Source organism: Symphalangus syndactylus, chromosome 1 (assembly GCF_028878055.3).
Source record: "Symphalangus syndactylus isolate Jambi chromosome 1, NHGRI_mSymSyn1-v2.1_pri, whole genome shotgun sequence".
Taxonomy (NCBI): Eukaryota; Metazoa; Chordata; class Mammalia; order Primates; family Hylobatidae; genus Symphalangus; species Symphalangus syndactylus.
Window position 1 is genome coordinate 138642444 of NC_072423.2, and position 121896 is coordinate 138764339.

At 35.4% G+C, this 121896-nt stretch overlaps 1 protein-coding gene across 1 annotated transcript; it reads left to right on the forward strand.

Annotated features, from left to right (window-relative positions):
• The first annotated feature begins 8041 nt into the window (after window positions 1-8041).
• On the forward strand, window positions 8042-111193 carry LOC134736638 (uncharacterized). The gene is made up of 4 exons (XM_063639113.1): window positions 8042-8126; window positions 9108-9567; window positions 89978-90108; window positions 110306-111193. The coding sequence occupies exons 1-3, from the start codon at window positions 8042-8044 to the stop codon at window positions 90093-90095; spliced, it is 663 nt and encodes a 220-aa protein (XP_063495183.1). The 3' UTR covers window positions 90096-90108; window positions 110306-111193.
• The last annotated feature ends 10703 nt before the right edge of the window (window positions 111194-121896 follow it).

Consider the following 121896-nt stretch of genomic DNA (forward strand, 5'->3'; position numbering starts at 1 on the left):
CCACTTTGCCCTCCTATGCAGAGTTAGAAGTACCTGAGAATGAACATCTTCCTGGGAAGCCTCAAGCAATGATGAATGATGGATGTGGAAATACGAAAACCCAGCCCTCTGGTCGTTGGGCTGGAGCTGAATGGGATTAAGCTGAAGCCACCCTCTGTGGGACTTCACCCACATACTTGCTCCACTTCCTCCTTTTTCTTTTCTTACTTCTACCACTCTCCTTCTGATTTCTCCTGGAGACTTCCCTTAATCACTTGCACCTTCAATTGAAGGGTGCCCTTGGGGAATCTGTCATAGCACAACAGAAATAGTAAATGTAGACTGAGTGGTGTAGACAATATACATTAGAGAAATTAGGAGTTGAGGACTGTCACCGCCAACTGCAGTGATGAAGAAAGGCTTCCAAATATAGTAGAAACTAGATTTTATACACTTGTATCTATTCAACAAATGATTGTAGAGTGACTACAATGTGCCAATTAGTGGTGATGGCAATGGAGGCATTTGCTAGGCCAGTAGTTCTCAAATTATGATCCCTGGACCACCAGAAAAGCACCTGAGAATTTGCTAAACATGGAAATTCTCAGACCCCAACCCACCACTAACTTATCAAAAACTCTGGGACCAGGGTCCAGCAGTTTGTATTTTTACCATCCTGCCAGGTGGTTCTGATGCATATTCAAGTTTGAAACTGCTGCACAAAGATCTGGTGACATATCTTATGTGCCAATTAATAATTGTGAGCTTGGAAAATTTATTTCATTTTCTGATGTTTAGTTTCCTCATATGAAAAAGGTAGGGGTGGTGACGTTTGCCGTTTGGGGGCCAAATAAGTATTAATTTTCTTGTATTCATTTCTCTCCATATTGCCTTCCTTTCCTTCTATTTCCCTCCCTCCTTCTCCTCTTCCTTCTCTCCTTCTTTCCCTTTCTACCTTCCTTCTTCCCTCTCCCCTCCCTTTGTCCTTCTTTCCCTCTCTTCCTTTATCTCTCCCTCCTTCCTTCCTTCTTTCCTTCCTTCCTACTTCTTTCATTCCCTCCTTCCTTCCTCCTCTCTTCCTCCCCCTCCCTCCCTCCCTCCCTCCCTCCCTTCCTTCCTTCCTTTCTTTCTTCCTTCCTTCGTTCCTTCCTTCCTTCCTTCGTTCCTTCCTTCCTTCCTTCCTTCGTTCCTCCCTCACTTCTTTCCTTCCTTCCTTTGTCTTTCCTCTTCCTTTCTACTTATCTGCCTGACGTTTTCAACCTGGTTATGAAAGATGGGCTTAATTTCACTAGGTGGAAAAAGAGAACTAAACTTTCTAGGAAACAGACGTCTAAGTCACAGCAGGGGGATCATTTGGCTAAAAAGAAGTCATGGTGAAAGGATAGGAATGGCAGGTTATAATGAGGAAATGGGATTTCAGATGCTGTGTTGCAGTTTAAACTATATTGTAAAGGCAATGGTAAGGCATGGGATGTGAAGGACTGGGAGTAACTTGACAAAATGCATGATTTGGGCAGACTTCTCTGGCATTGATCTACCCCAATTAGAGGAAGATCAAGATTTCAGCCTTAGAATTCAGTCAGTAAAGCTTATACATTAATGTTGGCAATTAATCCAAATGAGATCCCAAATCAAAATCCTGGCATTCTAAATATGAAGTAGAAATGAGTCTAAGTCCTGCTGAGCAGGGGAAATCAACTTGGCTGAAATTTAAGACAGAAAGTGAGTAAAGATGTCTTAGTGATACTCAACCTGATAGAATGGGAAAAATCACTAAAAGAGGAGTCAGTGGGGGATATTGCTGAAGGAGACACACAGAGTTTGAGTTGAGGTGCCATTCGTGGGTTACTGAATTCATGCTTCTAAACATCCAGGAAAAGAGCAAAGTTTCATAAATATCCCTGTAAAGATAGCTCCATGGGCAAACTGAAATATATATAATTTACACACACACACACACACACACACACACATATATATATATATATATTACAAACCTCACTCTCTGCTAACTTGTATAACTGCAGAGCAATTGATACATTAGTTTTGGGAAAGATTCCTGTTTGGATAGTAAAATGAAACTATTTTGAAGCATAAATGAATTGTATTATGTTGGTACACAAGTAATTGTGTTTTTTGCCATTGAAGGTAATTTCAAAAAACACAATTACTTGTGGACCAATCCAATATATGTAACACATTGTATCTGTGTGTGATTATTTTTCTTTTGGTGTCTGCAAAATGTGCTGAGTTTATTGCAGCCACAGTACTCCATAAGATTACTTTGTGTATTTCAAGTCTTTATCCCCATCTGGGCTGGATACACTGAGTGCTAAATTCACTTCCTTGTCATTTTATTCTTCTCCTGTCAGCTTCCCATCCATTGATCAAAAAATATCCAGAATCCCCAGAGTCACAAATAAGTTTTACATGTGGCCATTACATTGATCTTTCTTATTTAGCATATACTTAAAAACCATTTTCTATTGATCATAGTCCCCTCCTCAGTATCCAAACTCTAATTATTTTGAAATATTTTTATGTATACTTCCATTAATTACTCCAGAGTTTGACTAATAATGGGAAAGGACCTTTTAGTTTTCTTTTTTTTTTTTCTTTTGGTCTTGTCATGGAAAAGCGTACTAATCAATGGCCCTTTCTGATGCCCTGTGAAATTCCGTGAGGATTTTTCCTGGTATCTTAATTGCAGTAGAATAGACACAGTGGTGTTCTGGCATCTCTCATCCAAAACAAACAGAAGGAATGTTGTATTAAAGATTTATATGGAGTAATGGTTCAAAACCAACCTGACCCATAGAAGAGCATAGCATGGTTCACTGCTGAGTCATTTGGTCAGAGACAGTCTGGAAAGATATTGTACAGCAATCATATCCTCAAGAGAGTTACAGAGAGAAGTGGGTTGCCTCAGAATGTTCCAGAAGGATATTTGCTCCAGGAAAAAAAAAAATGTGTTACAGAAACACTACAGAAATGATTTTCAAGCTTGAGCATATATATAAATACCTGAACGTCTTGTTAAAACATGACTGCTGGGATCCACACCCAGAGTGTCTGCTTCAGTAGATCAGGGATTGAGCCAGAGAATCTGTATTTCTAATAAGTCCCCAGGTGATGCTGCTGCTGTTGATTGGTAATCGTTGGCTTAGAACATCCTCCAGAAAGAAAGGTTAGAGTCAGGCAGGAACAAGAAACATATTTTTTTGCTCCCAATTTTTTTGCAATTGTGCAGAGATTAATTTTCATAAAACACTATTTTGTTCATACTTCAAATTTGCTCAAATTGTTATTCTTCATTTTCTTCTCAATAAAACCATAAAAACAAACCCAAAAATGAAAATCTTCAGCAGTATTCCAAATCTTCCACCTGTATCCCTGAAACACTGGTACCTTTGATTGTTCTCAAAACATTTTTAAGCCTTCATTCCCTACACATTTTGTTCATTCTGTTTGTTTTCCCTGGAATGCCATATTGTCTTCTCCATCATTTTTGCCTTTCAAAGTCCAAAGCATTCTTCAAGACTCAACGTAATCCCTTCTCTTCATTAGGCTTTCTATGATAAAGTGAAAACTTCTTACCCTGAACTTCTTGCAAACTTGATTTTCCTCTTTTATTTTCTTCTCACAAAATCTTTCAGTGCCACCTATTGTAGCTAGGGCAAAAAAGCAAATACTTTTATATTTAACTTAGTGAAGACCTTTTAATCTTCATATTCACCTTATGAGATAGATACTATTATTATCCTCATTTTACAGATAATTTACTTCTGTATACATCATTTACTTCTTAAGTTACATTATATCAAACATGTGATTTTAAGTACATTTGTGTTCCCCCAAAGTACCCATTACAGTGCCTTGCAAATAATAATGCTTATTAAAACAATTGCTGCATTCAATGTAGTCATCTTCTGTTTGCTATAAAATAGTAATAATAAAATATTCAAATTCTCATTCAGGTTAGTTCTTCAGGCTTCTATGTGAACTTAATTCTGATTATTAGGAAAGACTGGTTGATGCAATGGTACAAAGACCTGGTTCCCTGTCATCAGCTCAGGATAACTCTAAAGGGCCAATGCAGTGCAGAACTCCTGTGAGATTGACAGAGGGACAGTGTTGAAACTGTACTGTAGCTTTACCCATTCCCATATGCTCTACTCTCACACGTCTTGACCTCATTGGCTCTCCCCAACAAATAATCCTGCATACTAATTTCCATGTCTGCAGAGTCTGTTTCCTGAATAATCCAATCTAAGAAAAAAGGAGTATGGGCAAACTACATTTATTAACTTTTTTTAAAAACTTTTTCAGAGACAGTGTTTTAGATTGGAAATTGTACATGCTTTATAATCAGAGAGATTGGAGCTTATCAGATATGACCTCAGGGAAGTCAGTCTCTCTGAGCTTCCATTTCTCATCTCAGAAGGGATATCTAATTAGGATTAAAGGTGGCCCAAATAAAACACCTACCGTGGCATTTGATGAAATATGGGTACCGAGTACATTGAGGCCTGTAAGTGGGTAGAGTTGAATCGCTAAAAGGCTAAAATTTAGGGCACATCTTCTTAACCCTTCCCAGATTTGCTTTTCATTTATTATGTTGTGATACCATGCCTTGGTTTGTATTGAAAGTTTCTACTTAAAGAAGCCACATGAATACCAAGTTAACCAACGTTCTATAGGAGATACTTTCTTCCAAGTTTGAAAGTAGGGATTTTTTTTTTCTACACAAGAGACTGGGATTTATAAAGCTTCACCTCAGACAATGATAGTTACATAACATCCCTTGACACTTGCTTCTCCCGGCTTCCAAGGCCGACAGACTGGCTCTATGTTACAGCAATGCTGTTGACTCCCTCTGCTGACATGTCGAATGCTCTTCTCTTGACCAACATTTTCCTTCCTATGATTTTATTTTGTTGTTATGGGCTTAGGATTTTGTTGTAAGTCTCCCTTTTGGAATATGTTAGACTAGACATAAAACTGATCTCCATGATTCTGAACTCTTGAATTCTCTCCCCCAGCAAAATCTCCTGATACAGAGTTTTTTTTTTTTTTCTGTAAATTTCCTCACATGAAATACAATCTTCATTTTAATGACCTTCAAATTCTCAACCTCTTCTAATGTTCCTTGTCCATTACTCATCTTCAAACTTCTTCTATATATTTTTGAACTTGAACCTTATCTTCCGCTCTCATAACATGAGCTAACTACCAGCCCTAACTACTAGCTACCATGCGTTTAGTACTTGCTCTGTACCAGGCAATATGCTAAATGCTTTACAACACTAGTTCTCAAAGTGTGGTTTCCTGGCCAGCTGCAGCAGCATCATCACTATGAATTGTGAGAAAAACAACTTCTAGAGTTCCAACCCGTATCTGGTATATTGGTAATTCTAGAGGTAGGGCCTAGAAATCTGTATTTTCGCAAGTCCCTCAGGTGATTCTGATGCCTTCTGGTAAGCTCTGATCTCTCTGATTACAAAGCATGTACAATTTCCACTCAACTCCAGGTTTCAACATTTCAAGACTTCATACTTTCAATTTCTATTCTATGTAATCTCTCACTTGCTTCATGGCCCCATAATTTCTATCTTGTTGCTTACTAATCCTAGGTAGACCATGCTGTATGTTTTATTTCTGTATTTATGTCTCCAATATTACTGAGAGAATAATACAATGCTGATAGTCTTTATTATAATAACTGTATATTTTTGCCCCTGAAGCAGGTTCCCATGTGACTTAGTGATTGTTCTTTGCCTTTTGTTGATTCACTGTAATAGCTCTTAGAACTTGTTCCAAATACTCCCCACGTTTATTTTTAGCTTACAATGCTATTTCTTGTTGACCAACAGATATCAATAGAAGCCCTCATTTCTGTTTTCCTGGAGATACTGCAGGAAAATAATATTTTCAACTTACTTTCAACCCACTTTAGAATCTCAGTAGCTCTCATTTCTATTCTTTTGTTCTTGTTTCTAGAAAAAACAAGTGATCCTTTTCTTTGCTAAGATTATTTTTACTCTTGATTGACTAGTTCTGTTTTTCTTTTCAGATGTTACTCAATCAATTCTCCCCTTCTCTCACCTGGAACTTCTCTCCCACACTTTGGCCCCTTAACCCAATCAGCAAAATATGTTTGGACTTTCCCTTTACTAAAGAGGAACAGCCTTTTTTAAAGTCTGCTATCAGCCATCTACCCTCATTCTCTCTTTCACCTTCAGTTCATAGTCAAATTTCTTTAAAGAATAATCTCACATTTTTCCTTGAATTCCTTTGCCACTCATAATTGTGATGCCTCTTTAGTGCAGCTGTTTTCTCAAATGTAATCAATTAACTCCTAAACCAGGTCCCCTTTCACAACAAAAACATTTTCTCAATGTGTATTCATGTTTTCTCTTTAGTCTCTCTGTGTGCACCTGACCATCTCTAGAGCAAAATTTTCCCTTAGTTTCCATGACATTGAAATAATAGAAACCATGAATCTATCTTTGCCCATCTTTTTGGTAGTGCTTTGGTGTCCCTTCTCCTTTTAATCTAATAATTAACTTACTCATTAATTATTAAAATATTCATGAACATTTTTCAAGCCTATTATCTGCCAAGCACTCAGTCAGGTGCTGGGGCTGTAACAGTTAAGAGGATACACATGGTCCCTGCCCTCTCGGACTGAGCAGGTTAGTGTAGAAAATACAAATGGCAATGAGAAATCAGTACATTATTTTTCATCCTTATAATTACTTTATGTGGAGGGTACTATTTTTCACATTTTACAGATGAGAATATTGGGAAACAGGGAGGTCATATATCTCTAAGCTTTTGTCCTAAGTACTTTTGTTGCTTTCTATATTCTATCTCATAAACCTCATATTCTCCCAACAGTTGAACTCCATATACATGTCCGGAGCTCTAAAACACAAGAGCTAATACAGGCTCTAATGCAGAACCATTTCCATAGAGCAAAGCTTGAATTTCTAGATGTATTAGGATCTCCACCTGAACATCTCCCGCAGCCCTTTGACTATAGCTGCCTAAAGAGAACTCATTATCTCACAACCTTTCCTAAACAAACATTAAAATAAAACTGAACAACTGTAAATTCCCTTCTTGGGTTCTCAACTCCTAATAGTGTCACTATTTTTCTAGTTCTCCAGGTACAGAAAGTTGGAGATATCTTTAATAAATGCCTTTTCACATAATTGCTACATGTTGTTCGTTACATCTCAGCAACGTCTCTTTTTAAATATCCTTATTATTTCATTCTCCACAGCTGCTATCACTGTTCTTACCTTCATGATCTTTTACCTAGTGCTTCCACGGCCTCCTAAATGCTTTCTACAGCTCTACTATTTTCTGGTTCTAGATCATCTTATTAACCTGTTATATCAGATTAATCTTTTTGGTACATTCCTGGTCATCGAGGTCCCCTGCTCAGCATTTCTGGAGTGAAGTACAAATTGCCCAGGCTAGCAACTAGAGCCCCACTTGACATCTTCCAAATCATTTCTTCTACTTCCTCCATGCACTGTATGCTCTGGGTAGAAGGATAGACTACTCCCTTCCTATTTATCTCTGTCAGACAAAATCATATCATATTTTAAGGCTTCTGTCAAATGACCTTCCTTCAATGAAGTATCTCCAGACTTCACTGCCTTTTGAACTTTGCTAATGTGTTTGGTGTTCTCTTCTGGCACCATAGTCTGCCTAATATGGCACTTATTGGTATGTTGGCAAATTTCTCCTTTAAAGCAGGGGCACAACCAGTTTTTTTCACTCCCAAGAAAGGCCTTTACCATAGTAAATTAGGCTTAGTAAGTACTTCCTGAATTGAAATAGAAGGATGGGTGTTTAAATCCAGATGAAAGCATGGAAAAAGAGAAAGGGTCAAACTAACTTATCAGTCATGCTAATTCAAATCACAACAGATCTTTTGGTGCGTTCACTATATTTCTGTCTTTTTTTTTTGTTCTTGGCATTTACTCTTCTTATCTGTGGGTTAATAAGTGATTTGGCTACTTGTTAATACACACTTGAATAGCGCTGCATGTCTGGCAAATTCAACGATGGTCTCCTGGGAGGAACAGACTGCCCCTTAGAGGATATTACTTACATTTTCTTTCGAAATGAGGGTGTGTTTGTGGGGTGGTCACTGTGGATTGTTTTTCAGAGCTTCTCTTGAGAATACGTAGAGTGGTAAATTACCAAAATCTCTCTACCCTGTCATCAGCATTAGTATTCGTAATGATTTTATCAGGAGTAATTATTAATAACAATAATGAGAAGCTTGCCTGTAGGGTATTTTATCCTTTGGCACTGTGTTCATAAGTTATTTGGCATCCACAGCATCCTGAAACCCCAAGAAAACAGGGTTTGTTTTGTTATTTCAGATTATCTTACAAATAATGGCTCAGCTGATATTAGAAAGCAGGTTTGTTTTGTTCATTTGTGTTCTGTAACTCAAACTGTGGTTCTTGAATCAGCAGCCTCTGCCACACCATTAAACATACAGAATATCAGGCCCCATGCCAGACCTATTGGATCAGAATCAGAACTGTAATAAAATCCCAAGGTTATTCCTGTGCAAAGTAAAGTTCAAGAAACACCCACTTTAAGTCCTAGAACAGAGCAACAAAAGGTATTTCATCCCTAGAGTACTGTAGTGTGTGCGTGCGTGTGGTTTCATCCCTAGGGTACTGTAGTGTGTGCGTGCGTGTGCTTGTGAGAGAGAGAGGAGACAGGTAAGAGGAGAGAAATCTCAGTAGAATATGGGTCCCTCCAGAGGGATGAGCATGTGGGATTTGTGGATGTGGGACTCCCCTGTATACTTGCAGTAGCTTCACCAGATTTCGTTGCATCTGCTGTCTAAGATTGTTGAGGTTAGCGTTATTTATAGTTAAATATGAGAATTGAGAGTGTGGGGGAAGTTGTTGTCAGGTACTGCACCCAAACCAGGAGGATAAAGGAGGTAAGCACAGAAGGAAAGCCCCCTTTTCGAGCCTCACTCAAAAAGCAGCTCACTCAAGCTCATTTCCAATTATCTCTAGTTTCTAGATGCATTTCGCCTCCTCGTGTTTCCCCTTAACACCCACGACCCACTCACTCCATTAAAGCTAGTTCCTCGCCTCTAGTCTCCAGGTTTCTTTTTTCCTGGTCATCAGTCTCGCTCTCTCCCGGCACCCTCAGGCCGCGAGCCCCTCCCTCCGCTCGGGCTCGCACCTCTCCCCAGCCTGGTGCACCTGGGCTGACGCGGGCTCGGGACTCGTGCGGAGCGCCGCGAGCGCGGCGGAGGCAGAGGCGCGCTGACTGCCACCTCCAGCCGTGCCAGAGGGACAGCACGCGCTGCGCAACGGAGACCGTTCTCCTTGGCCGCCGCTCACGGCTCGCGGCGACCACCGCCGTTGAAGCTGCGGGCGGGCAACCGTGCGTCTCCCGGGACAGCCAGCCCCGGCGGCTGCTCCTTCCGGATGCCAGGGCCAGGGCGCCGGGCGGCCGCCAGCAGGAGAATGAAGAGCTCGGTGGGAGGAAGGAGAGAAAAGCTCCTGGGGGCGCCGAAAGCTCAGCCCAGCCGCGGTAAGTTGAGTGCAAAAAGAGGTGTCTCGGTTCAGGTGGCGGAGTTCGTTGGGGCGCCGGGCAAGAAGCTAGGATTGCGCCCCTGCGGGATACGAGGCGCGAGCGCCTGGGGCTCGCATGGGGGGCGCGGAATGGGCATTCGCACGGCCCAGACCTTGGACCACCTCTTCGGTATCCCGCACTATCGGTCCACACCCCCCTGCCTCTTCTGGGTGCCACGGAGAAGAGATGTGAGGTTGCGGGGCCAGAGTGAGGAGCGCGGAGCTTGAGGGGCTCAGGTCACCCAGCTCATTGCCAAGAACCAAGGGGCAGGGGAGGCCGAGGCGGGGGGTGGGGTGCGGGGGGTGCGGGGGCGAGGTCAGCCTGGTTCTGGCCAGAGTCGAGGGCTGGGCCACCCGGTAAAGACGTCCTGCTGTCTCTCATTGGGTGTGTGCGAGGCGTGCTCCCTCCTCGGGGGAAGCCTGGCGAAGTTGTTGGGATAAAGAAACACAGCCGGACAGCTTCCTGCTTCCTTTTCGTTTCCTTCTTCTTCTTTTTTTTTTTTAAATAAATACTTTAAAAAACCCGAGATAAACGCGTTTTGAGGGCAGGTTGAGAAGCTATTGAGTTATATGAAGCCTCCCTCCAAGGAAATCATTTTGACATTTAGGGTGGGGTTGGGAGGCTGAGTGTAAGCCAGGGCTCCTGAATCTGATCGTTTTTCTTGGCCATCTACTGCCTCTTTTTACGCTTCCATTGGGTACCTGGTGGACCAAATTAGAAGAGAGCACAGGGTTGTGCACCTTTTGACCTCTTGCATCTTGGGAGACGTTTTATTGTGTGTATGAATTTGGGTCAGAGGACACCTGCAGCCTCCAAAATGGTGTCATCCTGTGTGAAATGGCCAATTCCAGATCAGTCCCCCTTACAATCAGGCTTGTCCACCTCATGTGTTTCTGGAGATTGTGTTGATGGCTGGTCTGTGATTTCAAACGAGTGATGCGTGGTTCCTGGGCATTGGAGTGTCTTGAATTCTGGAACCCTGAACTGACTGAGAAGAACATCTGACATTCTGTAGGTGTAACTAAGGACCGTAGAGCTGGCGCTGTTCTATGCTAATTTTGCGGTGTTCCCGGAGTGTGATGGGGAAATCATCTCTGTTCTGCTGAGTGTATTCGCTAGCTGGTCTGTTAAATGTGCCTTTCGGGTGACCACTGAATTCTGGTTCACGATGTTTTCTAAAACCGACTGGAAAGGTCTTCCTCCCTCTGGGTTGTCGTGCCACTCGTTGGCTTATGCTGGTAATTCAGTCACACTACTCTTGTCTCTAAGCATGAAAGGCAAATATGGGTCATTTCAAATTATGTAGATTGATGCAACACAGCATGTCCGGGATTTGCTGCAATTTCTTCACATTTCTTTCCAGATGTTTTTTTAGAAATTAACTTGAGCACTGTCTTCATGGAGCTAAAATGTAGACTGGGGGAATGGGCAAACATCTTGAGTTAATGTAGTATCTCAGATTTAAGGAAAGGAAGTTGTCTGTGTTAGGAGAAAGCGACCTGAGCCAAAAATCAGGGCTTCTGAATTATTTTTGCTCTATGACAATGTGGCTGAGAGATATTTGGGGTTACTTATAATAATAACACCTAAAATGTGTTTCCCATTCACTGAACAGCAAACTCTACAGCTAATGTAAATGCGTAACGATCCCAAGAAGGTGGCGTTGTTACCATCTCCATTCTGTAGACAGGGAAAAGGAGATTTGGAGATGTTAAATTGGGAAAAGTCCCGGAGTTAGTGTTTTGTAATCCAAGATTGCAGAACTCCAAAGTCGGTTGTTAACCCCTACACAACCTCTTTGAGCCTCACTTGAAAAATGAGAGCAATAGACCTAAGTTTTAATTCCATGAAAAATTCATACAGTGGTGGTAATATATCATAGATTGATTCATACCCAACCATTTTAGGTATTTAATATAACAGAATGCAGAATTTGTAGATGTGAAATGAAATAAAAATTGCATGGCACTTATTCGGCCTGCCAGTTCTAGAGAGGGCAGAACACTGAGATCTTAGTGTTCATCTTGAATGACGTTCTTTGAGTCCTGTTACTGTAAATCAATAGTGCTATATTATAGCCCTTGTCTTAACAATGTATGATTTATAACATCAAACATGTCTGGTGCTAACATCATATTTGTATGACTATAGAGTTATACTGAGGTCTACATGAACACTTTCGTATTTCAGCCAGCTTATAATTAAAGCTCAGATCCTGACAGGATTTTAAATTTCCATTAAGAGGTACAAGCAGCTTGTTTTAAAATTTCCTTTTATTTTCAACAGTATTTTCAAAACAATTACTCCCCCTGCTGTGATTTGCTATTTACCAGGTGCATCGAAAGTTCAATAACGAAAATGTTTGCAATTCAAGAAAACATACTGTTTCATCTATAGTAACAAAGATTAGATGAGTCACATCTAACTTAGTTTTTTTGTAATTTAATTAAAATGTTGCATTTCTCATTGCTAAGTGTATGCAGGTAGCTGAGTATACAGTATCCATTATTTTCTTGTAATCTCCAACTTCATAAACTCTTTACTTATGAGTTCTTCAGTTAAGTAATGTTAGTACTGTCTATAAAGATTTTGAGGTTTTAAAAGTAGGAGTGAGAACAAATAAGATAACTTTGTCATGTTTCTTCACTAGCTGTAATTATACTTTGAGAGTGATGATATATTTTAAGTCACAGATCTGATTTATCCATTCATGAATGGAATTATCAGATAAACGTTGTATAAACCCATTGGGATGCTAATGCTATTAATATTCCAAATTTGGGAGCAGCTTTGGAAAATAGAGAATCTTGGAGAAATTAAAGATAATTTACTATGTTTCATTGTATTTGCATGGTATCTTACTGTTTTCAAATAATCTGCATGTCTCATAATAACTTGCTTAGAGATTTGTTTTATTTTTTGGCAGTAGGTAAGGAGGTTTTTATAGTAGCTAACATATTTAACCTTAGAACAGTATTAAAGTAATGAAACTAATTATGAACTTGAATTGTCAACTGCAAAATGTTTCATGACAATGGGAGTCTTGTAAATGGTTAGCCTTATAATCACATGTATGTATTTTTTACTGTTTTAAAAATGTTTGTTTCATATTCAAACAATAGGACCAATATTTTATTTGATATTATTTGGTGATTTGAACAACCAGATCTCTGAAAGGTAATTTAAGCTCCATAAACATGAGTCACACTGACATCCCAGATTGAAGAAACTAATATTGGAAAAGGATCTGTAATTTTGAATGTTTCAAGAGCTTGGAACTCAAGGTAGATGGTACTTCTTAGTTTTCTGACAAGGACTCTAAAGTGAGAGATTGAATAAAATAAAGCCGGTGAGTTGAAAATCAAGCAAGTGCTTAAATTGCCACTTAGGAAGCTGAGATCAGCTTCTGTAGATTACACACCCAAAAACTGCCAGTGTAATTTATATTTTGAACAAGTAGATGACACACTGGAGATCATTTAAAACATTCTAGTACATTAAAAATGTATTTACTTCCACTTTTTTAGAGCCTGGTAAACCTAGTGATGTCTTCTTGCTATGGATTGAATGTTTATATCTCTCCCAAATTCATGTTTTGAAGCCCTAACCCTTAATGGGATAGTATTTGAGGTGAAACCTTTGAGAAATGATTTGGGTTAGATGAGGTTATAAGGGTAGAGCCTCCATAATGGGATTAGTGCTCTTATAAGATGAGGAAGAGATGAGGACCCTCTCTTTGTCATGTGAAGATGCAGCAAGAAGATAGCCATCTGCAGACCATGAAGCGGGCCCACCGCAGTCATTGAATCTGCTGACACCTAGATCCTGGTCTTCACAGCCTCCAGAACTGTCAGAAATGAATGTTTGCTGTTTAGCTACCTAGTTCATAGTATTTTGTTGTAGCAGCTCATACTGATTAAGTCACTCCCCATTTTGGAATAACTCATGATTAACATAAAAAATTTGCAATTAGAGGAAGTTGAAGGACACCCAAGGACAGAGATGAATCAAATTATTTTACAAGGTCTTTATCCTATTACAAATGTGGTTTTAATCATATTCAGATAATTCTGTACTACTTCTAGTAGCTTGCCTAGATTGGAATATATCTCAAAGAGTATCTTATTCCTAACCTCCTGATAAACCAGTATACTAGAACACAGTTTTAGAATAGGATAGAGACCTTTGGATTGCTTAATTACTTTATTTATTTACCTATAGTGTCATCCTACCATATGTTTAATTTTTTGCCTTATTTGCAACACATAGGGACAGTTCTCTTTATTTATGGAATTATATCTACCAAAACAAGCCAGCATGTAGCATTTCAAAACAGGTCTGAATTTTCAGTGAGGAGTTTTCAGTAAGAGAGTTTTCATTTTCCTTCCTTGTAGCTATGTAGCCCATCTTTCAGGAAACAATACTGATCTTGATGCACCTTGATTAGTCATTAGACCTTTTTGTCCCCATGAGAATAAAATGCATTATTATGCCACAGTGTTAGGAAACTCCATTTGAGGATTTTCATGAGAGTCTGTTATAACATGAGGTCATATGTTCCCTGTTAGCTATTTTTGTTATCTTATGTGTTCTGATTTTATTACTAAAGAGTTATTACCTGCAATTTTTATAATAGGTTATTAGAGACTTCTTTTTCCTTTGCTTCTCCAACAGTCTCCATCTATCCTCAACTGAAAGGAAAGAAAAAAAGAATGAAATGTATCTTTTCTTTCAGGTGCCCCTTAAACAAAAGAATAACACAGGAAACTCCAGAAGGCATTCTGAAAAAAAAAAAATCTAGATTTTAAAATTGTATTTAGTTAAGTACAACTTCCAGAAGTTAGGCGTCTCAGTTTCCTAAAGCCATCCAGATCAACTGGAATTTAAAGAACAAAGGTTCCATGTACTGGACCAAGTTATCAGGTGGCTATAAATTCTACATTCACAGTAACTTCATAGTATATTCTATTCATAGAAAAACTTCACATCAAAATCATAGAGAAAAATAGTTATTTAGTATAGTGTAGCATTTTAAGAGTATGAGTTTGAGGACTAGACTGGCTGGGTTTGAATCCTTGTTTTTTTCTTTAAAAGTGGTGAGAATTTAATCAAGTTGTTGCACCTCTCTTTGCCTCAGTGTCCTCATCTATAAACTAGTGAAAATAAATCTCAGAGCACTGACTGAAGACTTAATAAGGTGATACACGTAAAGTGTTTTGAATACTGTCTAGTACCTAGTAAGACATAAATGTTAGCCATTTTTATTATCATCATATATTAGTTTTCTATGGCTACTGTACCAAGATCGCTATAAACTTGGAGGCTTAAAATGATAGAAATGTATTCTTTCAAAATTCTAGAGGCCAGATGTTTGAAATTAGTATCACTGGCCAAAAGCCAGATGTTGGCAAAGATTTGCCCTCTATCTTTTCCTGGCCTTTTCCAGCTTCTGTTGCCATTCCTTGGCTTGTGGCCACATCACTCCAATCTCGGCCTCTGTCTTCACTGCCGCCTTCTCTGAATGTCTGATCTCTCTGTTTCTTCATTATAAGGACAATTATATTTGCATTTAAAGCCTACCCTTATAATCCAGCATAATCTCCTTACTTAAAAATCCTTAATGTAATAACATATGAAAAACTCTTTTTCCAAATAGGGTTATCATTTACAGGTTCTAAGGATTACGAACTAATGTATTTTCAGTAAGGACTGAAGATTACAGGAGTGGGAGGAGGAAGTGCATTATTTTGTCTACCACAATCATCTTTTAAAAAATATTATGCTAGATGTGTGAAAAGACAGCAGACCCAACATAAGTAAAATGTAAAAAATGCAGAAAGGACCAGAAATTTATTTTTAAAGTACATTATTTTAATGTTTTAATTTTGATCAGATTTTGAATCAAAGATGTACAGGGCAATCAATTATTTTCTGCTCTCTTCACTCTAACATAATGCACTTAATAAATATTGTATGAGTGATTACTGTGTACCTGGAGAGTGCTAGTGCTGAGAATATCAAAGTTGACAGAAAAAGTGAGACCCTGTCCTCATGGAGTGTAAAGACCGGTGTATAAATAATAGCATTACTCTAGACAATGACTACCTTATTAGTATTGAGTACTTGTATTGGGTGTAGTTGGCTCTTTATGTTAAACCTCAGCATTTTAGGGGCAAGGAGGTATTATTAAACTGACTTTAGAGATAAGAAACTATGCCAAAGAATATATACACAGCCAGGAAGGGCCAAATTTTGAACTCTGCTTCCTCTGATTGGTTGTACTGTATATGACTTGAAACAAGGTAAAGAATAGGGACCATCTTAAAAAGTAAATAAAAAAAATTTTAAAAAGATAAACATCTCATCAACTGACCACATAATGTAATTACATAGAAATATCAACTAATGAGATATTCTGGTTAGTTGGGCTTGGGTTTAACCAGAAAGGTAAGAACAATTTTCTAGAATTCTTTTTTGTTTTTCAAATTTTTTTCTTAGATATTAGTTGATATTTCTCCCTCAGTGAATAGACAATGTTTATTTATTTATACTTTATCTTTTTTATTTTTGTCATAAAATATATATATAATATGAAATTTATCATCTTAATCATTTTAAGTGCACAGCTCAGTGTACATTCATATTGTTGTGCAAGCATCACCACCGTCCATCTCTAGAACTCTTTTCATCTTGCAAAACTGAAACTCTATATCCATTAAACAGTTGTTCCCCATTCTTCCCTGCCCACAGCCTCTGGCAACCACCATGCTATTTTCTGTCTCTATGACTGATTTGGATTACTTTAAGTACCTCATGTAAGTGGAATCATACAGTATTTGTCTTTTTGTAGTTGGCTTATTTCACATAACTTGATTTCATCCATGTTGTAACATGTGTCAGAATTTCCTTCCTTTTTAAGGCTAAATGATATTCCACTGTGTGTATATATATGACATCTTGCATTTCTTGTCAACTGTCCATAGACACTCAGATGGCTTTGGTTTAGCTGTTGTATAAAGCTGCTTCAGTTTAATGTTGCTATAAACATGAGTGCACAGATATCCCTTAAGAGTCTGCTTTCAATCCTTTTGGAATATATTCAGAAGTGGAATTGCTAGATGATATAATATTTCTAATACTTTGAGGAACTGCCATACTGTTTCCACAGTGGCTGTACATTTTATATTTCCACCGAAAGCATTCAAGTTTTCTAATTTTTCCACATCTTCACCAATGCATATTTTCTATTTTTTTTATAGTAGCTATCCTAATGGGGGTGAAGTGGCATCTAATTGTAGTTTTGATTTGTATTTTCGTTATGATTAGGGATGTTGAGTCTCTTTTCATGTGCTAGTTAGCCATTTGTATGTCTCCTTTAGTCAAGTCCTTTGCCTTTTTGTTTTGTTTTGTTTTGTTTTTTGTTTTTTTTTTGACGGAGTCTCGCTCTTTCGCCTAGGCCGGAGTGCAGTGGCCCTATCTTGGCTCACTGCAAGCTCCACCTCCCGGGTTCACACCATTCTCCTGCCTCAGCCTCCCTAGTAGCTGGGACTACAGGCGCCCACCACCGTGCCCCCTTTGCCCGTTTTTAATCAGGTTGTTTTGTTGTTGCATTTTAGGAGTTCCATGTATATTCTAGATATTAATCCTTAACCTGATATATGATTTGTAAATATTTCCCCCATTCTGTGGTTATCTTTTATTCTGTTGATATGTCTTTTTTGCACAAAATTTTGAAATTTTCATAAAGTCCTATTTGTCTATTTTCTGTCATTGTTGCCAGTGCCTTTGATGTCATATCCCAAAACTCATTGCCTATTCTAAACCTTTGTTTAAAAGAATGGGTTTAAGATGACTTTAAAAAGTATGTAAAGGATAACTAAATCAAATTCCAAAAAAGAGTCTAAAATGATTATCAAATGACTATAATTACAGACTAGAATATGAATACTATCACAAACATAATGTTGAGCATCAAGAGGTAGAAACCCCATAAAGCATGATTCGTTTAAGTAAAGTTGAATATTAAGCAAAGCTAACTCATAAGCACATTGTGGTTAATGTTGAGGGGGAAGGTAAGATGCCAAAATGTTCTGTTTCTGCTTTCAGGTGTTGGTTACCTAGGAGTGTTCACTTGTAAAAATTAGTTGAGTTGTATAAATATGATCTATGCAGTACTCTGTATTTGAATTATGCTTTTAAAAAGTCTAAAAAGTGAAGCATTGAGACACTCATGGTAAAGAGAAATTTCCTTAAGAGTAGAAAAGATAAGTAAAGAAGTACTCAAACCTATGTCCTGTAAGAATACACACTCACCAGACTTGGTCCATCAATTTAACCGTAAGTTTTTAAACAGCCATTAGACCCAAATAGCAGATATAATCGGAATACTATTTTTCCAGATAAAAAACCATTCTTAGTACTGAATCTGAAAAAAAGGTTTCTCATGAGTCTTCATAAAGAAGGAATTGAATGGCCCAGTAGGCAACATGCTTGTTAATGTAGCAAAGATTTGAACAGGAATCATACTTACAGAATATAAAGAAGTTTAGTTACTGGATGCCTCCTTGTCCAACTTCAAACATTTTAATTTCTAGAATGATGAGGGGGCTACATATCTCTTAGACAATGCCCTATCCATTTTGCCCCTTTTAATGATGCTTTTGACAGTGGGTGCGGGCCAGTGAGCTTGAGCTCACGTATTCTGAGAAATTCTGAGTGCTCATAGACTTTGTGATGGTTTAGAAGCTTGGGTCTGCTCGACTCTTTGGGGAACCTGAGAAAATTGATTCCTTCCAGGAAAGAAAGAGTACTTCTAAGGTGGCAGTAGTGGGCAAGGTCCAGTGGGCAAGGTCCAGGCAGTAGAGGTCCTTGCCCGTTACTGCCGTCTCAGAGATATACTCTCTTGCGTGGAAAATATCAATTTCTTGGGTTCTCCGAAGAGGAACTTATTAAGAAGTAATAAGTAGGGCACAGCGAACTAAGTTGGACTTCCCTTGGTAATTCAGTTCTTTGCTGATCTCGTAGAACATCAGTAATCTTGACAGTGAGTTCTGTGACAGTGGGGATTTTGTTTTATTACTCTTTCTGCCTCTTGCAATGCCTGTCATTGCCTTGAACAAAGTAGGGACCCCCAAACATTTGTGAAACAAATAATTAAATTCTGCTGCCTGGTAGACATAGGGGTTGTAGAAAATTGAGTTGAATAGCTATCCGAGTCTAAACATACTCTGCAATTTGCCTTAAAAACGGTATAATATTCTGTCATCTAGGAGTGTTCGCTTGTAAAAATTCGTTGAGTTGTATAAATTTGATCTATGCAGTACTCTATTTGAATTATACTTTTAAAAAGTTTAAAAAGCTAAGCATTGAGACGCTCATGATAAAGATAAATTTCCTTAAGAGTAGGAAATATAAGTAAAGAAGTACTCAAACCTATGTTCTGTAAGATATGATTTTGATATGCCTTTCCATTTGTTCTCTCCCAAATAAAGTAGACACATCTTAATTACTCTTTAATTGACAGCTTCTAGTAGATTGATTTAAAAAAGTATTTTAGGACCTCATGAAGAAGAGTTTGACCTTAGAAAATTGCTTTCAGTGTACAGTTTTTCAGTTCCTGTGGAATTTGGTGAACAGTTGGATCTGTAACAATTTTTTATTAGTGGCATAATTTTTCATTATTCAGAAATTATGTCTAAACCAATATATTCCACATTGATTCTTCATAAATGAAAAAATCAATACAAGTTAATCTGAAGAGATGATACTTTAAAGAGTTTTCTTTTTCAAATTATAAATTAGAACATGTGTTCTTAATTTAAATTTTCAAGAATTGAAGGACCACTACAAAAAAAAGCCAGAAAAAAGAATTCCTTTCTTAAAAGGTTGCCCTTAACAAAAGTAAAAGTTTCCATAATTCAGAAGGTTTAGCAGGCATAAAGGATTTGAAAAAACCAAATAGCATACATCCATATTAATAATAATACAATTATAACTAATAATAACAAAAGTCTGCCATTAAAAATACTGGGATTTACATTTCTATGTCTATTTAGAACAAAATGTTTTTATTTTTCCTACTAGTTCATATACTAAAAACTTACGTTGAAATAGTATTTCACAGAACACAAAAGTTACTGTTGGAATTATCGTTTCTTTCCACAAATTAGGTGGATAGGCATTACTTTCTTTTTTTAGATAAGGAAGCAAAACTGAGAAAGGTCAAGTGCCTTCCAAGATCAAGTAATTTGTGGGTGGCAACATTAAATAGTGAACTATTTTTGACTCAAAGCCTGGTGTCTCTGCTGCCCTGAATAGTTTCCTTCTCTTTCCACATATACAGAGAAATAGTTTCTGCTAACTCCATCATAAATTGGAATGATTTACTGGAGGAAAATGATAGTACATGAATGGAATGGAGATGAGAACAATCAATAAATGACAGTATTAAGGGAGCACTAATGAAACTTTAATTTGAAAACTGCTTCAAAATATACTCCAAGACAGGCTTCATAACCATAGTCAGATTTGATGTGAAGATAACCTACCTTTATGCGAATGTTGAAGTGACTTTAACAGTTTTGTACCTTGATGTGGTCCTTAAGGGAAATTGTCAGGGCCATTAATAAGTTTCTAAATTGATTAGGCTAATTTGGTTCTCTAAAAGACATCTTCCGATAAATTAATGCTACTTATTACATTCTGATTACAGCAAATTGCTTGCTTTCCATGCCCAAGTTTGAAAGTTTCCAGTCTCTGCATTTTTGTCCTTTCCCAGTTGTTGGCTTTCTATTTAGTCTCGCCACATCGGAAAAATGAATCATCTTGTCCATTAGCTGAGTTTGGAAATTCTGTGTTATTCAATGAATTTGTTTTTACATCATCCCTTTGATAATTCAAAACCTGGCAACTTAACTACTTTCCCAGATGTTTTTGTGATGCAACATCAACTAGTTTTGTTTTGAGCAGCAAAGGCTGTGACTTTTTATCCTCATAAAGAAATGGGATATTTTAATAATCGACCTTGTGTTTCAGAATAATAAAAGGTTTGGGTAATAATAGTGACTGATCTCTAGAGGGGTGGCATAATCAAATAATATTAGAAGGTTCTCAATTTGTATAACCTGAAGGAAACAGAAATGTGCCAACCGAGTGATCACCCCGATCAATAGCATCTCATAGGAATACAGTTATTCATTTCTGTTTCATAAATTCCCACTGAAGGAGAATGTAAACATTAAAGTTGAAGCGTTGTTTCTTTGTTTCTAACAGTTAAAGCATGAACAGAGGAGTGAGACAATGTATGTCAACACAAAGTGCCCTTCGTGCTCCCTACAGTGAATAGGGCATATGAAGACATAGGTATTTGTTCCACCTTGAAAGAGTTCTTAAGACTTCGTGTCATTACTTTGTTACTAAAATAAACAGCCATGAATCTTGGAAGCTGGCTCTTACTACGGTTTTAATAAATCGAGTCTAAGAAATGATAATATTAATATATTATTAAAATTTGGATGATTATCGTCGAGTATATAGAAAACAGAGTGGAACACGTCCTTTAAGATACTGCCAAGTACTGTGCAGTCTTTATTGTGTTTGGAACTAAACTTGTGGCGCTGACTTCATGAGTGTGGATGGGAGCACAGTGTGTGTATACAAACTGAAATGGTTTGGAAGTCATTGAGAGGCTAGTTTGAGGATGGCTTGGCATACCTTCGTGGAAATTAATAAAAGTAGTTTGGCCTAAAAGAATGTAAGTGCCAGGCACATGTTTTAAAGAAAGAAATAATGCTTTTCATTACTAGCTATGGTTTATTTAGCATTTGGCTTCTTAGTTTCTAAAATTTTTCAGAAAATGAGACAAGTTGTAAGAATTAAACTGTGAATATTTTCCAGGAAAACATCAGCACCATTATCAAAGAGGATATTTTTTAAGCTAGTCAAGTGCCTCCAGCTTTAATAATCACGGTAATCCCGGCCAAAGCTGTTTCTTATTTGCAGCTTTGTTCTAGCCTCCCATTCATGTTTAAAAAGTGGCTCCATACATACGTTTAAGAACTCAATTATACATGTAAAATACCTTTTTATTGAACGTTATGTTGCCTCTAATATGTATATCTAATTCTCTGTTATAACTCAGGTTTAAAAAATAGTCATATGGCCAAGAAATATAAATGATATTATAAATTCATTTGTTTGTATATGTTTCATAACTAGTTTCCTTACCAATGAGAGATATATTATCTGTATAGGACACTATTTCCTATCATTTTAACTGGCATTCCCATTATCTCAAACTGAATTCATCATTTTACCCTTCCATTCAGCTCCACTTCTTCTTGACATGACTGTCTCTCAATACCAAGGCTGTTTTCTCAGAGTTTAACTATTTGTGTACATTTAAATAGTAGATACCAATCTTGACGCACAATGAGTTACAATGATTGCTCTGTTATCATGATATATTACTAAATATGGGGAACCTAAAAGGGTCCTGTCATTAGTATTGTTATATTTATTTTCTGGAAATCGCCATTGCTGAAACCAGTCCTAAGTTCTATCAATATGCCCAAGGTAGTAGAGCCTCTGAAAATATTCACGGAAGACTTTGCTTCATTCTTGAACAAAATGCAAACTTTTTAAAAATCTTATTCTTTTATGAGACATCTGCTCATTTTTTAGGTGTTACTGGGTTCTACAAGACAGAAAAACCTCTTGAATGTTGCATAATAATACTTCTGTGTATATTTTAAGTTAATCGAATCAATTCCAGCCTCCTCCTAGCATTAACTAATGATGGTAGATCTAAAATGGCCACTGAGATGTTATTCAACATTGCATTTTCATTTTGTTCCCAGTAATTAAGTTAAAATAATCAACTGTAGTTATCAAGTGGGTTTTTTTTTTTTTTTTTTTTTTAAATACGGGTAGTCAGGGCAGTATACTTTTTGCCTAATGTCAGAAAGGGATCATCTGCTTGAATTTCTTTGGTACTGGGCCTGGCTATGTAACCAGATGTCTTGTAGGGTTATGATATCTGGACACTAAGTCATACAGATGGTTCCAATAACTGTGTAGGTGAGTGTCTTTGTCATTTAACATTTAAGCCCCACTAGGCATCCATTATCAATGCTGTTCAGTCATTGTAATCCCTGGTAGCTCTGTTACTGTAAAGGCCATTCTAAATTTTTCCTTGCTTTTTAAGTCCTCTGTCCAATGCCTGCTCCACATTCAAAATAGTATCTTATTTTTGCTTCTCAGATGAAATAAAGACCATTAGGCAAGCACATCTCCAAAATTTCTCTTTTAGTACAAGTCACAGCTCTATTTACCACTATTTTGATTCAAATCTCCTCATCTCAAAAGGATTACTGTCCCAATGCCCACTTATTTTATGATTGCACTTCCTCCTGGTGTTGCCTAAACTTTTCATCAGTTACTCATCCTCTCTCTTAAAACTTCACTCTCTCCTTCCATCTCCTCTCCCACCAGACCTGCTGTATTGTCCTCTATATAGAATAACTTTCTTCAAGCTGCTACTTGAATGCAGAATGCAACTTTTGAACAAAGTTGCATTTTGTTCAAAAATGAAGCTGTCTTCCTTGAATATTTGCAGAAGCTCTGCCACCTTGGACATATTGATGGAATTTAGGACTGGTCTCAACAATGGTGAGATCCGGAAAACCTTTCCTTGGAATTGATGCCAGACTTTTGGAAAGGGCAGTATCTATGTTTCGTCTTCATTTTGTCACCTCAGTTTGTCATATTTCTGAGACAATTTTTCAGTTATTAGAAGTGAACTTTGTGTCACATCCAAAAGTCTCTTTTCAGTACTACTTTTCGAACATGCTGAAATATTTGACACTACTGACTGTCCCTGTTATTCATTCAACAAATATTTATTGAGTGCCCAGCACTGCATAAGGTACAAACTTTGGAAATATGGATATAATTCAACAATTTCTTTCCAGGAGCTCGAAGGTAACTGGGAAAGAGAAAAACACACCATTTAAAATATAGCATATCGAATGCTTGTAATGTTTAAATCTGTTTCCTAATATTTCTTGTTCTCCTTCTCCACCCCCTTGAAGTTAGGTTACTCTAGAAGTTATGTTATTGGCTGTGGCCAATAAAATGTAAATGGAAGTGATATATCACTTCTGGCAGAAGATGTTAAAAGTTGGTGTGTGATTTGCTAAAGTTCCTTTTTCTTGTCACAGACAAACACTACTCCAGATGGTGAAGCCTTTGTTAACCTGTGACTCTGAGAGAATAACTTGGAACAGAGGACCTGCTGACCTAATATGAATATATTGAGGGAACAAGAAATAAGTTTTTTTTTTCTTTAAGTTACTAGGATTTTAGGATTTTGTTAGTTCAGCATAACCTAGCATATCCTGACTGATATAATGCTATAGTAGAAATGTAAATAAAATACTGTAAAGACATAACTGTATGCTTTCAAGAATTTATATCTGCACTTCCAAGTTTTCTACTAAACTTTTCAGTCACCTTAAAATCACCACATTAAAAAGAATTTCCTAAGACTATAAAAGTATTTGCTTGATAATAAGTGACATTAATTTATCTGTCTTGCATCTAATTGAAAGGTAGTAGAGGGTCTGTGAGAAAACCTGTCCACCACCAACCACAGATATTTCTTAGTGCATTTATTACTATAATTCAGAACTACACTTCAGTTTGTATTTTCTCCCTTAAAAACTTCCCAAAACTTAAAAACAGTTCAAGTTCACTTGGGAACTTGGAGATAATGATATATTCTGGTCTATTTTTCTTCCCATCTGAAAGCTTCATTGTGTTAAGACAGGAAAAGTACTATGTAATTATGTATGTGAACTTCTTGATAATCAATGACGGAATTTTCTTTTTATGTGCTAATGCTTATTCTTGCACTTTTTCATATAATTAATATGCTCAGTAAAATGTACGTTTTATTGTAACTTGCTATCTTGTTTCCTATACATACTGAAGATAGGGTGTTTTTTGGATAGTAAATGTTTCAGTCACTTAATAGTAGACTCTGATTTTATTACCACTCAAACCTCCCATTCTTCATATATGATATTATCTTATTCTTTCTTTTAAATATTTCACCTTGAATCTACTTTGTAAAATGTTCAGACCTATCGATCTATCTTTCTATCACTCTATCATCTATCTGTCTAATAACTTTGGATTGATGAAACTCAGAAATATCCCATTTGAATGGCATTGTCTTTGATTTGTCATAGATTCCTCTATTGCCATCTCTTAAGGAATTGTCATAACACTTTGCATGCTATGTATGATCTGCCTATCTAATATTCATACAGTACTTGCAACCATATCTTTGTATTTCCTTGAAAGCTTAGCTGTAAAGATGATCAGTTGGGAAACTGAGTTCTAGCACAGAAGACCTGCTGGAATATCATTCAGACAGAAGTTTCTATAGCCAAGGACAACATTGTGTCTGGCCTCTTCTGTCTCTTTCTCACCTTTCTTAGATTTGCCCCCACTATTTGCTGCCCCACTTCAAATACCCACTGTAAAATTCTTTCCTTAAAAAATCAGGGGATAGTAAAAGATAAATCATACAAAGATAATACTTGAAACAACAGCATATACAAAACTTTTCATGCCATATCCATTGAAGTATACCTCCTGTGTGGTTTGCTGTTTCATGTGTAGACCATTTTAAAATGCCCAATAATAAGGCAAAACAGAGTACCTATGAGGTATAAACACAGATGCATTGTTATATGTTATTTCTATGGTCTGGTCTCTTGATTTCCACCTCCACACAGTCCTTGGACTTCAGAGTAGTTAAATCTCAAGCTGCTTAAAACATGCATATTTGCTTACAGAGACTCAAATACCTGCACAAATTAACAAGTTTTATTTTTCTCCATAGGTTTTTTACATGCTTGATCTTTGGAAAGTAATGGAAATATTTTTAGCCTACCTGCAGAAAAATACTACTTACAAGATAACACACAGAATTTACTGAGTTATGTGTCTTTTTGTTGTAATACAGCTTTTCATGTGTTGTAGTTTCTATATTTTTATGACCTGAAAATATATTGTTCTTTGTTAACATGTCCTACTGATAAATTTGTGATATGGTTGTATACTGTGTATCCCAAAAATCTGTTCTTAATTATTCCTTGGGTTAAGGACAAATGAATGTTCCTTTCTTATACTCTATTGATGATTTAATTCCATAGTATATTTTTTAGGTTGCTTCATGTCTGATATGTTGATTTTTAGAAGTTTTCCTGGAATTTTTTTTAACAGAGGATCTTTTCTTTCATCATTTTGCTAACATTGTCCAGCTTCTTCCTTTATTTCTTGGAATTCATTCCAGGTACCTTCTTTAAGTCATCATGGCACTAATTGGCTTCTTTGTCTTAGTTGCTTTTTAGTTCTGTTGAACAGCTGTTGCTCTGAGGCTTCATTCCATTTTTGTATACTCCTATTTTATTTATTATATCATATGTTGTTATTTTCCTAGGTCTGACTGTTGTTTTGCTGAAATACATAACAAGTAACTATGTTAGAAAGAATATATGTGATGTAAAATATAGATGTATAGATTTAGATGAGTCTTTGCAAAAGACTTGAAAACATATATCCAGAGATTAAAAACTATGCATGTTATTTGATCTAACAAATCAATTCATAGAAATTTCTTCTAAAATGTATTTTTTAATGAAAAATATCTCATACCCATAAAGATTTGATGATAAGTTTATAGTTGCAATTTTTTTTGCAAGTTGATGGAGAATATATAAAGGACCAAAAATGCATTCCAACAACATGATACGTGATATGGGAGAAAATATATCTATTGACATTGAAATACACTTACTATATCGTAAGTAAATATAGAGGATCACAAGCAAATGTATAATTTCAATTTATCCCATTTTATAATTAAGTTTGTATAATAAAGGGTACAAACAGTGTTGTTCAGTAGAACTTTCTGCAGTGAGGGTGATATTCTTCCTATATCGGTGTTTTCCTATATGGTAGCCATGAGTGACACGTGGCTATTGAGCATTTGAAATGTGGTTAGTGTGGCTAAGGAACTGAATTTCAAATTTTCCTTAAATTAAATAACCACAACACCATATTAAACAGCACAGGCGTAGAAGACTATTATACTCCAAGGACTGCGTCGTCATTGTTTCTGATGAGGAGACATTGATTATATGTTTTCCTGACGTTCTCTGTTACTGTCTGCATTTTTAAAATTAAGGTTATGATAAAAACAATCTGGGAGTCTCTAGTTTGAAGACAACGTGCCTGATGGATATTGTTATACCATTAAAACCGTGGTAACTAAATAATTCCTTAAGGTTTTAATGTATAATTTACACATTATTTATTCAATTTAATTTAATGAATACAACTTAATTTAAATGAATACAATCTATTCATTTCCTTCTTATCAAGATTTCTGTCATATTTTGGAGATAATTAAATTTTTATAAGGTATTTGACTGTGTCTCTTGGATTGAGTTTGTGCTTTTCAAAGATAGAAAAAGTATTTTTCATAACAGCAGCAACAGCAGCCAACATTTATCAAGACAACGTGTGGAGCACTGCTTTACATACATTAACTCTAATCCTTACTGTATCTACTTGAAATATGTACTGATGTTTTCTTCATCCTGTAAATGAAGAAACTGAAGAAACTGAGATATAGAAAATGTTCATAGCTTGCCTAAGATTCCTCAGTTGGAAAATGGGGATGGGGAGTTGGAGAATATGGCTTTCAAACCAAGGCGATATAAAAATCCAATAATCAATATAACTACATTTCTCTTTCCTCATTTAGCAGAGGGGATGCTAGTGAGAAGCAGATGGAGCATTGGAGTTAACCGAGCTATGGTCTGGCCAACCAAAAAAAAGAAGATAATGCAAGAAAAAGGAAAGGGAATGGAGTGTGCATATGTGTTTGTGATTAGAATGATTGCCCCTGGAATTTATATTAGATAAGAAGGAAAATGAGGAACACTGAAATCTGGGGAGGAGGGAGATCAACAATGATTTTAATCATGGTAGGAGAACATGTGAGCCAGAAAGATAGGAGGTTACAAAGGGAGATGTTTGAGATTTGGGAAAAGATACACTCATTTGCTCAGTTAATAGGAGAGTGTAAAGATGAGAGTGTGGCTGAGGTAGGATGGAGAATCAGATTGCTCTAGTTAAAGGAGTGAAGGAACAGGACCGTAGAAGGACTGTCTAATTGCATATTTTAATCACCATGAGGTATGAGAAAAGTAGCTTTGAAAAGAGTGATCATGAGGCAAGATCTAAAATTTTGAAGTGGGTAGTAAATGACTGCAACAAGGAAGGGGGGATAGTGCTACAGTCTGAGGACATAGGATTGATCTCTACATTCTATTGTTGTGACGGCAGGGTTGGTACATAGTAGGCAATTATATCAGGACATCGTGAATTCAAATTGGGCACATCTCCTGTACTTGGAGGACTATCAAATACACAGAGACTGCGACAATAAATCAGGGAGAAGTGATCGTATTTTGTATGAAATTTTCTGAGCCACTGACCTGGATGACAACCTGATGCTGCTTGGGCATGGTCATGGTCCAGGAGACATGGTGGAATTCAGAGAGGCAGTGCCAAGGGCACAGCCTGTGCTTCTGTTACTTGGCATGGCACACATGAGTGAATGGCCCCATTTTTCTGATAGAGGGACATACACTGAATGAAGAGATTCCAGTAGCAAGAAGCTCTGGCAGGCCTGTGGATTTAAGCTAAACCAGACTTCCCACACCAGAAATTTGCTTGAGGTGGAAGGAATAGGGTGTAACAAATGCAGCTTCCTTAGCTACTGCCTGTGCAGGGAACTCAACGTCTTTTTTTCCCTCCTCTTCCTTCTTACCTTATCTTCGGTGGAATAAGGAACCATCTAGAAACCAAGACATCGTGACATAAGATGAGACCTCATGTCCCTCCATGTAGAACTCTAGGGCTTGGAGGGAAGGAGGAGAGCTTCTAATCACATGGGAAAATTAGGTTTTAAAATGGATATTGAGTGACTCTTAATAACTTGCAAGTGACTGAAAGATTATAGAATTAGACTGAAATGTGATAGGAACCTGCTATCTAATAGAAAGAGGGACTTGAACAGAAAACACGTAATAGTTGTTTGTGGAAAACTATGTATGCCTCCAAATTTTTATCTACTGAATATGTTTAGAGTGAATGAATTTCTCAGATTTGCTTGTAATTTGGAATTGCTTGCTGAAAACCTCAGGATGTTTGTACATAAACCTTTAGTGATAGGAAGTTATAGAGACCTGGATGGGTGCTGTGTTCAGTAAGGTCAAGATAAAGCCACTCACTAAAAACGTGTTAGGGAATGATTATATTATAAGAATCAAAGTTGCAAAGAAATCTCTTAATTTGAAATCCAAGAATCTTAAGACAAATCGCCCATCTGGGCTGTGAATCACATTTTTCACCTTGGAAAATGCAAGCCTCAGTCACACCGTGTCACACACAGGAACAGAGATAACGTGTGATTGTGAAAAGAGGCTCTGCTAACCTAAATGGATCTAAACTGCCTAAAATGCTTTGCAATATCTTGGTGAACTCACCTCATGTTGTAGGTAATTGAACATGTTCATAAGTTTATTAGATGAGGAATGGGAGGAAATCCTGTCAAAGATTTTTAGGCAGGAAACTGGTAACTTTTGCCTTATTTTTTCTTCAATTTTACTTTCACATGTGCCAGGAAAAGTAAGGATTGTAAACTACCTCCTATTTAAACTTATTACAGACTTCTTAGTCTTGCAGGGTGGAAGAAAGTCTGTGATACCCATCATATTGCTGTAGAATCATTTCTTCCTTGCCACTGGGTAAAGGTTTGTGGCTGGCTCAGATAAGGAAACATTAACATATCCCTTTTATGCTGGCTACATGAACAATATGAGGTAATGATACAAAAGATGTATAAAAGAAAGCCCACATAAGGATGAGTAAGTACACAAGCAGTTCTTTTCTCTGTCTTCAGGTTAGCACCATTTTCATTCTATATTTGGAAGGAAGGAAAACTAGCTTAAATCTCTCACTCAGCCTGATTTTTGAATTGCCTTCCCTTTTTATGGTGGAGGGCAAGCAATTCAGATCTCTGGATTATGAATTTTGTGAAACCCATGATAGTACTATTACTTGAAGCCTGTGTTGAAGATATAAGAGTTAATCTTAGATGTGCTTTGTGGTATGTATTTATTTAGTCTTAAACTACCACCAAGTATCATTGCTGGCTTGTTTGCGTTGGGTTTTTAGCTTACTCTCATTATACAGAGTTATTGGATGTATTTGTATTTGAAGCAACTTAGTTATAGCAAGTGTACTGCTTATATTGTAGCTTTGTGTATAAAAATCTGATTTAGATTTTTGGAATGCTAGTATCTGGAACATACCCTTAAAGTATTTTCCAGACAGCTTGGCCAAGTATTTCAGTAATTATGCTTGTTAACTTTTATTATTTATATCTTTTGTGTCTTAGTATCCCTTGTCTTTGTATAAACTGCTCATTTCTGAGAGAATCTTTCAGAAAGTTTGAAATTAAATAAGAATGGTCTAAGGAGAAAAGATAGGTAGATACATATTGCTGTGCTTTCTAGGGAGGGGCTTTGATAGAATCTCAGCGACATTAGAATGCAGCATATTCGTTTAGCTGGGCTAAAATTACTGTTTTTATGGAAAGCGAAACCAATTCTGGCTACTTTACATTCCTATAAAATAACCTGAGTGGTTATTTTATCAGGCTAATTCCTTTTTTAAATTAACATTTTTATTTTGAGATAATTGTAGATATACATGCAGCTGTAAGAACCAATGTAAATTGTCCTTTACTGATGTCAGTGTAGCATTGTGGATAAGAGTATGTGCCAGGGGAAGCGGATCTATTCAATCTCTTCTAACATGTCCTAATTATGATATCTTAAGGTAAGTTGTGCAGCCTTACGGAGAGTGAGTTTCTTCATCAGTGAAGTGAAATATAATGTATATCGCCCAGAGTGGTTTTAGGTCTACCTAGGGTTTAAGGTATGCCTGCCATGCAATAAGTAGTGCTTATTAACAGTATCTTTAAAATGTGATGAATTCTATCTATGGTTTTAGTACCACAGAAGAATGTCTTTTATACATTCAAAATGAGCACTCTGTCAAGAAGTGTATTCATTCTAGAAAGGAAGTTATAATTGAATGTGAAAAAAACAAAAATGAAATACATTATCTTTTGGAGTATTGTTACATGAGTATATGCTTATCTTCACTGAATTATAAGTTCTACAAAGATAATGGCTAGGTGATATTTTGTACATAAGGTGTCTTCAACAAATATTAATTGAATTAAGAATTTGCTAAGGTTTGTCAAGCCTGGAATCAATAGCTTGTACACATAGATTTATCATGGACTGGTGCTACAAATGCTCATAGTTAGAACTTTGATCATTAATAGAGCAATATATTTTATTGTCAATATTTTATTATGATATCCACATTTGGGTTCAAAGGTGAGTAATTAAACACATGGGTAATGCCATCCTAAGGGGTTAACTGCACAAAGAAATTTTTACTGAGATATTTTTCAACCATACATCTTTTCCTTTTAAAAAATATTATTGGATCTGAAGTGAAAGGACATAACACAATGCAAAGTGGAGACACAGTTATAAGCAACTGATACTAACATGTTGAAACTGTTATGAATTTTTCCTAGGGTAAACTTATTTGCATGTAAACACTTAGTCTAAAGTCATGGGAAGCACTTTGTATTGGACGTCCAGGCCTTGAGCATTGTGAATTCATAAGACAGGAGGAGAAAACTTTAGAAAGTTCTACCAAACATTTTTTGGTTATATTCTGAACAATTAAACCAAACTCTATATTCATACTTACTTACAACATAGCCAAGCCTTACTTCACATTTTATGCATTGCACTATTATTATTTCACACTTGTAATCTTTTGCTTATATTTTACAACTTCATGAGTGGTTACATCTTATATTATTAATTGGTTATTGTCCTACACAAGAATTCAGAAAATTAATAATAGCAATGTCTAGAAATATATTGAAGTTAGTAGTTCTCAGTGTACTTTTGAATTTTCTTTCATTTTCATGCTAAGTGTGGTTGGACCCAGACCATAAATATTGCACTGGAAACTGCATAAAAATTCATGTGTCCTCTTGATTTATGGTCCAGTATATTTATTATCTGTCACACATCCTTGATCATATATGCCTTCCATTTTTTAAAATGAAGAATTTCCAGAAATAGTAAAACATTGGGTTTGGTCCCAGAAATGTCAAATCTTATAAAAGATGTTTTAGAAAGTATGTTCCATTGCATTATCTTGTTTATTTCTCTTTCTTGAAGAGTAAATGTTCAGTACGTGTGAGGTAGGAAAGGCAGATATCACCAGTGTACACTTAAGAAGATTGGGAAGTTATTATCTCAGAGTATGGCATTGCCACTGGAACTCATGACAGCTAGCTCCACACTGAGCAGTCTTTCCACTGAATCACATTTTTCCTACACAAGGCCCCTAGGAACCCTATTCACATAGTGACAGTGAATATGGTGAACAAGTAATTCATATTGTAATTATCTAGGTTCAACTTGAGATTTTTCTGTTGCTCAGCCAAACATGTATTTGCTTGTTTATTTCGTGGCGTCATTTAATTCTGAAACCATTTAGTGAGTGCCAGGCACTGTTCTAGGTACTCAGCATACAAAGATTAATAAGTATTGGGATTTTTACCCTTGAGAGAGGTATAGTATAGAGAAGGAGACACAGAGTTCTGAATTTTAAGCAAATATTAACCTAAATGAAGAGTAATTATATATTAAAATTAACTGCTTAGATCATGAATAGAACAATTAGCGTATGCTGTGGTTGGAGTCATTTGCTCTTGGATAACTCCTGGAATGAGCAACTTTATATAATTACGCCATTTAATGGCTAGCTTTGTCTACATGCTTGTATTAGTTTGCCAGGGCTGTCATAACAAAGTACCACAGACTGAGTGGGTTAAAAAACAGAAATTTAATTTCTCACAGTTCTAGAAGCCGGAAGTCTGCTATCACCTTGCCTCTCTCCTTAACTGGTAGATAGCAGTCTTCTGCCGGTTTCTTCACATGATATTCCCCTATAAGTGCCTGTACCCTACTTTCTCTCTCATTCCTCCCTCCCTCCCTTCCTCCCTGTCTTTCTTTTTACGGTGTTTTGCTCTTGTCGCCCAGGCTAGAGAGTGCTATGGCGTGATCTCGGCTCACCGCAACTTCCGCCTCCTGGATTCAGGCAATTCTCCTGCCTCAGTCTCCCGAATAGCTGGGATTACAGGCATGCGCCACCACACCTGGCTAATTTTTTTTTTTTTTTTTTTTTTTTTTTTTTTTTTTTTTTTTTTTTTTAGTAGAGATGAGGTTTCTCCACGTTGGTCAGGCTGATCTCGAACTCCTGACCTCAGGTGATCCGCCTGCCTCGGCCACCGGAAGTACTGGGATTACAGGCGTGAGCCACCGCACCTGGCCTACTTTCCCCTTCTTATAAGGTTATTATTCAAATAGGATTAGGGACCACGTTAACAACTTCATTTTTAGTAATCACTTTAAAGTTATCCTAAAGTAGTCACATTCTGAGGTAATGGGTTTAGGACTTCAACATATGAATTTTTTGGGGGGTGGTGCAAGTCAGCTCATAACAATGCCTTTGTACCAATGGGCTTATATTACTTAAGAAAAAGCACGTTAATCACTATTTGCCTGTTTTCTCCTGTTAATATAGGCTCCTTGAAAGACAGGTACCAGTTAAAAAATGTATATTATTATTTATATTCTAAGTGTAGACCTTAGTTAGATTTTATACATGCTGCAATTATCACAAAATTCCAGAAGTAGAGGTACTATAATTTCTTCAGGAATTTATTCATATTTCAGGTGAAACAAGGAAAAGCAGTCATATAAGGCAACTCTAGATATTGCACATTCCATTTTATCCAATCTAGTTGAGTGATGGGTTAGTTTATTGAAATAAGAAACTTAGAGTGTTCTTAATTTATATGCAAAACTGAAGGTTTTTTTTTTTTTTTTTGAGAGACTTTATAGTTCTGTATAAATGTGGTTTTAGAAATTTTGTTCCCACATTTAATAGCTGAGATTTTCTTCCATTCCCATCCTTTTGTGTAATCCTCTTTTGTTAGGGCACACATAAAATGAAACAGTCTTATCATTCTTAAATCTTAGCAACAGTTAATCTTAACCTAACAACACTACCAAGCTGGAGAATCTATTTTTATTTAGCCTCTAACTCAGATTTTGATTTTGTTGAGCATCAAATGATCTAAGTTTCTATTGATATGTCTGATTGTTTTGAAACTCTGTAGTTTTTCTGATGTTAGCTAGCCTTTTCTAAAATTGAGTCAGCTTCCACTTACTTTCTCTTCCTTGGGGGCTATAGATCAAGTACAGTTTACTATTATGATACTGGGAGAGACCTTTTGACTTCAGTTCAGAACTGTATAGATCAAAACTCAAGGAGAGATATCTTTCTTCCCTGCAGTGGTTTGGCCTGAAATAACTGAGTTCTATTGCTACCAACAAAATATTTTCTTATAAATTGAATTTTTTTCAAAGTAATTTTTAAAAATCCATGATAAACTTAATTAAATGCATTGTTTAAAGATGAATAAACATGTTATAACCAAACCATATGATTTTGCTCTAAGCTCAAAATGAAACATATTTTTTTTGGAAAGGGTAATGAAAAAATACAATATGGTGCAAAATATGTGTCTCTCTATGTCACTTTCATTTTTGCAGTGTCTTGCATTAATCCTTGAAGTTTTACTCTTTGTTTTAACATTATGTGGGTTAGCAGTTATATTACAGGAGTTGAAAGTCCCAAATGGTCCACTGCTTGGGTGGATACTTGTCTTTTTATTCTCCACTAGCATATTCACAACATCTGACTGATGATAAACCAGGACAGAATGAAAAATGGCATTATGATAGTGTAGTGTCGCACACTGGATAAAAAGGAAATTTTCTTTTTAAAGTAGGCAAAAGTGGCAGTTTGCATTTAACATTGACACATTTGAAAACTACCTAGTTGTCTTTATTTTCAGGATTAGTATAAAATGCACTGGGGTTTTTTTGTGGTCACAGAGGGGAACTGAATTTTAAAAAAATGAATATATAAAATAGCACTTAACTCTTGCACAGTGGTTTCTAAATTGTATAAAAGGCAAATGGTAGTTAAGAGTCAGGTGTCTCCTGCTTGGGTTTAGATTAAAATTTTATCACCTATTGGATTTGGTTAATTGGATACATTTTATACCCATTAAACTTTAGTTTTCTTCTTGGTATAATGGGATAATAATTTGTAAACTCATAAGTTGTTCTTGGGATAAAATGAAATAGTGAATATAGAAGCACTTCACATAATATTGAATGCATGGCAAATGTTTTATAAATTTAACTTGCTATGATTGTTATTAAAACTTTTCAGAATAGAGTGAAGGAAGATATCTCAGTACAGTGCTTCAAATAATCCAGATTGCCTTTTTTTTTCCCAACAGATATGTCATTATTTGTATTTAGACAAATATTTTTAGAAAAAGAAATGAATATTTCTTTGAGGAAAAACGTCTGTTCCTTTGGGCTGAAGAAAATGGTAGACAGGAATTTATGGAGCCTGGCTTATAAATTAAATCATTCTATAGGCATAAAGGCTAACAGGAGTGGGAAATATGAAAATAAATTCATGTATGTCAGGGAGTGCCAAGGGAGTAAAGCAGACATTCAATTTCCATTTCCAGCTCATTGCAATTGGGTTCCAGGAAAAGCAGACCCCATGAGGAGATGAGTATGCAAGTAGTTATTTTTGGGTTCAACATGTATAGAAGGGAAGAAAGCAGGATCGGGACAAGGGAGAAGCTGAACTGTGATGCAGTCAGCGTTCAGCGAAGCCATGGGAGCTCTAGAACTGGAATAGCCCCTCAGAGATACCCCGACTTGGGAAAGAGTGCAGCCTTTGTACCTTCATGTTGACCAGTCATTGCATGCAGACTGCAAGATCTGACAGACCCTGGGAAAGGGACATGATCTTGGACTAGGCGACTCTCTTCCCCTGAGTGAAATAATTGGATGTATTAGCCAATAGCACTTCTAGAAGCTGGAAGATGAAGTCATTTAGTTCTGAAGGGGGGCATCTGGGTTTTACAGCTCAGTACTCATTACACAGCTGCTATTCTGTACCTAGCTGCTTTATTTTCTCTGTATATAAGTTATATTAAGCACCTATTTACTTTGTTATTGTTTTACCTTCCCAAAGTGAAAACTCCGTGATAGCAGGGGATGTGCCTGTCTTGTGTATCTCCGTTGCCTAAAATGGTGCTTGGGATATTGTTGTCATTTACTGTCAAAAGAAATAATCTAAGGTATTTGTTTAATGAAGGAATGTGAAATTTTTGTGTTTTAGAAATCAGGATTTTACTTTATGTTTAAAGAGATGAGTAATTACACAGCTTTTAGTCATTGAAAATGTAGGTTCGTTTATTTTTGAAGTCTCAAAGATATTGACTATGTTAAGACAGACTGAAGAGTTGGAAACCTTTTGCTCTGTATCTGGTACGGTATACTAGTAGAGTTACCTGGACAGTGAAATAATTGAGTTAGTAGAGAACTACCATAAAGGCAGTCCATAACAAAAACAATAATAATAAAATTATTAATATGGTTTGCATTATTGTTATTACAGTTAATACTGTATCACATAGCACCTGTTGAATAGCAATGTGTGAGAAATGTATACTAGGACCCATGATGATCATAAACAATCATTACACCTGTGCTTTGTAGAGTTTCTCAAAATAAGGTTCCCTGAATCACCCATGACTGAATCATACAAGAAGCATGAAAAAGTAGAAATTTTGGGCCCGAGCTTCTCACTGGGTAGGGCTGAGCAACTGCATTCTTCAAAATCTTCCCAGGTCACTGTCATGTACACTGAAGTTTAAATAAATTGTTTAGTTGGTGAATCAAATCATAGACCTACAAAAGGGAACAAAGGGAAATAGAACCAGCATTTATTCATCCCGTTTTGTACCACAGGTGTATTAAGGATTTATCTTCATTAAATATACTTAATCTTTACAAACAAAAAATCTAAAATGTTACTGTTGAAAGAAAATACTAGCCTGGTGCACTGCTCGTGCAGTGCCTCCCAAAGTGCTGGTGTAGTGCTAGCACTTTGGGAGGCAGAGGCAGGCAGATCACTAGAGTCCAGGAGTTTGAGACAAACCTGAACAACATGGCAAAACCCCTTCTCTACAAAAAATACAAAAAAACCAACAAAACAAAAAAAGAAAACCCCAGAATGAGGCAGGCATGGTGGTATGCAACTGTAGTCCTAGATACTCAGATGGCTGAGGCAGGAGAATCACTTGAGCCCCCGGGAGGTCAAGGCTGCAGTGAGCTATGATCACATCACTGCGCTCTAGCTTGGGTGACACAGCGAGGAGACCCTGCCTCAAAACTAAAACAACAGCAACAACAAAATACCTATTTAAAGCAAAAGTAATATTATCCTTGCTTTTAAGATGAGGGGGCTGAAGCTCAGAGGAATTAATCCTGCAGGCAGTAGTGAGTAGAGATGAAATTTTATCCAGTTCTGACTCCAAAACTTTTCTTTTCTACTGGATTATGATACTTCCTGGTCATGTAATTTAACACAGACACACATACACACCCCACCTCACCCCCCCATGTGCCTATAAAAATTCCACAAAACACAAGAAGCCAAACGGAACAGTTTGTCGTTAATTTTCACGGGACTGATGTACAATATATGCAATTAGTTCACTGCAAAGAGGGATCCCTATCTTTTGGGAAGGCATCATGAAGGAAGAGGGTTGAGTTGGATCTTAAATAATGGGTGGAAAGTACACAATAAAAGAGAAGTGAAAATAGTCTTTTCAGTTGTTCATGTTTTTTTTTTTTTTTTTTTTAAATGGATGTGGTAAAATGTAAATATGCTGGGGGTACAGCCCAGTAGTTGGGGAATTAATAAGCATTCCAGGTAATTTTGATTTACATTCAAGGGTGAGAATGACTGTACAAGGGGCACTGAATGTGATATTGTTTTCTGATAAAAAGAAAAAATAGTAAAATATTCTAGGTCTATTATTTAATGTTTTCAGATGCAAGCATTAAAAACTGATTTTAGTAGGCTTAATCAGGATGGAAATTTATTAGAAGTATATTGGGTAGCTTATAGGGTCAATGAGATTACTGTGGAGTGAGGTGAAGAAATGGGCAGGAACCGAAGATGTCAGAAGATCAAGGAACATGGCCAAGGCCAGACCACAGGTACAGTCAGTAGGATTCTCTCTTGCTGTTGCCAGAGACACTGCTGCCACTGGACAAGTGCTGCTACTCCCACCAGGGTAGTCCCACCAGGGGAATTAGTTGTTGCCTAGTTGTTCCTGTGTATCCCTCCATTTCCAAAGTCCTCAGCAGGGGTCTCTGACTGGCTGAACTGAAGTCACTTGTTCAACTCTTGGTCCTGGATATAAAGAGGAAGTATGTGTGGACACCTTTGGCTTCCACAGTAGAAAATTCCCTGAAATGGAAACATAGATCTGTCAAAATCGTTGCTGGGTTGTTTTGTTTTGTTTAGTGAGCGATTTCAAAGATACTAATGGTTTTAATGATGGGTCTTGAACCAGCTGTTTTATGTCAATGCTGTCAAATACAAATACAATGCAATCTGTATACATTTTAACATGTCTAGTAACTACATTTTATAAAGTAAAAAGAGGCAGGAAAATGTAATTAGTTTAACCAAATATCTCTAAATATGTATCATTTAAACGTATAATCAATATAAAACAATACTAATGAGATATTTGATATTTTTTTCTAAGTCTTTGAAATCAGATGTGTATTTGTACATAACAGCACATCTCAATTTGGACTGGTCATGTTTCAAATGCTCAATAGCTACCTGAAGCTAGAGGCTACCACTGGACACAGAAGCTTTAGATTATTAGGTATCTTCAATTGTGGTTTGGAATAGTCGGGAGGCTTTTGAGATTGAGGTCTCTTGGAGAAGTTCTTTCCAAAAAGACTTTGAGCATATGACTTAATTATAATCCATTGGAGACATTTCTGCAAGGGCTGAGGTATTATTTTCTATATTCTTTGCTTGTTGGTGTTCTAGCGATTCATGGAAAATCACCCTGGAGAGTACGTAACAATCAATAGTTCAGCACTGCTTCTGTTTCCTTTTCTTGCTTAAAAAGCTCCAGTAACTGTCTGTTGCATGTAGGTTAAAAATCTAACCTTCTGCAGAGATCTTTTCTTTGGGTAGTTGTCATAGAGTTCTGTCATAAAGTATTGTGGAGATTATGGGATATATATGAGTTTCTAAATAAATTGTTCAGGTAGATGAAAAAGGAGACAATTCTAGATCCAGGGAGAAAAGTCTGGATGCTCAGATTCATAGAGTTTACAAGTAAATAACTAGCAGAACTTGATTGTAAGTCTACAGGAGATATTAAAACTAAAGGTAGGACGGAGGTTTTAGCCTGAGTAACTGGTAAAATGCAATTATCATTGATAGTAATTCATTCAGTCTTTTAATTCATTAAACAGTTTTCAGTGTTTAGTATGTACTTGGCACTTCTCTGAAAGCCAGGGATATTACCATAATTAACAGTAATAGCTCAAATTTATTGAGCACCTACTATGTGCCTGGCATTAATATAAGTTCTTTACAACAATAGTATTGTTTTAAGGATTATAATGCATTAATAGCTTAGGAGATGTTGAATAGTAGGTAGAAGAGCTCAGAGTTATAATTTCATTCCATTTGATTCTATAGGCAATTATGAGTTTGATGCTCCTAACCTCTACATTTTATAGCCTCCAAAATATATGACTATCAACTCTGTTTGATGTTAACTTTTGTGGCATTTACCTTTTATAGTGAATAGTAATGGAGGGGGAATAAGGGAATATCCCTTTGCCATTCAGATAGCGGATAGTATTTTTTGGTTCATTCCAAATGGTGCTTAAAAAAATTAGGTGAAGGTATAGGACTGACCTCTGGAGAAGTCAGAAGAGAATATATGGAGAAGGAGGTTTGTAGGTTGTTGGTCAGTGAACTTTTTAAAATAAAGGCCCACAAAGCAAGTATTTTAGGCATTCTGGGCCCTCTGATCTCTGTCACAACTCCTCAACTTAGTCCTTGTAGCAAAATCAGCCATAAGCTACATGTCATAGATGGGTGTGATTGTGTCCCAAAATAAGTTTATTTACAAAAGCAGATGGCAGGCACGTTTAGCCTGTGGATTCTTAATTTGTGTCCTGCTGATGCAGATAAAAGTATTATTATAATATGTTAAGAGTTGGAAGAGAGATTGGTAATAATATAATCTACTCATTGAGAAAGCAGAAATACAAGGAAAATAAACTTTCTTGAAATCTTTGATGTTTCCAGAACTAGAATAAGAAACCAAGTTTTCTTGCTTCTTGTTCTAAGTCCCTAGCCATCTTACCTCTGTTTTGAAAGACCTTGCTTGTCACTTTAATGGTGATGAAGTTATCCTATGTGGTAAGTAGACCATGACCTGAACTGCCATTGACCTGATAATATGGGAAGAGATATAATATACAAAGGAAACATGTCTTCGTAGCACAGCAAAGAATTCCCTTATGTGATAGTCGATAGAAATTGAAGCTAACGTGGCTCCTCCCCTAGCTTACTGGCATAAAAGGCAGTGAGTCTGTGACTGTGGATTCCTTATCCTTTATAGTGTGGGTGCATTAATTACTTATGCTGGTAGTACATTCATGTGGATGTAAGGAGACACTAGGAAGATGGGTCCTATCATGTACTTGTATTTGTATCTCTTGTATCTCTTATGTCCTATTCACATCTTATTATTACTACTATTTTGGAGACAGAGTCTCCCTCTGTTGCCCAGGCTGTAGTGCAGTGGCACAATCTCAGCTCACTGCAACCTCCATGTCCCAGGTTCAAGCAGTTCTCCTGCCTCGGCTTCCCAAGTAGCTAGGATTACAGGCATGCACCACATCACCCAGCTAATTTTTGTATTTTCAGTAGAGACGAGGTTTCACCATCTTGGCCAGGCTGGTCTCGAACTCCTGACCTCAGGTGATCCGCCTGCCTTGGCCTCACAAAGTGCTGAGATTACAGGTGTTAGCCACCATGCCCACCTCGCTTCTTATTTTTTGTTTGATTAGAGAACAAAGTGGCCGTAAGTTTTAACTGGACCCAAATCTTTATTTATGTCCATTTTAGATCCCAGAACTGTTCTCTGTGGTCTAACATAGCTCATTTATTGCAAAGTGGCAATTTAACAGGCATGGTTATAATTTATATTTAATTTGAAATTCATCTTTCTTAGTAATAACCTTGAGATAACCAAAGTTCTTAATTTGTCCCCAAGCAGGTCATGTTCTATTTTCATTCATGGATGATACTTAATATATTTTAATCTCTTTAATGAAATTTTTAATTGAATCTATGAAAATGTCTGCGTTTTATGAAGCAAAGAGGAGAATGAATATGAGTGAATGACTGATGGGCAGATTTAGACAAATGGTCACAGCAAGTGGGAAATGGAAGAGAAAACAACAAATGGTGCAGAGAAGGGCTCAGAGAGTTAGGTGGACAAACTGAGTAAGATCAGAGGACCAGAGATTCAGAGGAAAGAGTTTTTTAAAGTGGATGTCGATCAGTATCAAAAGCTGGCTGCAGAAACTACCAGTAGACTTGGCATTTAAGGGGTGATTAGTGACATTTTTAGTGATGTTTCAAGATAGGGCAGAAACCAGTGTACTGATTTCTAAGGAGTGAGTACATAAAGCAGGTGAGCATTAATTTCAGAAATCTGAGAAACTAAAATGGACTGTAGAACAGTAGCAAGGATAATCACCTTTCTTTTCAAGGAAGAGGTACTACTTTATTTCTGAGCATCGAATGGAAAAGGTTAATAGAAAAGTGACATGTTAATATGTAACATTTATTGGAGCTGTTGAGGGTTTTCAGCTCAAATTTCTATACTGCATATGTACTTTATTGCAAGTCTTTCATCTGTAATAACCCTTTGATGGTAGAGATGTGGCTAATTAATCTTTAAGTATTCAGCACCTAGCATAGTATATGACACATAGTAAGTATTTGATGACTATTAGTTGAACTGAAAATACCAGGGCTTCCTTGTTCACAAAGAAGGTGAGAAAATGATATTAGCTATGTTAATATAAACATGAATAGTTTTCAAATATGTACTTATGCACTTGGGCAACTTCAATTTCTTTCATTGTTTCATGGTGGCAAGCTTTTATATTATTTAGTTACTGAACTTCAGCTAAAGCTGAATTTTATAAGTTATGACAAAACAAGCAGGGAGTAGTTTATAAGCAAGGCAGCGTACAGGAGCACATGCTTTAAAACATATGCATATAAAATGTGCATGTATGTGTGTATATGTGCACACATTTATAATGTGCCTATCATCTGTCTCTCTCTCTATATATGTATATATGTATATGTGTATTTAAACGTCAATGTTTTCTTTTTTAAAAAGTGAGATGAGGCCAGGCATGGTGGCTCACACCTGTAATCCTAGCACTTTGGGAGGCCAAGGCAGGTGGATCACCTGAGGTCAGGAGTTCGAGACCAGCCTGGCCAACACGGTGAAACCCCATCTCTACTAAAAATACAAAAATTAGCTAGGCGTGGTGGCACGTGCCTGTAATCCCATCTACCTGGGAGGCTGAGGCAGGAGAATTGCTAGAACCCAGGAGGTAGAAGCTGCAGTGAGCCGAGATCGCGCCACTGTACTCCAGCCTGGGTGACAGAGCAAGACTCCACCTCAAAAAAAAAAAAAAAAAAAAAAAAAAAAAAAGTGAGATGAATATGTTTTGCTGCACATTATCTTTACTTTTTTTATTTATAATATCAAAACTAAAAATCTTGTTACATTCTGTACTGTGAAAGCCACTCTCAAAGTATTAATAGAAAAGATAAGACGTATCTAGAGCTATTTATGTTAAACTTATTTCCGAGCCAACATCAATTTCTATCCACTGTATATTGATATTTCTGTAATGTCGTGTTTATTATAAAAATCTGAGATTACTCACCTCTTTTTCCAAAAAAAGGGCAATCTACACCTACATAGGTCTTCAATTACTAAACTGTTATGGAATTCTATGTTATCAAAAGTAACATATTTTCTCTTATGTGTTTCTTTGAATTATTAAACTAAAAAGATCATATGGAAATCATATACTCACCAAAATCTTTGTCAGAAAATAGAGTTGTCAATTTATTACTTTAATCGAGTTTTATACTGTACATAAAACTAAGCCTGCACCGAAGTATAAGGGAAACATTGAGATAATTACTTAAAAGAGATCTATTGCAGGTCTCTTTACTATTAATAGTCACCTTTCTCCTACTTTCTCTTCATGTTTCTCAACTTATTAGAAAAATATTTCAACCAAATTTTAGCAAGTGAGATATTACTGTTTTCAACAGATATTATGAGCTGTAAGACAAATGATGTATGGATGAGAAAAAATTTTAATTCTGTGCTGCAGCCACATAAACCCCATATGTAGGATTTCTCCTTTCTGTCTTCAGTCAGCTTGGTTTACCAAAAGGTATTTGTCGAAAAGTCAAAGGGTCCACGACTCTCTTTACTCTCCATGAGTTCAGACCACCTTCCAGTCATGAAAACTGTATGGGAAACAAAACAGTGATAGCTCCTGTTCTGTCCTCTCACCTTACAGGTATAATTAACATGGTTCCATTCTTTTCCTGACCTTTTGAAATTCTATGAAAACATACAAATATGAAAATAAAAGCAAAAAAGGAGGTAGAGAATATTGAAGCTTTTAATTATTTCTGCTGTTTAGTTTCCGTTAGTATCACGCAAACATTTCTAAACTCTATGTCAAGTCTATCTCCTTTTCTGTGACTATTAAGCAAATTGGGCATTTTCGGTGAGATCTAATACCAAGTGTACCAAATGAGTATTTTAACTGTATTTTATTTTTATTTTTTTGAAAAGGAGTCTCACTCTGTTGCCCAGGCTGGAGTGCAGTGGCGCAATCTCGGGTCACTGCAACCTCTGCTCCCCAGGTTCAAGTGATTCTCCTTCCTCTGCCTCCTGAGTAGCTGGGATTATAGATGTGCGCCACCATGCCAGGCTAAACTTTGTATTTTTATTAGAGACAGGGTTTCACCATGTTGGCCAGGCTGGTCTTGAACTTCTGGCCTCAAGTGATCTGCCCCCCCCAACTCAGCCTTTCAAAATCCTGGGATTACAAACGTGAGATGCCACATCCCGCCAAGTATCTTAACTGCATTTGTTTTGATGAAATGTGGAGCTATCCATTCTTATAATGAGCATAGCACATTAGAAAAAATATCTCATGGAAAAAGTTAAGCTTTACTTCTAAATGGTGAAGTAATTCATAAAACATCATTGAAATGACTTACAAAGTGTTACTAAATATATAATTTTTAATGACTTTCTACTCTTTGACAGCAGGTAAATGAATGGGTTTTTATGACTTTATTTGAATAATTTTATGTCAAGAAAGCTACTAGAGGTGTTCACTAAGGGAGCATAAAATATTCTCTCCCCACTAACAGTAAGGGGTATTTTTTTTTTTTTTTTTTTTTTTTTTTTTGAAAAATCACTGTTTGCACAGTGGTTTTAAGGATGTCATTCATTACCATTATGTCTGTAATGAAACATTCAAAGCACAGGTGGCATTTTCCTTAAACACTCTGGTCCTACATATTAAAGCTTATTGTTTTAAGATTACTAACCCACGTTATGCAAAAATTTGGTATAAAATATGCCACTAATTTTAGAAGTGCTATAATAAAATATTTTTTAAAATAGAAATGATAAAGAAGCAAGTTTGGTTTAGTTTGATACTTAATTTTACCAGTTATAAACATGGAAATTTGATGTGTAGTGAAATACTTGATAATAGGCTGTGGAAAATAGCTGTCATATGTGACAAGATAAAAATACATAATTTCCTCTGTAGGTCAGCAGCTTAACTTTTGAAAATAATAACTTGTACTTCTTTAGCTAAAGGCACATAGAATATACAAATAGGCTACTGTAATTAAGATAAAAAATCAGAAAGCAAAAGCTAATTTAGAGTTACTGTTGAATAAATCAGTTCCATAAAACTATTTCTGATGCAGTTGAATAGTTTTTTAGTTTGAACATATAAAAAAAGAATTAAGTTTTGGTATTGTACAACTTTCAATACTATTTCAGGCATCACCCTAAAAGACCAGCTCTACTTTAAATATTTTACTTAGAGCTTAACATTATATTATAATGGGATACATCTTCGTTTAAAATTTCTGGAATTTATTTTATTCGTTATTATATCTTTCCACTTCAAGTTAACAGTTTTACCATGTGAGCCTTATCCAATAATAAAACAAACTGGGTTTCTCTGGAGGCAAGGATTAGTCACAATCTTTCAGATTACTTAATCTAGATCCGTAATTTAGTATATTTAATCTGTATCATCAGCGCTCGTTTTTGAATAGAATTGAATTGTTTTAGTGGACTCCAAATACTGAGTACATGTACATTTTGAAAATTCAGAAAACACAAAGTCCCAAAATAAAAATACAAATTCTCCTAAAGCCATACTTTATACCAAACACCCAGATATACTTAGTGTTCTTATTCTGGAAGACAATACAAAGGCTATCACATATAGACTACCTAATAAAGGTTTACAAATTAATATTATAAAATTAATTTTTGTTGGTAAAGAAGTATGTTTATAATAGAAATATGGAAAATAAAGATAGAAGAAAGTTGTTCCTTAAAACCTTTTGGTTAATTTTCTGGTGGTTTTACTTCAACACACATGAACATATATGTCAGTGCTCTTCAGGCAAAGACCAGGAACACACCTATAGTTGAACAAGTTGAATTTATTACCTGTTGCAGTGAGGGAGAACATATAACATGGAAAACTGTTGTGCATTTGTGTAAGACGGTATTCAACAGGATTGATTATAGGATTTAGGCTTTTGTTAAAAGATTAGAAGGAGAGTTTAAAGAAGTGAGGCTTTAGATTGAATGATGTCAGGAATCAGACATAATTCTATGATTATCTGAACTATCTAGAAGGAAAAAAGATTAGACCACATCTAATGCTTTAATAAAAATCAACGGTCACTCACATGAGCAAGGATAGTGAAATGTTTGGTTATTTTTGTACACTCACAATGTTCATGACTTGTCTATGTTCAGACATTACAGAATGATCTTACTTTTGTTTGAAACCATCGTGATCATGGAGTGACCTAATGTGATGTTTAAATTGTTTATGTTCAGCAGAAGGCCAAGACGTATCTGTGAGTGCCAGCCCAAGTTACAACAGCACCAAGGCCTAACTCACAGATAAGGGCTGCTTTTCTCCTTCTCATATATTATGATCATACTTTATATTCACTATAAATTATAATACTGTATGAAAGCAGGAAATTTGTTCCATTTATTTCTGATCTTTCCAGTGCCTGGCACTATACTTGGCTCATAGAATGCTACTTAATATTTGTTGAATTAACATGAAGATTTTTTAAACAAGGAATATTCTCATTATGAAAAAATTGAATGATGTTGAAAAGTATCATGAAGAAAATGTATGAGAAATCCAAGAAGTAATGTTTGAAAAAATAAGCAGGAAATTTGTTCAATTTATTTCTGATACATTGATCTACAGATTCAAGTAGTCCTATAAACACCAGAAATTATGAAGAAAAGCTCATTCATGGATGCACATTATGGTAAAGCTGCTAAAAACTGATTATGACGAAAAAAATCGTAAAAGTAGAGTGAAATGTCCACTTCTCAACAAAAACAATGAAATCTGAAACAATGGAACAATGTCTTCAAAATCTTGATGTAAAATAGAATTCTAGACCTAAGAAAATAGAATTCAACTATATGGTCAGATGATAACTTTTTCAGACAAACAAGTTGAGAGAATTCATCACCAGAGCATGCACATTTCAGTCAGAATTATAATGATACTAGAGAGAAGCTCAGAGATGTATGAGCAGCAATGGTAAAAGTGTGGGTACATTTAATTAAATCTATAAAATTTCAGGATTTAAAATATCACAGAATTTAAAAATATAATTTGGAAAGGGTAAATGGAACTAATATATTAGAAAACCCTTTCATTGTTAGGCTTTAAGTCAATACTATCTAATTTGTGTAATAGTCACTAAATACATAATAAGAGAACATAGAACTGTAAAGCTAATAAAAGTGAAAAATGGATTATTAAAAAGAAGCGATTCAAAAAAGGTGAGAAAAAGTAACACAGATAACAAATAGAACTCAAGTAATTAAGATAATTGCTTTAAGCCTAAATATATCAGTGGATAACAGTAAATCTAAGAGAACTACAGTAAATAAAGATTGTCATATGGACTTATAAGAGACATGCATTAAATATGTGAATGCATAAAATTTAAAAGCGAAACGATGTGTATACTTTCTAGTCTAGGTAAGATGAAATAAGCACAGTTTACACTGTTTCTCCCACTGAGTGTAACTATAAAATACATAAAACATTCTGAAGAGAATGTATGGAACATGTATCTGAGGACTTTGAAAAGTAAATAGCAATAAATACATTGGGGAATAAGACCAGAATATATAGTACCACCTGATTGGCAGTGAATTTGCCTATTTCTCTCTCTGGTATCCACCAGCTTCCACCCAAGGTCACCTGAAAGCTGGGTGTCTGCACCAACTCAGAGGGAGAAATCATCTAGTGTAGGGTGGAGGAGTGCAAAAACAGTCTCTTTTCAGTGCAACAGTGGCAGCTATTATAAAAATTCTCCAATGAGGAAGGTGGAAGTTCTGAAATGAATGAAAATATAGAAAGTCTCAGGAAAGAAATAGAATATATATAAAGAAGAACAAAATGGGAGATTTTAGGGCTGAAAAAATAAATGAAAATTCTCTGGATGGGCTAAATGTCAAAGTAAAGATGACAATAGAAGTTCAGTGAAATTGAAGACCAATTAATAGGAATTATATGATCCAAATAACACAGAGAAAAAAAGATAGAAAAAAAAATGAACAAAGCTTTACAGCCTTACGGGGCCATACCAAAAAGTCAATTTAACATTTATGTCATAAAGTCACAGAAGAAAAAAAGTACAGTGAAATATATGTGTGAAGAAATAATGATGGAAAACTCTCTAAATTTGGTGAATAAACCTATGTATTTAAGCATATGGATAAAGACTAAACAAAATAAAACCAAAGAAATACAAACGCACTCCTGAAAGCCAGCAGCTAAGAAAAATATTGAAAGCAGCCTGAGAAAAACTTTTAAGGGTCAATGATTTGAATTACAGAAGATGTCTGATCAGAAATCAAGGAGGCCAGAATGAAATGGCAAAATATTTTTTAAATGTTGTAAAGAACAGGACTGCCAAGCTAGAATTCCATGTCCAACAGACATAATATTCAGGACTTAAGGTAAAATAAAGACATTCTCTGATGAAGAAAATGTATGAGAACCTGTTTCCAGCAGGCCTTCTCTAAAAGAACTGATCAAAGTTCACTGTTTGTTACCAAATGTTACCAGAAGGAAAGTTAAAACACCAGGGAAAAAAAAAAAAAAGGAAAAGTAATATAAATGCTATACATGTTGATAAATATAATAGACTACTACATTTAACAGTATATCTTTGACTATCCCTCTCATAGGCTGGTTTATTTCCAGAACCATAGCAATTATTAGTCTGAATTTCATGCTTATTCTTCCACAAGATAATGGTTTTTCTCATTATTTTCATTGTATAGCCACTTGCTTCCACATGCTGATTGAAATTCTCATCTTGGCTTTCCATATAATTTAAATTCATAATCTGCAAAATAAGCTTTTATTTATTTCCAATTAATTCACTCTTTAATTCTCTTACCAAATTTTTTGTTTCCTTGCCATCCATTCTTCTTAACTCTTGTTTTATTAAGCTTCATCCTATTGTCTTTTAATGTAAACCTGTTTATATTAAAGCCTGATTACTTTCTACTCATAATTCATAACCACCATGACTTCTTCCTTTCACAATACCAAATAGTCCTTAAAATATGTTATTTCTCTACAAATAATTTTCATAAATAATTTCTTCATTGAATCTTAAGACTAATATTCTCTGTGTGCAGAAAAAGAGCCCTCTTTGAGGCCATCTAGGTGAAAACCTGTTACTGGAAACTCACACACTAAATTTACAAATAAACCTGCTACTGTAGTTCTAGTTCTGCAATGGAATTTGCCTGGCTGTTGAGTGAACTTATATCATAGAGGCAGGTGTGAAGGAGCTGGGTAAAAACAATAAACACATCTTGCATAAAACAACCAGGTCTTGCTAGGCCTCCTCTTAATAATGGATAGAAGTAGTGAATAGGAATATTCGCTTGATAACTAGTAAAATGTTAACAACTGGTTCAACTTGGTGAAGGTATCATGGGTATTTATTGTACTATTCTTCTTTATTTTCTGCAGGTTAAAAGTATTTTAAACTATTAAGTTTCAAGCAAAAATCTAATAATTGATATTTAGAAAAGCAAGACCACAAATTTTAAATCAAGTGCCTGTGCCAGGAATCCACATATATATTTTTTGAAAGTTACTATAGAAATTACCTAAACTCAAATGATGTCAGTTTTGAATCTGATGATTGCAAATTCAACTATTATGTCACTATATTAAAGATGTTTCCTTATTAGTAAAAGTTTGAAAACAAACGGGTGAATCAGTAGTGCTTCTCAAGAAATTCCTAGCAAATATATTGGGCAACATATTTTCGTAGTCTAAAGCTGATACACATTTCGTCCTTAGTTCTAACTGAAAGCACCCTGCACAAAGTTTATTCCTTGTACCGAAGTTCTGAATTGCTTAGGCCATCTTCTATTCTGTTTTGGAGATACATGTCTAAATTTTTGTACTATAATTATAACAGCATGGGTGTTAATGAAAAATGTGTTGTTTCACGAGTTTGCGTTAGATAATTTTATGAAATAATATTAAGTTCTCATTAATGTTATGGTCATATACAGCTATTAAAGTAAATAAATTCAAAGTTTTTGTTTTATTCATATTACTGTTTATAACCATTGTTAGAGTTTCTGTAATTTATTTTCATTAATTGCTCAGAAACTATAAAGATGTTTTTAAATTATGTTTTAAGTGACAGATACTTCTTGTAATGTATTCTAAATTTTCGTGTACAGCTCCAGCACTGACAGTTATGCTGTATGATCTATGCAAAGCCTTTTCATCATAAAGCGTGATGTAAACTAAAAAAAAAAATTATAAGTGGCCAGCATTACTGATGTTTAGAATAAAGGAATTGAAGTATTTGTCATAGGAATACCTAATGAACAGTCAGTTCTTAAATCAATTTATGGGAAATTTAGAACAGAGAACTTACACTTCAATAAATCTTCCCTGCTGCAAACACAAAGCAATGATAAATACATAAATGCGCACACATATGTATGCACGTATATTTAATTTTTTAAGAGTTAAAATTCATGTGTAGCAGCACAATAAGGTGAACATAGCCATACCCCAGAAAGACATGCCAAGTCAAAAGTTGGGCTGTTGCTGCAGGGTTTCTGACTTCTAATCTAAATTTGGAGAGAGGTTGCTAGATTTTGGAATCTGCAGGGTTACAGGAACAAAGAGTGCAAAGTAAAGGTAGGCACACTGCCTAAAGCAAGACTTTGATAGAGTTCTCCATTTATTCAATAATTCATTCAGCAAATATTCAAAGCCTCTAAAATGTCCCTGGCCTTATTCCACAGAAATCCCTGCTTGTGTGGAACATGCATCACAGTGAAGAGGTGCTCCTGGGCTAGGAGGACCAGGGTGAGATGGAAAGTAGGAAGAGAACCTCCTAAAGAGAAACTGAAGCATTTTGTTAGGCGATCTGTCATATCACAGCAGAGGGGGAGCCCTGAAATATCATTATAAGACTTGAATTTTAATTAAGGATACTAGGGATACAAAAAACTCAAAACATTATAAAAGAAGAAATAAAGGGTGAAGACATCAACAAAAATAACTCAACAGGAATAAACAACTCCTACCTAAATGATCCTGCAAACCTACATTCCAAAATACTTGAATAATTTTTACCTTTAAGACAATAAAAACAAAAAAGACAAACCTCAACAGTTAGTACATGAATTTACCCTGGATAAAGTTGATTTTATAAAAGCCCGACAAAGATTTAAAATAAACAGTTAAAAATTCTTAAATGGACAAATACAGGCATAATTTCTCTTGAAAATTAAAAATAAAAGTGTAAAAGGCAGAAAATAAGAATACTTCTTGTAAAAATGAATCAATGAGAAATTGAGAATAAAATATATATTCATCGAAATGAAAAGCTCAATAGATGAAATAAATACTAGAGTTAGCTCAGTTTAAAGAAGAATTCATCAATTTGCCACACAGACAATTAGATTAATATACAAAAAAGCCATTAAGCAATACAGAGGATAGTTTTAGGGTTTATAACCTGTGTTGTTTATTATGATAGCTACTAATCATAAGTGAATAGTGAACATTTGAAATGTAGCTAGTCTGAATTGAGATGTGCGATAAGTGTAAAATACATACCATATTTCAAGGACTTGATTCAAAAAAAGCTATCTCAATAATTTTTATGTTAATTACATGTTTAAAATAATATTGTGTATATGTTGGGTTAAAATATTACTAAAATTAATATCACCTGTTTCTTTGTACTTTTTCCCATGGCTGCATAAGAAAACAAAATTACACGTGGCTTGCATTACATTTCTAGTGGACGGTGTTGATCTGTATAATATTTAATCCTATGCAAAAGTTCCAGCAAATAGTATCAGAGGGATTGGTGGAGAAGAGATAGTTAAAGAGCCATTAGTAAATTTTTTTCTACAACTGAAAAAAATATTTTTATACAATTGATGGGTTTAGGTATATGTAGCATCAAAATTTTACATAATTTTTAGGTTAAATAAAGTAAGTAAAGCTATACTTACGAGCTTCATAGTAAAATTGAAGAACCTCAGGTATAAAGAGAGCAATTTTAAAACTTCTAGTCTGCACCAATAGGTGACCTATGAAATATCAACACTTCAACTGATAGTAGATTTCTCTGGAGATCACCAAAAATGGAGTAATGTATTTAAATTGGTGAGGAAAAATATATACCTAAAAATATTGTACCAAACCAAACTGTTATTCAAGAAAGAGGAAAAATAAGAAAAAAGATATTTCAAATAAACAACATCTCACCATCTGTAGATCATCACTAAGAGGCTTTTTTATTATTATTATACTTTAGATTTTAGGGTACATGTGCACAATGTGCAGGTTTGTTACATGTGTATCCACGTGCCATGTTGTTTTGCTGCACCCATTAACTCCTCGTTTATCATTAGGTATATCTCCTAATGCTGTCCCTCCCCCCTTCCCCCACCCCACAACAGTCCCCCGGAGTGTGATGTTCCCCTTCCTGTGTCCATGAGTTCTCATTGTTCAATTCCCACCTATGAGTGAGAACATGTGGTGTTTGGTTTTTTGTCCTTGTGATAGTTTACTGAGAATGATGGTTTCCAGTTTCATCCATGTCCCTACAAAGGACATGAACTCATCATTTTTTATGGCTGCATACTATTCCATGGTGTATATGTGCCACATTTTCTTAATCAAGTCTATCGTTGTTGGACATTTGGGTTGGTTCCAAGTCTTTGCTATTGTGAATAGTGCCGCAATAAACATACGTCTGCATGTATCTTTATAGCAGCATGATTTATAGTCCTTTGGGTATATACCCTGTAATGGGATGGCTGGGTCAAATGGTATTTCTAGTTCTAGATCCCTGAGGAATCGCCACACTGACTTCCACAATGGTTGAACTAGTTTGCAGTCCCACCAACAGTGTAAAAGTGTTCCTATTTCTCCACATCCTCTCCAGCACCTGTTGTTTCCTGACTTTTTAATGATGGCCATTCTAACTGGTGTGAGATGGTATCTCATTGTGGTTTTGATTTGCATTTCTCTGATGGCCAGTGATGATGAGCATTTTTTCATGTGTTTTTTGGCTGCATAAATGTCTTCTTTTGAGAAGTGTCTGTTCATGTCCTTTGCCCACTTTTTGATGGTGGTTTGTTTTTTTTCTTGTAAATTTGTTTGAGTTCATTGTAGATTCTGGATATTAGCCCTTTGTCAGATGAGTAGGTTGCAAAAATTTTCTCCCATTCTGTAGGTTGCCTGTTCACTCTGATGGTAGTTTCTTTTGCTGTGCAGAAGCTCTTTAGTTTAATTAGATCCCATTTGTCAATTTTGGCTTTTGTTGCCATTGCTTTTGGTGTTTTAGATATGAAGTCCTTGCCCACGCCTATGTCCTGAATGGTATTGCCTAGGTTTTCTTGTAGGGTTTTAATGGTTTTAGGTCTAATATGTAAGTCTTTAATCCATCTTGAATTAATTTTTGTATAAGGTGTAAGGAAGGGATCCAGTTTCAGCTTTCTACATATGGCTAGCCAGTTCAAAAACTGGAAGCATTCCCTTTGAAAACTGGCACAAGACAGAGATGCCCTCTCTCACCACTCCTATTCAACATAGTGCTGGAAGTTCTGGCCAGGGCAATCAGGCAGGAGAAGGAAATAAAGGGTATTCAATTAGGAAAAGAGGAAGTCAAATTGTCCCTGTTTGCAGATGACATGATTGTATTTCTAGAAAACCCCATTGTCTCAGCCCAAAATCTCTTTAAGCTGATTAGCAACTTCAGCAAAGTCTCAGGATACAAAGTCAATGTACAAAAATCACAAGCATTCTTGTACACCAATCACAGACAGAGAGCCAAATCATGAGTGAACTCCCATTCACAATTGCTTCAAAGAGAATAAAATACCTGGGAATACAACTTACAAGGGATGTGAAGGACCTCTTCAAGGAGAACTACAAACCACTGCTCAATGAAATAAAAGAGTATACAAACAAATGGAAGAACATTCCATGCTCATGGGTTGGAAGAATCAATATCGTGAAAATGGCCATACTGCCCAAGGTAATTTATAGATTCGATGCCATCCCCATCAAGCTACCAATGACTTTCTTCACAGAATTGGAAAAAACTACTTTAAAGTTCATAAGGAACCAAAAAAGAGCCTGCATCGCCAAGTCAATCCTAAGCCAAAAGAACAAAGCTGGAGGCATCACGCTACCTGACTTCAAACTATACTACAAGGCTACAGTAACCAAAACAGCATGGTACTGGTACCACAACAGAGACATAGATCAATGGAACAGAACAGAGCCCTCAGAAATAATGCTGCATATCTACAACTATCTGATCTTTGACAAACCTGACAAAAACAAGCAATAGGGAAAGGATTCCCTATTTAATAACTGGTGCTGGGAAAACTGGCTAGCCATATTTAGAACACTAAGAGGCTTGTTGAAGGATGTACATCAGCAAGGATGGTGGACTAGAGGAAGGCATGGCATATGAGAAGTAGCACTGATCCTAGAAAGTGATATAAGTAACTTTAATAAACTCTTTTTTATTAACTTTTTTTTTCTTTTTGGAGATGGAGTCTTGCTGTGTCACCAGGCTTGAGTGCAGTGGTGCAATCTTGGCTCACTGCAACTTCCACCTCCCAGGTTCAAGCGATTCTCCTGCCTCAGTCTCCCGAGTAGCGGGGACCACAGGTGCACACCACCATGCCCAGCTAATTTTTGTATTTTTAGTAGAGTTGAGGTTTCACCATGTTGGCCAGTTTGGTCTCAATCTCTTGATCTTATGATCTGCCAGCCTCGGCCTCCCAAAGTGCTGGGATTAGAGGCGTGAGCCGCTGTACCCAGCCACTTTTTTATTTTAAAATATGTAAAGTTAGGTAAAAGTAATAAAACATGGTAATGCAGGTGTTCAGTGTATACTTATATACTAACGTCAGAAGTATAGAAATACTGACTCATTTAATTATGTTAATTTTTTATCATCAGAATTATAAAATTAAGAGAAATCCCTAAATCAAAAGAAAATGTAACATACAGCTTTCACTGTAGAAGGGGAGTAAAAAAGGACTCTAGAAAAATATATTAATGCAGCAGGACCATGAAGTGAGGGGAGGGTGGAAAGCAGAGAGGCAATGGATAATAAGCTTGAAACATGAAATAAGGAAAAAAGTGCAAATGGAGCAGTAGTCTCACCGTATGTACATGGAATAAGTAATCTGATTAAAAGTCAGAAATTAGCAGACAAAAAGAAACCTAAATAAAAGACATACATAAAAGACTTAGATAATGAAAAACAAACAGAAAATAAAGGAATAGAAAATAATGTGTATATTTAGAAGAGTGCTTATCATATATTAGGCACTTAATGTTACTTCAGTTTCTTCCAGATGATAGATGTTTTCATATTAAAATTATTAGGTTTTGTTATGTTACACCTCAAGTGTTAAAACAGACAAAAAGAAGAGAAATGCCTTAAGAAATAGCAATGTTCTCTTCCGTACAAGGTCAACATTTACAAAGCACAGGGACAAAGTCGATAAATCACATCTATGCAGCATCACTGAAATATAGCTCCTTTCTCCTTGCCTAGAGCTCAGTTTAAATACACATTACCCTCTTCACATCTGCCAAGTAGCATGCAGTCTTCCACTGGGAGTGCAAATAAGAAAACATAGCACCACCTACTCTGTAGAGATTACAATTTAGGGAAGAGGTTCATGACCTGGTAGATGGACCTACATGGAGATTTGTGTTAGTCTTCAGGAAATCCTTGGACTTCCCGAAATGACGCATGGAAATGTGGCTAGAAGCATTTTTCAGTGTGATGGGTATAACTTTCATTAATTTCTGGAAGTGGTTGATGTTTCCTGAAATTTAGGACCACCACTTCAGGATGGGTTAGTTAATGTAGGCCCATGGAACTTAGAGTAGGACACCCATGGGCAGGCTTTCACACATGGTGATTTTTTTCTACTTGTAATTTAATTTAGAAAATTTACATTTCTTATTTTATAGAAATTATCCCAAAATATTCTTTTTACTCTTTTTGGAGGTAAAGCTTTCTTTACAGAATCCAACTTTTTAGGTTTAATGTTCCTGACTACCAGTTTTCGAATGGATTTTTATGGCCCATCCTCAATTATAATTGCAAATTAGTAAGGGTGGTAGGGTGATATTAAGAATAAAACCTTCAGACAATCTTCAGAATTCATTTTAGTCAATATTTCTTGCACTTTTTCATTTTTTTAAGGTACTTAATAGATTTCAAAGTCATTTGGGTTTCACTTTGATCTCCTGTCCTTTTCTCCCTTATAGGGAGGAGTTAATGACCCAAAGCAATAGACCTTGGACCTTGCAGATGTCCCAAGGAGTTTAAATATGAGGTGATTTCCTATTTTCTGGCACCCTGACTGCTTTTATCAACTTGCATTCCTGCCTTATGATAAATGCAGACATAAATGTGAATAAGTAATAGAAAATACTTTGGGGTGCTTTGGTAACATTCTGTATCTTGATATGGGTATTCCTTACACAGATGTATTTAGTCTGTGAAAATTATCAAGCTGTACACTTATGGTCAATACACTCCCTTAGGTAGATTTTGTCACTAAAATGTTTTAAAACAGAAATGTTCACTTTTGTTTTTAAAACCCAAATCCATCTAAGTGTTACCTGTCATATTTTTTGACCACCCACCTGAGACGGATGCTCCATTCTTGGCAGGTTTCTTCCTGCCTTTTAAACTTGCTACTTCTTTTCCCATTCTACCTTGCCCTGAATGTTTAGACTGCCTCCTGTGGTATCCTGTGCATGGAAAATAACTGAAAGTGATAACACTTTCCTCAAGGCATGCGAAGTAGCAGGAAATAATTAAGCCACATGCAGAAAATGCCTGGAAGATAGGCCAGACCCCTGGCTCACACTCCCACCCCAGGAGCTTCTTTGACAGTGTTCCTTCTTCTCTACCTGGGATTTTGGGCCCCCAGTCTTCTTTCAGGCTTGGGGAAGGAATTTTCTCCCTTACCTCTCAGATTCACATCTTCCCCAAATTTGGCATAATCTACATAGACAACAGCTTTGATCACAATGGAGGCATTCTTTTATATGAGACAGGGGTACAGTAATTGAAGTGTTTCTGTTCATTGCCTTTCCTCTGGTTTAATACATGGAAATACAGATTCCAGTGCAAATTCAGAGGCAAAATTGAACTGCATGCTTTAGGAACTTCCTAGAAGGGAAAAGTGGAAGACAAGAGAGGGAAGGAAAACATTTGGGAATTGGAGACAGGGAAGAGGAAAGAGAGCCAGTGAGTCAGGACTGCTTATGAAAAAGGGAAGATGGTGCACCTGCTATGAGTTATGGTGCTTTGGGGAAAGAGATGGACAATGATAATCATTAGAAAATTTCCCCTGTATTTTATATACTAAGTTCTTCTTTGCCACCTCTTAAGAACATTTGTGGTTAAAACTACTAGACCTTTAGAGAGAAAAAAAAACGTGGTTCTTTTTGTTCCCTCATGATAGCTAAAGAGAAGGAAAGATGGCTCTGTTTTTTTGTTTTTTTTTGGCACAGAGTCTTGCTCTGTTGGCCACTCTGGTGTGCAATGGTGGAATCTCAGCTCACTGTGGCATCCGCCCCCTGGGTTCAACCAATTCTCCTGCCTCAGCCTCCTGAGTAGCTGGGATTACAGATTTGTTTCACCATGCTCGGCTGATTTTTATAATTTTAGTAGATGTTTGACCATGTTGCCCAGGCTGGTCTCGAACTCCTGGCCTCAAATGATCGATCGGCCCACCTCAGCCTCCGAAGGTCCTGGGACTATAGGCGTGCGTCACTGTGCCTGCCCGTTGGCCCAATTTTAACAGATTAAATACATTCATAGATAAGAATGTATTATATAGTTTTCTAGAATTTGTCTATTTAGAACATAATTTTACTGCATTGCTGTACAACTAATGATCAATTACAGGGTTTGTACCATCTGCCCCTTCTTACCACTAAAATAAATACAAAGAAGCTTTCAGTGTTCCCCAGTATTACTAGCCACATGTAAAAGTTCTACAGCTCCAGTTTTCAAACTAGTTTATTCTTAATTCCAAACTCTAAAAATCTGTGGAACAGTTATCTAATAAAACTCAAGGAGAAAACACCTGAACTTTCTTTACTTCAGAATTTATTGTAGTAGTATTGTAATATTTACGATAGTAATATACATAATTACACTTTATATAGCACTCTGTGGCATGCACTATACTAAGTACTTTACATTTTCATTATTTAATGATCAGAGCAAACTTATGAAGTAGGTACTCTTATTATAACTTTTATCCTCATTTCATCAAAGAAACAGATACACAGAGAGGTTGAGTGTCTTGCTCAAGGTCATACAGATGGTAAGTGTTAGAACCCAGATTGAAATCCAGACAGTTTGGCTGCTCTAGTAGGATCTCTCTTTTAATCACTATTTTTACTGTCTCCAAAAAAGACCACTTTGTCTATTTCATTCCCTGTGTAATTACTGGTGGTAGAGGGTCAAAGGGGACGCAGTATTGAGTAGCACTTGTGGTGAGGGAAGGCAGTAATGGATTTCTTTTTTCGAAATTCTGTATCTTTCCTTTTCCAAGTGCATTTTAGAACTAGCTTGTCAAATTTTATTTTAAAATACTGTTGAGATTGTGATTGGGTTTTCCTCGAATATATAGATAATTTGGGGGAGCATACTGAAATCTTTAGCATGCTGAAAATGTTCATAGGATAATGAATTATCTTTTCATTTTATTGTCTTCCTTAGGTTGGTAAATTTTTATATATCTTCATCTAAGTTGTGCACATTTCTGTTATACTTTTGTGTTGCTACTTTAAATGGACTTCTATTATAAATACTATTTTTGTATATAGAAGAGTGATTGAGTTGTCTGTATTTATTTGACAAACAGACCCCTTGTTGAAATACCTTACTAGCGCTAGTAGATTTTGTTTCCTAAATGTTGTGTGTTGTTGTTCTACTGCTTAATACTAGTTACAAATAATGATTAGTTCATTTTTTAAATTCAAACATTTATACATTAATATCAATCTTATAATATGCTGAACATTACTGGTGATAATTAGTGTCCTATTAGGAACACCAAAATTATTTCACTTCCAAATTAATTCTTTAATTTCGCTACAAGTTCCTTACTATGTTAAGAAGGTATCCATCTATTCCTTTCCCTGCCAAGTTATAATTATTTTTAGCACAATTATGGAATTTTATCAAATGTCATTTTAGGAGCTTTCCTAGAATAAATTGAGGTCATGTTGTGGATAGTATATATTGGTTAAAGGCAAAGCCTGACAAATTTGGGTATTTCAGCTTTACCAAGTATTAGTTATGTGACTTCTAGCAATTTTCCTCGCTTTTCTGAGCCTCATGAATGTTACATGTAAATATGAATAGTATTAATTTCCTTTCATAGGTTAGTAGGGGGATAATTTATATTCATCACTTAGCACTTTGTGTGGCTTATTTTAAGTACATAATAAGGTTTGTCTGCTATTATTCTCATTATTAAGAAACAGATGTTCTGTAGAATTTTTGTGTTACCTTAGCTTTAATAATTTTTATTTTAAAATTATCTTTAAGAACAAAACAATGTGTAGTACTACTTCCATTGAAAATAAGAAATTTAGCTGTCTTTAACTAAATTCCCCATTAGCGTTTTCTTCTCTTCTCCCGGTTTTGTATTCTTAAGCATTTACCTCAATGTTTCAGCATTATTCAGCTAGTAGTGTTAGCAGAAGTTGTGTTTATATGTGTGTGTATAGGAAATCTTAGGACCCAGCACTTCCTTCTTTCCCCCTTTCTGCTCCATTCCCAGTCTCATCTACTTACTTCCTATCATGAACTTCGTGGGGCTTTATTACCATCAGAGATAATGGAAAATGTTTTATCAATGATGGGCATATCCCTATATACCAGCAACAGGGGCTCTGTGGGCAGGGTCAGAAAGGGATAGATCCTGGAAAGAGCTTGATCTATTGAAACTTGTGGCCCTGAGTGTGGAAATGATTGATATTAACTCAAAAATGTTTGTGCAAAATCTCCTTGGCAGCCACCAAGAGGCCATGCAGGTAGACCAAGTCCTTCCTTCCCGTAAGTCTAGCAGCCAAGGGGATTCTTCTGCAGAGGCCTTTTACACATTTTCTGTCTGTAGGGGTTGAGATTGCCTGCTTTCTGTCATTTTCAGGAGTGTGGTTACAGTCCTACAGATCCCAATGAGACAAAACAGAACAATAAAAATCCATTTAAGGTGCCATAGCAATGAGAAAGAGAACAGAACAAATACAACACTTAGCCAGGGCTGTTAGCAGATGACAACCTGATTAAAAAGGATAAAAAGTACTTAAGTAAAAAATATACAGAACTTTAAAACATGATTTCTGAGCTTAGTAATTCAGAAGAAGAGTTTAAAACAAAAACATTACTGGATGGTTGAACAAGTGAAAGGTAGAAACATATAGAGGAATAGCATGTGGGAAAATATATGAAACTTGAAGAATATATCTGTGCATATTTTCTGTAAATAATGATATTCAGTGAGAGATAATAGAACAGATGGGAGAGATACAAATATTAAATAATAAAGTAAAAGATCCCTGAATTGAAAATATCACTGATTGGGCAGGTTAAAAGGGCTGGGTTGGTGAGAAAAGATTGGGATAGACTGGTAAAATTCTTGATGTCTAAGGGGGAAACCTTATAAAATTCTGCCCAATGCAAGTTACCTAAAAAAAAGTCAGACTCATTGTGTTTCTCCTTTATAGCACTGGGAAATAGAGGACAGTGAAATAGTATCTGGAGTTCAGAAGGAAAAATATTACAATAGAATATTACTATATCCAGCCAAGATATCATTTCCCTATGCAGACAAAAAAATATATTTGAGAATATAAACAAGTTAAAATATATCATCCATGTCCCTCTGTGAAGAAAATATTTGTGGAAAGACTATAAATGCCAAACAACAGGTAATGCATATTAGGAAAAGATGAAGAAGAGAGTAAAATAATGGTGAGTAATTGTATGTATGACATGAGTAAAGATATATTGCCTAGAAATATGATATAAAAGTATGAATGAAACTAAAAATACAAAATATATATCACTAATCAGAGTTTGGTGACAGCTGAGACCTAAATGGGTTAAACAACCCCAGAAAAAAACTATAATTGGGTAAAGGCAGGAAGTTTTCTAAAGAATTTATTTTATTGAAATTTTGAGAGGAATGGAAGTAGGAAAAAGAAGAGATTAATAATAGGGTTATAAATCATTTGTATAGGTAGGAGAAATAATTATCTTAAAAATCAATATTCAGACACTCAATAAAGGGAGTGTAGCTATTAAAAGAATGAAGATTCAAAGAATAGAAAAGCACAATAAATCTGCCTATTTAGCAAGGAAAAGAATGAAATGCACAGTAACTTGTTAACACCAGCAATCATAAGAAAAAGGAAAAAAGTAGGAAATAGTATTTCAAATAAGTAATAAAGCAAGTTGAAAGGAATACAATGTATCAGTCATTACATTACATATATTTGGATTGAGCTGGGCGCGGTGGCTCACGCTTGTAATCCCAGCACTTTTAGAGGCCGAGGTGAGTGGATCACAAGGTCAGGAGATCGAGACCATCCTGGCTAACATGGTGAAATCCCGTCTCTACTAAAAATACAAAAAATTAGCCAGGCATGGTGGCGGGCACCTGTAGTCCCAGCTACTTGGGTGGCTGAGACAGGAGAATCGCTTGAACCTAGGATACAGAGGTTGCAGTGAGCCGAGATCACGCCATTGCACTCCAGCCTGGGCAACAAGAGCGAAACTCCATCTCAAAAATAAATAACTAAAATTTTTTGAAAAAAGTACACACATATATATAGACTGAATCCCCCCATTAATTGTAGGGACTTGTAGAAAGAGTTTTAAAAAAGGTTATACAAAATATGTTTTACACAGAGTACACTTAAAATGATAACTAAATGTCGATAGTAGTAAAGTGTAATAAAAGAGATACCAGAAAATGACAAAAAAAAAAAAAAAAAGAGCAAGGTCATAAGTGTTACTATCAGCAGTAAGGTGAAATTTAAAATTAAAAAATTTGAACAGGATGAAATGTTATATTAAAAAATGACAGTACAATTTGTGAAACAATTGTAAAGATGAGGAGCTTGCATGCATCAAATCATATAACAGGATTTATTAATTATGTTTTTCCACAAATTTGTTTTTCCTGCTTTCATTTCAAAAAAATGTTTACTTTTGTTATAATCCATTTTTCTTCCAATAACAATCATCTAAGCAATTAAAAAGTATATTTAAAATGTACAACATTTAAATATGCTGTCAAAAATATAAATTAATGAAATATGAAATTTTGAAAACTTTATAAAATCCAAAAATTACTTTGATTTAAAAGTGTTTAAATTATACTTTAAAAGTATAAAATGTATGTAAGTTATACATTAAAATTGAGAACAAAATAATATTCCTCAAAGAAAGTAGACACCTTAAATATCAAGTTTTTAAGTTGTAATTTTATTCTATTAAATATTGTAATAGAATTCTGATATTTAATGTATATCTACTTGCCAAGGTAAATAATCAGTAAATGCTTTAGTTCATGTTACTTCTATACAAACATACTTGTCTATGTATAAATTAAAAATAGTATGAATTTTTAAATCTAATAAATATTTCATCACTATCATATGCCAAAAAATTGTGACCACCTTCAGAAATATCTGGGCATTAATTTGTGAGTACTGCCAGAGCACAAATTAGAACATGATCAAAAACAAGGGAATAAGCAATGGAAAATATTAGGGAAATGATTCTTTATGCAAGAATTAATTGCATTCATAATGACTGAAAAGAAGAATTTGGGACCAGTTATTTGTCTTTCCCCTTACTGGAATACTAATGCTATTCAAACCTTCCTTGGTTCATCTCTGTTATCAGCTGCAGAACAACTCAGATAAACCTCAATGACCTTTAGAAACAGTCATCTTTTGTCTGGAGGACATAGGGTAGGAGATGAACACAAGGGTTTTCCCTAAGACCTTCTTGCTGTAAATGATAAGAGAGAAGGTTAAGGATGTATAGAGCTGCAGATTCCACATGAAGCACCTATGTACTCCTTAAAAAAAAAAAAAAAAAAAAAAAAAAAAAAAGGCTGTGTATGTGTTTTGTGAAATTCGGGATCTTCCAAATCAAATCACAGTGTCCAAGGCAGGGGTCACTCTTGTCTGAGTCAAAGAGAGTTCTGATGATAAAATGTCTCAAAATAATAAATAGTAAGATGTTTTACGATAAAAAACCTATGGGACATAGCAACAGGTACACTTAAAGGAAAATGCATAACTAAAATACCATTATTTAAAAAAAATTCTCAGAAGTTGGAATAGATTCAAAGTCAACCCCTTTAAGCCCAAATTAAGGAAAGTTGTGTGCAATATCAGCTTGTGCTTATTGTGGTCTTTTGACCTCCCAGCGTTTTTCTGAATTAGAGAATTTTGCCAATATTTTTGTAGTATGTCATCAGATTACTTCCTGGGAGCACATCTTTTGACAGGAGGAGATTGTGAGTCAGTGTTCAGGGATTCACAAACTAGAGCCCATGAACTATAGGGAAAACTGTGGACCCTGCTATTGCTAGCCTCTGTATGCATTTTAATGAGACATCTTTTGGTTCTAACATTTGAACAACAGCATTTCTAGTGTCCAGGATGGTCATTTGCCAACTTTTCCCCAATAGTTTCCCAGTATTGAATTTTCTTTTTTAAAAAAGTATATTAATTGTCTCCCACATTTTATAATTATATAAAAACTATTTCAATATTGCATACAATTTAATATATTAAATAGTTAATATTTAGCTAATTTATTAACTAATATTACATATTATTCATGTTATTTCTTGTGACTTTTTAAAACATCGCTATCCATTCAGAGGAGTTCTTGAATTAACTAATACTTCAAATGTTCCAGTTAATATTTGACAAATATTTGTGAAGTTCTGTACATAAAAGGAAGACTTGGTTAAAAAGTAGTATTGGCATTTTTCCCCAATGTGCTTTTAAAATCTATCATCTATTGTCTTTTAAGATACTTACATTGGGCGGCTTTATGATAATTACAAATTTGGCTTTTGTTTTATGCTAATTTTTGATATATTTTATGAAATGGAAAAAATTTATAAAAGCCTGCACTGCAAACATTTTAGGTAACCTCATTGGTCATTAATAAGAAAAATAGTCATAGCTTTAAAAAGCAAAGTATACTACTTTCTCAAAAAATGCATTCTAGAAAACTTAACCTATGAATATTTCTTATACGACTAAAGCTACCAAATTTCCATTTTCCGATTTCCAGTGAAATTTACCTTTATATTCATCATGACTTCCAGCCTGCTAATCATTGTCTCTTTTCACAGTACATCTTTGTTTTATACACAGTACTTAATTACTTCTACAATGTTCATTCCAGTATACTCTGGGTTGTTTCTTTAAAAATTGGTGATTTCCGGGGATCTTTTTCTTCTTGTGTTGTATTCCTCGTGCTCAATCTTGGGTAATTCCTTTCTGCTTAATATCTGTTTCTCTGCTTGCTGCTTCTAAAATATTGCTGAAAAATGCAGGCAGTGGGCCAATTTCTTTGACCACCAATTCACTAAGCGCTAATTCATCTTGGCTCCTCTCTCAATCAGAAACATTTGTACTCAAATTTAATTTGTCTTCTAGTTTATTCTCCACATCTCCAGCTCCATAATTTTCCATTTACTTCAAGCGTCTGACGTCACCTTCTTCATACTGGAGACAAACTTGTCTGGTTCTTTATTGATCGATCAGGTTTATCTGATGTTAGCTCTCTTCATGGTTTTCCTTTCCACATCAAGTTTTCCCTGCATCTTTATCCATTTTCTCAATCTTCTATATTGATAAATAATTTTATTTCATTCTACTTAAAGCTTTCTTTCCACTTGGACACTCAAAATTCAATCTTTATTTGCTTCCATTTGCCCCTAGTTACATCAATTATTCTCCACCTCTAGAATTTCAATATTGTAATTTCCTCAGAATCTTGCCTTACTTTAAAAAAATATTAACAGCCAAAACACATTGAGCACTCTCCATGTACTGGCACTCTAATTCACATTTCGTTTTTCTTTTTGAAACTGAGTCTCATTCTGTTGTCCAGGCTGGAATGCAGTAGCCTGATCTCGCTCACTGCAACCTCCACCTCCTGGGCTCACGTGATCGTCCCAGTTCAACCTCCCAGTAACTGGATTACAGGTGCATGCCACCATGTCTGGCTAATTTTTGTATTTTCAGTAGAGACACCATGTTGGCCAGGCTGGTCTCAAACTCCTGGCCTCAAGCAATCTGCCTGCCTCGGCCTCTGAAGGTGCTGGGATTAGATGAGTGAGCCACCATGCCCAGCCTGATTCACATTATTTAATAGCTGAAAAGTGATGCAAATTTATTAATGTGCATGGGGGGAAATTACAGACTGATGACTTGTAGTGTAATTACTGTTATTACCCAATAGGAAGAGAAGTTTGTCTACCCTTATTCCTAGGGGAGGAAGGGATGGGGAATGTAGAAAATTCTTTTGAAGGTCAGTAAATTATTAGGGGGAATAAATGTACCATGGAGGTGGAGGCAGACATTACAGGTAGGTGAGGGGTGGAGATGCACAGCATCAAAGGTTGTTTAATCATGTAGATAAAGTCCCACAGGTAATATCTTGGAGCTGCCCTCAGAAGAATAGGTAGAAATTCTGTCTAGAGGTGGTGATGACTCCTAGTCTCTTTTATTTTCCAGTGGTGGTTGCTCTTTCTTGGTTACTTGATGAAATCCTTAGGGAATGAGTTTAAGACAATTGCATTTCCCTTTTCTTTTCTTTTTTCTTTTTTTTTTTGTTTGAGATGGAGTTTCACTCTTTTTTCCCAGGCTGGAGTGCAATAGCTTGATCTTGGCTCACTGCAACCTCTGCCTCCCAGGTTGAAGTGATTCTCCCGCCCCAGCGTCCTGAGTAGCTGGAATTACAGGTGCACGCCACCATGCCCAGCTAATTTTGTGTTTGTAGTAGAGAAGACGTTTCTCCATGTTGGTCAGGCTGATCTCGAGCTTCTGACCTCAGGTAGTCCGCCCACCTTGGCCTCCCAAAGTGCTCGGATTGCAGGGGTGAGCCACTGCTCCCCGCCGACAATTGCGTTTCTTTTGGAAAGAAGCTTTCTTGGTCAGCTAAGGAAGTTCCAAACTGAGCCCCTTCCTGCACTTGGTGGAGAGTGGGAGACAAGACAAGGTTAGAGAGACTTTGATTTTGAGGCGGCTTCTAAGACTTCTTAGCATGTCAAATTGCCAGTCTTTGGGGTATCACTTTCGGAACCCCAACATTCCCTTGTCTAAAAGTTCCTTAGAAGTTTCAAACACTAAAAGCTGACTTGGTGGCTGTGTAGACAAAACATTATTTAATTGATTATTAATATAACTGTGTGATAAATACTATTATTAATCCCATTAATAATTATCAAGCTGAGTTTTAGGGAATCTGAATAAATTGCCCAAAATCATTTAAGTGTCAAAAATGGGACTCAAACGCAGGCCAAAATTCAAAGTTGACTTCAAAGGAAATGCATTTAAGCTTATAGCTCCTGTATTGTCACATTTTTTCCTTTTACCATCAAAGTTTTTGGGAAAAATTTACCTTTTTTGTCTCAACTGTTTAATTCTTTGTTTATTGCCTGATCAGATTAGTGCAACCAATAAATTAAAATATTCCTATTGGTGGTCATTAAAGAAAGACCTACTTTATTATTAATTGCCTGCTGCACAGATAAACCTAAATCACTGAGACGTTATTGTGGTAAAGTATTTAACACAAGGCCAGCCAAGATTTAGGAAAGGAGTTTAATAATACTCAAATCTGCCTCCCTGAGAACTCAAAGGCTGGGTTTTTTTATGGAAAATTTGGTTGGCAGGCAGTAGGGAATGTGTGCTGCTGATTGCTTTGGGATGAAATCACAGGAGTGTGGAAAACCATGCTCCTGCACTGAGCCCATTTCCGGGTGAGGGGGCCACAGGACCAATTGAGTTCTGAGTCGCAGATGCAGGGTGGGGTCAGTGAGTTGCCAGAATGTGAAGCCTGAAAAACATCTTAGGAGACCAATGTTAGGTTTGACAATAGTAATGTTATCAGAGCATTTGGGAAGTCACACATCTTGTGACCTGTGATCTGGCTGCATGACTCTAGCAGTAAGGGATTGTAGGAACTATGCTTACTTTTTAGCAGAATTCAGCCCCCTCCTATAATCCTAATCTTGTGGCCTTTCATTAGTCTTACAAAGGCAGATTCAATCTCTGAGCAAGGAGGGGATCAGTTTAGGGAGGGGCTATTATCATCCTTGCTTTAAAGTTAAACTATAGACTAAATTCCTCCCCTGGTGAGCTTGGCTTTTGCCTGGGAATGACTGAGAACAGGCAGCCTGTGAGGCAAGATGGAGTCAGCCATGGTAGACATCTGTCGCAGTCATAATCTTTGCAGACATAGGTGGTTTCACATTTAATATCCTGTTTTAGCTCAGATGTCTGTTGTGTTTAACACTATTGTCAGTGAGATAACTCCTTCCATTTTGAATTTCTGTTTTCCCCAGCCATGCCACTCCTCTCACTCATCTTTCTTTAATAGTTTTATCTCTTCCCAAATAGTGTGCTCCTCAAGGTTCTGTCTTTGTGTAACATAAACTGTGTAATCTATTCTCTGCGTAGCTCATCCTCTTCCAAGGTTGAAAATACCATCTGTAGGTCAGTGTCTACCTATTTTTGACATTAACCTTGATGTATCTTTTAATAACCAACTTCTCCATGGTCATCTCTGCCTGAAGGTCCAAAGGGCAATTAAAATATCTATAAAACAAGTCATTGTTTCCCAGACTTGCATTCACCTAGTCTGACTTGTCTTCGTTAGTGACATTCCCATCCACTGGACTAAGATGCTGTGGCTTCTGCCTTCGCAAATCCTATTTCTTCTTTTGCAGAAGTCCTGCTTCATTTTTTCTCCTTTCCTTTGTCTCTGCCTGTACCCCTGATTTTATGTTGTCTATTTGTGAATATTACCTATCACAATAACCTGGGTTTCATGCCTCTAGTCATTCTTTATTCAATTCAGCCTTCATCATGAGTGCTTTGCATAAACATTGGTGCTTTCTTCAAGACCTACATGTGATGGGCCCATATTTTCTTAACCCTTACTCCACATCCATTCATTTTCCCCTTGATCATAGCGCTACACATTTCCATTTGCTGCACAGTCCCTCCACCATCTGTTTGGTTTATTTGGGGCTGACCCTGTCCTGACCTCCAGGAAAGCACATAGTCCAGGCCTAGTCAGTTAATATGGCCAGGATGTTTGGTATAAAGATAAAATGCAATTGAAGCCACTCTGCTGTAGTTCTACTCAAACTTCAACTAGAGCATGCATTCTCAATGGGGATGATATCACTCCCAAGAAAGTAGAAATTTGTTCTTGAAGGGTAAAGAAAATCTTAAATATGACAGTGATTTGCAGGCTGCCAGAGTGCAACCCTGCTGTTCAACCCTACGTGAAACAATCTTATTCCTTAATATCCTGGGTAGAAGAAAATTAGGGAAAAAAATGTGTTAACCCAAATGCTCATCAGTCAATGAATAGACGAATAAACTGTGGCATAAATATATATACAATGGAATACTAAGCCATAAAAAGGAATGAATTAATGGCATTCACTGCAACCTGGATGGGATTGGAGACTATTATTCTAAATGAAGTAACTCAGGAATAGAAAACCAAACATCAAATGTTCTCACTCGTAAGTGGGAGCTAAGCTATGAGGGTGCAAAGGCATAAGAATGATACAATAGACTTTGGGGACTCAGCGAGGAAAGGGTAGGAAGGGGATGAGGGATAACATACTACAAATTGGGCTCAATATATCCTGCTTGGGTGAACCAAAATCTCACAAATCACCACCAAAGAACTTACTCATATAACCAACTGCCACCTGTTCTCCAAAAACCTATGGAAATAAAAAATTTTTAAAAATTAAAAAAGTTAAAAAATAAAGTCTCTTTAAGGAGATTATAATGAAAAAAATCTTGAGACACACTGAGCTAGAGTAACTCAGAGTGAGAAGCACTGCCATTTCCAGAAGGACTGGAATCTACAACAAATGCAGGTCAGAACTTCTGCAGAGCTTCATACCCAAAGCAATAGGATAACTCAGAAGAGAGCCAAAATGAAGAAGCAAACCAAGAAGTGAATAGAAGAGGTTGGGTCCTGAGGATATCTTTTCCACCTTTGAATCCAACTATTCTAAGGTGAGAATTATTGCTGGAGTTTTTAGTTATGAGGGATAACAAGTTCCCATTTTTGCTTATGCCATTTTGGGTTTGGTTTATAAGAAATTTTTAAAATCACTTCCTGTAGTAATAGCCATTGAGGATATTCTGACTCAGTCCTACCTGTATAGATGATTTCCTGCTACTCATCATCTCTTTTACTTTTGGGTTATTATGAATTACACACTTGTATCACTTTGCCTTAGCTTAGGTTATTTTTTCCCTTAACCATAAAATTCTTGAGTTGTCTGTTTTGTAATATCTTTTTTAAAAACATGTTAAATGTGACATCTACACCATATTCTTCATTGAATTTCTCCCACACCAGAATACATAGAAATTTATTCGTAAGTTAATTTTTCTACTGTCCATGTTGTATTTTTTTAAAAAATGTTATGTCTACATCTTTTTTTTTTAAATTTTATTATTACTATACTTTAAGTTTTAGGGTACAAGTGCACAACATGGTTTGTTTCATATGTGTACATGTGCCATGTTGGTGTGCTGCACCCATTACCTCGTCATTTAGCATTAGGTATATCTCCTAATGCTATCCCTCCCCCCTCCCCCCACCCCACAACAGTCCCCAGTGTGTGATATTCCCCTTCCTGTGTCCATGTGTTCTCATTGTTTAATTCCCACCTATGAGTGAGAACATGTGGTGTTTGGTTTTTTGTCCTTGTGATAGTTTGCTGAGAATGATGGTTTCCAGCTTCATCCATGTCCCTACAAAGGACATGAAGTCATCCTTTTTTATGGCTGCATAGTATTCCATGGTGTATATGTGCCACATTTTCTTAATCCAGTCTATCGTTGGACATTTGGGTTGGTTCCAAGTCTTTGCTATTGTAAATAGTGCCACAATAAACATATGTGTGCATGTGTCTTTATAGCAGCATGATTTATAATCTTTTGGGTATATACCCAGTAATGGGATTGCTGGGTCAAATGGTATTTCTAGTTCTAGATCCCTGAGGAATCACCACACCGACTTCTACAATGGTTGAATTAGTTTACAGTCCCACCAACAGTGTAAAAGTGTTCCTATTTCTCCACATCCTCTCCAGCACCTGTTGTTTCCTGACTTTTTAATGATGGCCATTCTAACTGGTGTGAGATGATATCTCATTGTGGTTTTGATTTGCATTTCTCTGATGGCCAGTGATGATGAGCATTTTTTCATGTGCTTTTGGCTGCATAAATGTCTTCTTTTGAGAAGTGTCTGTTCATATCCTTCACCCACTTTTTGATGGTGGTTTGTTTTTTTCTTGTAAATTTGTTTGAGTTCATTGTAGATTCTGGATATTAGCCCTTTGTCAGATGAGTAGGTTGCAAAAATTTTCTCCCATTCTGTAGGTTGCCTGTTCACTCTGATGGTAGTTTCTTTTGCTGTGCAGAAGCTCTTTAGTACTAAAAATGTTATATCTACATCTTAGTGAGACTATGGGGTTTTGGAGTATTTAGAACACAGTTTTGTTTAATTTTGTATCTTCATGCTCTAATGGTGTCATTTCAAAATAGGAAGTGCTTATGAAAGTTGACTTAATTGAATTTTTACTCACAGATTGCTGTGCATATCTATTTTTTTTCCTCAATGTTTCTGAAGAGAAGAGGGAAGATGATTATCAGAATGGTATCGGCACAAGCCAAACAAGTATCATAATGCAAAGGGAAGAGGCTCAAATTCCATACATGATGAATTAATAGAGTCCCTATGAACTTAGGCAATTTTGCCCGATTGAGTTAGTAGAAAGTGAGTAGGTAGTGTGAAGACTTCCAGCACAGCAGTCCAAAGTGGTGGTCGATTCTGAGGAAATAATAATTGTAGGATTCTAATGCCTTCAAGTGTTGTCTTGTTGCATAATGCCTAAATCGAGGCTACTTTGTGTCAGGCTGAACATTCTTCATCAGAATAAAGGCAAGTATGCCACCTGACACAATTGTAGGTGTATAGCAGTACTCCTAGAAACTCTGATTTCATGGCTTGACAGAGTTCATAATAGTAAAAATTAGCTCAGTTCATTGTAGCATCATCTGCCTTTTTGAAGTTTTTAAAAATACTAGATTTGTCTCATAATATGAGAGCACAGCATGAGATGAGAGCAAAGCATGAATATCATCTTCTTCTTCTCCACTTCTGTACATCATAGCTTTAATCAGAATTAATATTACAAACTTATACATAGAAGCTAAATGTAAAATTCTTTCGAGTTTACATCTTTACGTTTAGAAATAATTTTTCCTTGACTTTTTTCACCAGTCTTTATCTTTACCTGGATTTAGCTTAAAACAAAATTTAGCTGAATGAATAAATAGGTAAGTATATGTGATAATATTTTTTTAAAAAATAAAAACAAAGTGAGACTTGCTGTACTAGGAATGAAAACACACTATGAAACCACATTTATTAAAGTAGTAGAATACTGGAAATATTAACCCATAAAGCAACCTAATCAGAAGTTTTTGTGAGCATTCCATGTCAAGGAGAGAAAAAGAATCACATTCACATAAAATCAAATTACATTTTTGTGTTTCATTCTATATCATTTAAGTAAACTTGAATTAAAGTGTTTAATATAAAGATAAAAGTATTAGCATTCATGTAATAATTTATATCTGGATATAGTAAAGACTTTAAGAATAAATACTGTTTATTCTTTTGCAGAAATTCTGCTTCCTTTTTCTCCTTTCTTCTGTCTCTGGTCATACCCCTGATTTCATCTTCTCTATTGCCTATTACAATAACCTGGGTTGCTTGCTTCTAGTCATTCCTTATTCAATTCAACCTTTGTAGTATCATATGATTCAGTTCATCGTATGATACTACAAAGGAAAAGACTGATAAATGTGTCATAAAATTTAATGACTCCTAACATCAAAAACTTCATAAAAAAAATTAAACACTGAAACAAGTATATTTAGTAGAAATAAAATCTTTAATATAAAATTGTACTTACAAATCAAAAAAGTTAATTAAAAATGAGTGGATAAAATTATATTTTAATAGAAAAATGAGAAGTAAAATTATAAAGCTGTTGAACCTTATCAATCATAAAAGTTCTACTAATGAAAACAGCATATATAATTTTCACTTCCAAATTTTGAGGGCATTAAAGGAAATATTCCTAGTGATAATACAAGAAAGAGAACTGATAAAAGTTTAAATTTACTTCACTTTCTAAGAAAGCAATATAAGGGTAAATATAAAAATATTTAAAGATGTCATTTTATTTTACTTAAAAGTTCTAATTCTAGGAATTTACCTTGAGCAACTAACTAGCAATGAAACCATGGGATTAACTGCAGTAATATTTACAATAGTGAAAACCTGGATATAGCATAAATGTTCTAAAACTGACAGTGAGTTGGACATATTATAGTAGATCTACAAATAAGCATTAAATTATGTTCTCAGAGATTTTAGTTATGTAGTAATGATGAGAGTTATCGTGTAAAAGTTACATGTTATGTGCTAGGCCCTTTTATGTAACAGCTCATATCATTCTCATGGCCATCAAGAAAGGTAATTTGTTTTATTTTATCTGTAGTAAAATGAAGTTACAAGAAGTTAAATTCCTTGCTTTTGTTCATAATAGTAATCGTGACACCTGAATGCAAATCCAGGAAACGGTCTCTGGAATCTCCTTTTAACCTTTATGCTGTAATGTCACCAAATTGGTCAGTGATCACAATCTAATATTGTAAAACACTTAATACGGTGTAAGATCCAGACTAGCAGACGTATTTATTGGAGGTCTTATTTCTGCTTGGATCAATCCTTTTCCCAATGTAAATAACTCTAATCTCTCAAATGAGGTGCTGTTTGGTCCATTGAGCAGGACATCAAGCCTCCATGGCTTTATTGGGAATTAGCAAGTTTTCTCCTATTTTGGCTCTTATAATGTCTCTTTATACTGGGCACACAAAATTCGATCCTATGGCCATTGTTACCTTTTTATCTTGGATATCAAGGGAAGTTAATCTGAATGTGAAGATACTTAATTTTGAAAGGCTATACTACAGTAGACTGGCCATTTACAAGGAAGAGAGAGAGATACTACTCTTTTCAAAAGAGTGGTGATCCTTGAGATTTACCAAAACCAGTACATAATTCAAAAGTGAGTTTGGTCAGCCTAATTGTCGACTGTCACCATTGACCTTTTTTATGATTTTAAAATAAAAAAAGCTAGCTAAATGTGTTTTAGTTTTGTTCTAGACCTGGCCATGATTTATCTTGGACCGTGTCTTTTACATTGAAACTTCTGTTATGTATTTAAACGGTTGAATAGAATATATTTTTGACCTTATATTAATACTCTCTATATAGTCAAGACAAAAATAGTTTGAGGTCATTATGTTCACCCTTAGAAGTGAGAAACTGGGACAAGGTCATGCCCTCTTAAATCCAAGAAATGTTTTATTTATACTTGTTTCTCCTCTTTCTTAGAATCCTTTATTGTAGGAAAGATTGCCACATGAATAATTAAAGTTTTAACTATACAGAGCAGAGATAAGCAAATAATTACAAGTAAAAACTCATTTAAAGCAAAAGCAGCTACAGAGGAGAATTGAAGATGGTGCTGCCTTTCTAAGAAGGGGTCAAATATCTTCCTCCTTTTCACATTTTAGTTCAGTTTTTCAAAATAGTGAATAGCCTGGAGATTAACACAGGGACTGCTTTTCCTTTTTTGTTTTAAATTCATTAGTGGAATATCTTGGCACCCTTCAAGCTACACAGTGTGGTTTTCTGGCATATGATTTCCTTTCTGGCAGTATTTTTATACAAGTACAGAGAATGGAAAAATTAGCTTTATAGCCTCTTATTTTATTGCAGAAGCAAGGTAGGGATTCATCAATTTGCAGTTAGAAAAAAATTCCTAAATTATAAAGCAAATTTTTCAAATGTATTAACTTGCAATCTACAGAAGAATTTTGGCTGTATTTGTTCTGTTGCTGAGAGAAAATTGGAAACTTACATGAAAAACGGAGCAGATCCAAATTCATATTCTGAATGATAATGTTGGTGTAAGTCATTGTTTAAAATCTCCACTTTGATTCTGCAATATGGCCTCTCTTGGCCACTACTTTATTTTCTCAGAATACTCTGAGTCTGGCATGATTTCCCCTTTTAGTAAATTCTGATATCAATAAACTCGAATCTCAGTGACTTTTCTTTCATGCTGCCTCTGTTGTGGCTCCTCACCAGTGTCTCTACCCTTTCTGAGCAGTGCCCATGTGTTACACCTTTAGAAAACTGCCTGCCTTTTCCATCAGTAAGTTTTCTTTTTCATTCCCTGGGAATCACTTAATGGAATTCAAGGGAATGTCCTTCTCTCTTTCTCTCTTTCACTCTCTCAAAAAAGAAAAAAAGGCACGTTTTATTGTTCTTAAAATGTTTTTGTTATAAAAATTGGTTTTCTTTAAATAATAAGCTGGGAAGGGAAATCGGGCTGTTAGTGTTTTGAAATTTATATTAAGAAATTATGGAGTTTATATGAAGAAAAGGAAATTATTTTTTAATAATATAAAATTCCCTTCAGTTGAGTAATAAGCTAAAATAAAGAATAAAATGAAACTTAGAGTAAACTGTTTTCTAACATAATAATTGTTTCAGCATTTTTGGCACTTAAAAGTAGATTGTCTTTGTGCTTTAAATAATGTACATTCTTTTGGAAGTTGCACTCACTCTTCAGTTCACCAGAGTCCTTTAATTACTATGTCAGTGCTTTAAACTATTCTACCTCCTGCTCTAATCTTTTGACCTGAAAGTAAATGGAGCTTTCTAGAGACCTAAATTATAGTATGGAATTTGATTATATATGTATTAAAAATCTGATTCAACTAATTCAAAAATTAAGGGGAATTTTAACTTTATTTGATTTTAAAGTGCCTCATTTATCTTTTATAAATTTCCCCTTAGAAACATATTTTGAATTTGATGATCTTACTAATCTTCTCTGCAGATATGCAGTGTTTCTTCTTTGTTGCTTCATATGTGTCTTATGTGATTTGCCTTACATTTTCCGTATTTAAGATTACCCTAAGAAAGGTTTAAAAAAAAACAGAGGCAATAAATTCTAGGTATGCAAGAGTGTGACTGTTTTAAACAAACAAACAAGTAAATAAATATCTTGCCTCTTGCCACTAGGTCAACACACAGGCATATCCCTAATCTATGAGAAACTGAGTAGTCCACCATAGTCCATTTGTGTTATGATTTTCCTAAAATTCCATATGTGTTACATGGATGTGGTTGGAGAAATGGCATGTGTACATGTGCACAAACACACACAGTAGTTATTCTCCAAATAACCACGTTTTTTCTTATGCCTTCGATTCTCATTTCCATATGGATATGACTTTAAACCACTGCTATCATGAACTTTCTAAAATGCACATCTCTAGTCCAATGGCTCTCTTAAACTTCAATTTGGTGATTAAAACTCTTATTAATTACACTATTTAGTTTAGAGTCTTCATTGTGGCGTTCAAAGATTTCTCCATTATGACTCTAATCTATCATTGCAGACTTATCTTCATTCTTAGTGTTCTTGTTCTGCCTGTTCCAATTAAACTGACTCTTTCTCAAACACTTCCCACCTCCCCATACCACCAGGGCTTTTCTGAGTCAATTTCATTGGTATTGCGCTTACTGTCTGCTCCCCTTTTTAGGATTCAACTCCTTTTAGGGCTCAGAAACCTTGGGACTATTCCTATAGTTTAACCCTAGTTTTCAGAGGAATAAAAAAGTTGTTTCTGTATGTGAATTTCAAATTAAATCCCTTCTACAGAGCCACCAATGGGATATTATGTTACCTTCTTGAAACTCTAATGCATGTGTAGGCAGAACTTCTGAGAACACTTTAAACAGCCTTGTATTTATTTCTGGGACTGTGTTTTATGTTTTTCGCTCATCAAAGTGCATATGTCTTGAGTACAGGGGTAGTTCTTCTGGACTATAATATCTAACATTTATCTCATTATCTTTATATCTAAACCTCTCCTTTGTACAAATCCAGTAAGCCCAGCCTAGAAAGCTGAGTTCATTCCTCCCTGACTCCATACCCAGCTAATTAGCAAATCTCATCTCTCCAACTCTCTGACAGTTCTCATGCTAATTCACCTTACACGCAGCCATATCAGAATAAGAAATATAGCAAGTATTTCCCTCTCATTCAAATCCTCCCTTACCTGGCTGGAGCTGCTGCTTCGTGGTCAGCCTTAGCATGATTGCCCTCCTTCTCCCGCTGCATAGATGGCAGTGTCTTGTTCTCTTGATTATGAGGGTTGTTATTTAGTGGAGTCATAGTTCTTTCTCTATTATTTTAGAACTATTATTGGACAGCTAAAACGGAAGTTATGAAAATAGACCAGCTTCAGTAAATAAGCATATAAACTTAATAATATGCCATTCTCCTGGAGGAAAACAAATGAAGTATGCTCCAGGGTCTGGGAAAAAAAAAAAAAAAAAAAAAAGACTTTTTTAACCACAAGACAGAGAAAGGTTTACCCTATTTAATATCCATTAGACAAGAGTCTGAGAAGCTTCACTTGCCAGCAAAACCAGAAGATTAGGCTTCTCCCTGACACCCCTGTCAAATTCATCCTCATGAAAATTGCATTCTAAGGTAGTCAAGGGCAATTTATCCTCATCACCACCGCCATCACTATGCACGCAGAATAAGAAGAAGAAGAAGAAAATATGAAAGAGAATTCTGCCTTGTAGTTTTCTTGCCCTTCCACAAGGAAACAAACTATAGACATTTTTCAAATTTTGATAGGGAACATTTGCCTTCCAAGGAGAAACAGCTAAAAGGAGCAATAGGAAAACTTTCCTTCAGTTCAACAGAATCATACTAGAAAAATTAATGCTAACCTAGGAAGGTAGTGCTACACAAAATATTTAGAAACTGTTTGACAATTTCCCTCTAGTTTAAGACCAAACAGAAGAATTGAAACAACACACAGGTAAACAGTAACAACATTTAAGAGAATATACCTGCCCTGTTAATTAGTGTAGTAATCATTGGTTGTTCATGAGTATTTTTAGTTCTCTAGTTTTACTGAGTACATGGTAGAAATGTACTTCCTAGGCTCCTTGAAGTTAGTTGTGGCCATGTGACTTGCTTAGGCCAATCAAAGATCAGCAGCGACATGCATTATCTCTGGGCACAAGTTCTTAAGAGTTGGTGTGGTCACTCACCATACTCTTTCCTGTGCTATGGCAAATGATGATGCCCTAGGAGGTGGAGGCTGCATCAGCCTGAGACACAGGGAAGATGACATGAAGCAGAGCCCGACGCTGACTGTAATGTGAACATGAATAAGAGCAAGAAGTCAACTCCTATTGCTTTAAGCCACTGAGATTTTGAGGTTGGTTGTCACTGCATAGTAACCAGATTGATGTAGTTAGTAACCCCAAGAACTATTAAGTCTAATAGTATTCATGCAAGGACGAGTGAATTTAAATAAAGAATTTTAAAAAAAACCTAGAAGCCAGGAAAAATAATCTGAAACCAAAAAAAAGTAGCATACTACTCTAGTAGCAGATAAACGGTAACATAGTTTAAGAGAAAGAAATAGGATTAGATACACATTTAGAAAACATCTGGTTTTATTCTCAATAAAATCTAATAAGCCAGTAATTCATGAATAAGGAGATTACAACAAATAAAGTAATAAGAAAGATTAAAGAAAGGTGCCTAAGACGAAAGCTGAGATTAAAAGAGAACTGGATGAGACAAGGAAAAATATTTGGAGATTAAAATTGCAAAAGTCAAATGGAAATTTTTACTGGATATAATAAAAAGCAAAATTGACACTATAGAAAAATAGAAATAATACTGTACTAAGCACTTCATGCTTTAATCATAAAAAGAAATAAGGAAAATAAATGAATTAATGATTTTACTATGATAAAACAAAGTACCCTATTTGGCAACTGCTGAAGGAGACATTAATTGAAATAGAGGGAAGCAAGTAATGGCACTGATAAAGAATTACAAAATGAAAAATAGTTCTTATGTGCCTGATTGTGTAAAGAGAGAATTTAAGAAATATTCAATATAAGCAACAAAAATGTTTTAGCCATTAATATGACATTTTTAAGAAAATACCAGATGTAGTTGGAAACCTCATTATATGGTAATCATTGTCCAAGAAAAGATAAATTATGAAAATTGGTGCTGGAAGAAGTGGGAAGCATAATTATATCACTAACCATAGAAGATATTAAAAATTTATCAAATAATTATTTCCAACAAGGGCCCTGGCCTCAGACAGATTTGCTGGTTATTTGTTTTAAAATGTGTAACACATAAAGGGAAAAATCTCTAATGTACCTTACAATTTTTACACAGCATTGAAACTAATAGCAAAAAATAAAATTTGCATGTCAATATCTGCTAAAATACATAGATTTAAGAATCTTAAATATAAGCAATTTGAATTCAATAGAATATAAATCAGGAACAGCAAGATTTTGACTTTAACATGTCTATTAAATCATAAGGTATAATATTCTCCATGTTCAAAACACATTTGTGCTTAAAATATCACACCTAATTAGAAAATGCATACATGGATATTCTTTAGAGAAAACAAGAAGAAACCTGCTGTTTATTAAAAATTATACTTGAAGATCTATGCAATAAACCTAAGCCAGATTTTTATTAAGAATTATAATTGAGGCTTTATGTAGTTAAAAGGCAACAGGCCAGGCATGGTGACTCACGCCTGTAATCCCAACACTTTGGGAGGCCGAGGTGGGCGCCTTACTGGAGGTCAGGAGTTCGAGACCAGTCTGGCCAACATGGCAAAACCCTGTCTTTACTAAAAATACAAAAATTAGCCGGGTGTGGTGGCACACGCCTATCATCCCAATTGCTTGGGAGGCTCAAGCAGAAGAATCGCTTGAACCTGGGAGATGGAGATTGCGCCACTGCACTCTATCCTGGGCAACAAGAGCAAAATTCCATCTCAGAAAAGAAAAAAAAAAAGGAAACAGAAATAAATGCCAAAAACAATCAGAATGAGGAAATAAAATTATTGAGATCATATGATTTTTTACATTAAACATATACCGTAAACTTACATACAACATAAAAAGACAAATCACTGGTTTGATTTTAATTATAGCAATATAGTTTAGTGGGTAAACTGGTGGAACTCTCCTGGCACAGAAAAGCAAAGGAAAAAAAAGCTGTAGTATAGAATATGTTTTAAACATCATTTAGAATACGTAGACAAGCTGATAAAAATGTAAAGAAAATCCTCATAAACTAAAAAGAAACGAGGCAAGAGAGGTGAACAAGTTGTAAAGCAAATACCTCTCCTTGGCACACAGTCAGGTTCCTGATGGCTAGAACTTTGCTTTCAAAGCCCATATGTTTATGAGAAGAGAGTAGTGGCAAGAGACGGGCCATATGTTTATGAGAAGAGTAGTGCTGGGAGACAAGACCCAGCCTATGTGCAAGGTGGGAAATCCCATTGACAATGGGATAAACCAGTTTACTGTGAAGTAAGACAGAGTACCACATAAGCCACTCTCCTAAAACACACTATACGTGTAGCTGCAAGAGAGGCTGGATATTTTGTCTTCATTCTAGGCAACATGTGCAGCCAACAATATTATAATCATTAAACGATGGAATGGAGATTGGATGGAAAATGGCAGTTTCTTGATAATTATCAAATAATTAGTATGCACCAATTATGTTATCCTAGCAGGATGCAATTAACATTAACAAAAAAGATGAACTATCATCTTTCAAATTTTGAAATTAGAAAATTAGTTAAAATTTTACACATTTCTATGATTAAAACTCTTAGGAAGCCAAGAACAGATGAAAACTCCCTGTCGTCATTACTAAAAGACATTTTATATTTCTTTAGCTGGAGGAATAAAACAAAAACTTAAATATTCGATTTAAAATAAAAGTACAAATCTTACATAACTAAGAATAAATTTAATGAAAGATGTGAGGCCTTTTAAAGTAACGTTAAAACTAATTGGAACAATATTAGAAAATATATAGAGGTAAAGCCATGTGCAAGAATACAATATCTAAAATGGTAGTTATCTTAATTGTCTCTAAATTATCTAAAAATTCCATAGAATACGATTAAAAGCCCAACAAAGCTATCCCATCTGAACTGAAAATTTTATTCCTAATTTTAATATGAGAGCAAAAGACAAAAGAGTAGGCAAAAGAGTTTGCAAATATAGAGTGTTATGATACTGTACTGTTTACACTGAGGACAGACCCAAGCATAAATATAAACTGTACATACCGTAATGGAAAATTACAGATCAGTGAGTAGGAACAGGACATTCACAGAAGAGGAAAATAAATTGGATGTCCAAATACAATTATATATATGTGTATATATATATATAATTTTACTATTCATTGATAGAAAAACATTAAAACCACAATGAGAAACTCATACACAGAAATGGCAAATAAAAAATTTAACATTGTGGAAATACTAAGTGTTGGTGAACATGTGGAGTCCCAGGACCCATCCTAGGTAGCTGGTGGTTAGCGAAAATTTATTTTAAAAGTTTAGAGATAAATTTGTCAAGAGAGGATACTAAGATTGAAAATCTGCATCCCTGCATTCTGGAAGTGTGAATCCAGCTGTATAATTTATAAATATTCTCATGCTCTGTGCATAAGGAGACAAGAACAAGAAATTTCATAAGAGCATAGTTTGCAAAGTATAAACATGGAAACAATATAAATGTCAGTAAATAGGAAAATGAAAAAATGAAGTGTACACTCTGGATTTAAAAAGGATATACACACGGTGAAACAATATGAAGAAGAAATACATGTGTCGATATAGACAAGAATTTCAAACCACGATATACTACAAAGAAAAACAAAAAGCAGAGAATACATACAGTATGATACTCTCTACATATATTTTAAAAATCAACAGGACAATAGTATATATTGCTGCATAACGTGTATTTCTGTATAATGCCAAGTTCACATGCAGTAGCTTGAAATGATAAACCATAAATTCGTAATGGCTTCCTGCAGACACAAGGGTAAGAGATGTGCTAGGGTAGAGGATTCAACTATATTTGTAATATTTTACCACTTAAGCCGGTTGGTAAGTACCTAGACTTTTTATCGTTTTTGTATATCTGAACGTTTTTACTTCCTAATATAATTTCACTTTATGGGCATTTAAAAATGTATTTTAATTGACAAAATTATATTGTGTATAATATGATGTTTTGAAATATGCATACATTAGGGAATGACTAAATCTGATTACGCATTACTGTACATACTTATTTCTCTGTGGTGAGAAGACTTAAAATTCACTCACCTCACAATTTTTAAGAATACAATACATTGTTATTAACTATAGTCACCATCTTGTGAAATGGACTTATTGTTCTTATGTAACTGAAATCTTGTATTATTTGACCAACATCTCCCAAACCTTTGTCTCTACCCCAAACTCGAATCCTTATAATCACCATTTTCCTCTTTGTTTCTATGAGTCCAACTTCTTAAGATTCCATGTGTAAGTGAGGTCATGCAGTAGTTGTCTTTCAGTGCCCAGCTTATTTCACTTAACAAACGACCTCCAGGTTCATCTCTATTGTCTCAAATGACAGGATTTCCTTCTTCTTAAGGGCTACATAGTATTATACTGTGTGTATGTAGACCACATTTTCTTTATTACGTTGAATGACACTTAGGTTGTTTCTGTATCTTGGCTATTGTGAGTACATCTGCAAAGAACATGGGAATACAGATGTCTCTTTGACATACTGATTTCAATTCCTTTGGATATATACCCAATAGTAGTATTGGAGGAGCATATGGTATTTCTGTTTAATTTTTTGAGGAAACTCCATACTGTTTTTCATAATGGCTATACTAATTTACATTCCCATCAAAATTGCACACAGATTCTCTTTTTTCCATATTCTCACCAATATTTTAACTTTTGTCTTTTTGATAATCGCTATTCTAACATGTGTGAAGTGATAGTTCATTGTGGTTTTAATTTTCATTTCACAAGTGATTAGTGATATTGAACGTTTTTAATGTACCTGTTGGTCATTTGTATGCCATCTTTTGAAAAATGTCTATTTCTCTCCTTTACCCATTTTTAAATTGGGTTATTTGCTTTCTTGCTATTGAATTGTTGAGTTTCTTATATATGTTGGGTGTTAACTTCTTTTCAGATGAATAGTTTGTAGATTATTCTGTGGTTGTCTGTAGGTTGTCTCTTCACTCTGTTGATTGTTCTCTTTGCTGTACGGAAGATTTTATTTTGATATAACCTCATTTACCTGTTTTTGTTGTCTGTGCTTTTGGGGTTATATCCAAAAAAAAAAAAAAAAAAATCTTTGCCCAGACCAGTGTCAGGAAATTTTACCCCTCTTTTCTTCTAGCAGTTTTATAGTCTCTGGCTTTACCCTTAAGTCTTTAATCTATTTTGAGTTGATTTTTAATATATGGCCCAATTTCATTCTGCATGCAAAAATCCAGTTTTCTCGGCAACATTTATTGATGAGACTGTTCTTTTCCCATTGTCCATTCTTGGTGCATTTTGTCAAAAATCAGTTGGCCTTAAATGCATGAATTTCTTGGCTCTCTATTCTGTTCCGTTGGTCTGTGTGTTGGTTTTTATGCCAGTACCATGCTGTTTTGATTACTATAGCTTTATCGTATATTTAAAAGTCAAGTAATGTGATACCTCCAGCGTTGTTCTTTGTGCTCAAGATTGCTGTGGCTCTTTGGGGCCTTTTGTGGTTCCCTGTAAATTTTAGATATTTTATTTCTGTGAGAAGTGTCTTTGAAATTTAGATAAGCATTGCATTAAATTTGTAGATTGCTTTGGGTATATGAACATTTTAACAACAATTTTTTTTTTTCTAATCTATGGACACAGGTTATCTTTCCATTTTTTTGTGTTCTTTAATGTCTTTTATCAACATTTTACAGTTTTCAGTGTAGAGGTCTTTTACTGCTTTGGTTAAATTTATTCCTAAGAATTTTACTATTTTTTATAACTATTTTAAATGGGATCGTTTTCTTTTTCAGAGAGTTTGTTATTAATTTATAGATAAGCTACTGATTTTGTATGTTGATTTTTTATCCCGAAATTTTACTGAATTCATTTATTAGTTCTAACAGTTTTCTAGTGAAGTCTTCAGGGTGTTCTATTTGCAAGATCATGTTGTTTGCAAACAGGAACTTAACTTCTTACTATCCAGTTTGGATGTTCATTGGTATTTTTATAGAATGTTTTAGTTTAGTTTTCTTTTTTTCAAATGATAATTTGTTTTACAGTTACTTATATATATTCCTCCTCTCCTCCTGTGTAGTATAATCTTTCTTTGGGTAGGAAAGGTATTGAGCATGCAAGTTCCTCAGGGCCTAGAGTAAAGTTACAAAAATAACCTAAAGTGTTTTATTTAAGAATACACTTCTTTAATTTTGCTTGTTGTTTTTCGTTCAATTGGTATAGCTATATTACAATAGCTACAATTGTTATATAAATTATAATCTTAAAAGGACTGATAGTCATTTCCTTAGCAAACCTGTATGGCAATATTGGTCATGTTATTGGTTACTGAAGTCACCAACTGCCTCTTTAGTTTCTGCAGATACAGGGAAACCTGAAAGCAATTTGAGAAGAAATGGCAGTTTATTATTGGTATTCTTCTCCTGACACAAGCTCACAAAATTTGAATTATGTTAAAAACTGTAATATGTTGTAATCATAAAAGGACCTCAATCCAGCCTGTATCCTCTCTACCAAATCATTTCTTATAATTAATTGGAATCAAATAATGTTGCCATTCTTTTTTAAGAACTGTGTAATATAATACAGTCATCGTTATATGAATTTGGTGAGAAAATAAAAGAGCACAAGTCCATGGCTAAGTATATTCAAGAAACTTTGCATTAAACAAAGATAAACTGTTTATTTATTGATTCTAAGAGTGTTTTTTATCATTTTAATGCTAAGAAAATGAAATCTCCAAAATGGAAATTAGATCATTTTATATATTTTTTGGTTTTTGTTGTTTTCTATTTGTTTTTAATTTTAGGCATACCCATTTATATTCAAAATAATTTCCACAGAATTTAGCTTGAGAACCACGGATGTAACATGTTGAGAGGGAGCTGTGGATAGTCACATACATATGTGTGTGTGTGTGTATAAATGTTTTATGTATATTTACCTATTATATATAAATGTTTTATATATATATACACACACACACATACATACTGCTTTCTCCTCATTCTCCTCCTTTGCTGTTTAAGTCTCAGTTAACCTCCCATCCTCACTTTGTTTAAATGGGACATTGTACAGTAACCTTTAAGTCACCTTATGACTTATGACTAATCATATGACCTTTCCTCAATCTTTATTCTCTTTCACTACTGTGTGTCTTTTGAAATTCTTAACAACCTTTTAAAAATTTATCTTTAATAGCTTACATTTTCTTTGATTTTAACTTCATTTGACTTTTTTCTTAAAGCATGAAGATTATATGCCTGTTTTAATAAATCAAGCAATAGAGACACAGAAGAAGTTCTGAAACATACTCTTCCCTCTACCCTTCATTATATTCACCCAAATTGATCTGTGTTCATGAGTCAATAACTACCACTACTTAATTTTCTCTGTGCCCAAACAAAACTATAGAGACATATTTATAGATGCACAGATTATTATTTTTTAATATTTGTATCACAACATATCTTTTTTCTTTTTTTTATTATTATACTTTAAGTTTTAGGGTACATGTGCACAATGTGCAGGTTTGTTACATATGTATCCATGTGCCATGTTGGTGTGCTGCACCCATTAACTCGTCATTTAGCATTAGGTATATCTGCTAATGCTATCCCTCCCCCCTCCCCCCATCCCACAACAGTCCCCAGAGTGTGATGTTCCCCTTCCTGTGTCCATGAGTTCTCATTGTTCAATTCCCACCTATGAGTGAGAACATGAGGTGTTTGGTTTTTTGTCCTTGTGATAGTTTACTGAGAATGATGGTTTGCAGTTTTATCCATGTCCCTACAAAGGACATGAACTCATCATTTTTTATGGCTGCATAGTATTCCATGGTGTATATGTGCCATATTTTCTTAATCCAGTCTATCGTTGTTGGACATTTGGGTTGGTTCCAAGTCTTTGCTATTGTGAATAGTGCCGCAATAAACATACGTGTGCATGTGTCTTTATAGCAGCATGATTTGTAGTCCTTTGGGTGTATATCCAGTAATGGGATGGCTGGGTCAAATGGTATTTCTAGTTCTAGATCCCTGAGGAATCGCCACACTGACTTCCACAATGGTTGAACTAGTTTACAGTCCCACCAACAGTGTACGAAGTGTTCCTATTTCTCCACATCCTCTCCAGCACCTGTTGTTTCCTGACTTTTTAATGATGGCCATTCTAACTGGTGAGAGATGGTATCTTACTGTGGTTTTGATTTGCATTTCTCTGATGGCCAGTGATGATGAGCATTTTTTCATGTGTTTCAATTTGTGTAAATATTGGATGAAAATACTCATTGTACATTTAAACATACTTTTAAAATGTAACCTTTTATCATTTGCTCCTAGGTCAATAGAGATAGTCGTGGCCATTCATTTTAAATGTTTTTATGTTATTTTTATGTATATATTATATACTCCTCTATATTATATAAGAAAATTCCCAGTTGTTATGAATTCTTGCCACGTGTATTTGCTTTGCTTATTATGCTGTTTCAAAGAGGAAAGTAGGAAGAAAAGAGCAGCCTGAGGTCAGATTACCCATTGCTGCACTCCTCTAGACAACTTCTATTTCATTCCCCCATATTGCCTGGATGAGTGGGGCTTCTGCTCTGGACTTTACCCTCTGCATAGTCCTCCTCTGGCCCCACTTCAGCCATGCCCCCTTCTCTCTATAAGGTAAAAAGTTTGCTGATCAAGGGGCTTGTCCCTTTATAGGTTGTATCTATTGACTAGACTTTGCTCCAGGTATGAGGAATCCTGGAATTCCTCCAGGGTCTATGTGAGTCCTTTCCCTAGGCTATCCTCCCAAAGGCAGAGGTCTGGCCAAAAGATGGCTTTTTTCAGATGAAGGGAAAGGCGGAGGAGATGGATTGATTTGGGATATGTCATTTGGGGTGTACAGACATATGTATGATAGGCCCTATTGGGGGATCTGGGGTTGCGAATAAAGGGGTAGATTGGCACAGTCTGGGAGCTTGGGCCTAGGAACAAGTCAGTCTTTCTGTACCACCATATTCTAGTGCAACCTTTAGGTCCTTAGGAGATTATATTTTTCAAGATAGGAGAATACAATATGGTTTAGTAGTTTATTAATTGAATATATAACAGAAATACAATCTATCACATAAATAATTGCAGGGGGAGTGGGAGGGCCTCCACTTATACTTGTACGTCAGGCCCTAGAAATGTTAGGGCAGAACTGTTACTATTTCCAAGGGTAGATGAATTATGCATCCTGATATTTGCATTCTTGTAGAATCTCTTCTCCTTAAGTCTGGTCTGGCCCTTTAGCCATGGCACCATGCCAGTTGCTGGCCTAAGGCTTAAGAACGTCTGGCAGCCTGCATTTTTGCTCTCCAGAGAAGCCATCCACCATGCTCAAGACACTATGCTGTGAGGAAACTCAACCTAACCTTAGGGAGAGGCCTCAAGGAGGTTTCTATGTCAGCTGCAGAGGTATGCTCTCTTCAAGAAGGAATTCAGCATTCAGCAAGGAGTGCAGTCAACTGAAAGCCACTAGTTGAAGGTCCTTCAGTATCTGACTCAGTGTTCAAACTGAGGCAGGCCATGCTTTTCTTGGCCCCCAACCTGTGGCTAAGCAGAATGTGGCTACTAGGTTCTAGTGATTCCTGCCCAACATGACAATTTTTGCTCTGGAGCCACACATCGAGTTGACCAACATTTTGTCAGATCTGAATAGCCATCAAAAGTTCTCTTTGTACAATTCAGTTTCCTACCTCCTTTCCTTTCATAGGTGCCAAATCTTCATCATGGTCTGAAGGCATTCTGTGTCCAATTCTGCTTCCCTTCTCTTTTATCTTTCGTAGGCATTAGACACATCCTTCCTTGAGAAACTTCTTGCAATCCCATTTTAGCATTTTCTTCCTGGAGAACCCAGCTGAAACAGTAATTGAGGAACTAGCCAACAACAAGAACCTAGGATTCACACAAGTGACACTAGTTCATTTATGCCAGCCTCCAGCTGTTCAAACCATCCCCACTAATGCCACACAGAGCAATGACAAACTGTCGCTTCCAAGCCCTGCCTGAACTGTGGAATCCGAAGAAATAGCAAACACAATTGTTTAAGGCCCGTAAGTTTTGAGAGTAGTTTGTAGCAATAGATAACTTGAAACAGAAACTGTTATCTGGAGTAAGTGACATCATAATGAAATAATCTAAAACCTATGGCATTGGATTAATTTATAACCTTACATTTTGGATATTTAGATAGATGGTATGTGGACCTCCACTTGTACTTTTTCCCCGGGCCATGCGAAAGTTATAGGTGAGCCAGTCATTGGTTCTCATGCAACTTTCCTATTTATTTTCTTCTTTGCCATAAATATTCTTGTCGACTTTCTCCTATTTCTTTTTTTGGAAATCTCAGTTTCTTTCAAATATTAGCCTTTGTACTTCTTGATCAACAGTGCCGTTGGGAGGGGCCATGAAGCAGGGGTGCTAGGTTTCTCTCATCACATCTTCCAAAGGTTATAGTTTATCAGTTACTCAGAAGGTGATGGAAAATATTAGATTAAAAAATATTAAATTTGTGCCTAAAACATCCGAAGTCAGACTGTGAGATGTGCATATAAAGTAATCAAAAGGGGGCAGATTTTCTTGTATGTTTATATTTTTCTACCAACCAAAGGTTCAGATCCACCTCATTTACCTAGTTCAGCCGTAGACTAGTTCCCACTCACTATAAAAACTTTTTTCATTAAGTTTATATGCTCTTATATATGAGTGTCCCCTTGTGACTTTTTGATTATTTGAGCCATACACCTACATGTATGCCCAGTTTTGGTTTGCAAACAATTTTTTATTTTATTTTACTGCATTAAAAATTTGTTATAATTCTCTTATACGAGGCTGGAGTCAGATCACAGCCTTTGGAGGCATGTGAGGTAGACACTGTCATCAGTTTCTCTCCCTCATGTGTGAGAGCTGCATAGCCTATTCTACATCTCATGTGTTTGCATAACATTTCTAGAATGTTGTCTTTCTTTTGTGCAAAAATTATGTCCTAATGTATTGGGAATGTTTTAGTAGTATTTTACTATTATTTACCCAGCCTCTGAAAGACTGTTAAGTCGTCACAGTTTATTATTCAAGTGTAGAGAAAGAATTTATTGTTATCTGTGGTATGCAATTCCAAACAAGTTATTAACAGCATGATGACTTTTTCATTCAGAGGAACACTGGAATTTTCCCACCAATATTAATTGAAATTAATGGGCCCTAAACAAACATTTTAAAGCCAGTTATAATCCTATAGTGAAACGTGTGTGAGTGTGTGTATAAATAGATAGACAGAGATAGATAGTTATTCCCCTGATCATGTAATGGAAAATAGGTATCTAATTTTCCCACTTCTTTGAATGAATATGTTGATTTTTCCTTTTAAACACAAAGGATATCTAACAGTGGTAACAGATTAAGGCTTTACAATTTAGTAACTTTGTTATAAAATGCAAAATATATTGAATTTCCAGTAAGCATTGACATTGCTTATTAATTTTGAATTCTTACCACATGCTAGTATTTTGCATTAACTTGTTTTCTTTCTTTGCAATTCAGAACATAGAAGCTTAGAGACGTTCAGTAGCACACTCATCAACACTCAGCTAGTAATCATCAGCACCAGGATTCAAATCTGGTCTCTTTCGTTCTGAATTTCATGTTTCCTTTTATTTGATTTATTTTAGCCTTGGAATTTTAAATGAAATCAATATATCTGTTTAGCCAGTCATTATCATCTTGAGGAAATAAAAAACATTCCCTAATACATACTGATATATAATATCCATTATATATTATATATGATAAATATGCAGGGATGGACCCACATCAATATATAACATATTAGTGAAATAAGAAATATATTCATAGGAACAGTTTTCTTATTAGAGGAGATACTGAAAAATATGGCGAAAAATAGCACTAAATAATGGAGGCTCATTAATGAGGGAAATTGTACAAAAAGGCACCAGTAGGAGCCTCTGCATCCACCTCCCATTAACTAGGGCCATTTTATAGGGTTTACGGCCACAATTTTGTTTCCTGTACCTACCCAGTATAGTAGCACTTTTCTGTAGTAGCACTATGTTGTAGCAAAGGTACATAATGCAATATTAAGGTTATACTTACAATGGTCTTAAAGTGTCTTTATGTATTCAACATTCCTCCTCCTCCAAATACTCTATAGTTTACAATAAAGTAGGGAAAAAAAGCATCAGTAAATGCTGCAATCTAGGCAAAGATAGAATTAACATGCCTGGAGAAGAATATTCATTGATCCCAAATTTAACATAGGTAAAATGAACAAGTCTGTAGGAAGTAGAAGAAACCCCAGATGAACCCTAAGACCGGTGCTTGTGAACTTCAGCATTCACCAGAATTTCCTGGAGGGATTGCTAGAACCGATTGCTAGGCCTCGCCTCCAGGGATACTGATTCAGTAGTTTTGTCGTAGGTCCTGTTTTCATTTTATTGAAAGGTATCAGGTGATGCTGATGCCGAAGTTGATTCTGCTGGTCTTGGGGCCAGTCTTTGAGAACCACATTCAACATGGGGAAGTAAGAGCTAGGAGTCATGCCAAGCTGTGGAACAACTGAGGAAAATATTCAGGTGGCATTCTTTTGCCAAAAAATATAATGTGTGATGTCAAATACGCATCTATCCACTGGGGAACTTACTCCTAGCTTATACTGAGCCTAGATGTTACACTAGGTAACACAGCTGTAATTACCTTGTAAGGAGAATATTGCTAGAGGGCATCATTGCACAAAGAGGACTCTTATATTGGCTTAGGGAAGAGTACCAGGTTTAGTAGCTAGAAAGAGAATGTCTGAAGTTTCTAAATTAAAAACAAGATATATAATTTATTAAAATCTTATGGAGAGAAGGAGAAATACTAAATTAGGAATTCATGGGATCACTAATTGAGTTGAGTAAAGGACATAGAGTTTAATAAAAAGTAGCAAAGGTTTCCAATGTATTTCTGACTCCTGGTTGCCCTAATAACGGGGCTTGCTCTCCAAAGTAATGAAATTATTATGACACACGCAAATGAATAATATAATAACTAGGATTAGGTTTGGGGGATTTCTATGAAGGCGTTTTTGAGGGATTTATGATGTATAAGTGATAAGATAGCATTTGAGTTATATATATAAGACAGTAATGTTCAGCATACACATGTGAGACAGCCTCTGGATACTACTAACTTATAGCTTCTTGAGGTAACTGTTGAAATCAATGGAGATAATAAATCATGTAGTTGCATATATACATTGTTAAACTTATTGGCATCATGTCTAAAGGGAAAAACAGGAATCTGGGATGGGACAAGACAAATATGCATTCTCTTGGAGATCTGGAACTGGGACAGTTACAGCAGCTGCTACTTAAAATTATCTCTTTTTCTGTCACTATAGAATTTTGCCCCCAGAAAGTAATATAAAAGAAGTCAATGGCAAATAAACCAGAAAAACAATAGAGCTCTAGCCCTTTTTAAAAATATTTCTAACTATCAAATACAGAAGACAAATACTTGTTACAGTAATGGAACTCCATGCCACTATCACATTTGCATCTGATTCCGTCTCTTATCTACTGAAGTCTATAGATCTTTAAATTAGCCATGTGGAAAAACCAACATAAAATTCCGATTTTTTCATTTTGAAACTCATCTGGGTATGTTGCTTTAAATAGAGGTCTACAAAATCTCTCACATAGTTCTAGAAATAGGGCCAGTACTGGGCAATCAAGTAGTATCCCCTGTAAAAAGAACTCACCAAAAAGCAGAAAACAAAAACTAATTAAAGCCTGCAATGGCTTTATTTATAAATATACTTAAAAACTTAGAGTTTTGTATAACACTTAATTGCAGACTACATTGGTGAAATATCTAAAGAAACGAGATAAAAATAAAATGAGTAAATACATAGCATGTTTTTGCATATATTAAAGCAACAACAACAAAAACATTTTACATGTATGTTAGGGGTCAGAAGGTAGACCTTCCATATTTCCTTTTTAAACAATAAAGGAAGTCTTCAAAAGTCTATGATAACCCACAAAGTAACGAAGTTTGAAAATAATAAAGGTGGTAGAAAGTACATTAGATAATAATTATTCAATTAAAAGCCAACATTAAGATTCATCCAGCTCTCAAAGAAAAAAGCAGAAATGAAAAGTCAAAGAAGAAGGGCTCCAATATCCAATAGGTTCTGGAGATAACAGATCCTGTAGTATATGATTATCTTTTGTGAAGATTAACCAGTTCTAGATTATATGACTCAAACATGATTATGATACCAAAATAAGAGAAACATAATGGAGGAAAAGAAAATTTCTCACCAGTTTCACATATGAAAACTGAAGTACATATGTTTGTAAATAAAAAAACCAACATTAAATTTTTGCATATTAAGGAGTAGTAATGCATAAATAAGTAGGATTAATCCTAAGAATGTAAAACTTGTTTAATATTAGTAAATCTGTAATAAAACCTCACATTATTTATAGTGTCTCTAATAAAAATGAACAAATATATACAAGATCATAAACCCCACAATATTTAAAACAAGTCTAGAAGTTCTTGGTAATGCAGTAAAACAATAAAGAATTATAATAATTTTAACTGTTGTAAAGAATAGTATAAAACTATCATTGTTTGCAAATAATACACTAAATCAACTAAAATATATTAGAAATAAAGTGCAGTAAGGTGCTTAATTATAAAAGATATATAGGAAAGCTATTATATTTGTAAATGGTAGGATATAAAATTAAACAGAAAATTTTTCCATTTAAGAATTTACTAATTAATGTACCTTGAAATAATTTTATAAATAAATATGTAGGACTCAAATGATTTTTTAAAGCACAAGAACTGATAGGGGCAGAAAATGGGTCTTGATGATTAAATGTTGTAGAATACTATAATCTTTTCTTCCAATAAATATATATGTTTAGCATAATCAGAAGGAAAGTTTCCATTATTTTTTGGAGGGGCGGTTCTGCAAAGCTAATTTAATGTTCATTTGGAAGGAGAAATCAGAAAATAACAACCAACGGTAATGGTAAATAGAGGAAGAGGGAGTGTTATGGACTGAATTTTTGTGCCCTCCTCCCTAGTTCATATGATGAAGTCCTAATCCCCAGTGGGATGGTGTTTGGAGATGGAGCCTTTGGGAAGTAAGCGAGGTTTGCTGAAGTCTTGAAGGTTAGGCCTTCGTGATGGAAGTAGTGCCCATATAAGAAGAAATATCAGAGCAGTCTCTTGTTCCTCATGCCTGCAAAACAAGGAAAAGCACACAAAAACATACATATTGATTAGTGGAAATAATTAAGGAAATCTTGGCAAATGGATACTGCAGAGCCATTAAATGCCCCCACATGTAGGATGACATCAGCAACATGGAATAGGAGGCTACTGACTTTCCCTGTTCCATCAACACACCAAATAAACATCTACACACAGATCAATTACTTCTGAGAGAAACAAATTGAGAAAATCCTACACATTGGATTTTTGTTTACTTTTGTCTCTGATGGACTGGAGAATGTTCTTTGTTGAAGACATTGAGCCAGACCGAGAAACATCTAGGCCCCTCAGAAACATGGCAGACAGAACAAGAAGGAGGAGTGGGCAGAGGCCAGAGCCTAGGCAGGATACTGCACAATGCCACTGCCATGGGCATCCAGGGATGAGTGCCAAACAGGTTACCTTGCCAGAAAGGCCACTGTTTGAGTGACAGAGATCCTTGCTATGTCCCATTCCCAGCTTCTTCTCCAACCCTGTGTTGTGGTGTGGCTACATTTCTCAATGAGAGGAAAAGGTGAGAGGAGTGAGAACCATCTTCTCTGACATCAGTCTGCACCCCTCCTGAAGGTGGACAATTAGCCTGGGGAGGCTTTTGTCTTTGGGTGTGGTGTGGTCTGAGGAGAACATCCATATTGAATAGGTTAGTAAAGCTGAGGCACATTCAGGCACAAATCTTAGCACCATTCCAGTAAGGAAGGAATTCCCAACACCCAGCTTCCCCCTAAAGAGACAAAGGTTTGGGCCACACATGTAGCACTCTAACTAAAAGTTTCCTCACAGTTTGGCTCTTAATCCACCTACCTTGGAAGCATAATGGACTAAGCATACACAAAACAATGTAGCAGTTTTACGTAGGCGTGATCACACTTCCAGGGACTTCTCTCAAGATCCAGGCAGAAAAGGGGCCAAAACTCAGAGCTTCCAGTTTATCCGTAGAGAGTTTTATTTCCCCACAGACTCTTTCAACTGCTGCTGCTTATAGTCAAGCTTCTAACAAGCCTGCATTAGAGAGTTAACTGAGCTAGCATACTAGAGACCTGCAGGATTCTGAACAGGAGCTGTGCATATTCTAAACCTTTCCCCCTAGCTCTTCCCAGGGTTAAATCCAGGTCTATCAATTACTCCTGGAAGGCATTGGTGCATGCATCAGTGCCCCAACTTTTTTTTTTTTTTTTTTTTTGAGACGGAGTCTTGCTCTGTCGCCCAGGCTAGAGTGCAGTGGCGCAATCTCGGCTCACTGCAAGCTCCGCCTCCCGGGTTCACGCCATTCTCCTGCCTCAGCCTCTCCGAGTAGCTGGGACTACAGGCGCCCGCCACCGCGCCCGGCTAATTTTTTGTATTTTTAGTAGAGACGGGGTTTCACCGTGGTCTCGATCTCCTGACCTCGTGATCCGCCCGCCTCGGCCTCCCAAAGTGCTGGGATTACAAGCGTGAGCCACCGCGCCCGGCCTAGTGCCCCAACTTTTATAGCTCCTACACCATATCCTAAACCTTCTAGCCCAGGAAATGGGAGGTACTAGGCATGTGTGATTCTCCCTTGATTACAGAATAAAGAAATGGTTTTAAATAAGCACACAAGCATTCCCAAGGCCTAAACCTCCTATAATCGGTGCATAGGTGGGGCTAAAATGCACATTTCCCAGTTTTTTTCCTGCAAGAGGCTTGCATGCCCAGTTTTTCAGCTGCTGGTTGAGGATTGAGCTCCTGTCTATCCTGAATTTGGGAATCAATGGTGTAGAGAAACAATAAACCTTTGGAAGACTGAATGAGAGTTTGGTTACTTCTTGAACCTTTTTTCCTGGCTTGTGCCAGTGATAAAGCCAAGTCTGTCGATTCTCTATGGAAGGAATTTTTCTATGTACCAAGCACACAAATAGATTGTGTATAGAACAGCTTGCACGTGATGAACTGACTCCCTACCCACCTAGATTCAGGAGTTGATGGGGCTTTGCATGCTTGAGTCTCCCTATATCACAGAAAGCAAAAAGGTGGACACATTCAAAGGACCCACTTACGGAAAATATTCTGCCAGAATCAAAGGGTGTAGTAGGAAGGAGAATGCAGGCGTTTTCCACAGATCTGCTTCCAGGCTTAGTGTAGAGAAGGTGAAGGATTGTCTTCTGCTGTGAGCTTTACCCTGATGATCGAAGAAACTAGAACAAACATCTAACACCCCAACCTTTCCAGATGCATCTAGAGACACTGGCTTCTAGCTTACCCATTCTGAGGTACTGACAAGACTTGGCACACTCTTGTCTCCAGATGGCCACTAAAAACAGAGTCAGCAGTTTGGACAAACACAGAGATTTGAGAGGCACTTTAGGATCTCTCGCTGGACGGATTGGTGAGGTTCTTCTTTTACAAGAGGCCAGTCTAAAAGGACTGAGGGATGCTACTGTCTTATCTAATAAACAGAAACCAACACTGAGAGTCAATAAAAATAAGGGAAATATGTTCTGAATAAAAGAACAAGATAAATCTTTACATGCTAAAAATAAGGATATGGAGATATGTGATTTACCTAACAAAGAATTCAAAAGAACTGTCACAAAAATACTTACTGAGGTTAGGGGAGCAAAATATGAACAAACTGAGAACTTCAACAAAGAGACAAACTATAAAAAGTACCAAACAGAAATCATAGTACTGAAGAATATAATAACTGAAGTTAAAAAATCAATAGAAAAATGTAATGCAGAATGGATTAAGCAAAAAAAAAGGATCAGTGAACTCAAAGACAGGTCATTGGAAGTCATCCACTTAAAGAAACAAAAAAAAATAAAGAGTAAAGACGGCTTAAGAAAATTATGGGAAACCATCAAGTGAAACCATCTATGCATTATTAGAATTCCAGGAGAAGAAATCAAGAAAGGACCAAAAATATACTCAAATAAATAATGGCACAACACTTACCAAGACTGAGAAAGAAAATAGAAGTCCAGATATAAGAAGCCCGAAAGATATTAAATAGGATGCATATAAAGATACTCACTCTGAGAGACATTATATTAAATTATCAAAATTAGAAAATTTTGAAAACAGCAAGAGAACTACTTGTTACATACAAGGAAATGTCCATAAAACTATTAGTGGATTTTTTTTTAGCAAAAACATTGCAATCATAAAGAAGTGGTTTGATATTTCAGAATACGGAGAGAAAAAACAAACGTTGCCTGTCAAGATTAATATGCCAGGCAATTCTGTCTTTCAAAGATGAAGAGTTGATAAAGACTTTCTCAGACAAACAAAAGCTAAGGGAGTTTATTCCCACTGAACTTTCTGACAAAAAGTGCTAACATAATTTTTACAAACTGAAGTAAAAGGATGCAAATTAGTAAAAGAAAACATGTAAATGTATAAAACTCACAGAAGTAAATACATTTTTAGTTTTAAAACATTCTAATACTCTAATGGCAATGTGTGAGTTAACTTTATTTCCAGTATGAAGGCTAAAAGGAAAAACTATTACAAACAATTATAGCTATAATATCTTGCTGAGGGATGCAAATTATAAAGGAATGTAAATTGTGACGTCAAAAACCTAAAATGCTAGGGGTTATGGGTAGAAAAAGTGTAGCGTTTGTATATGCCAAGTTAGATTTTTATTAGTTTAAAATAGCCTGTTGTAAGTATGAGGTGCTTTTTGTAAGCCTCAGCATAACCACAAAGCAAAAACCCATAGTAGATACACAAAAGATAAAAATGATTCAGATGATATCATTAGAGAGAACCATTAAGCCTCAAAGACAGCAAGAGAGGAAGAAAGGAACAAAAGATATGTCAAACAAGTAGAAAAATTAATAAAATGACATTAGTAAATCCTTACCTGTATCAATAATTACTTTAAATGTAAATGGATTAAGATTTGCAATAGGAAAGTATAGAGTGGGTTAATGAATAAAAAATCAAGACTCAACAGTGTGCTCACTTTAAGAGACTCACTTCTCCTTTGAGGACAAATAAACTAAAAGTTAAGGGATGAAAAAATACATCCTATGCAATGGAAAAGAGAGCAGAGGTAGCTATACTTACATTAGACAACGTAAGCTTTAAGTAAAAAAACTCACAAGGGAAAAAGAAGGCCATTATATAATAATAAAGTGGTTACTTCACCAACAAGATATAACAATCATAAATACATATGTACCCAACATCAGAGCACATAAATATCTAAAGAAGTTATTAAAATGTATGAAGGGATATATAGAGTCTAATACATTAGTTGTAGGTGATCAACGTCGTGCTTTCAGCAATGGTTAGATTATCCTAACAGAAAATCAATACAGAAACACTGAACTTGGACTACACTTTACATCAGATGGACCTAATCAACACATGTAGGACATTCCACCCAACAACAAAATAATACACATTCTTCTCATGTGCATGTGGATGATTCTTCAGAAGAGATCGTATGTTAAGCCACAGAACAAGTCTTAACATATTTCTTTGTGAAGTATCTTTTTTGACCAAAATGCAGCAAAACTAGAAATCAGTAAGAGGAGGAATCATGAAAAGCTTACAAATATATGGAAATGAAACATACTTTTGAACAACTATTGAGTCAAAGAAGAAAGTAATAGGAAAATTGAAAAATATCTTGAAACAATAGAAACACCACTTATCGCTTTATGCAATGCATCAAAAACAGTGCTAAGGGAATTTTATAGTAGCAATCATGAGCATCAAAAGAGAAGAATGATCTCAAATGAGCAATCTAACATTATACCTCAAAGAACTAGGAAAAGAAGAACAAACTAAGCCAAAAGTTAGCAGAAGGAAGAAAATAGCAAGATCAGAGCAGAATTAAATGAAATAGACATTAGAAAAACGATATAAAATATTAATTGAACTAAGAGTTGGTTTATTGGAAAGATAAGCAAAATTAATAGACTATTATATAGAATAAGAAAAAAACTTGTTTAGCTTATGCTTTGCATGAGGGGGCAGATATTAGCGCATCACACTACGGTAGAAGAAGAATTAGACAAATATTAATTATCTTATTTAAACATTAAACCCAAAATATTTGCCAGATTTTATATGAGTGATAAAAAATAATGCTGTAAATACCCTACATATTATTAAAAATCAATACATTGTGTGAAGAGATACTAGAGTAAGTGCTACCTGTACACCACTGTAGTTTATTATAAACCTTTCCTGTGTGTTTTTATTTCATAGCTTTACAAGAAAGTAAATTTAATAAGAAATGCCGTGGAGACGTATTATGATCTGGTTGACTCCTAGGTGACCAGGTCACCTGAATTTATATGAAACTACTGCTGTTTTCTCTGTATGGTTTGGCATAAGCTTTATAGTAAATACTTTTTAAGGATTAAATGATAATGTTAATACTAGCTATATTTTAGGGACACTGTCAGTTGAGTGGGAACAAATTCCCATAGACGGTGATGCCATCTTTGTATGAAGACAAAGCAAATGTTAATTCCTAATTATAAAATTTCTTCCTACTAGGGGAACATTACACACCAGGGCCTGTTGTGGGGTGGGGGGAAGGGGAGGGATAGCATTAGGAGATATACCTAATGTTAAATGACGAGTTGATGGTTGTAGCACACCAACATGGCACATGTATTCATATGTAACTAAGCTGCACGTTGTGCACATGTACCCTAAAACTTAAAGTATAATAACAAATAAATAAAGTTATTGAATAAGTGTACAAGTTAAAGAAAAATAGAAAATTTCTTCCTACTTCATTTTACATTTTTCAGTAGAGGAAAAAATCCTGTCAATAAAACACAAACCCAAAACCTTCAAATGGTTTCAATCTTTCTCACTGACAAAATGAAAAATAAATATTTGTCGTAATAGATAATCTTTCTACTTAGTCAAACTAGTCAGATCTTTTCTACTTAAAAAATGGCTACATGAAGTTAAAGACAGAAAGGAATGTGGTGGAGGGTGAGAGGCAGGTGAGCCTCTTATCACCAAAAGCATTGTAGTTTATTCAGAATCACATACAGAGTAACCTGTTTGAAGGTAAGTTCTCTAAGAATAATAATTTTGCTTCGTAACAAAATTGGTGATTCATTTGGTTTGCCAGGGAAATACTACCTCTAATGAATGCTGAAAAATTCCAATTTTTTTCTATTAAATTTGTATATGGCCAGTTTCAAGTGGATTATTCTGCAACATTTAGCTTATTATTCAGTAAACTAAACATTAATTCTGTAATGTTTTACATTTTTCTCCTCTTTGCTTATTTTCCTTCACATCTTGTTCGTTCCACATTCATTTGTTGATGCTACTTCTTTCCTGCCTGCCCTTTTAATGCAGTAAAATATCCTTTTATCTAAAATGATTTGGGTCGGTCAAAATAGACTTCCTCAGAAAGGATTTTCTTTTTTAGGTGTACCAAATTTATATATTTCTCCTATCTCCTGACATTCTTAAATTATGATTGTAAATTTTATCTTATTTTCACAAGAATGAATGATTCATTGAATAAGAATCTCAAGTGGGAAGAGGCTGTGTTTGGATAGTGTGGTTTATGCTTGCTTTTCCTTTATGTTACATGCAATGAATAGGCCTTTCAATTATAGCTGTACTTTTGAAATTAAGATCAGCCACATGTCTAGTGGTTCTTGAAACATTACTCTTCTCTATGGTCCACCATACAATTTAGAATTGATGCATGATATATAAAAGATTTGGGTCATTAAAAAAAATCCTGTGTTGGGGCCGGGTGCAGTGGCTCACGCCTGTAATCCCAACACTTTGGGAGGCCAAGGCGGCGGATTACAAGGTCAAGAGATCGAGACCATCCTGACTAACACGGTGAAACTCCATCTCTACTAAAAATAAAAATAAAAAAAGAATAGCTGGGTGTGGTGGCACGTACCTTTAATCCCAGCTACTTGGGAGGCTGAGGCAGAGGAATCGCTTATACCTGGGAGACAAAGGTTGCAGTGAGCCAAGATCACGCCCCTGCACTCCAGCCTGAACAACAGAGTGAGACTCCGTCTCAAAAAAAAAAAAAAAAAAAAATCCTGTGTTTATTGATAATGTTTAAGCTTTTAAAGATTGATTCCTTTTTATTGGTGGATATAGAACGGCAGTTGTACTACCTTGCCTCAAGTAAGTATAAAATGAGGTCCAAAGTTAATTTTCTTGTTGTCTTGTAATTATGTCCAAGTATCCACACTTCATAATGGGAGCCACCAGCCATGTCATAAAAGGCATCAATAAGGAGCACAGACCCCATTATGGGAACTTAACCATTATTTTCTACCCTTTTCCTAAAGAACTAAAAGAACTTGAGGGTCAGATGTCACTAGAAATGCATTATTCCTGTTAAGAGATTTCTTTCTTTCTTGTGAGGAGAATGGGTAGCAAATTGTACCTTCCCATAGATACAGGGAATCCAAATGAAATTTGATAGCTAACATATATTGGGTGATCACTGTGCTAGGGAACAGACTAAGCACATCATACATTTATTAACTCAGCTTCTTCTCACAACCACCTTCTGAGATAGGAGTTACTATTACCCCTGATTTCAGATGCACAAATTGAGGCACAGAACAACATCTTTCACAAAGCTGCACACAGCTATTTCATGTCAGAATCTGGTTTCAGCTTTATATATTCTGGATTCAGATGCTTTGCTCATGAAAAGTCATATTGCCTTTAACTGAAAAAGACATGAATTATTGCAAGAAAGGAAGATTAGGACACTTTCTTGATTGGACATCTGCTTACATATCTGACTTGAAGATTTGTGCTCTGTGCCTATTTAAGAAGGAAAAATTGAATCAAAAAGCAATGGAATAGAATGTATATTCTGCAGTTGTTGGGTAGCATGTTCTGTAAATATCTGTTAGGTCCATTTGTTCTAGGGTTTAGTTTAAGTCCATTGTTTTCTTTGTTGACTTTCTGTCTTGACCTGTCTAGAGCTGTCAGTGGAGTACTGAAGTCCCCCACTATTATCGTTTGCTGTCTATCTCATTTCTTAGGTCTAGCAGTAATTGTTGTAGATTTGGGAGCTCAAGTGTTAGGTGCATATATATTTAGGATTGTGATATTTTACCATTGGACTAGTCCTTTGTCATTTATATAAGGTCCCTCTTTGTCTTTTTTAACTGCTGTTACCTTAAAATTTCTTTTGTCTGATATAAAAATAGCTACTCCTGCTCACTTTTGCTGTCCATTTGCATGCAATATCTTTGTCCACCCCTTTACATTAAGTTTATGAGTTCTTATGTGTCAGGTGAGTCTCTTCAAGACAGCAGATACTTGATTGATGAATTCTTATCCATTCTGCCATTCTGTGTCTTTTAAGTGGAATATTTAGGTCATTTACATTCCACATTAGTATTGAAATATGAGGTACTATTCTATTCATCATGCTATTCGTTGAATACCTTGTGATTTTTTTCATTGTGTTGTAATTTTATAGGTCCTGTGAGATTTATGCTTTAAGGAGACTTTATTTTGGTGTATTTTGAGGATTTGTTTACATTCTATTCATCAACACATGGAACATTCTCCAAGATAGATCACATGATAGGCCCCAAAACAAGTCTCAACAAATTTAAGAAAATCAAAACTATAGCAAGTACTCTCTCAGGCCACAGTGGAATAAAATTGGAAATCAACTCCAAAAGGAACCCTCAAGACTATGCAAACACATGGAAATAAAATAACCTGCTCCTGAGTGATCTCTGGGTCAACAATGAAAACAAGATGGAAATTTAAAAATTCTTTGAACTAAATGATAATAGTGACACAACCTATCAAAACCTCTAAGAAACAGCAAAAGTGGTGCTAAGAGGAAAGTTTATAGCATTAAATGTTTACATCAAAAAGTCTGAAAGAACTCAAATAGACAATCTAAGGTTACATTTCAAGGAGCTACAGAAACAACAAACCAAACCCAACAGAAGAAAAGAAATAACAAAGATCAGAGCAGAACTAAATGAAATTCAAACAGTACAACAGATAAATGAAACAAAAAGCTGGTTCTTTGAAAAGACCATTAGTGAGAATAACGAAGAAAAGAGGAGAGAAGATCCAAATAAGCTCAATAAGAAATGAAACGGGATGTATTACAACTGATAACGCAGAAATACAAGGGATCATCCAAGGGTACTATGAACACCTTTACACGCATAAACTAGAAAACTTAGAGGTGGTGGATAAATTCTTGGAAATATGCAACCCTCCTAGATTAAACCAAGAGGAAATAGAAACTCTGAACGGACCAATAACAAGCAGCAAGAATGAAATGGTAATTAAAAAGTTACTACCACCAACAACAAAAAATGTCCAGTACCAGACAGATTCACAGCTAAATTCTATCACACATTCAAACAATTGGTACCAATGCTATTGACACTATTCCACAAGATAGGGAAAGAGGGAATCCTTCCTAAATCATTCTATGAAGCCAGTATTATCCTAACACCAAAACCAGGAAATGACATAACAAAGAAGAAAACTACACACCAGTATTTCTGATGAACATAGATGCAAAACTCCTCAAAAAAAAAAAAAAAATACTAGCTAACTTGATCCAACAGCATATCAAAAAGATAATCCACTGTGATCAAGTGGGTTTCATACAAGGAATGCAGGGATGATTTAACATCCACAAGTCGGTAAATGTGATATACCACATAACCAGAATTAAAAATAAAAATCACATGACTATTTCAATAGACACAGAAAAGGCATTTGAGAAAATCCAGCATCCCTTTGTGATTAAAACCCTCTGCAAAATTGGCATAGAAGGCACATACCTTAGGATAATAAAAGCCATGTATTACAAACCCATAGCCCACATTATACTGAGAGGGGAAAAGCTGAAAGCATTCCCTGTAAGAACTGGATCAAGACAAGGATGGCCACTTTCATCACTTCTATTCAACATAGTGCTGGAAGTCCTAGCCAGAGCAATCAGACAAGAGAAAGAAAGGGTATACAAATTGATAAAGATGAAGTCAAACTGTCGCTGTTTGCTGATGACGGGATCATATACCTAGAAAACCCTAAAGACTCATCCTAAAAGGTCCTGTAGCTGATAAATGAATTCAGCAAAGTTTCACGATACACAATGAATGTACATAAATCAGTAGCCCTACTATACAACCATGACCAAGCTGAGAATCAGATCAAGAACTCAAGAACCCTTTTACAATAACTGGAAAAACAAAACAAAACAAAAAATGTAGGAATAGACTTAACAGAGGAGATGAAAGACCTGTGCCAGCAAAACCACAAAACACTGCTGAAAGAAATCATAGAAAACACAAACAAATGGAAATACGTGAAAATGACCATAATGCCAAAAGCAATCTACAAATTCAATACAATCCAATCAAAATACCACAATCATTCTTCAAAGAACTAGAAAAAATCATCCTAAAATTCATATGAACCCAAAAAAGTGCCTGCATAGCTAAAGTAAGACTAAGCAAGAAGAACACATCTGGAGGCATTACATTACCTGACTTCAAACTATATAAGACCATAGTCACCAAAACAGCATGGTAGTGGTATGAAAATAGGCACAGAGACCAATGGGACGGATGGAGAACCCAGAAATAAAGCCAAATACTTACAGTCAATTGATCTTTGACAAAGAAAACAAAAACATGAAGTGGGGAAAGGACACCCTATTCAACAAATGGTGCTGGGATAATTGGCAAGCCACATGTAGAAGAATAAAACTGGATCCTCTTCTCTTACCTTTTACAAAAGTCAGCTAAAGATAGATCAGACTTTAAGATCTGAAACCATAAGAATTCTGTAAGATAACAGTAAAAAAAAAAAAAAAAAAAAACCGTTTTAGACAATGGCTTAGGCAAAGACTTTGTGACCAAGAACCCAAAAGCAAATGCAACAAAACAAATATAAATAGATGGGACTGAAATAAATGAAAAAGCTTCTGAATAGCAGAAGAAACAATCAGCAGAGTACACAGACAAGCCATAGACTGGGAGAAAATCTTCACAATCTATACATCTGAGAAAGGACTAATATCCAGAATCCACAAAGAACTCAAATCAGCAGGAAATAAACAGCCCCATCAAAAAGTGGGCTAAGGGCACGAATAGACAATTCACAAAAGAAGATACACAAATGGCGACAAACATGAAAAAATGTTCAACATCACTAATGATGAGGGAAATGCGAATGAAAACCACAATGCAATACAACCTTTTGCTGCAAGAATGGCCATAATTTTAAAATTAAAAAATAATGGATGTTGGCATGGATGTGGTGAAAAAGGAACACTTTTACGCTGCTGGTGGGAATGTAAACTAGTACAGCCACTGTGGAAAACAGTGTGGAGATTCCTTAAAGAATTAAAAGTAGATCTGCCATTTGATCCAGCAATCCCACTACTCTGTATCTACCCAGAGGAAAAGAAGTCATTATACAAGTTAGTTACTTGCACATGCATATTTATAGCAGCAGAATTCATAATTGTAAAAATATGGAACCAGCCCAAATTCTCATCAGTGAGTGGATAAATTGTGTGTGTGTATATATATAATATATAATAATATATATATAATTATATATTATATATTATATATATTATATATAATATATAATTATACTATATTATATATAATTATAATTATATATAATATGTATAATATATAATATATGTAATAATATATATAATATTATATTATATGTTATATATTATATACATTATACATATTATATATAATTTATATGTAATATATAATTATATAATATATTATATATTATATAATAATAATTATCTATAAATGTTATATATTATATATAATATATAATATACTATATATAATATATAAATTATATATTATATATATTATATATAATATATATTATATATATTATATAATATATATAATAGCATTCCACAGTATATATATGGAACATACGTATGTACATACACATATACATATATATGTACATACGTATGTTCCATATATATACTGTGGAATGCTATTCAGCCTTAAAAGGGAATGAAATAATAGCATTTGCAGTAACCTGGAAGGAATTGGAAACCATCATTCTAAGTGAAGTAATTCAGGAGTGGAAAACCAAATATCTCATGTTCTTACTCATAAGTAGGAGCTAAGCTATGAAGACACAAAGGCATAAGAATGATGTAATGGACTTTGAGGACTCTGGGCAAAGAGTAAGAGAGGTATGAGGGATAAAAGACTACATATTGGATATAGTGTACACTGCTTGGGTGATGAGTATACCAAGATCTCAGAATTGGCCACTAAATAACTTATTCAGGTAACCAAACATCACCTGTTCCCCCAAAACCTATTGAAATTAAAAAAAAAAAAAAAGGAACACAATTGAGAGTAAATGGAGATAGTCCTGTATTTCTACTCTTTGCTATGACAGGATGTGTAACATTGCTGTGTAGGAAGTGGACACCATAGAATGTAGAAGGGCTAGGTCCAAATTTCTAGTGACCCGCCTAAGAGGGCTGCCTAGCAGGTAAGGGAACCCAATGAGTAAGGGCTGTGGGAGATGCAGGAGAAAACTGCAGGTAGCATTTAGAAAAGGTCATGTCAAGCACATTTCCCATACCTGCAAGGCTTCCAATAAACCCAGACCCCAGAAGATAGCCAGCATCTGGATACTTGCCCAAGAGAAGGAATTCTTAACCGAGAGAATACTTCAATTGCATCCTTTTAAGTAGAACACATTTTGCCAATTTTCTCTGAACCTTTCTTCAAACCTCTGGAATAAATGAAAAATAAGTGGAGGGTGTCAAGGAGGGAAAATGAAGGACACATATTTGAATTTTCCAGCCTTTGACCCTAGGCAAGGAGTTGGCTGATTCAGGAATGTGAAGAGGAGAATTATAGAACTAAATTGAATATGAGATCAAATTTTAAACTGGATTAACTAAAGTATAATGTTCAATACTTCAGTTATTGGAAAGTCGTTGGATCCACCCCAGATGAGTGAGCAGAATACGATTAGTGGCAAACACAAAATGACTGGAGAAAAACAAAAATGGTCAAACTCTTTCATGAGGCTCAGATTATTCAATGAATCAATAACCAAAGACTTCTATAGTGGATGAGCAAATGCTTGCTTCAGACTGGAAATGTATTCAAGTGGTCACAATGATACACTCGATGACAATGATGCAGTCACCATTGTTACTGTACTTTTTGAGTTAATTACTTTATACTAATGAATACATTTACCGTTGCATTCTTTTTAAACTTAACAAAGTATTAAATGCCTCTCTTCTTGATACGGTTGTAGGCCATGTCGGGTGTAAACATGAATAAAACATGTTATGTTCTAACTAAGCAAGTGATGCAGTGTAAAAAATGTCATTAAAGCAGTTTATTACAAAATCTAAGGAGTGCAGTGGTGGAGATACACTGTGTTGGTTAGCGTAGGGGAGAGCACTCAAAATAGGAGAAATCAGAAAGACTTTCTGAAGGACATGAGGTTTGAAATACTAAACACATTTTAGAGAAACTACTGTTCATTTTTGGTACTTTATCCACCATGTTCTTGAAATACACTAAGCCTTTATTCATGTCAGGCCCCTCCCACATGCCTTAAATATCCTCACTCTTTCATCATGTAATGCTTAGCCATCCTTTAAGACTCAGCCAAAATGCCATATCTTCAGAGAGGGGTAACCTGAGCTATAAATCTAAAATTTGCCTCCCTGTTATTTCATCAGATCTTGCAGTTTCTTCATATCTTCTAATAATTATAAATAATATTTGTGTGAACTTTGTTAATACTTTTATTTTCCATAATATGAGTTTCATGAGACCAAGAATCCTGCTTTTTTTTTTTTTTTACTACTGCATTTCTAGAGTCTTATAATAGCATGATAAAAACTTTCTGCATTAATTTGTTTGATACTATTTAGTGATTCATTAATCAGCATGTGATTATTTGGGCTTTTGGTACTTTTTTCTTCTGCTGCTTTCTTGAATTTGAAGATTTTATTGTTTGTGAGCTACTCAGAGCCTATCTGAATGAACTGTTACCTTTATGATTTTCTAGGCTACCCCTTGGGTCCCGGTATTCCATAAAAGGATTCCTTCGCCAGTATAGGTTGTGTCTAGGAAATCTTTTAGGTTCAGCCTCTCAAAGCTACTTGAATCTTCTGTTGCCAACCATTTTTTGAATATTCATTTCTGACTCTGCTCTGGCTTTGTTGAACCCAAAGCTCTGCTTTTCTCACCGCTGCTAACTTGCTTCCCTTACTTGCCTGCTTCCCCTAAATCTCTATTTCATTTTTTACTTCCTTTTGGGAGCTATTGTTAGTCTTAGTGCGGAAAAAGTTAAATCTATTGCTTAGAATTAGAATTTTGAGCTGTCTCATTCTTTGTGAAAATAGGAATAAGCACAAATACGGAAATACAATAAAATATGACATATTTATATAACTACTGCTTGTGTTTTCTATTTTTCATTACTAACCATGTAAAATAAAGTCTTCAGTGAGTGCATGTGTTGAAATAACAAATCTCTTGTTATTTCTGACAATTTTATTCATGTTATCTATTTTCAGATATAAAAATTTTAGAACAGGAAAGGAAACTATAATTGTACCCTTTATTATTTTGTTCCATTCTATATTTCTTACCCTTGACATCTTCACACTGATACATTTAGTTTTGCATTGGAGTCCCATCGATAAGCAGCAAAGGCCAGTACTTTGGTTTGATGTGCATAAAATGGAGATGCAAATACTCTGTGGACATTTGTATCACCAATGGTGAAAAGCATGATGATGGTTGGCAAAATAATGTGTCTTTACAATGATTTGTTTCAACATTTTGCAAATGCATTTCCCATTTAATCCACAAAGTATAACTGTGATACAAGCAAGAAATGTGCCATCATCATCAATTTTCAAGTATAAAACTTGTCTTAGTACCTTTAGATGCATTGCTTGAGCTTCTATGGCTAAAGAGTTGATAGATCTGGGTCTCAGATGCTGGACTTAAAAGTTTTAGTCCAGTAGTGTATCTGTTAAACTCTTATACCTCTTCGTGAGATCACTATGCTAAGATAAGCATTGTTAGAGTGTTACTGAATATATAATGAGTGGCTATTATAAATTATAATGTACAGTGGCAATTAAAGGAAAGACAGGAGAGTAAATCTTTATAATACAAATTCTGAACTTTTTTGCTGTAGACTGGATCCTAGTATTTCCTCCATTGATATTCCAGAAGTATAGAAATGTACACTTTAAAAGAAACTTAAATTAATTCATAACAAAAAATAAATTTTCATTTTTGTGGCAATGCCGCAATGACTCACCATTTCAATTCTCATGATTCTTTATTTTTATTTATTTATTTTTTGAGACAAACTCTCACTCTGTCCCCCAGGCTGGAGTGCAGTGGTGTGATCACGGCTGACTGCAACCTCCACCTCCCGGGTTCAAGCAATTTTTGTGCCTCAGCCTCCTGAGTAGCTGAAATTACAGGCATGTGCCACCACGCCCAGCTAGTTTTTGTATTTTTAGTAGAGATGGGTTTTCTCCATGTTGGTCAGGCTGGTCTCGAACTCCTGACCTCAGGTGATCCACCAGCCTCAGCCTCCCAAAGTGCAGAGATTACAGGTGTGAGCCACTGTGCACCACACATTCTTATGAATCTTTAAAGAACATGCATATGCTAATTTATTGAAAGTTGCCCACTTTGGAGTTTTTCCATGAAACTCTTTTGATATCACCAGATGTAAGGATATGGCTTTTCTGTCATTTATTAAAGTTGATAAAAATATGATTATTGGCTTTTCCAAATTCCAAATATTTATGTTACTAAAATTGAAATATGATTCTTTTAGATAAGAATATTAACCTAGATTTTAACTTTTTAAATGGTAAGCAAACTCTGTGACTCCAGGATTAGTAGAGTAAGATGAAGTTTTATTTCTTAACTTTGGCACAAGTGTCTTGAAAACACCTTAATCTTACTTTGATAGAGTATTTGTCAAAGAACCATTGTTAGTTTGTAATTACTTTGATTAAAGAAGAATTAAAAGTGGTTTACAGCAATCAACTGCTCTCAAACTCTCATGTGTTAGCCATTATCTTCCTGCTTTCAAGGTGCAGGCGTTGGCTGAAGTAAGGGACTAGTTAGACCCTTCTGAGAATCTTTGGTTAATATATTTTCTTTTCATTCTGCAGAAAGACAATCAAATTTTTAATTTTCTAATCAGGTTTCACTTTGATTAATACCACAGTGATCATTTAAGGAAAATAGAATACAATGTAATGTCTTCCTAGTTGAAAGTATGCTCTTCCTAGCATAGTTGAAACATTTATCTTAACTGTGTTACCAATAGTTATGTGCAAGAAATAACATTTTCAAGTAGTTGAGAAATGACAATAGAATGATAATAAGCAGAACAGCTATCCACAGGGTTTGTCTTATTATCTAATCCATTGATCTGTGGTATATACAGCTCTTCTTGTTTTCTTACCCAATCAAATTCAGATATGCTTTGTTGAGCTTAGTTTTTATACACTTCAATGTTTTCAACTTTGATTATATTGTTGCTATCCCTGTTATTACGAAGTTCAGGTGAAAAATATTTTTAAAGACTTCAATATTTTAACTAAAAAATAAGAAAGAAGACTTAAAAAAAAAAGTACTTTGTTGGAATCCAAGCCACAATATTTATTTTACTAGAAGATTAAATAGAAAAGATTATCTTAAGTGCAGAGTTTCGTTCAAACCTATTTTACTTCTTTTTTACAAATTTACTAAAATGAACAAATAGAAATATTATTTTCATGTTCAGTCAGCCAAACTGTTAAACAGCCAAAAGAATTTAACATCTTGAATGCAATGAACTCTTGGCCAACCTTGGAGAAACTGTTCACACATACATAATGAGCCATTAAAAATCATAAGTGATTTATAGGAAGTTGAATTATCCATGCTTCCTCGGGGCCTAATACTGGACATTCTAAGTAGTTTCTATTAAACTTATTTTCTCAATAATTATTTCCAGGCCTGTGGTTTTCTATGAATCATTAATTTGTCATCCATATAGATTATTGTGAGATATCATACTGTCCTCCTGGTTATATTATACTGAAAATTATATCTTTTTCTATAAGGTTCATTCAAAAAGACGAAATATTTGATTTTAGTTTTAGTATCTAGGTAGACAAAGGCACTATATTGTAATACATTCTTTGTTCTTTTTTCTAAGTGCTATATTCTGATTGAACTTGTTTTGTTGAACTAAAGATGGAGAGAAGAAAATCCAATTTAAAAAATCTACTTTAGATGTGCACCTTCTGGGAGAAGGGGATAGATTCAAGGATCCTTGAATAAAATTAGTCAATATGAAATAAGGTAAATAGAAATATTGTTTATATGTTTACTAAAACTCTTCTTTGATGAATAGTATCCAAATGCTACCAGAGTATACTTTGCTAATGGCAGCAGTTAATGGTATTCAACATCTCTCCTCTACCTCTCCTTTTTGTAGGAAAAAACATATGGAAAACCATTGTCCATATATAGCACATCTTTTTGCCTTTCCTGATTCTATGGGAGATCTTCTATAATTCTGCAAATTATATAGAACCTCTGCTGGTCCAGTAGAAGTTCAGTTGAATTCCCTCCTCATCCTGTGGAACAGATAGTTTTGCCATTTGCATATTCAACTTCCTGATCTGTAAATATGTCTGTTTTTCTTTTAAACCAATTATAACATCTGTCTGGTTCTCTCACTGAAATGCATTCTTTAAGACGTTTATTTTATATCTGTATGAGAATCATGATTTTACCCTTTTTGTTGGAAAATTATTTTTTATCATTCCTCTAGGGCAGGAGTTCTCAACTTCAGTACTGTTGGCATTTGGGGCCAATTTTTTTTGTTATGAGGGCTAGTTGTGTGCCTTAAAGGATATTTAACATCTTCTCTGCCCTCTACCCATTCGATACCAGTAGAACCACCCAGAAATATCTTCACACATTGTTAAGAGTTCCAGCTGCAAATATTTAAAATCACCCCTGACTGAGAACAACTGTCCTGGGATAAAATATATCTGCTTTAATATCCAAAAAAAAAGACTAATGTCTGCTGCTCATTATTCATGTTACTAGTTTACTGTGCAGCTGCTACGTGTGTATGTGTATTAGTTACAGGTTCTACAGATAACGCTATCAATAAGACCAAACACAAATTTGCTTTTAGGAAACTTGGATCTAATTCTAGTTAGTGTCATATCCTGTTTATGCAGATTCTTGTTTACCTTTAGTCCAGGGAAATACGTTGTTACTCTGTAAAATGATTCTTTTCCTTGTTTTGCCTGTTTTCTCTGTTTTTCCTCTTTGTCTTTCCTTGGCTTTTTAAAATTTATGAGTTAAATAATGATCCTAGTTATAGCATAAAAGCACGCTATATATCTAGGAAATAAGTTAGTAATAAATATGTAAGTGAAAAAAGTCATCATTAGTGTTGTCCTCTCTTATTTCTGATAGTTTCTGAAAGTTGGCCCCCGAAGTAACCCACAAGTAAAATATTAAGTGAGAAACTATATGAGCACTCAGAATACATTTTAGCACAGGTCTGTAATATGTATTTAAAAAGATACAGACATGTAAGATAAGTCCGAGATAATACAGTTTGACTTACCGGTGACAAAGCCAAATAAGGAATACAATTATTTACATATAGTCTAGGGAAAACAAATATACCAAATCCTTAATGCAGTAATTTTTCTGACAATATCCCAAGAGGAATTTTTTTTAAAGTTTTATGAGTAGAGGGCTATGGTAATAACACTGTGTTAGATAATGTCTTTACAATGCCCATACCTAAACTAAATCACAGGTTTTGCAAGGCTGCTTTCATAAATAAAAAGCAGAGGTTTCTGCTCCCTGAGAAAATCAGTGAATGTACTTCTGCAGGGACATCAGCAAAGGTAATTAAACTATTAAATCTGGGTCAGTCAACATATATATTTCTTGAGTTCTTTATGGGTAATGTCCTAGATGGTGAAGGTTTAGAATTAAATTTAGAATTAATTTAGAATTCTAAATTTAGAATTTAGAAATTTAGATATTGGAGATACGTCTCCAGTATCTCAACGGGAAAGACAATAGATTATGATGCATCCTGCTAATCCCATTTTAAATTGATAATATTGCAAGTTTAAAACGCATTTAAAGGATAAGGTGGTCAAGATTTTTGAATGTGAAAGTCCTAGCTCTTGTGGCATCGTTATTACTGGCTTGCTGCCTTCGTTTTGGGAAATTGTCTTGAGTGTCATCTCAAGAGTAACCGCCTTCTCTTCAGAAGCATGAGACACATATGGCATTTTGTGGACATGATGGGATGTAAAAACACAAAACACATTATCCAAAAATATTGGCATCACTGCATATTGTAAAGTATTGGTTGTTTAACCACATAATTGCTGAGAGTATCGTATTGTGTATCATTAGCATGGGAGGAGATCAAAATTCAAGATTCAAAGTATAGTTTCTACTAAATACATATTGTTTTTACACTATTGTAAAGTCTAAAAATTGTAAATTGAACCATTGTAAGCCAGGGACCATCTGTATAAATAAAAAATAAGATAGAAAAGTGCTAAGAACTTATAAAAAGGATAACTTTGAGTCTGACTGGATGGTTTGATGGGAGGGGTTACGGAGGATCGGACATCTGTAAAAAGTTTAAGTGATGAGAAGGAGACAGGCAGAGGGCAGGGGGAGTTTTTTAAGCTTAAAGAACAGCAAGTGCACAATTTTGAGGTGGAAATGAAGCTGTGTTTCAGAAAACACAAAATAACATGGAGTATGGCTGGGATCAACTTAAAGGTGTGAAGAGAATGTGGTGGTGAATTTGAAAACATAGGCTGAGGCCAGATTAAATGGAGACTAGGTAAGAAGCCTGGGTTTTGTTCCAAGGGAAATCTATTTTTTTTTTTCTATGCAGTTAGGTTTGTTTTCTTGTCTTTATCTTGAAACTGTTTTGTGAAATCTTTGAAAAGTTTGAAGAAAAATGTTGTATTAGACAAACCTTTTTGAATAAAAAGTCTGTATAGAAAACTTCTGCAGAAAATGAATCCAGATTAATCTTCTCCAACATCTTTTTCTTCTATATCTCTGCCTTTTCTTTACTCCTGTCCTCTTCATCCTTTTTTCTGCTATGAAGAGAAGCTGTTATTGCTGTCTCCTGACCATACTAGCTCAAAGACAATGCTCAATGTATTATGATGTAATTTTTTAATATTAAAATCAATAAATGTGGATAAATGAATGCACAGATGACTGAATTTATGGATAGATGGCTGGATCTCTGGCTCAAGATAGAGAGTGTTCCAGGAAAAGATTTCACGGAAGGAGGGGCTTAAAGGAGATAATTGGGTAAAGACATCAAAAAAATGTTGCTCAGAAAATACCCAGAATGAAAACTCTCAAGAGGCAGAAGCAGCAAAAGATAAGATATACTTGGAGATTAACTGAAATGGGTCCACATGAACGGAGTAAGATGTTTGTGTGATATTAGTTTATTTCAGAATTGCAAAGGGCATTTCAGATTAGAGAAAGAAAACAGAGGAAAATTATATGAGTAAGTTCAATACATTTATTAAAGCTGCATATGTTTAAAATAAAGTCGGGGTAAGATTCACTATGACTTATTCAAGAGGTATATAACATACTGTACAACTCTATCAGTAAAAAAAAAAGCACAAATGATCTAGGTTATTAGTGTAAGCAAAGCAATTAACTAAAGATCTCACATCATGTAGCTTTATAGTTTCTATATGCTTTCTTACAACATAGCAAGAGAATGTTTAAATTTTATTATATCTAGGAAAGTATCTGACACTGTCATTCACTCTAACAACACAATTTAAAGTGAGGAATGGTTACTGACTATTAATTTAATTATAAGCTTATCCAATGAGGAGTAAGCTCACATAGAAATTTTCAAGCATATTAAAAGAAAAAGAATAAATGAGAAAAATGTTGGTTGGCAGATTTTAAGCAGAGGAGGAGTAAAACAGACAGGCTTCTCTATTACCGAAATGAGGGTCAAAAGCTGTATATGAAAACCCTGTTGGATAGCTTCAATTTTCCAAAGCCTTGAGATACTGTCCTAAAGCCCCTGGTTATAGAAATCCATCTAGGCAATTGAGGGCAATTTTGGATGCTTTCACAAAGTGAAGGGAGGAGTCAGTGACCACAGTGTCCCATTTGAGCTGCAAGCCAGAGAAAGGGCTTTTTCTAGGGGGACATAAATCAGGATAATATTAGGCAGGAAATAAGAATTAAATGTTCTCTACACCCTTGGTCCCTAAAGTAGGGCTCATGGATCATCAGCTTGCTAGAGAGTCAGACTCAGATTCCACCCCACATAGTCTGAGCCAGAGTCTGCACTTTGGCAAGGTGCCTGGATGATCACACGTACATTAAAGTCTGAGAAGTGCTATACACTACTAAAGAGCACTGGAGAAAGTTTAGGAAACTTATCAGCACAGGATAATATAGCTGATTACCAGATCTTAAGGAGACAATACGAGGTAAAGCAAGCCAATATTTGTCATTTAAAGTTCCTTAGGGCTTGCAGTTAGCATTGAGATTCAGACAAGCAGAGGATTAAAGAATGTGGAAAAATGATTCTATAGGGTGGTGTTTGGTGGTTATATGAACTGTTGTTCGCCTACCCCCCCCCCAAAAAAAAACAGAATGATCAATTATATTTTATATTTAAAGACTTGGAAGAAGCTGGAAAAGTCATTTTTCTGACTTTGTCATTTAATTCTAATTTCACTCTTCAATCTGTGTATTTTCTTGGAGTATCATTTATATCCCAAATTGCCAGTGCTCTCTCCTTCATTACTCAAATTGTTCCTAATTCTGTGACCTCTAGAAAGTCATGCCAAAGTCATCAGACAGGACCGAAACTTCCTTGGCTGTTTCCTAGCCCTGGAAAGATACGTATTTATTCTTACCCTCAACACCCAGACTACTCTAATTTCCAGAAAGTGCCTGTTTTAGCAGCTCACATTCTACTGGTGCCTCCCGCCTTTATTCTGTCAAATGTGTCCTCTTTATTTAACTCTTAAGGGACCTTTTATTTCCATGGTCTTATAGCCACCAAGGATGCCTCTGATAGTTGTTACAGATTTATTCAGCCATTACTTCTCTGGTTCATTTTACATTTCCCAACTATACGTTAGACAATGATTAGTGCTGGGGATATAAGAATAAATAAGTCTCAGGCTTGGCCCTTGGGAATTTAGAATGATGTTATGCATACAGATCTCTTATACATTGGCAGGGTATAAGCTGTCTGTTTGTTTGTTCATTTCTTTATTTACTGATGACAAGAAGAAGCTCGAAGATATGTGGGGCCTTTACTTTTCTCCTCCTGATAGACTATTGTGTATGAAAATGAACTTTTATGATAATACTTACATTTATTTAGTTTTTATTGTTTACCAAGCATGAATTTAAGTGAATTACGTGCATTAGCTGATTATATCTTCACCACAACCCCATTCTCCCCCACCCCCACCATTTTCCAGATAAGGAAACTGAGAAAATGGGGTAAAATAACTACATGAGGCTATACAGGTAGCAAGTAGAAATGCTTGGGTTCTGAGGGGGTCTGTCTCCAAAGATGTCACATCCTAAGATTCACTTCAATGCACACTTTGATTTATAACATAAAGTGCCTCTCAATAGCTTTTTGATAGATTAAGTTATATCTGCTTAAATATTCTAATACCACTTCCTGCTCTCTTCTGTACTGGAAGTCTATGGACTATGACCCATGCCAAATTTATCTTGTAAATAAAATTTTACTAGAGCAGAGCCATGCCTGTTTGCATGCCTATTGCCCCTTACTGCTTTTGAGTTGCAGTAGCGTGGGGTGAGTAGTTGTGGCAGTGACCCTCTGACCTGCAAAGCCAGATTTATTATTTGGCTCTTCACAGATAAAATTTACTATCCTATTTTTTAAATAAAAGTAAAAAATTAATAACATGTATAACATCAACAAAATAAGTATTATGCTTTCATGTAGTATAACATTTATAATTAAACATTATGGAAGAAAAGAAAGTACATTTATTGCAATTATATAATTTTCAGATAGTTTTAGTAAGTATTAGTGGATAAATATTTCATTCTTTCAAAGAACATGGCTGGTTTGTACCATTGCTGTTGTGTCTCTAATGACAGCATCAGAGTGACACTTCCGTCGGACAGCTGGGGTTGTCATCCATGCAGTAGCAACAGTTACCATTTTTTAAATTGCCATTTCATGTCTCAAAACTAAATAATCAATTTTTGTTACGATTACTTAGCACAACCTGAAACTGCAAAATAAATTTACATACTAATTGGTCTCTTGTAGTGCATACTTACTTTGTGAAAGGAAAGAAAGAATATTTGCCTTCTTTCAGTTATTGGAATGCTATGACTTGAACTGAAAACAAAATATTAACATCAGGGTTTGGGGTTTGCTTTTTGTTTTTTGTTTTTTACTTTAAGTAGAAACACATTGAATATTTATCATGTTCCATCAATGATTTTTGTTGCCTTTTATTTTGTTTCACATAAAATATGAAAAATGTACATTGAGTATATTTGTAATACTTTAATTACTGAGGCTTGATTTGCTTTTAATAATTCAATAGATGAAATGCAGTCAAAATAGAGCAGTTAATTGTATATGCATCATTCTAACATGGGAGTGTATTTAGGAAGTTGATTCATTATTTGCACAAAATATTTTTACATGACAAGTAAAGAGAAGTGTAGGTAAAATTAAAATAATGGTGTTTTAATAAAGCTGAGGGGAATTTTATTTTGATATTGTTCATCTGGGGTTGTGAGTTCTTATTTCTTACTGAGAAATATTGATTTGACTATCGATCTTATTTGCACTGACACTATAATTTATGAAAGCAGAATACCCAAACTATTTCAAAATAATAAAAATATAATTACTGATATATGTAAGTTATTCTTTACCTTATATTTTTTTCAAAGAAAAGCATCTAAATATGTAGTTTTTATTTGTGTTCTTTGGTAAAACACAATGGAAAAACCATTTGTTTAGAAAGTAGAAATTAAGAGGTTTATTGTTTTAGATTATGACAAGGAAGGAATTTGTGAATTTAAATACACCTAAATTTTAGATTGGTTTATATTGTGTATGTTATTTATCCTTTGAAACTTAATTATTTAATCTGGATACATAGTGGCTACTCCTCAAATACTCTTTCTCGTAGATGTTTGATGCGAGTTCAGCGCTTTCAGATTATTCCCTGATGAAAGCAATGAGTTAGCTTAGTTCATGATGTAAGCAATTGATCACGTAAATTTACCTCTTTATGCTTTAGAAATTAAACTCCAGAAGAGAATTGCCTAATCTACTTTTGTTTCACCTTAAATAATCCATGAACACTCTGGATATTGGGAATATTGCATCAAAGCACTAGGTACTATATTTATTGTCATTACATATCCTTGGAAGGAAAGATTGTTTTGTTTTGTTTTCCTTGGCTTTATGAATGGAATGAAAGTGATGGATGACACTACCTTTCCCAGAAAAGAGAACATGAGTTTGATTTTGCATCTGTGCATCATCATACAGTCAGGACTTTACTTCCCGATAATATTTGAGCAGACTTATCAAATAATGATAAAGTTTAAAGCAGTAGCCAAACAAGAGTACTGCTTTGGGACATGAAATATAAATATATAGCAAGCTGTAAAAAGAATACCTTTGTACTGGAATAGAAAATTTCCATTGCACAGTGTCTATCGTAACTATTTAATTGAGCCTTTGACTGGCAAACTTCCCTAAGACTAGGGCTCTTATATTGGCCCGTCTCCTTTCTAACTGTGCTTTCTCATGCTTCTCTGTAATTTTCCCAGGTATTGTTGTTATTAATTAGGAAGATCTTGGTAGCTTCTTCAAGCTAAAGTAAGATAGCAGTCAGCCAGCTGACTATGTGAACAAGAGTCCTGATCCCTACACCTCTTCTTACCTGCTGGTTTTACTTGAGCTCTAGTTTTGAAAATCAGAATAAGTTAATTTTGCTTCTGCATTCTGATCAAGAGATGTACATTAAGAAATACTGTGAGCCTGAGTGAAGATGGGTATCTTGCTATATTGTTTTGTACCAGTGGGCATGACTTTGAGGAAGAGAGAAAGAGAAGCAGTTTGATTGCTGTGTATTTCCAGACCTGGCTCCTCTTCCAAACAAGAGAGACAATGAAATGTATGAAGGTCCAAATGGAAAGAGTAATTCTTTAAATTGTAGAACTATGATAATAAGAATCCAGTTGAGAGTAACCTCAGTCATTGACAGAAATTCCAGAGCTGTAGGAGTCATTTGAGTGAATCTAAACTAGCTTAGGCATTTTGAAAATGGGAAAGTGGAGGCCAAGACGGCCTGTAGAGTTCGCTGGTCCCAGTATAGAAGAGACAGCATAATTTGATCAAAAGAAACAAGTTTTGGAGTTGTATGGAACTGGGTTCAGATCATAACTTAATTACGTATTAGTTATATGATGTGAAGGTATGTGGCTTAACATCTTTGTGACCTTATTTTCCCACGTACAAAAATGGTACCTACCACACCAGGCCTAAAATGAGGCAGCAAATGTTAAAACACTTCGTGGAGTGCTTGATGTATAGTAGGTGTTGCATCAGTGATAATTTACTTTGTCCGAGAGGCCCAGGAAGGTTGATATTCAAGCCAGTCTTTTCTGATCACTCCTTCCTCTCCAAAATTCTATCACTCAATGACTTCAGACTGCTGACTCATAGACCCTGTGTCATAATCCTTCCCTTCTGTGACAAAAATTGATAGCATGTGTTAGGTTGATGGCGAAAAGGTCAGTTGAGTTCGGTTTGCTTTCCTCTCTAAGTAATCAACTTTGTTTCTCTGGTATGTGGAGACCTTAAAAGGCCTGGCGAGTTTTAAATGTTTCTGCTCTATAAATGTTTATTATTTAGATACAAAGAGTTCATTTAACCTCATTTGCCAATAATGTGTCACAAAAAATTTTTGTAATTTCATGATGATCGCTTAAGTGTCTTAATTCATTTTAAAATGATTACAGCAGTAGAAACTGGTAACCTTTAAAAAAAGAAGCTTTAAAAAAATCTTAAATGTTCTTAGCTTAAACATCACCTCCTCAGAGAGGTCTTTCCAAATTATATTATCTGAGTAGGTCACCCTGTAATTCTCTGTCAGGTTGCAGTTTTTGTATATCTTTCTGATGCACGTACCATGATTTGCACTTACATTTTTTATGCTTGTTTTCTTCACTAGTTTGTAAATTCCTTGAGTACTGGGGCAGATCTACTTTGCTCATCATTCTATCCCAATGATGTAATTCTGAGCATAGCACATAGGTGTTCAATAATATGTTGCATGAAAAAAAGTCCATTATCTGAGGAGTTTGGAGTAGAAGGAAGAGAGAAGAGGAGTCTGGAGCAAGAGGAACTTATGAGGCTACTACAGAACCCAGATTAGGGGGCTACTTCGTTTGAAGGGGCTCAACATAATTATTTAAATCCTTTATCTTATACTGAGAGGGAGAATGGAATTTTAGATATCTAAATGTTCATTTTTGATAATCAATTTTTCATTTGATAATGAAATATTTTTTGTTTCAGTGCAGTTCATTGCTGGGTGTGATTTTATTCATTACATCATGCAACAGGTATTCATTAATCACCTAATTGGTGTACCAAGTCCTGCACCCATAGGTATCTTTCTTTCCCAGACTATAGAATGCAGTAGGGAGACCCATATTAAGTAAAGATATTAATATTTCACCATATAAGGTTATACATGTAAATGAAGCAAGGAAGTGAAAAACTCAATTTAAAATGTGGAAAGAATAGTCTCACAGAAAGTTCTTCAAATAAAGAAACATATTAGGATCTTTGGTCACACTGTATTGTCTGCTGTTAGCCTCTAGGCTCTGACCCATGCATTGTAGATTCGGATCCCTAGTCTTTGCCATACGACACAGCCCTGCCACTGATCCATTGTCTTGGCTTTTAGTAAGCATTCACCACTTTCAGTGGGATTGGCGTTCTGCCCTAAGACCCATTTTTCTTGACCAGGACCCTGTAAACATCCTTTCTCTTGCTGACCTTCAATTCAAGGAAAAGTAGCTGCTGCTTTTCTCTTATGGATTCATTACTGAAAGCTTTCACTCTATTACCAGCCTCACTTTGTCACATACTTCCTGAATTTCTGCCAAGACGTTGTCCAAATTGATCTTATGTATGCCTCAAAGTTTGGATAATGGTCAAATTCTTCCAGCCTTATGCCCCTTGGAGTCTGTCTTAGCTTCTTCCTACCTTCCTCACTCCATTCCATGTCCCTTTGGGTTTTATAAATTTATATTCGCATTGCTCATGACTACAATTATGACAGCTAGACAATAAGCAGGGAAATAAAGTGATTTCTGCTTAGGAATATTCCCTCTCTTATAATTTTTAACCTTTTAAGGCAGAATTTATCATCCTTGACACTATTGACTTTCTTGTCAGAAAATTATTTTTTGCATGAGGGGCTGTCCTGTGCGTGGGAGGGCATTTGGCAGCAACCTAGTAATACCCACTAGATGCCAGGAGCACCCCTCCCTCAGCTGTCACAATAAAAATGTATCCAAACATTACCAAATGTCTTGTGGCATAAAAACTGCCTCTGGTTGAGAATCATTGCTTTCGAGGAACCAAGGTACTTCTTACTCATTTATTCATTCATTCATTTAACAAATATTTATTAAGTGCCTATTTAGTGCCAGAAACTGCTTGAGACATTGAGAATGCAACTGTAATGAATACGGACAAAACTTTTGCCCTTGTAGGACTCACATGTTTGTATGGAAGTATAATAAATTTAAAAATGTATAATATTGCATCCGTTCATAAAACATACAGCTTAAGAAAGCAATCAAGGAAGCAGAGCACTATTTCAGATGGAATGGTCAGAGAAAGTCTCTCTAAGGAAATAACTTTTGAGCAAAGACATAAAGGAAAAAAAGTTGAAAGATGAAAGTTTTGTGAAGGTCTTGGACAAAATCATTGCAGAAAGAAGGAAACAGAAAGTTGGAAAGTCCCGAAGTGGAACAAGCTTACGATTGAGAAACAGCAAGATGGGCAGCTTTGCCATAGGTGAGTGAAGAATGACTGGGTTAGATAGATTCCAGGCACAATAAGTCATTGTAGGGCTTTGAGCTGGGCAGTAGGAGAATCTTATTTTTAACCTGGTTCGTACATTCTGACTGAACTGGACAGAATTAACAATAGGAGGGGAGCCAAGAAGGGAACTAAAGAGGTTACTACGAGAAGGTCAGTGAGCGATGAAGGTGACTGGAACTGGGGGTGATTATACTGGAGGTGGAAAATGTTGTTAGATTAAGAGATGTCATTCGAAGATAGGTCTGATTGTGTCTGCTGAAAGATTGGATGTTGGATATCAATAGAAGAAAGGACCCAGCATGACTCATAGGCACCTGTGCCTGGGTAAGGGTTGATGCCCTTTTCTAATATGAGAAAGATCTGGGGAGAAGCAGGCTAGGTGGGGGAAGAGGGGACAGAGACCACATGGAATGGCAAATCGTAAGGATGCTGAGGATAAGCAGTTAATTTAACCTGAATTATCTTTTTTTAATCCTCAAAACAACCCAAAAAGTTTGTAGAGGTAGTTGGTACAACCAGCTTCTATTTTGAAATGAGAAAACTGGATCTCAGAAATCTTGAGTGAACCAAGACTTTTGCTAAAAAATTTAGACTCTAAATCGAGACTCTGAAAAAGTATTCTTAGTCACAGTTGCCAAATGTTTTTATGTTAAGACTGGACGACATGAAACATATGATACTATACTTTGTAACACATAGAAAATAAATATAGAAATGGAAAATACATGTCTTTAAGGCACTTGTGTCTATTTTTTCTCTTTATTTTCAATATTTTTAAAATAAAAGATGAAATTATGCAAAAAATATCTCAGTGATTGGATTTACCATGACATTATCTCATCAACTTTCTCCAAAGCCATTTTTGGGTCTTGGTC

Excerpts from the sequence above, each read along its gene's own strand:
- LOC134736638 (XM_063639113.1), top strand. The coding sequence starts at position 8,042 with ATGTCTGGCAAATTCAACGATGGTCTCCTGGGAGGAACAGACTGCCCC. Across the intron at positions 8,127-9,107 it reads CATTTTCTTTCGAAATGAGG|CTAGTTCCTCGCCTCTAGTC; the intron begins GTGTGTTTGTGG and ends ACTCCATTAAAG. Across the intron at positions 9,568-89,977 it reads GAAAGCTCAGCCCAGCCGCG|GTATCAGGTGATGCTGATGC; the intron begins GTAAGTTGAGTG and ends TTTTATTGAAAG.